General features: G+C 42.7%; 4 protein-coding genes across 4 annotated transcripts; 1 reads left to right on the top strand and 3 right to left on the bottom strand.

Annotated features, from left to right (window-relative positions):
• Positions 1 to 10,980: 10,980 nt before the first annotated feature.
• LOC133750005 (putative adhesion G protein-coupled receptor E4P) lies at positions 10,981 to 42,798 on the top strand (the record flags this gene model as incomplete). The annotated part of the gene is made up of 16 exons (XM_062179380.1): positions 10,981 to 10,987; positions 12,654 to 12,704; positions 15,180 to 15,299; positions 15,883 to 16,038; positions 18,695 to 18,735; positions 19,192 to 19,327; positions 22,319 to 22,423; positions 25,964 to 26,148; positions 27,920 to 28,087; positions 30,663 to 30,857; positions 36,466 to 36,701; positions 39,006 to 39,072; positions 39,586 to 39,677; positions 40,788 to 40,968; positions 42,272 to 42,364; positions 42,772 to 42,798. Coding segments are annotated over exons 1-16 (1,860 nt in total), but the record flags the coding sequence as incomplete, so codon positions are not given.
• A 19,543-nt stretch (positions 42,799 to 62,341) lies between these two features.
• Positions 62,342 to 74,018, bottom strand: LOC133750003 (vomeronasal type-2 receptor 116-like). Its single transcript, XM_062179379.1, has 6 exons — positions 73,819 to 74,018; positions 70,496 to 70,781; positions 69,335 to 70,141; positions 68,064 to 68,291; positions 67,581 to 67,704; positions 62,342 to 63,276 (listed from the first exon to the last, which is right to left on the bottom strand). Exons 1-6 carry the CDS (start codon positions 74,016 to 74,018, stop codon positions 62,342 to 62,344), a joined length of 2,580 nt encoding a protein of 859 aa, XP_062035363.1.
• Positions 74,019 to 74,183: 165 nt separating this feature from the next.
• On the bottom strand, positions 74,184 to 100,839 carry LOC133750002 (vomeronasal type-2 receptor 116-like). Its single transcript, XM_062179378.1, has 8 exons — positions 100,558 to 100,839; positions 99,384 to 100,190; positions 98,114 to 98,341; positions 97,631 to 97,754; positions 90,917 to 91,805; positions 89,293 to 89,339; positions 74,904 to 75,048; positions 74,184 to 74,286 (listed from the first exon to the last, which is right to left on the bottom strand). The coding sequence occupies exons 1-8, from the start codon at positions 100,756 to 100,758 to the stop codon at positions 74,184 to 74,186; spliced, it is 2,544 nt and encodes an 847-aa protein (XP_062035362.1). The 5' UTR covers positions 100,759 to 100,839.
• A 21,730-nt stretch (positions 100,840 to 122,569) lies between these two features.
• On the bottom strand, positions 122,570 to 131,626 carry LOC133750001 (vomeronasal type-2 receptor 116-like). Its single transcript, XM_062179377.1, has 9 exons — positions 131,348 to 131,626; positions 130,175 to 130,981; positions 129,262 to 129,489; positions 128,794 to 128,917; positions 125,797 to 126,688; positions 124,634 to 124,676; positions 123,100 to 123,287; positions 122,760 to 122,835; positions 122,570 to 122,644 (listed from the first exon to the last, which is right to left on the bottom strand). Exons 1-9 carry the CDS (start codon positions 131,546 to 131,548, stop codon positions 122,570 to 122,572), a joined length of 2,634 nt encoding a protein of 877 aa, XP_062035361.1. The 5' UTR covers positions 131,549 to 131,626.
• Positions 131,627 to 137,055: the final 5,429 nt, after the last annotated feature.

Raw genomic sequence — 137,055 nt, 5'->3', positions numbered from 1 at the left:
CTGGGGCTCTCCCGTGGGTGGCGGAGGGAAGGAGAGAGAGAGAGAGAGAGAGAGAGAGAGAGAGAGAGAGAGAGAGAGAGAGGTCTTCCATCTGCTGGTTCGCCCTCCCAATGGCCACAACAGCTGTGACTGGGCCAAGCTGAAGCCAGGAGCCTGGAACTCTGCCTGGGGCTCCCCGGTGGGTGAAGGAGGGAAGGAGGGAGGGAGGGAAGGAGGGAGAGAGAGAGAGAGAAAAAGAGAGAGAGAGAGAGAGAGGTCTTCCATCCGCTGGTTCACTCTCCCAGTGGCCACAACAGCTGTGACTGGGCCAAGCTGAAGCCAGGAGCCTGGAACTCTGCCCGAGGCTCTCCTGTGGGTGGCGGAGGGAAGGAGGGAGGGAGAGAGAGAGAGAGAGAGAGAGAGAGAGAGAGAGAGAGGGAGAGAGAGAGGGAGATCTTCCATCCGCTGGTTCACTCTCCCAGTGGCTACAACAGCTGTGACCGGGCCAAGCTGAAGCCAGGAGCCTGGAACTCTGCCTGGGGCTCCCCGGTGGGTGAAGGAGGGAAGGAGGGAGGGAGGGAAGGAAGGGGAAAGAGAGAGAGAGAGAGAGAGAGAGAGAGGTCTTCCATCCGCTGGTTCACTCTCCCAGTGGCCACAACAGCTGTGACTGGGCCAAGCTGAAGCCAGGAGCCTGGAACTCTGCCCGAGGCTCTCCTGTGGGTGACGGAGGGAAGGAGGGAAAGAGAGAGAGAGAGAGAGAGAGAGAGAGAGAGAGAGAGAGAGAGAGAGGTCTTCCATCCGCTGGTTCACTCTCCCAGTGGCCACAACAGCTGTGACTGGGCCAAGCTGAAGCCAGGAGCCTGGAACTCTGCCCGAGGCTCTCCCGTGGGTGGCGGAGGGAAGGAGGGAAAGAAAGAGAGAGAGAGAGAGAGAGAGAGAGAGAGAGAGAGAGAGAGAGAGAGGTCTTCCATCTGCTGGTTCGCCCTCCCAATGGCCACAACAGCTGTGACTGGGCCAAGCTGAAGCCAGGAGCCTGGAACTCTGCCTGGGGCTCCCCGGTGGGTGAGCACTTTCACAGGCGTGTTAGCAGGGAGCTGCTGTGAACATGGAGAAGGGGGAGGGTTCGCTTGTCTTGCTCCAGGGCTGAGAGAGAAAGCTTTCACATTTACCCACTCAGTGTGAAATTACCTGTTGGCTGGTTCTGTATGACTTTACTATGCTAAGGTATCTTCTTTCTAGAACTAATTTGTTGAGTTTTTTTTTTGTCATGAAAGAATGTTGAATTTTATTGAATACCTTTTCTGAATTTTTGAGTTGATCATGTGATTTTGTATTTTTACAAATATTTATTTTCTTGAAGGGCAGAGTTAGAGATACAGAGGTCTTCCATCCACAGTTCACTCCCTAAATGGCCCAGCTGGAAGGAGGGAGGGAGGGAGGGAGGGAGGAAGGGGGAGGTCTTCCATCTGCTGGTTCACTCCCCCAGATGGCTGCAACAGCCAGAGCTGTGTCTATCAGGAGCCAGGAGCTTCTTCCAGGTCTTCCCACATGGGTGCAGGGGCCCAAGGACCTGGGCCATCTTCTACTGCTTTCCCAGGCCATAGCAGAGAGCTGGATCGGAAGTGCAGCAGCTGGGATGAACTGGCGTCCATATGGGATGCTGGCACTGCAGGCAGTGGCTTTATCTGCTCTGCCACAGCACTGGCCCCCAGAGAAGCAATCTTTCAATGCGGTGTCTTGCAAAGGAGGAAGCGGTGGTTATGTTTTGTGTTTTTGCTTTGCTTGTAGGTAAAGGGTTGATGCTTTTCTTCCTTTCTTGAACTGTGGTTTCCTCTTGTGTGATGGTTGGTAAAAAAGGGTCTGGCTTCTGGGTGGAGTGAGTAGGGTCTATTTAGTGCCGGGGAGTGGGAAGTTGGTGACTTGGTGAGAAGAAGACGAGCATTTTGTGAAGGGACGATTTATTCAGGTGTGGGTAGGGTTAAGGTTAAGGTTAAGACCCTGGGGTCAGCAAGGTTGGGGGAGTTCTCTCCTTGGGGAGTTCTCTCGATGGGGTAAGGGGGAGGAAGTCACGGTGACATGGAAAGGACTCCTAGTCCAGAACGGAACACAACCACTGCCAGGATGTGCAGGCTCAGCAGGAGAGGTGGTGCTGGGGAGCTAAGTCCCCCATCTCTCACCCCTCCAGCCATCTTCTCTCCTACTAGAGCTCCCCTTTCCCAACCCAGAGGCAGACAGAACACACGAGGGCTCCACACACAGTTCCTGAAAGACGGCGTCTCCGTGCTTGGAGTAGGGCACAGGAGGGTGGAGGGAGGGCAGATTTTCCCACAGTTGCCTGGAGTGAATTGTTAAATGTGTGTTCAGGTTAGAGAAGGGGGCCTGGCATTGTGACACAGCTGGTTTAGCCACAGGCAGCAATGCTGGCATGCCAAGTCCTGGCTGATCTGCTCCCAACTCAGCTCCCTCCTAATGTACCTGAAGGCAGCAGATGATGGCTAAAGTAGTTGGGCCCGTACCACTGACCTGGGAATCCCAGATGGAAGTCCAGGCTCCTGGCGTTGGCTTGGCCCAGCCCTGGGTGTTGTGGCCATTTAGGGAGTGAACCAACAGATCTCTGACTCTACATTTCCATCTCTGCCTTTGAAATGAATCTTAAGTTTGAGAAGTGACCACACCCAATTTTGTTTCTCAAATGGGCACTTGTTCCCTCGTGTTCTGCGAGGGTAACAGGTAGGATATCCTCCTGCTGTTCTACCCTATGGAGAGACTGCAGGGAAATTTCAAACCAAGCATCCTCATGGCTTAGCTCAACCAAGCATCCTCATGGCTTCTGCTTCTGTTATTTCTTCCTCTGTTCATTGGCTGAGAGGCTACTCTATGGTGTGTCTGTGCCCCCCTCTGGGTATTTGCACTCCCACAGTCCAAGAGAGACACAAACTGGATGAACAGGTGCGCCAATGTCCAATAGAGAGAAGCATTCCAAGGGAGGCATCTCTGCTTGGCTCCCGTTGATTGCTGTGTGGACCAAGCCATGGTCCAGTCGGCTGGGACTGGAAGGGGAAGTCAGATTGTTCCAGGCCTGACTGCTTGTGTGCAAAGAACTTTGGCTGTGGAACAAGTCACACCTATGATTTACCTTTTTTTTTTTGCCTAAAATAACAATACTTCATTTAGTGCATGGTTTTGTGGGTGGGCTAGACATTGTCTTCTGAGTGTGGGCTGGCTTGGCTGGTCTCTAATGGGCTCTCTTTTTTTTAAAGATTTATTTATTTTATTTGAAAGGCAGAGTTACAGAGAGGGAGAGAGAGAGAGAGAGAGAGAGGAAGGGAGGGAGAGAGGAAGGGAGGGAGGGGTGGATGGAGGGAAGGAGAGATATCTTCATCTACTGGCTCACTCCCCAAATACCTGTGACAGCCAGGGCTGGGAGATACAAGAGTCATGAGCTTGGAATGCAGTCCAGGTGTCCCAGGTATCCCAGGTAGGTGGCAGGGACCCAACTCTTGAGCCATCACCTGATGCTTCCATGGAGCTGGTGTCAAGAGCAGAGTGGAGACTTACACCAGGAATTCTGATGTGGGTGTCCCCAAGCGGCATTTTACCTGCTGTGCCGAACAGCCACTCTTTAGGTATTTGAAGCTTTGAAATTACTTATTTTCTATTTTTATTTGAAGGAGAGAGAGGAAGGGAGATGGAGAAAAGACAGAGAGGGCTCTTCCATCTGCTGGCTCACTCCCCAAATGTCTGCTGTAACCAGGGCTGGGCCAGGCAGAGGCTGTGAGCCTGGAACTGCATCTGGGTCTCCCACGTGGGCAGCAGAGGTCCACGTACTTGAGCCACTGCTGCTGCCTCTGGGGTGTGCATTGGCAGGAAGCTGGATTGGAAGTGGAGTAGCTGGGGCTCAAACTACGCCCTCCAATATGGGACGTAGGTGTCCCCAGGGGTAACTTAGCCGCTGTACCACACGACTGCCCCAGGTCACTAAGTTTGAAGTTCAGATAGTTTCCACTTCACTGGAGCTGATGATGAGGGACTTGAACCCTGGATATTTGCAGCTGGACAAGTGATGCAGCCCAGTTTTTGAGATCACACCATGGGCTTGTTTCTAGCAGCTTGTTTGAAGACTGTATTGCACAGCTCTAATCTATAAAAAAGTCGGTATGAAGAAAAAACGGTGTTAACACTAGGAATAACTGGGCCAGGTTTCAGAAATGGGGTGCACTCAGGGCCGGTGCTGTGGTGCAGTGGGTTAAGCCACCGCCTGCTATGCTTGCGTCCGTTATGGGCACTGGTTCGAGTCCCGGCTGCTCTACTTCCAATCCAGCTCCCTGCTAACATACCTGAGAAAGCAGTGGAGAATGGCCCAAGTTCTTGGGCCCCTGCACCCACGTGGAAGACCTGGGTTTATTTCTAGGCTCCTGGCTGCTGCCTGGCCCAGCCCTAGCCACTGTAATCATTTGGAGAGTGAACCAGTGGATGAGATTCTCTCTCTCTCATCTCTCTCTCATCTCCTCCCTCTCTCTCATCTTCTCTCTGTCTCTCATCTCCTCTCTGTCTCTAAATTTCTCTATAACTCTTTTTTCAAAAATATATGTCTTTTTAAAAGAGATTTATTTATTTATTTGAGAAGTAGAGTTACAGAGCAGAGAGAGAGAGGTCCTCCATTTGCTAGTTCACTCCCCAAATGGCTTCAACAGCTGGAGCACAGCCAATCTGAAGCCAGGAGCTTTTTCTGGGTCTCCCATGTGGGTGCAGGGGCCCAAGCACTTGGGCCATCTTCTACTGCTTTCCCAAGCCATAGCTGGATGGGAAGTGAAACAGCTGGGACTTGAACCGGGTGCCCATATGGGATGCTGGCACTGCAGGCGAAGGCTTAGCCTACTACACAACAGCTCCAGCCTCCAAGAATACATCAATCTTTAAAAGAAACATGCTGCAGGGATGCTTAGGAGTGAACCACATGTTGTGTATTCGGAGTGGCTGACCTTAGGGGTGTCTGCTGTATTTGGGCTGAGTCTTACTGGGAGGTCTCTAATACAGACGAGACAAACGTCAGATAAGAATCTCGCCAGCCGTGGGGACTGGTGTAATTCTGTTGGGTAGTCATCCCTCAAGACCAGGAATATGTGTAAGTGTTTGCATGTTTTTTCCAAAGGGGCAAATTAAGAAGTAATTTCATCATGGGAAGTTGGGTAATACAGAGATGAGCTGATCCCCCTACTCTTGGCCTTTGATGCTTATGGTGAGCGTTTTCCCAGTCAGGTCCATTTCCTGAGACGGTTATTGGTGTCGCATTCTGTTGCCTGGTTTTTCTGCCTGACACCATCACTATTTCCAAGTCCATCTTCTGGGGGCACCTTCTTTATAAACTTTTACTGAAGTGTAAAATCTCATGCATTTGCTATATACAGAGTCGGGGACATGGTGTTACTTTCCCCCACCCTCCTTCCTTCTCCTAGTCCCACTCTTATCATTTACAAAGATCTATTTTCCGTTAACTTTATACTCACAATATTAGCTCTACCCTAAGTAAAGAGTTCAACAAATTGTATGAAGAAAAAAACCTCACTGTTCCCCAACAGTTGAGACAAGGGCTGTTAAAATACTGCGTCACAGAGTATCAATTTTCACTGCTCTATCACTTACCCCAGATCAGGGGGGACACATGGTATCTGTTTTTTTGGGACTGGCTCATTACATTAAGTATGATGGTTTCCGGTTGCTTCCGTTTTGTTGCAAACGACAGGATTTTGTTTTTTACCACTGTGTAGTATTCTGTCGTGCACGTATAGCTGTGGTTTCTTTATCCAGTCTTTGGTTGGAGGTGTCTTTAACACGGCTCCCCCAGTCCTGGCTGTCTTCGCTGTTCTCATGAAAAGAGAATGACTGGACTCCATGTTAGGCAAACTCACAAACAACCCAGCCTCCCCACCCACAAGGCTCCTTGAGAAACCCAGCCTGCAGATAAGTAGTGGTCTACTTCCTCTTGGGTGAGCGGCCAGAAGCGGGGACTCGACCTCCTCTGGGTAAGTAGACACCGGTCCGGTGACTTCTCACAGGGTGATTTTGGGTCTAGAAAAATCCTTTGGTTCTGGAAATGCTTTAGGGGCACCTCGTTACATTGCTGATTTCTGACAAGCTGTGTGGGAACCTCCGGCTCATGTTTCTCCGCTTCTGCTTGGGCAAGGAATGAGCATGCAACCGACTGGCTGGCACCATTGGAGACACCTTGGCACGCTCACAGCAGGTGGTGGGGTTTTCATTAAGAGGCTTACTGTGCCCTGGAACAACAGTGTTTCAAGAAGAAATGAGCGATTTTTATTTTTCAATCTTTGTATCTGTTTGTTTGAAAGGTGGAGAGGGAGAAGGAGTGAGAGCGAGCTAGTATCTGGTGGTTCACTCCTCAAGTGAACAGAGTTGGACCAGGCTGAAGTCAGGAGCCTGGAACTCCCCCAGGGTCTCCCGCATGGGTGGCAGGGACCCAAGGACTTGCGCCGTCACCCACTGCCTCTCAGGGTGGGCATTGGCAGGAAGCCAGATCGGAAGCTTGGAGCAGGCTCCCCAGCGGTGGCTTAACCTGCTGTGCTGGGCCACATGCCTCTCAGCTGTTTGTCTTAGAGGCAACTGATGGTGTGGGATTCTTAAGTGCCCTCCAGGATTGCTTCAAGCAGATATAAAACCATGATACACACATGTATGCACTTAGTGCAGTTATGTGTCTGTCCACACATGTATGACTTTGTGCCTGGATGTACATATACATATAAACATGTGTATAATTATATGAAAGAATTCCAAAAAGCTCATGGATAATTGAATTAAAAGGTGTTTATTTTGGTACATTTTTTGACTACTTCTTTTTTTCCTAAAAATACGTAGTACCTTATCATCTCTGAAATCATCCTACTCTGCAACACATCAGAACTCAGGCCTGTGTAACTAGAACTCAATACTCATAAAATAACATTAAAATTAAGAAAAAAACTAGAAGAAAGAATTTTGAATGTTTTTTAGCATAAATATTTGAGGGTACAGATATGTTTATCTGTATTGGACATTATACAATTCTGTGTGTGTGTATCTCATCTCATAAGGTACCTGATAAATATGTACAATTTTTGTATGTTAAAAATTAAATTTTTATACAAATTGAGATCTATGCATAGCTTTTTTATAAAACAGTATTTCCATGAACTTTTTGGAGACTGATGGAATGTTTTTAACTTAGAGGAGGTAACTTCCCTGTTACATCAATGTTTTATCAATATATGTGTGCCTATATCAAACTGTACAATATGCAAGCAATTTCTTATCTTTCCTACTTTGCACAAGTGGTAGCATATGTACTTCTGCTTCTTGGTATCATTTACCATTGTATATGTTGTAGATAACCTTTTTTCCCTGTTTAAAAAATTTGAGAGACAGAAGGTAGGGGGAGAGAGCGAGAGAGAGCGAGAGCAAGAGCAAGAGCGAGAGAGAGTGAGAGAGCATGACATACTCTATTTGCTAGTTCACTCCTCAAATGCATGTGAGGGCCAGGGCTGGAGCTGGAAACTGAGAATTCCGCCCAGGTCTCCCATGTGGGTGGCAGGGACCCAACTACTTGAGCCATGGAGGCTGCTTCCCAGTATCTGTGTTAGCACGAGACAGGAGTCAGAAACTGGAGCCAGGTACTGAACCCAGGCACTCTGATGTGGGGCACAGGTGTCGTAACTGTTGGCTAGACATCCGTCCCAGAGTTCTTAAACATAACCACTATTTGATACCCGTGGCTTCCTGTGGGGCAGTGACCTGAATGGACGAGTAAATCAAGAGTGAATTACAGTATCTATGAAAATTAGACAATCAACCCCATGAAATATTCAACCTTATAATCTTTTACAAATTATTTGGTTTGGTCTGTTTCAGAGGCCCTTTGAACTTAGGTTCCTCCTCTTTTGCCCTTTGAATTCTTTTGGATAAAGAAAAAAGTTGAACTCACAGAAATAGGAGTAGGTTTTGGAAATCTGTTGATCAAAGGGTCAAAGTTTAGAAGTTTCAGTTGGACAGGAGGAGTGTTAGAGGTTGTTGTATAGCAGGGTGACTCTGTTAATATATTGTGCATTTCAAAATTGCTGAAAGAGTAGATAGCCTCCCCCCTCTTCCCCTTCCTTCCTTATTTGAAAGGCAGACTGACAGAGAGGAAGAGATTATATATATATATATATATATATATATATATATATATATATATGGTGTATATATATACAGTATATATCTTTTATATATAAATTATAAATATACTGTATATATATATATATATATATACTGTATATATCTTCTATATATATAAAGAGATCTTGTATGTTCGATTCACTCCCCAAATGCCCTAACAGCCAGGACTGGGCCAGCCTGAAGGCAGGAGCCCAGAACTCAATCAAGCTTCTCCACATTGGTGTCAGGAACCCAAGTACTTGAGCCATCACCTCCCAGGGTGCTCATTAGCAGGGGTGGGACTTGATCCCAGCATTTGCTGATGGGATGTGGGCATCCCAAGCAGTGGCTTAACCTACTGCACAACGATGACTGTCCCATGAAAGAACAGATTTTAAATGTCCTTATCACCAAGAAAACAAGAGTTGTAACATAATGAATATTCTGTTTTTTTTTTATTTTTTATTTTTGACAGGCGGAGTGGACAGTGAGAGAGAGACAGAGAGAAAGGTCTTCCTTTTGCCGTTGGTTCACCCTCCAATGGCCGCCGCGGTAGGCGCGCTGCGGCCGGCGCACCACGCTGATCCGATGGCAGGAGCCAGGTGCTTCTCCTGGTCTCCCATGGGGTGCAGGGCTCAAGGACTTGGGCCATCCTCCACTGCACTCCCTGGCCACAGCAGAGAGCTGGCCTGGAAGAGGAGCAACCGGGACAGGATCGGTGCCCCGACCGGGACTAGAACCCGGTGTGCCGGCGCCGCAAGGCGGAGGATTAGCCTAGTGAGCCGCGGCGTTTTCTCATTTCACAATGTAAAAATCAAAACATCACATTGTACTCCATAAAGAGTAACATTGTCATTAAAAATTAAAAAGAAATAGTAGCATAATGTGGGTACTGTATCCAGTGAGTTTTCTACATAATGAATCTTGCTGGTTGTAACAGAATAGGATTTTACATTTCAGCAGAAGTTGCCATCAGATACATATATTGCTGTCCATTTGATGGGTGGTAAGCTTGTTTATTTTAAAATTTATATTTATGGGAGAGTGGGAGGGAAGGGGGAGAGAGGGAGGGAGGGAGGGAGGGAGAGAGAGAGAAGGAGAATGAATCCCTTCTAGTGGTTCACTCTCCAAATGCCCCAGAGATTGGAACATCTCCCTTGTGAGGAGGGGCAGGGACCCAAGTACTTGAACCATCACTGCTGCCTCCCAGGGTGTGCACTGCAGAAAGCTGGGTTCAAAGTGGCAATGGAACTCTGACCCAGGCACTCTGATACAGGATGTGGGATCCCAGCCTGTGTCCCAACCACAGGTCGTTGTGCACAAGCTTGTTTCTAACACCCAACTCCTCCACGACCTTCCCTGCAGGATCATTCAGAAGATGAGCAGACATGGAAAGGTTTTGAAATGCATCAGTCACCTGGCTTCTAAACTCTGAGACCCTCTGGGGTTGGTTCTTACAAGACTTACTCATTCCAGGAACGTTTGTCACGATCTGCTGGAGATTCTCTGACCACTGTTCCTGGTATCTCAATGCTATGGGAAGCAAGTGGCTGTCCCTGCTCTTGGGTGAGTGCACCAGAGAATCCCCGTCTTTTCTCCCCATGCCCCTGGTATGCTAGCGTTCTGACCTGTGGCACATTCTCTAGCAGTAACTGTGTCCCTGTCCTGTATGAGACCCTCTTGCCGGTCCTTTTGGGCTTCCCTAAAGTAGAAGGGAGACACGTAGCTTCTGTGGGAGGGCACCCCAGGCAACACAAGGGAGGGAGTAGGGGTGTCACACGAGAGAGCTGATGAATGGTGTTGGGGAGGGGTAATGAGAACTCAGGGCTCCTGGAGGATCTCCCTGATGTTTCCGATGTGTCCCCCATGGGTACAGAAAAGTGTCCTCTTGCAGAGGGATGTAGTACAGGCATGGGCATGCAGCGACCAAGAGTGTACTTCCCCGTCTGCTCTACTGATTGGTCACCCCAGGACCCGCACTTGCTATAGTGTAGCTCTGGATGCTAGTAACCTATGTCCACTTTGGCTCTGAGCTTTAGGGTCTTTGAGATGAAAAAAAAAAATATCCGTGGGAGGCGTCAGATACAATTTAAGGATGGAAGGTTTGTTAGGAGATCTTGTTGCCCAGCAGTGTTCAATGGTCTCTATTGTGTGAGCAAACATTTTCCCTAAAGGATGAGCTAATGAATATATTAAGCCTTAGTGGCCACATGGTCTCTTCCTTTCTCTATGCAAACCTGCATTTTGCACCGCCAAAGCATGTGTGGAGCTCATGCAATTACATGGATGTAGCTATGCATCAATAAAACTTATAGACATGGAAATGTATTCATTTGGCTTCCATGTGCCATGATCACTCTTTGTTTATTAAACCTTTTGAAGTATGTAAAGCTGTTTTTGATCCAGACCCAAAGAATCATTAGTATTTATATTTGTGAAAAACAAGGCATTCACAGGAAAATTGCTGGTGCTTGAATGCTTTTGACATACATGGAAATGGTCATCTCACGTGACTCAGTCTATACTGCGGACCCGTAAATTTAATGTTTTCATTTGCATCCATGGCAGTGAGCATAGGAAACACAATGGAAGAGGCAGGAGGAGAGGAGGTAACTATTCTGTCCGGTGGCCTTGTCTTGTTCTCTTGTTCTTTTTTTTGAGTCTTATTTTTGCGAGAGGGCGGGAATGAGGGGGAAAGAGAGAGAGAGAGGGAGGGAGATCACAACCTTTGGTTCAACCTTCAAATGCCAACAACATGCAGGGCTGGGTCAGGAACTCGGGACTCGGTGAAGCTCAATCAAGATCTCCCACATGGATGGTAGGGTCCCAACTCCTTGAGCCATCATCAGCTGCCTCCCAGAGTGTGCATTAGCGGGAAGCTGGGACCAGAGTCCAGATGAAACCATGGGCATGCTAAAATCCAAATTACCTGGATCTTGTTTGCCACTGGGGGACTGACATTCGCAGAGATTCCTCCCTAGTTTAGTAAGGATTTCATCTTGCAATGAAGGGAATAAGAGAAAAATCCCTTTGTCAAGCAGCTGATCACTCTTAGCCTATCTGTCTTGGGGGGAATGATATTAGACTACCTGGGAAGAAATCGGTGGGACTGTGTTCTGCATTTCTGAATGTACCCCCAAGTTTAATACAAGGACCATTCTCCTCTCCCAGCTTTGCTACCATCCTTGGGCTCCCATGCATCTCATGGAGTGTATTGTTCAGATAGCCTCCGACCTCAGATAAATCCCCAGTTGCTAAGGGCTAAACCTTTACTATCCAGTTCCATAGCCACCAGCCACAGGTGACCTGCATTGCATTGTGGGAATATCTGGGTTCCACTACAGCTCCTTGTTAATGCAGATCCCGGGAGGCAGCAGGTGATGGCTAAAGTAGTTGGGCCCTGATACCCATGTGGGAGACCTGGATTGAGTTCCAAGCCCCTGGCTTTAGCCTGGCCAAGCTCGAGGATAATATGGCCAATATGAATGGACATGTGCTGTGTGTGCAGAAATACATTCTGGATTTCAAAGATCTAACACACACACACGAGAGAGAGAGAGAGAGAGAGAGAGAGAGAGAGAGAGAGAAAAGAAATCATGTATTAGTAATCTGTTCCATATTGGTTAGGTATTATAATGACATCTTTGTCATACTGGGTTACATAAAACATATTCTTGAAATAAATTTTACTCATTTCTTTTTGCTTTTTAACATATGATTTATTTGAGAGGCAGAGAGACAGAGGGAGTACACAGAGAGAGAGAGAGAGAGAGAGAGAGAGAGAGAGGGAGAGAGGGGGAGAGAGAGAGAGAGAGAGAGAGAGAGAGAGAGAGAGAGAGAGGTCTTCTAACAACTGGTTCACTTTCCAAGTGGCCACAATGGCTGGAGCTGGGCCAATCTGAAGCCAGGAGCGTCTTCTGGGTCTCCCACATGGATGCAGGAGCCCAAGCACTTGGACTATCACTGCTCTCCCAGACCATCAGCAGGGAGCTGGATCAGAAGTGGAGCAGCCAGGACTCGAACTGGTGCCCATATTGGATGCTGGCACTGTTGGCGGAGGCTTAATTTAGTATGCCACAGTCTCGGCCTCTCTCTTTGCTTTTTAAAAATATGGCTGCTTGAAAAGTTAAAAGGATCTATGTGGTTCAGATTATATTTCTATTGCACAATGCAGGGTTTGAGGTCTGAACTCATAGAGACTATTGAATGCAGACAGGAGATGCAACATGTGATTCCAGTGCTGGACTTGTAGAAAATGCTGCCTTAGCAGCTGGGTTTTCAGAAGTTGGGACATACAGCTGCAATCAACTGCACCTCACATGCTCTAGTAGTGCATGCTGCTCCCCGTGACCTCCTGGATACAGCTACCCAGGAGAAGACACAGAAGCTAACACAGATGACTGGGCAATGGGAGACCAAGGACATAACTTGCCTAGAGCCTCTGAGGACCCACCTGACCCACCCCCCTCATCTTTCTGTTCCAGCTCTCAGTGTCTTGCTGGCTCTGTCAATATCAGAGGCGAAGAACTCTGGAGGTGAGTCTACTCATTGCCAAAGCCAAGGGAAAGAAAATTAAGATCTGGAATCTTCTTTTAGGGAGGGGAAGGATCGCTTTTCACACAAAAGAGCACTGATTCCTGGAACTTTGTCTCTCCTCCTTGGAAATCGCAAGAGCTAATGCCCCTTCTCCATCACCACCACCGTTGTCTCTGTCTACTTAGTGGAGCTAATTACATAGGATATCTCATTCAACACCCATGACATTTCTCAAGGTTCTAACACGATCCCCACTTGACTATGGTCCTCTGGAGAAGTAGCTAGCTCAAGGTTACACAGTTTCTGCTGAACCCTGATGATCCAGCCCCCCGCCCCTACCAAATACAGTGTTCTAGGTCATTCTGGGAAATACTTTGTCTTGGGCCCATGACTTGGGTTCCCTAAGAAGCAGGCTGTGAGATAAGGGCTTGAGAGCAAGTCATTTATCCGGGAGGTGGGAATGGGAAATGACATAGGAGTGGAGGAGATAGCGTAGGACCCATTATCAAGCAGGTCATATGTGGGCACCTGGAGTTTGATCCTCTGCGGGGAACTACTGGACGTGGTACAGAGTATGTACCTCAGAGTTAGCTCCCCAAACAGGTAAGGAAGTTGTTTTATTATTATTGCTGCTACTTGCTTCTTCTTCTTCTTCTTCTTCTTCTTCTTCTTCTTCTTCTTCTTCTTCTTCTTTTTGACAGGCAGAGTTAGTGAGAGAGAGAGAGAGAGACACAGAGAGAGAGACAGAGAGAAACGTCTTCCTTCCATTGGTTCACCCCCCAAATGGCGCTACGGTTGGTGCGCTGTGGCCGGTGTGCCACGCTGATCTGAAGCCAGGAGCTAGGTGCTTTCTCCTGGTCTACCATGTGGGTGCAGGGCCCAAGCACTTGGGCCATCCCCCACTGCTTTCCTGGGCCACATCAGAGAGCTGGACTGGAAAGAGGAGCAACCAGGACAGAATCTGGTGCCCCAACCAGGACTAGAACCCAGGGTGCTGGCGCCGCAGGCAGAGGATTAACTTAGTGAGCCATGGCGCTGGCCAACTTGCTGCTTCTTAAGCCATTGGAAAATATACATAACACAAAATCTGCTTTTGAACCACCATCAAACATACAGTTTAATGGCATCAAATGCACTCATGTGGTTGTGTAGTCACCACCACTTCCACTTTCCAGAACCTTCTCATCTCTAAATACAGAAACTTTAACCTACTCAATACCAGCTCTCAATTCCTTGCTCCCAGCCTCTGCGAGGCTTTGTTCTACTTTCTATGAATCTGCCTGCTTGAGATGCCTCCTACACGTGGAACCATACAGTCATTTTCCTTTTGTGATTTGCATATTTCATTTAGCATAATATCCCTGCTGTAGCATGTGTTAGAATCTCCCTCCCTTTCAAAGCTAAATTGTATCGCGTTGTGTAGATAAACCACATTTGTTTATCCATACCTCTATGGATTGGGTTGTTTCTACTTGATGGGTGTACAGATATCTGGTTGAGATCCTACTTTGAATTCTTTGGGGACAAATACCCAGAAGTGGAATTTCTGGATCATATAATTCTTATTTTTAATTTTGTTAAAAGAACTACTAAATAAATAAATAAATAAATATTTAAAAAAATAGAACAACGCTGGCTGGCGCCGTGGCTTAACAGGCTAGTCCTCCACCTTGCAGCGCCAGCACACCGGGTTCTAGTCCCGGTTGGGGCGCCGGATTCTATCCCGGTTGCCCCTCTTCCAGGCCAGCTCTCTGCTATGGCCTGGGAAGGCAGTGGAGGATGGCCCAAGTTCCTGGGCTCTGCACCTGCATGGGAGACCGGGGGAAGCACCTGGCTCCTGGCTTCGGATCAGCAAGATGTGCTGGCCGCAGTGGCCATTGGAGGGTGAACCAACAGCAAAAAGGAAGACCTTTCTCTCTGTCTCTCTCTCACTATCCACTCTGCCTGTCAAAAAAAAAAATAAAAAAAAAATAAAAAAAATAGAACAACGCTACTGTTTTCCACATAGGCTGCCCCATTTAATATTCTGGCCAGCAGTGTCCAAGTGCACCAATTCCTCCAATCCTCATTGTCGCTTGTCATTTATTGCTTTTAAAAACAATACTAAGCTGGGAAGTCGTCAGTCACTGATTGACCGGGGAGGGGCTGTTCTTGGGATAGAGTGCATTGGCAACCTGCCGTGTGGTGAGCAGAGGACTTTGATGGCCAGAGAAGGCCCTGAGGTGAAGAAGTACAGGTTCTGGCATTTGAAAGTTTAACTATCAGGCAAAATGTGTGTTGCTGGCAGAAGTGGGATGTGGTAAGGTGTTGTGAGCACCCGTATGCTGTGCAGTGGGAGGGTGCAAAAGAGATGCCAACAGAACCATCCCCAAGAGGATATCTGACCATGGCATCTGGTGCATTGTGGGTGTTCAGTAAGCATTTCGTGAATAAGCAGATGAGTCAATGAATGGCTGGCTTCTGTGTTCCTGCAGCTAACTGTCCTCCGTGTCATGAAAATGCCAAGTGCTACAACAGTACCCACTGTGTTTGTAAAGATGGGTTCCAGCCCAAGAGTGCGAGATCCGTCTTTTCATCCTATGAGAAATGTGAAGGTAAAGACATTTATGGGGTTTTAGTTCAATCTCTCTTTAGTGATAACTATTCTGGTCTGTGTCTCCTCAACCACAGGTTTTAAATTGATGCAACAAACGGTGAGACTCAGCCTGAAAAAAAAAAAAAAAACCCAAACACCTCTTCCAAAATCCAGTGATTTCATATACAACCTTTACTGTATTTTCAAGTTCCATGTGGATTAGGGTCTATTTCTGGAATGGTAGTCAATCCCAATAGTCTCCTGTCATGGATTCATGCATCCATGCCTCATCATCTTGTTGATGATTGAGAGTACATTTTAATGTCTGGTAGGGCTGGTCCCCACCTTGTGATTTTTATTCTTTCAGTATAGTATCAACCCTTTCTACTCCATAAAATACTTGTTGACTTTTTCTTTACTGGGATTGCTTTTAACTTAAAAATTAAGGAGAACTGTCATCTTGATAGTGTTTGTTCATCCTATCCAACAATAGGAGATACTTGGGTGCGTTTATGGACTGTGTTTGGCAATAGTGATTCCAAGGGTAAGGAGATATGGTATAGTTCTAAGACAATGAGAAAGCAATTTGCTCTTGATTACAGATATTGATGAATGTCAGACAAGTATGGCACAGTGCAAGGAGAGAGCATACTGTAGGAATAAAATTGGAAGCTACATCTGCAGCTGTGTGGCAAAGTATCTTCGAGTCTTAAGTTGGATGGCTGGTTTATTTGACATTGATCGACCAGAATGCTACAGTAAGAACCTTCAAATATTCTTTCCCCATGGAAAAGGGAAGGGTAGGGGGAGGGCCTCTGAGAATTCCACCAATTTCAGGGTGAGACCAGAGCTCTGCCTCAACACTTGTTCTTCAGCCTTGTGTTGCCCCTGGTGATGCTTTCTAAGAAGATGTCACCAAAACACATGGCATCAATGGCCATTGTTACATAGATGCCTTACAGATGTATGTCTCCAGTATCTGGTCTCTTACTTGGGTTTCCAAAAGAACATCTCTAATTTTCTTCTGAAGTTCTCCATTTACTTATCTTTCATTCACCTTGAATTTGATTTCTTGAGTCCTGTGTCTGTCCGCTCATCCATCCATCCATCCATATCTATCTGTTTGTCCACATACTAGATTCCATGAGCTCATACTGATGACTGGTTCTAGTCCAACACCAAGGCCTGTTCTGCCTTCCTGTTTTCTTTGTTTGCAACTCCTTTCTCCAACAATGAGAAACCTGGCTGTCATTACCCACAACATATTACTTATCTGTTTAATCTCAGCATGGTTACATGTTTCGAGTTAAGCATATTTAATGTAAGTGCTGGCTCTTCCAACTGCTAACTCACGTCTGGTTACTGACTTAACTACAGTGTGCCTTAACTACAGAGAGGAATAATAGTAGTATCTGTGACAGTAGTTGTACAGTGCTATGCAACAAGCAACTCCAACATGTAGTGGCTTAAGACAACACGAATTGATTGTCTCATATCTTTTGTGGGTCAAGAATCTAGGCACGGCTTCATGGGGTGTTCTGCTTGTGGGTCTCATGGCTGCGGTCAAGACCTAGGCTACGGTTTCATACGAAGACTCAACTGAGGCAGGATCTCCTTCCAAGCTCACTCTCTTGGTCACTGATAGGACTCAGATCCTTGAGAGCTCTTGGATTGAAGTTCTCAGTTCCTTTCTGGTGGCTGGGGGGAGGAAGTTCTCAGTTCCCAGACACATAGGTGTTCCTAGTTTGCTTTATTGTATCAACTACCTGAGAATAGCTAGAGAGAGTGAATGAGTCCGAAGTCATACTCATTTTATCATCTAATATGAGAAGTGGCATTCTGTCACTTTCACTCTATTCTTTTTTAAAAATATTTATTTATTTATTTGAAAATTAGAGTTACACAGAGAGAAGGAGAGGCAGAGAGAGAGAGAGAGAGAGAGAGAGGTCTTCCATCTGATGGTTCACTCCCCAATTGGCCACAATGGCCGGAGCTGTGCTGAACCGAAGCCAGGAGCTTCTTCTGGGTCTCCCACAAGGGTGTGGGGGTCCAAGGACTTGGGCCATCTTCTATTGCTTTCCCAGGCCATAGCAGAGAGCTGGATTAGAAGTGGAGTGGCCAGGACTCAAATTGGCGCCCGTATGGGATGCCGGCACTGTAGGTGGTGGCTTTACCTGCTACGCCACTGTGTTGGCCCCTTTCACTCTATTCTGTCCATTAGAATTGAGTCACTGGGCTTGGGAAACAGTTGAGGGACAGGACATACACAAAAGTGTGGATACCAAGGGGCAGAGATCTTTGGCAGAAATTTCAGAAACCTACTTATCTGGTTGAATACTGTTCCTCTAAATTTCATTTGCATCTGGAACAGGTGAATGTGACCCTTTTTGGAAACAGAATCCTTATAGATGTAATCATGTTAAATGAGCCCGTATCAGATCAGGGTGGGCTTTAAGCCCAATAGTACTGGTGTCATTACAAGAGAGAGAAATTTGGGCACAGAGGGCGACACATACACACAGGGGCCAAGAGACCATGTGGAGATGGAGGCAGAGACTAGAGTTAAAGTGCCACAAGTCAAGGGAAGTCAAAGATTAGGGGCAACCGCCAGGAGCTCAATTAGGCAAGAGTGAATCTTCTCTGGAGTTTTCAGAGCAGGCATGGCCTTGTTCACACCTGGATTTTGGACTTTTAGCATCAAGAACTGAGACAATACATTTCTGTTGCTTTAAGTCACCAACTTGGTGGTACCATGGTATGGTAGCCTTAGAAAACTCACACACGTCACCTTCCCTTTATGGTTAGTAATGCATGTAAAGTACTCACAGCACTTTGCAGGGTGCAACTCAGAAGCTGTTAGATATTATGCTATGTAAGTCTATTGCAGAAGCTGCTATGTTCCCTTACATGATGTAACAGATATGAAGGCCACATGTTTACTGTGATGAGTGGACAATTGCTTCTGTGTTAACTCAACTAACACTCATTTCTTCTGCAATCTGTCCCTGCAGCCCCAATGTGTTAAAGCCCTATGAGGTGTGTTCCTATGTCATCTCATCTTATTAAGAGGAGCACTTTCAATTTCTTAACAATTCATTTATAGTTATCTATCTGCTTAATTGGTTTTCTGCAAGACTGCCAACTCCCCAAGAGTTGAACTCTTCTATTAACCTATATATCCATATGGTTTAGCATCATGCCTGGTGCTTGATAGATATTGTTGGCTGAATTCTTGAGCTGGAAGCCTCATACTAATTTCTGTATAAAATCTATTGTAGATTTGGGTCCTTTGGGTCATCCTTGAGAGGAATTCAAATGAACTACAGAGTGTCAGGGAAAGGACCCACTTGTGGGGACTGGGAGAAGTGGTTTTTCTCCCATACCTCATGTAATAGATATTTTTTTCTTTCCTAGAGAACAAGAATAAGGTGACACAGTCATCAGGGGACATTTGGGTGAGTAGGGTGAAGCCTGGGTTTGGTAAATAGCTGGCTGATCTGGCCATGCCATTCTCTTGCTGAAACACTACTGTGGCCACCAACTGATTCTTTTGAATGGAATAATCCTCATTTGGTCTTCTGTTTCAGGGGATCTCTGGCAATATCTGGGGATACTTTGCATTGTCATGATTTTTTGGTGTCATCCAGTGGATGCAGACCAGGGATACTGCTCAACATTCTAGAATGAACAAGAATTATCCAGTCACAGATGTCAGTAGGAATTAAGACTCCAATAAGGGAATCTAATTCCTCATTCAGTATTGAGCACCTAGAACAACATTCCCACCCCCACCGGCAGCACCGTAATAAACATTATTGCTTTCTTGGGCTCCCTCAAGCACACATAGGCATTTTCCTACTTTGTTGAGTTTCAGTGAGAGAGGACCTAATGACTTTTTTTTCATTTGAAAGGAAAACCTGAGGAAAAATATGAGCAAAAAAGACTTTTCAAGGAATGCTACACAAATCCTTCAGCAAATTGAAGTGGACATATGGACCACAAGTCTTGCTTCTCCAGGAAAGGGTGAAGATTCTCATTTTGGAATAGGTAAGTGATGCCAATGGACCACTATTAAGGGATTTGAGTTCTGAAGTAGTCATGGAGCTAGGAATCATGACTTCTGTGGTGGTGGCAATAGCTCCCAGGATGATGGGTTTTCCACACTAGCGTTCTTCATGAGCAATACGAGATTTCAACCTGCAAATCCAAGGGACAAGGGGATGAAGCAGATCTCTGTCCATTTCCAATGTCCTTTGGTGTGCTGATGTGTGCAGCTATATCTGTAAGATCTTGTGGCCCCAGGAACACATGTATTAGAACAATCTAGACCTGCTACAGTTATTTGGTTCTTCAATCAGGCCCTCTGTTCCTCAGGGAAAGTTCTACATTCAGGCTTCTCGTGCTTTTTCATTCCAGTAAACCTTAGCGAGGGTCATCTCCATCTACTGCCAACAATTTTAAACCTCAAAAGGGAAGAGGAGGAGAAATTCAGTCCCTTCTCTGCTTTGAGACTGTCCTTAGACTCAAAATGCCAACTTTTGGCTTTGTTGATTCTTTCTGTCATTATCCTGTTTCCCTTCTCATGAATTTTTGCTCTTCATTATTGCTTTCCTTCTGCTTTATATTTCACTTGTTATTCATTTTCTATCTACTTAATTTGGCAGCTTAGATAATGGATTTTGAACCATTCTCTTTTTCTAGTATGTGCACTTAGAGGTACAAATTAGCCTTAATTTAGAGCTATGTATTTCCCTCTAAGCACTACATTAGCTGCATCTTGTGAATTTTCATATTTTGGTCTTTCATTATCATTCAGTTCAAAAATATTTTTAAAAAGATTTATTTATTGTGGCCAGCACTGTGTTGTAGCAGGTAAAGCCACTACCTGCCACGCTGGCATACAGTATGGGTACCGGTTCAAGTCTCAGCTCTCCTCTTCCAATCCAGCTCTTTGCTATGGCCTGGGAAAGTAGTAGAAGATGGCCCAAGTTCTTGGGCCACTGTACCCATGTGGGAGACCTGGAAGAAGCTCTTGGCTTCAGACTGGCCCAGCTCCAGCCATTGTGGCCATTTGGGGAGTGAACCAGTGGGTGGAAGTCCTTTCTCTCCATCTCTCACTCTGTCTGTAACTCTACCTCTCAAATAAATAAATAAATAAATAAATATTTTAAAAAGGATCTACTTATTTATTTGAAAGGCACAGTTATACACACACAGACCCTACACCCCCCCAAGAGGAGGAGACAGAGAGAGCGAGCGAGCAGTCTTCCATCTGCTGGTTCATTCCCCAAATGGCTACATGTGTTGGGGATGGGCCATCTGAAGCCAGGACCCTAGAACTGCATCTTAGTCTCTCATGTGGGTGGCAGGGGTCCAAGCACTTGATCCAGCTTCTGTTGCTTTCCTAGGTGCATTATCAGGGAGCTGTACCAGGAGTAGAACAGCCAGAACAGAACCTGACATCCAAATAGGATTCCAGCATTGTGGTTTCACCTACTGTGCAACAATGCCGGCTCTAGTTCAATATATTTTTAAAAATTAGTGTGATTTGTCAAATGACCCACGGGTTATTTAGAAGTATGTTGCTTAATGACCAGTTATTAAGGACTTTTCTAGTTACCTTTTTGTTAATGATTTCTTATTTAATTTCATTTTTGCCAGAAGCTCACTGTGTAAGTTTTCAGTGAGGGGTGGGGGTGGAATCTTCTATCTGTTGGTTCACTCCCTAAATGGCTGAATGGCCAGGGCTGGGCCAGGATGAAACCAGGCACTTCATCCAGATTTCCTATGTGGGTGCAGGGGCCCATGGACTTGGGCCATTTTCCACTGTTTTCCCAGGTGCATTAGTGTGGAGCAGCCAAGACTTGAATGGGCACACATGTGGGATGTGGGCACTGCAGGCAGTGGCTTAACCTGCTACACCACAGTGCCAGCCCCTCGGATTCCATCTTGTGTTCAGAGATAGCTGCTCTGCCTGCACACCTCCTCTCTAGCCAGCGGGAAGGGGGAAGGAGGAGGAGTGCAAACATACCCGTTCTCTTTAGTGCACCTGCTGTGGACTTCTGGCCACTGCCTGGAAATAGTTGTGTGGCTGCTACCTACCGCATGAGAAGCTAGCAGACGACTTGTGTTCAGGCTGAAGGAGGGAGTTCTAGGCACAAAGGAAAAAGAGATGACTGATTACCAGGGGCAGTGAGCAGTGTGCTGTAGCCCCCAGGACGAATTTCTCACCTGTTTATAGACTCTGTGTGCCAAAACATTGTTATGAGGGTGATCTTTCATGAGCCCTTGTGTATATATGTTATTTAATCTGGAGTGTTCACTCGAAGAATTATTCCTGAAGGCAAACTTTTGCCCCAAGTGATGGTTTCCTTGGAAAAAACTCTGAAATGCTTAGCTCCTCTTGCGTAGAATGATTAAATTCTCTCCCTCATCACACATTTTTTAAAAAAAAATTATTTTGCCCTTTAAGTATCCTGTGATAAGACTTAGCCACTCTAGTTCCAGCTCTGGAAGAATGGCCATCTCCTTCTTCTGTTCTTGGGGTTGGTGTGTGTTGCGTAGACCATTTCTGCCCACTTCATTCTTACTATCTAGATATATGCAGAGTAATGTCATCAGTTCTCCCTGGCCTCGGGGAGATGGGATCACCATTTGGGAGACAGAATTAAACAAGGGAGTTCTTCAACAAGTTTCTTAAGCATGAGAAGAGAGTACAGTGGGACTTACTTATTTACTGAATAATTTGAAAGGGGAAGGGAATGAGAGAGATCAACCTCCCATCCGCTGTTCACTCCTCAGATGCCTGCAATGGCCAGGACTGGGACAGGAGCCAAGAACTCCATCTCGGTCTCGCACATGGGTGTCAGGGACCCAAGTATTTGAGCTGTCACCTGCTGCCTCCCAGGGTGCACATTAGGAAAACAGGATTTGGGAGAAGAGCTGGGGCTTGAACCAAAGCACTTCTACCCAGAACACAGGCATCCTAAGTGGTGTCTTGACCGTGAGCCCCAGGACTCAGTTCCTTCATGTTTCCAGTCTATGACTCCAAGAGGTGCCACCAGGCAAACGAGAAGACTTTCCTGGAAGCCGGAAACAACACCATGGATATTGACTGCACTGATGCCTTCAGAACCACGAGAGGTATTGTGTCTATGAGGGATTCTCTTGCCTCAAATGCTACCACCCAACTGTCCCCTTTCCAGGTGACTAAACAAAGGGGTTTGGGAGTCACTCAGAATTTTTTTATTTTATTTTATTTATTTTATTTTATTTTATTTTTTGACAGGCAGAGTGGACAGTGACAGAGAGAGACAGACAGAAAGGTCTTCCTTTTTGCCATTGGTTCACCCTCCAATGGCCGCCACGGCTGGCGCACTGCGGCTGGTGCACCGTGCTGATCCAAAGCCAGGAGCCAGGTGCTTCTCCTGGTCTCCCATGTGGGTGCAGGGCCCAAGGACTTGGGCCATCCTCCTCTGCACTCCCGGGCCATAGCAGAGAGTTGGCCTTGAAGAGGGGCAACCGGGACAGAATCCGGCGCCCCGACCGGGACTAGAACCTGGTGTGCTGGCGCCACAAGGTGGAGGATTAGCCTATTGAGCTGTGGCGTTGGCATCACTCAGAATTTTAAGGTAGGGAGACTTGAAGTGGTGGCATGAAAAATTCCGCCCTTGATGTGGGCTATGATTGTATTAATTTTTAATCCAGGTTCTTGTCTCCTGCAGAGATAAAAATACCGCGTGGAGACTGGTATTGTCTGCAAATAGGAACAGTGTTTATTTGGCAGTGGGGGAATAAACATATATTCATGTGCAAGTGTGGGTCGCCCCACACAGAGAAATACATGACATAATAGGACACATAATAGGAGAAAAGAAAAACTGAAAATCGCACCTGTCATTGGGAAGGTCCATCTGAGAACATGAGGGCAGGAGAATGGAAAAGCTTCGTACGAGTGCAGAAGACAGAAGTACCCAAGCGAGGTCCAAGGCGAAAAGAGCACTTTCTGCCCCACCTCCCACCTCGTTTTATCTTAGTATGCACCCTGGCCCTGGATGTAACAGGGAAAAGGGGTGGTTATTTTAAAAGATTTATTTATGAGCCGGCGCCGCGGCTCACTAGGCTAATCCTCCGCCTTGCGGCACTGGCACACCGGGTTCTAGTCCCGGTCGGGGCACCGGTCCTGTCCCAGATGCCCCTCTTCCAGGCCAGCTCTCTGCTGTGGCCAGGGAGTGCAGTGGAGGATGGCCCAAGTGCTTGGGCCCTGCACCCCATGGGAGACCAGGAGAAGCACCTGGCTTCTGCCATCGGATCAGTGCGGTGCGCCGGCCGCAGCGCGCCAACTGCGGCGGCCATTGGAGAGTGAACCAACAGCAAAGGAAGACATTTCTCTCTGCCTCTCTCTCTTTCACTGTCCACTCTGCCTGTCAAAAAAAAAAAGATTTATTTATGTATGTATTTGAGAGGTAAAGTTAGAGAGAGAGAGAGGTCTTCCATCCACTAGTTCACTCTCCAAATGGCCACAACAGCCAGAGCTGGGCTGATTTGAAGCCAGGAATTTCTTCTGGGTCTCCCACGTGGGTGCTGGGGCCCAAGCCTTGGGCCATCTTTACTGCTTTCCCAGGCCATAAGCAGAGAGCTGAATTGGAAGAGGAGCAGCCGGGACATGGACCAGTGCTCATATGGGATGCTGGTGCCACAGGTGTAGGCTTAGCCTGCTGTGCCACAGCGCTGGCCCTGACAGTGGGTATTTTGATTGACAAATAGGAGAGTGTATGGGGGTGGGGGTGGCAGCTTGTGACTCCCAGCTCTGCAGACCCAACTCACCGCCTGCCTATCCCGTGTCACTTTGACTACCAACCAGGCAATTTGGGAGATGAACTTGGGAGTGTGAACTTTGTGACACATGCTGAGGTTAGAACAGGGGTCGCTGGACTTTGATTCCTTAAAAGTGACAGGCTGAAGCCTCCTCTGTTCCAACTGATGATATGAAAAAGTAGCAATCGGTGATAGACGATTATTGCCTTGAACACTCCCTCAGGACCGCCCTATTTGACACAGTCTCGCAGGCCTCCTCCTGCCTACAAGGCTGGCAAACTTGTTCTGGAAGGAGACTGCAGAGTAAGCATCTTAGGCTTTTAGGGTCGGATGATATTGGTTGAATCTACTCTGTCACGGTAGTGTGAAAGGTGTGCATGTGAAATTCCCGTGAAGGAGTCTATGCACCCATGAAAGTTACCTTTTTTTTTTTGACAGGTAGAGTGGATAGTGAGAGAGAGAGAGAGAGACAGAGAGAAAGGTCTTCCTTTTTGCCGTTGGTTCACCCTCCAGTGGCCGCCGCGGCCGGTGCATCTCGCTGATCCTAAGCCAGGAGCCAGGTGCCTCTCCTGGTCTCCCACGTGGGTGCAGGGCCCAAGGACTTGGGCCATCCTCCACTGCCTTCCCAGGCATTAGCAGAGAGCTTGCCTGGAAGAGGGGCAACCGGGATAGAATCCGGCGCCCCAACCGGGACTAGAACCTGGTGTGCTGGCGCTGCAAGGCGGAGGATTAGCCTGTAAAGCCACGGCGCCGGCCGAAAGTTACCTTACCAAAACAAATTTGACCCTCATACCATAGATTGTCACCCTTGCCTTATCCCATCACCTTAAGACTTTGCAAAGCACTGACACTATATACTGTTTTATCTAATGTAACTATTGGTTTATAGCCCACCTCTCTCACTACCATGCCAGCTGTCTGATGGGGGTTGTTTTTGCCCACTGTTATGTCCTTATGCTGAGAACCTCTGGTGCACAGCAAAATATGGTGAATGAATAAGTGAGTGAATGAATGGCCACCACACATTTTGGATAGAAAGATCCAGTTATACCGAGAGGATGAAAGGTTTGCTGCATTTCTTCTGGAAGTTTCTCATTATTCTTTACTGGGAGCTGCAGAGTGGGGGAACAGAGGGAAGATATAAAATACAAGTTGATTTGGCTGGCGCCATGGCTCACTAGGCTAATCCTCCACCTGCGGCGCTGGCACACCAGGTTCTAGTCCCGGTCGGGGTGCTGGATTCTGTCCCAGTTGCTCCTCTTCCAGTCCAGCTCTCTGCTGTGACCCGGGAGTGCAGTGGAGGATGGCTCAGGTCCTTGGGCCCTGCACCCGCATGGGAGACCAGGTGAAGGCGCCTGGCTCCTGGCTTCGGATCCGCACGGTGCGCCGGCTGCAGCGGCCACTGGGGGGTGAACCAACGGAAAAGAAGACCTTTCTCTCTGTCTCTCTCTCTTTCACTGTCCACTCTGCCTGTCAAAAAAAAAAATAAAAAAAACCAAGTTGATTTAAAACATTTTATTTATTTTACTGGAAATGGAGAGAGCCAATGATCAAGATCCCATCTATTGGTTCACTCCCCCAAATGCCCACAGCACCAAAGCTGGGAGCCAGGAACCCAATGATTTGAGCCATTTCTACTGCCTCCCAGTGTATTGGCAGGGAGCTGGAGTCAGGGGCCAGGCATGGAGCCCAGTCCAGGCCCTCTGTTTGGGGACACAGGTGATTAACTGCTAGGCTAAGCACCTACCCATCCACCCAAGGCAGCTTCCCCCATGCATTATATTTGTCCCATGATCGTCACCTAAGACATGAACGTACCAATCCCCCCAAGTATGGAATCCTCTCACATCATTTCTGTTTTCTCAGATACGAATGGGGTTGCTCTTATCACTTACCAATCTCTCGGGGATGTTCTGGACGGATCCTTTTTTAACAACAGAAGAGGACTACAAGGAGTGCAGCTGAGCTCCCGTGTTGTGAGCGGCACCATTGGTTTGAATCAGATGGTTCATCTGTCTAAACCTGTGCTTCTGACGTTTCAACATACTCAGGTGAGCAGAGCCCAGGGCTACCTCCCCTTGCGATGTAAAGCTTCCAGATGGGGAACGAATCCAACTGGGATGACTGAGAGGTAAGAGCACAGGGAAGAGATGTCACCTCACATCTGTCAGGTTGGCTATAATCAAAATGTCGAATGGTAAGTATTGGCGAGGATTTGGAGCAAAGGGAATTCTTTTACCCCTGCCGGTAGGAATGTAAATTGATTATGGACAAAAACGTGTCCAAAAAATTAAAGGTGGAATTACCACATGATCCTGAAATCTCACTTCTGGAAACATACACAAATTGAAATTGAAGTAATGATCTCAAAAACAGAACTCCACCTCCATGTTCATTGCAGGAAAATTCAAAGTACCCAAGATACAGAAGTGTCTGACAACAGATGGGTGGGTAAAGACCACATTGCACATATGTAATGGAATAAGAAACATGACATATGAAAATATTATCTATATGAGTATTATTTGGCCTTAAAACACACAACCATGTCACTTAGGACAACGTAGGTGAACCTGGAGAGATCCTGCTAAGTGAAATAAGCCAGAAAAAGGAAAAAAGAAATACCACATGACCTTATTTTTAATTGGTAACTAAAAAATAAATTAAACTCACAGTAACAGAAAACAGAATGACGTTTTCCAGGGGTAGGGAGCCGAGAATGGAGAGGTGGTGGTAAGTGGACACGTTCTGGAGTTGTGTTGCACTGTAGGGCGACTATAGTTAATCACGGCCCATGGTATACTTGACATTTTCTGAGACAGCAGGTCTTAAGTGTCCTCGCCACAAAAAAAAAAAAAAGGTCATTGTGTGAGGTGACGGATGTGGAAATCAGACTGATTGTTGGGATCACTTCGTAGTATATGATGGACGGGTACTCCAAAAGTTTTTGGAAAATGGAATTTAAAGATTATGTTGGTGCAAAAAATTTTGAAATTCATGCACAATTTTCATTAACATTTCAATGATCTTTTAGAATGTTCACTTATTTTCATCTAATTGAAAGGGAGAGAGAGAGAGAGAGAGAGAGAGAGAGATCTCTTACATCTGTTGGTTCACTCCTCAAATTATTGCACCAGCTAGGACTAAGCTGGGAGCCCAGAACTCCATCCGGGTCTCCCACACTGGTGGCAGGGGCGTGAGTACTTGAGCCATCACTTGTTGCCTCCCAGGGCATTCACAGCCTGGAAGCTGGATAGGAAATCTAGGAGTGGAAATTCAAACCTTTTTGAAGACCCCTAATATACATGAATTTCAAAATGTTTTGCGCCAAAAATACACTTTTAGCTCCATTTCCCACAAACTTTGGGGAGCACTTTGTATATGAAAAACAGCGAATCGTACACTTGGAATACATAAAGGGAAGAGGACGAGTGAGCTCAGAGGGAGTGGTGTTATGGAGGAGGGATCATTACTCTACTGGATATGGGGTGAGCCCCGGGCAGAAGCTTACTGGGAGGACATACGTGTCTTCTATTTTCTCTCATCCAGTGATTTCTCACCAGTGCTTTCCACCGGTTCTGTCAGCATCAAGGAACTTGTGGATTAGATTATAAAGGGTCCATTCCCCAGTGTCCTGAGATGTTCAGAGACAGGCGAAGTCAATGTAGAATACCACCCCCTCCCCCGCAAGCAGATGTTGTGATGTGAAACACTTCCTATAGGTGTTTCCTTGAGCAGGTTTCCAACTCAGTGCTGTGTGATTAATCTATAAAGTTGAAATAACAAATTCCAGAAGAGACTCTCATGCCATTCTCTTTCCAGACTGGTGGTGCGGGAATGAAGTATTTCTGTGTATACTGGGAAGGATCGGAAGAGGGGGGTAGCTGGTCGATGGAGGGCTGCTCTCATGTATACAGCAACGAATCCTGCACCATATGCAAGTGCTTCCACCTGTCCAGTTTTGCCGTCCTCATGGCTCTAACACCAAAGGTATCGAGATTCAAGGTCCAGGGATGGGCATCTGGTCTAGTGGTTAAGACCTCCACATCCCACAGTGGAGTGCCTGGGCTCTGCTCCTGATACCACCTAATGCAGACCCTGGGAGGCCACAGCAATGGCTATTGGTTGGGTTCCAGCCACGCATGTGGGGACCTCAGATTGAGTTTCTGGCTCCCAGCTCCTGGTTCCAGCCTTTGTAGCTATAACAGGCATTTGGGGAGTGAACCAGTGGGTGGGATCTCTCTCTCATAAAGAAATAATAAATATATTCAAGGTCTTCTTTTACAAATATATAAGATATAAATATATAAGATATATAAATAATAAATATATTCAAAGAGAGAGAAAGGAGAGAGAGAAGGGGGAGGGGGGAGGGAGGGGAAGGAAGAGGGGGGAGAGAGAGAGAGAGAAGTCTTCCATCCACTGATTCACTCCCCAAATGGCCACAACAGCCAGACATGGGCTGATCTGAAGCCTAGGGCCTCTAATGGGTCTCCCATACGGGTGCAGGGGCCCAAAGACCTGGGCCATCTTTCACTGCTTTCCCAGGCCACAGCAGAGAGCTGGATCAGAAGTGGAGCAGCCGGGTCTCAAACTGGTGCCCCTGCGGGATGCCGGCACTGCAGGTGGCAGCCTTACCCACTATACCACAGCACCAGCCCCCACAGTATGACTCTTCAGACAGGGATTCAAGGGGATTGTACTGGATGCAGTGGGCTAAGCTGCTACTTGAGATGCCGGCATCCAGTATGAGTGCCAGCTGGAGTCCTGGATGCCCTGATTCCAGATCTAGCTCCCTGCTAATGCACCTGGGAAGGCAGCAGAAGATGGCCCAGGTACCTGGGCCCCTGTCATGCACATGGAGACCAGGATGGAGCTCCTGGCTTAGGCCTTGCTTAGCCTTGGCTGTTGTGGCCATTTGGAGAGTGATCCTGTGAATGGAGGGTCTCTCTCTCTCTCCATCTCTCCCTGATGTTCTGGTTTTCATGTGATTAAATATGTTTTTTAGATCTAAGACATCCAGTGGTACTAGCTCACTTGAGAGATGAATCCGGGAAACACCAGTAGGGGCCCAGGGGACGTTGAATTGGAAAGGCACAGAAGTCAACGTGGAGAGCATTATCAAGCGCGTTACCACTGTAGATAACTGGGTCCTGTTCTCTCTGGGAGTCACCGTGGGGCACACACGCTTCCCAGTTGTCCTGAGTGGCAGCAGAGCTGGGGTCTTCATACACCAATCATCTTCAGTTTTCTGTTGACCACTGTGTCCAGCAGATGTTAAATCTTGGACACGTCCATGGGCATGGGCAGAGTGAGCTCAAGCTAACAGCTGGCAGCCTCCACAGTGGTAACATCCAAGGAAATCTCAGTATCTATTATCAGAGTACCTATTACTCTGCAAGGCAGAGTTCTGACTCAACCTCCCGGGTCAGACCAGAAGGAAGGTAGCCAGCACCCACCACACAGGTCCCAACGAAGTCTAAGCGCGCTCAGGTTTAAAGACACTCGCTGAGCTCCCACTTGTGGATCTTTTTAGATCCCATTTATTGAACATTTCCTGTAAGACAACTACTGTGTGGCAGGCTTCACATGCATGACCTCATTCTATTTTTTTTAAAAAAAATATTTATTGAGTGCCCACTATATTCCAGGGACCTTGGGGATTCAACAGGGAGCAAGATAGATTGAAAACATCTGGCTTCATGAAGATTACCCTTGAGCACTGTGCTGTCATCTAGGATCAGTGTCACATGTGACTGCTGGAGAGAGAGAGAGGGAGAGAGAGAGAGAGAGAGAGAGAGAATGAATATGAATATGAATCTTCCATCTGCTGGTTCACACCACAAATGGCCACAATGGCTAGGGGCAGGCACACGTCAGCAATCTTGGGGGACTTGATCCAAATCTCCCACATGGGTGCAGGGCCCCCAGCACTTGGGCCCTCTTCTGCTGCGTTCCCAGGTGCATTGGCAGGGAACTGGATTGGAAGGTGAGCAGTCAGGACTTAACCCAGTGCCCAGATGGGAGGCCAACAACACAGGCAGGAGCTTAACCCACTGGGCCACGACACCTGCACCCTACATTCTTAATTTCATTTCACTTTGATTTATTTAAGTAAGAATACTTTTATGTTAACTGGAATGTTCTTTCATCTTCACCATTGAAAACAGGGCATATCCATAGGGGTGTGCTATTAAGTATAGAACATACACCAATTTCAAAGCCTTAATATGAAAACAAAGATTGTCAAATATCCCACTGATCTTGGCTTACATTTTTGCTGATTATACATAGAAGTGATAACATTTTGAACCTATCTGGTGAAATTAAATACACTAAATCAATTTCACCTGTTTGTTAGTAAAGCATTTAAGAAAACTTAAAATCATACGTGAAGTTCATGTGCCCAATGTGTACTGGACAGCAGTGGTCTGCTGGTTTCGGTTTTACATCAAGTCTCTGATGGAGACGCTTGTTCAGGAACTTAGCCAGGGGTCCTGCTGTTCATCAGGAGACAGCAGTAGCCTTGCAAGCGGTAACGGGTTCTTTCCTCGGTGGCTTGCAGGAGGATCCGGTGCTGACTCTGATCACCTACGTGGGGCTGAGCCTCTCTCTGCTGTGCCTCTTCCTGGCAGCCCTCACGTTCCTGCTGTGTCGGCCCATCCAGAACACCAGCACCTCCATCCACCTGCAGCTCTCGCTCTGCCTCTTCCTGGCCCATCTCCTCTTCCTCACGGGCATCAACAGAACTGAACCCAAGGTAGATGATTTAACCAAGCGGGCTCATGCTTGTGGTCAAATGTAGCCATCTTGTCCTGAGAAGATATGGAGAGAGAGAGAGAGAGGCATTCGTCAGCAGTGATGTTAACTAGGAAAGCCACAGTTCCCAGTTCAGCTCTCCTCCTCCTTTGTAAGTTTGGATGGGACCCATACTCTCCTCTCCTCTCCTCTCCTCTCCTCGCCTCGCCTCGCCTCGCCTCTCCTCTCCCCTCCCCTCCCCTCACCCCTCCCCTCTCCTCTCCTCTCCTCTCTTTTTTTGACAGGCAGAGTTAGACAGTGAGAGAGAGAGAGAGAGAGAGAGAGAGAGAGAGAGAGAGAGAGAGAGAAAGGTCTTCCTTCCGTTGGTTCATCCCCCAAATGGCCTCTACGGCCGGCACGCTGTGCCAATCCGAAGCCGAGAGCCAGGAGCCAGGTGCTTCCTCCTGGTCTCCCATGAGGGTGCAGGGCCCAAGCACTTGGGCCATCCTCCACTGCACTCCCTGGCCACAATAGAGAGATGGACTGGAAGAGGAGCAACTGAGACAGAACCTGGCACCCCAACCAGGACTAGAACCCAGGGTGCTGGCGCCGCAGGCGGAGGATTAGCCTAGTGAGATGCGGCTCTGGCCCCATACTTTCTATATTGTTGATATCTCTTTATTTGGAAAGTCAGAAAGAGAGACAGGGAAGGAGGGAAAGAAACATGAGAGAATCTTCCATCCACTGGTTCACTCTCCAGGAGCTCCAGCTAGGTCTCCCACATGGGTGGTAGGGGCCCAACTACTTGGGCTATCTTCTGCTGCTTTCCAAGTCCATTATCAGGGAGCTGGCTTGGAGCAGCAGTGGGGCCATATGGGATGCCCATAAGGGAAGCCAGCATTGCAGGTGGGAGCTTTGCAAGGTATGCCACAATGCCAGCCCCCACCCGAGACCCAGACTTTCTGAGCGGTCACTTATTAAAATGATTGAGATTGAAAGTGATGGTGTCGGAGCACGTGGGGGCACAGGGAGTAGAATCTGAACGATTTGAAGCATGAAACAGCGCAGCATTTTGGGACAGGGGCTTCCCTCGTGTGCTTGGTTTACCTCCGTTTACAGGACCATTCACAGTAATGCAGACATCACTAATCAACTGTTGCTCTTTCTTGCGACAGTCATCACTCACAATCGTTATCAACACACGGTTCTAGGAAGATGCTTCTAACATAGTCTGAATCGACTCTGAAATGAGACTGACCTCTGGAGATGAGGGAGCAGACGCAGATGGTGCTGGACCCAGCATAGGAAAGGATAAGGTTAGATCTTATCTGCTAGGTCCCGATGGGCTCTGCTGCAGTAGCATGGAACAGCTGATAGTGAATGATTGGGTATAGACTGTGTCAACAAAGCCTTGTTTTTACTGACAAGCGTTCTTACCCCTGTTGAGGCAACAGTGACCCAGGAAAGGACTTTAACCTGGGAATGACGAAAATACTTGCTCAGGACAACAAAAGTAGAGTGAAGGTGCATTGCAGTGAGATGAATCCGGCAGCAGACAGAACATGACTGAGGCTATGGAGAGTCTGAGAAAGAGTTAATGAAACCATGGCCCAGGCTGGAGGAGAGAGTCACATTTAAGGAATGTTTACAAAGCAGACTTGGGGCCCAGAGGAGGGATGGGGAAGTGGCGTGCAAGGCAGAAATAAGGATGTCTGTGTGGTTTCTGATTGCGGAAACTGGGTAGAATGATGGTGATGTCATTTGCCAAGCTAGAGGAAGAGTGACAGAGTTTGGGGGAGGCAAGATGACCAATTCAGGTTTAAGTCTTTCAGGGAGAGGTGCCGGTCACACACTGGAGTTGAGACAGTTGGCAGCAGGGACTGTGGGTTGAGGAGAGAGTGAGTGGCAGACGCTGGAACCTCCTAGATGAAGCAGGCTGTCCGAGCGTCAGAACACATGTGATACCAGGGCAGGGAGCAGTGAGGTGGGCTGAGGATGGGGTTCTGCAGAAGACCAACGTATAACAAGCTGAGGAAGAAAGGGTGGGCATTCTGTGTGGCAATTAAGGTGCCTCTTGGGACACCCCCATACATTATCAGGCTCCCTGGCTCAGTTTTTAAATGAGCTTCTTTGTTGACATGCACCTGGGAGGCCGCAGTGAGGGTTCTTGTGCTTGGTCCCTTGACCCCGATGTGGGAGACTCAGCTAGAATTCTTTTTTTAAATTTTTTATTTTTTTGACAGGCAGAGTGGACAGTGAGAGAGAGAGAGAGAGAGAGAGAGAGAGAGAGAGAGAGAAAGGTCTTCCTTTTGCCGTTGGTTCACCCTCCAATGGCTGCTGTGCTGCGGCCGGCGCACCGTGCTGATCCGAAGGCAGGAGCCAGGTGCTTATCCTGGTCTCCCATGGGGTGCAGGACCCAAGCACTTGGGCCATCCTCCACTGCACTCCCAGGCCACAGCAGAGAGCTGGCCTGGAAGAGGGGCAACCGGAACAGAATCTGGCGCCCCGACTGGGACTAGAACCCGGTGTGCCGGCGCTGCAAGGCGGAGGATTAGCCTATTGAGGCACAGTGCCGGCTAGAATTCTTAGCTCCTGGTTTAGGCCTGGCCTAACCCTATTGTAGGCATTTGGGGGATGAGCCAGTGAATGGAAGATGTCTCTCTCTTTCTCTTTGCCATCCAAACTAAAAAATGAAAATAAATAGGTTAGAAAATTTTAAATCTGAGAAAGATACACAAGATGCCTGAAGAGCACCTGTCTGATGGATTCACGCCTTCTCCTGATTGGATGCAGCTCCTGTGCATTATGTAGGCTGATTGGCTCTAATCAGAGTCCACCAGTTTAACTGTGAACCTCATCTAAAACACCCAAATAGAACCTGCTGTTGCAGGCATCTGAGGGGTGGCCCTCAATGTGGATGGGAGCTCTGCTTCCTGGCTCCCAATAAATAATAAACCATCATGCTGTGTACCTTAAATATATAAAATTTCTTATTTTTCAATGATATCTCAATTTTGATATATATTTTAAAGATTTTATTTATTTGAGAGGTAAAGTTAGAGAGAGAGGGACAGACAGAGAGGAAGGTCTTCCATCTGCTGGTTCACTCCCCAGATGGCCACAACAGCTAGAGCTGGGTCTATCCAAAACAAGGAGCTTCTTTGGGGTCTCCTGTGTGGATGCAGGGACCTAAGCACTTGGGCCATCTTCCACTGCCTTCCCAGGGCATTTGTGGAGAACTGGATTAGAAGAGGAACAGGTGGGACTCGAACTGGTGCCCATATGGGTTGCTGGTATCAAAAGTGGAGGCTTAGCCTACTAGGCTGTAGTGCTGGCCCCAATAATATCGCAATTTAAATGTACCATATGCATTAAATAAGATCTAAAGGCACTTGGGCCACTAAACTTTGAACATTCTGCTGTTAAAAAATACATCACAGGGTCCAACATTGTCTTAAGGCAGGTGAAGTTGCCACCTACAATGTTGGCATCCCATATGTGTGTGGTTCGAGTCCCACTGCTCTGCTTCCAATCCAGCTCTCTGCTAATGGCCTGGGAAAATAGCAGGAGAGGGCCTAAGTGTTGGGACCCTGAACCCACATGGGAAACCTGGAAGAAACTCCTGGTTTTGGACTGGCTCATCTCTGGAAGTTGCGGCCATTTCTGGAGTGAACCAGTGAATGGAAGCATGCGCTCTCTCTCCCCCCCCCCCGCCCAAAGTCTACCTTTCAAATCTTCAAAAAAATCCAATCCAGTGTAATGTACCATAGCAGCATTTCCTTTTCTGCTTCAATAATATGAGAATGTCAAAACAGTCGTGGAAAAGTTGAATTAAAAGATAAGTTTATTTTGGTGCAGATTTTCTTGAAATCCTTGGATTGCTTTTTCACAATATGTATTTCTATGATCTGTTTGAACTACAAATATGTGCCTTAACTTAGAAAAGTGTTTTCAGAATTGTGATAACTGAAATGTTTCCAGGTAAAGCAGATGCATTTGCATTTTGCAATTAACATTTTCTAAATGGTTTAAAAACGTATGCATTGGGGGCCAGCATTGTGGTATAGTAGGTGAGGCTGCTGGCTGTGATGCCGGCATCCCACATGGGCATTGGTTTGTGTCCCGGCTGCTCCATTTCCAATCCATCTCTCTGCTGATGGTCCGGGAAAAGCAGCAAAAGATGGCCTAAGTGTCTGGGCCCCTGAGACCCATGGGGAAACCGGGAAAAAGCACCTGGCTTTGGCTAGGCTCAGCCCTGGATGTTGTGGCCATCTGGGGAGGTGAACCAGCAGATGGAAGATTTGTGTCTCCCTCTCTGGAACCCTGACTTCAGGTAAATAAATAAATAAATAAATAAATAAATATATTTTGACAGGCAGAATGGATAGTGAGAGAGAGAGAGACAGAGAGAAAGGTCTTCCTTTTTGCCGTTGGTTCACCCTCCAATGGCCGCTGCGGCCGGCGCATCTCGCTGATCTGAAGTCAGGAGCCAGGTGCTTCTCCTGGTCTCCCATGCGGGTGCAGGGCCCAAGGACTTGGGCCATCCTCCACTGCCTTCCCAGGCCATAGTAGAGAGCTGGCCTGGAAGAGGGGCAACCGGGATAGAATCCGGTGCCCCAACCGGGACTAGAACCCGGTGTGCCGGCGCCACAAGGTGGAGGATTAGCCTGTTAAGCCACGGCACCGGCAATAAATATATATATTTTAAAAATATGTCTCTTTAGTTTCTTTAAAGTTTTTATTTTTATGTGAAAGTGAGAGACAGAGATCTTCCATCTGCTGGTTTACTTCCTAAGTGCCTCCAACAGCTAGGACAAAGCTAGGAACCTGGAATGCAATCAAGCTCTCCCTTGTGGGAACAGGGACCCAAGTACCTGAGCCATCACTACTGTTCCCAGGGTCTGCATTAGCAGGCAGCTGGATCCAGGAGTATAAATGGATAAGAGCACAGGGACTCCATTATGGGACGCTTTGCCAAACGCCCACCCCTAACATTTAATTTCTCAATAGGCACTTGTGTTACTATTCTATTTATGCCATGATATCCTGGCGATCTGATTTATGGAAAGCAATACCAGGTTTCCCTAAAAATCCATTCCTCTATACAGAGGCAGCAGCTCTGGTGAAGCACAGAGGTTGCAGTCCACGGGCTCATTACCGGTTTGTCCTAAGAACAGATCTGCAACAAGTTGTCTATTTGGGTCTGGTCCAGGCAACCCTGACATGCTGAGGGGGACATCAGGTAGAGATGGCAAGGCAGACCACAAAGGACATGTTTTCAATAAAGCCTCCACCACGGACAACTGGAGCTTGATCCCATGGAGGGGCAGCAGGGGGCAGTGTAGAGCACATGTCTTAGCCTGCTCCCACACCAAGGGCAAGGGCAATGGTGTGTTTTACCCACCAACTCTTGTCTGTGATGCCTCTGAGGGCTGCACCCATGGCTTTTCTTCCTTGGCATTTCTGGTTGGTTCCATGCATGGGGGAAGCAGACGTCCAGGAGAATGGAACAATGTTGCAGGCACTTGAATTCAAATTCCAGGCCTGCATGCAGGGAGTGGTGAGAGCTGAGTGTGAAACAGGTGCAGAACGCGACTGCCTATTGTACTGCTAATGCCTCTCTCCTGCAGGTGCTGTGCTCCGTCACGGCGGGGGCACTGCATTACTTCTACTTGGCCTCCTTCATCTGGATGCTCCTGGAAGGGCTGCACCTCCTCCTCACTGTCCGGAATCTCAAGGTGGCCAACTACACCAGCGCAAACAGATTCAAGAAGAGGTTCATGTACCCTGCAGGCTATGGAATCCCGGCTGTGATTGTCACTGTGTCTGCAATAGTTGGACACAAAAATTATGGAACGTACACTCAGTAAGTAAGATACGTATGTGTGTGTGTTTATGATGGAAACAGTATCCAGGTGTTGGTGTATGTGTGTATACAAATACACATATATAATTTGTAATCACTTAAAAAATTACTTGAAAGACCAAGAGAGCAAGGTCTCTCATCTATTGGTTCCTTCCTAAATGCCTGCAATAGCCAGCGATGGGCCAGGCTGAAGCCTGCAGCTGGGAATGCAATCCAGGAAGTTTCCCATGTGTGTGGCAGGGATCCAAGTACTTGAGTCACCACTGCTGCCTCTCGGCATCTACATGAGCCGGAAGCTGGAAGCAGGGGCAGAGCAGGGACTTAAACCCAAGCACCCTGATGCAGGAAGCAGGCATCCCAAGTGGAGTCTTAACAGCTGCACCAGACAAAAGGTCGCCTTCACCCATTTCTCGTCTTAAAAATATTTTTCATGTTCTACAAAGGTTTTCTTGCATTTAAAAATAGTTATTTATTTGAAAGTCTCAGAGAAGGACAGAGAAAGAGAAATCTTCCATCTACTATTCACTCCCCAAATGGTCACAACAGCTGCGGTGGGACCAGGCTGAAGCCAAGAGCTTCATCCAGGTCTCCCAAGTGGATGCAGGGGGGCTACACACTCGGGCCATCTTCTGCTGCTTTCCTAGATACAGCAGCAGGGAGTTGGATGGGAAGTGGAGCAGCCAAGTCTCTAGCCGGTGCCCATATGGGATGCTGGCTTTACCTGCTATGCCACAGCATTGGCTTCCTGGTTTTAAGCATTTTTAATGAACGTGTCGTCATTGGACATATTTCTGGGGTACAGTGTGCTTCGTCAAGACACTTATATAGCATGTGCTGATCAACTCATGGTAACTGACATTTCCATCTTTTGTTCATTTCTTCATGTTGGAGCCTTTGGGCTCTTCTCTTACAGGTTTTCATAAAATATATAAAAGCCAGGCACAGAAAGACAAATACCATAATGTTCTATGTATAAGCTTAAAAGTATTGATCTACATACAGAAGTAGGGTAAGGTGCAAGAGGGGCTAGGTGGTTGGATAATGGGTGGGAAAACATAGATAAGTAGTCAGGTAGATAGCACAGAACTTAAGCATGGAACCTTTGCACTCACTCAGTATCTGTGATTGGTTGTTACACTGATCAGATTCACACATCTAAGTCCCTTTTAGAATAAGTTATACCACCCATGACAGAATACAAAGTAGTGGACAACAGGACATTTTGTCATGTAATATGTTTAATTTCTGTTGGTTGTTTTATGGCTGTAGTGATCCATTTTACTCTTTCTCATTGTAGCAATCATTGCCAACACAATAGCCATATTTCTTGAGCCTTAACTCTTTTCCAGATATTATTTAATCTTCCTTTCAAGTTCTGTATGAAGAAATCTTCAAAACTACACTAAGATAAATCAAAAAGAAAGAGAGAGAGAGAGAAAGAGAGAGAGAGAGAATCAATAGAATCAATCCATATTCATGGATAGGAAGAGTCAATATAGTCAGGATGCTAGTTCTTCCCAAATTTATCTATACACTCGACACATTGCTAATCCAAACCACAGAAAATTAGTTTATGGATATTAAAATGGTTCTGAAGTTTATATGAAGGCAGCAAAAGGCCCAGCATAGCTAACGTAAGATTGAAAGGAAACACAAGTCAGAAGTCTGACATTACCTGACTTTGGGATTTAGAATATGGATGCAGTAATCATTTGGTCTTTGCAATACTTTGATTTTCCCCCTTTACTCTTGGGGAAACTTAAATTCTGAGCACACAGCTTGCGTCAGATGATGATTCCACCTGAAACCCAAGTTCTGAATGAAATGACTCTTGGCACTGTTCAGAATCTGTTCCAGGACCCTGCTATCAATCTCTCTGCATTCTTTTTTTTTAAACTTTTATTTATTTTTATTTTTATTTTTTGACAGGCAGAGTGGACAGTGAGAGAGAGACAGAGAGAAAGGTCTTCCTTTTGCCGTTGGTTCACCCTCCAATGGCCGCCGTGGTAGGCGTGCTGCGGCCGGCGCACCGTGCTGATCCGATGGCAGGAGCTAGGTGCTTATCCTGGTCTCCCATGGGGTGCAGGGCCCAAGGACTTGGGCCATCCTCCACTGCACTCCCTGGCCACAGCAGAGAGCTGGCCTGGAAGAGGGGCAACCGGGACAGGATCGGTGCCCTGACCGGGACTAGAACCCGGTGTGCCGGCGCCGCAAGGCAGAGGATTAGCCTAGTGAGCCGCGGCGCCGGCTAATCTCTCTGCATTCTAACAAGGAATATCTTTCTCTTTGTCTTTCTCCCAACAGCTGCTGGCTCAAGCCTGAAAAAGGATTCATTTGGAGCTTCATGGGGCCAGTAGCAGTCATTATCATGGTAGGTGATACTTAGTTGTGTGCTTGCCTTGGGTTGGCTAAGCAGAAAGAGTGTGTTTCTTATCTGTCCCAGCTGGACTATAACTAATGTGTCAGCACCTCTTCTTGAAAATACTGTCTCGTGTTTCCTTGACTCCCTCTTAAGCTCACTGGTTGCTTTGCTATAACATCTCCCTTTGTTGGTGATGCATTCATTCATCCAGTAAACAATTTAGCACCTACCCCCGATAGGGTGATATGTTTTTTTAGAACTTCCTGATGGCCTGGTGTAGATATTAACAGCATTCTTCTGTTTTCAGGGATCCTAAGTCAAACGGTAAGCTATAGCCACCCTAATTAGGCACCAAGTGCTACACCATATATATACTGTGTGCTCAGACAAGAGCATGTCCATACTGAGCTGTTGTAGCCTGTATCATTTGGAAAAATATTCCTACCTTCACCTCAAGTCATGTTGTTTGAGATGGATTCAAAAGAAAATTCCAAACCATTTTTTTTCATGCTGTTTCCACAGATAAACTTGGTTTTCTACTTCCAAGTTCTGTGGATTTTGAGAAGCAAACTTTCTTCCCTCAACAAAGAAGTTTCCACCATTCAGGACACCAGGTAAGAATGCCCCCAGCTCAGTGGTAACCACAGACTTGCCCTGCAGGATTGCTCTGCCTGGAAAAACAGAGTCTATGCACAGATGTGCTATAGATTCTCCTGATACCGGATAAAGACAATGTGAGGGACAATTTATAAAAGAAGAAAATTTATGATTTTCAGGCAACTTAGAAAGCAGCTCCATCCTTGGATAAGCATTCACTGAGTATCTCCTTGTTTAATGTGCTCATGTGAAATGCTGCCTAGACTATCAACAGTATCCTTTTTTAATCCCATGAGAGGGCACCTCTTGCTGGACTCCATTCTCCATGGTGCCAATCTAAACTATTAAAAGAAACAATAACAGCTAGTATTACTCGCGAATGTGACTGATGCTGGGAATTTACCGTTGAATGCTTGGAATTTCAATACGTGTGAGGACAAAACTATATTAATACTGTCATCCAACTAATTTTTCATTTTACCACGATAACTACGTGAGTCCCCTGAACACAATTTAAAGGAATATCTATCCAACCTCAGAGCCTGGCTCTGGTCTCATCTACTTACCAAACAAACGCCGTGTCTCTAGATCTTGAGCTCTTCAATCCTGGAAGGACAGACTGTCCGTGTTCTTGGTGTCCTCCAATAGCATGTGAGTGTGAGAGGAGGTTCATTCACTCACACACACACACAAACACACACAGAGCCTGTTGCCATCGGCACTCCTCCATTACACTAAACAATTTTCATTTGAAGAACTGCAACCCTATGAGGTGTTCTAAGTTTTCAGAAAGATATCCAGAAGGCATTTCCTACCCAAGTTCCCATAAAGTCAGGTAGAAGATTCTGCAGAGGAGTCAAACCATTCCCCCAGTAGGGGAGAGCATTATTCTCGGGGGTAGTGATTGATGATGGGGGTTCTGTCTCACTCTAAAGCGTTGTGGCTGCATAAAGACAATGTGAGGGACAATTTATAAAAGAAGAATTCTTTTATAAATTCACTTCACTGCAGTGGGGCTTAAATAAGGTCATGCATGCATTCAGCCAGCACCTGTGCCAACTACACACACGGTGGAAACCTGATCAACAGTTGTCAACATCATTCATTTCTTCTCCCCCGCCCTCCAGAGTCATGACATTTAAAGCCACTGCTCAGCTCTTTGTCTTGGGATGTTCTTGGGGCCTTGGTTATTTTATGGTTGAAGAAGTAGGGAACACGGTTGGATCGGTCATTGCCTACTCCTTCACCATCATCAATGTCCTGCAAGGGCTTTTGCTCTTTGTAGTCCACTGTCTCCTTAATCGGCAGGTAAGGTTCATTATGCAACCTCTCAGCATACTAGTTCCAAAGTATTTTTGTTTAAAATATAGTGAGTGAGTGAGCATGGTTCACCTGCTGGTTCACTCCTCAAATGCCTGGGGACTGGAGTCAGGAACTCAATCCAGGTCTTCCACATGGAATCCAATTACTCGAGCCGTCACCTGCTGGCCTCCCAGGCTTTGCATTAAAAGGAAACTGGAGTCAGGAGTTGGGGCTGGGAATCAAACCTCAGTACTCAGATGTGGAAAGCAGACATCTTAACTTGTGGGCTACATGCCTGCTCCCCCAAGGTTTTGCTGAATCATTGTTTGTATCTTCCCTTATATATTCTGGGGCTGTCTTCACTTGGGGAGGAGGGTTTGTGTGCTGCATGGGTATGTTACGTCCTCTGGGTTTCCTACATGCAATATCCCAACATCTTTCTTAAGAGCATGTATCAGTCAGGATACACAGGATCACAACCTGCCACTAACTCTAATCCCAGAGCTTTCTCTGATTCGGCTGATGTGTGACTGTGGGGAGGGAGCCTCTGTTTTCTCATCAGCAAAGGGGCAACGCCTACCTTATGGGGCTGAGAATTGAAATGAGGAGTGCAGTGCAAACCTAGCACCGTCCTTTGCACACAAGGAGTCTTCAGTGAAGGCTACCATCATAGCTTTACTCACCACAGAAGGCTGGAAATGGTTTTTCTGGCCTCTTCCTTTGCGATGGAATAGAACTACTGGCAGTTATGATGCTTCGTGGCAAAAAGGTCATCTGAGCACTTCATTAGTTTCTCTCCCATCTTTTAGTGCCCTCTTAATGCTTGGTACTCCTCACTCACTGAAGGTGTTAGATACAGTTAACTGTTGTGGTGCTGTAATGACAAGCATGAAAAGTTTAATGAATTTGAAATAAGAATGACCTTCAACTTCATCTGTAATTGGGCATAGAATAAACATTTCCTTCATTGTGTTTATGTAAAGAATAAAGGACACAGTTCATGTGAAGTGCCCTGAGCATAGCTAGTGTTCAAAAGTAGTGATCTTCACTATCACCATCACCACCCACATTGGCAATCCTGCCATCACCATCATCACCAAAAACTTGCACTGAGGCTTTTGCTAACATTTGGTAAGCACCTTTCCTACAACTAAGGAACTTAAAAACAAAATAAACCAACCTAGCGTGACCACGATTACACAGAAAACTCATGAACGAGGAGAGGGCGGTAGGACTTGGCGTCTTTAGGGTCCTTTCTTCTGAACAACGCCTGGAAGGACGTTGAGCTCTGTGCTCCTGCATCTTCCAGGTACGGATGGAATACAAGAAGTGGTTTAGTGGGATGCGGAAAGGAGTCGAAACTGAAAGCACTGAGATGTCTCATTCTACTACACACACTAAAGTGGTAAGACCAGCTCCCCTGAAAGCCTTATCTGAACCCACAAAACCCAGCATCCTGTGCTACCAGGAGCTTCCTGGCTCTCTTATCTGAAAAAAAGAGCAATGGCATGAAGTTCCTGCATGGTGCAGCTAACGTTTGTGGTTTTTGAGAGCAAACCTAGGGTTTTCTCTCCCCTTCTCTGTGTGACTATCTTCCTCTTTTTTCCACAAATATTCAAAGGATATTTAGCAAACATTTAAAACTCTATCTAACCCTCTTCACTTAACAGATATTTACTGTTGGGGCTGGCACTGTGGTGTAGCAGGTTAAGCCACTGGCTGCTCCACTTCCAATCCAGCTCTCTGCTATGGCCGAGGAATGCAGTGGAAGATGGCCCAAGTCTCTGGGACCCTGCACCCACCTGGGAGATTCAGAAGCTCCTGGCTTCAGAGCTGTGGCCAGCTGGGGAGTAACTCAGCCGATGGAAGACCTCGCCCCCTCTCTGTGTAACGCTGCCTCTCAAATGAATAAACGAATACTTTAAAAAGCCAGTACTTACTGTCTACTAAGTGCAGGGGAAACTGCGGCGGATACAGGGGCAGAAGTCCTCGCTCACCTAGAGCTGCCCTACTTGTGAGGGTGCTGCAGACAGTTGGCCATACCAAGTGGCACGTGGCATTAAAAAAGAGCAATCCAGAGTCAGCAGGAGTAAGGTGCCCACAATAAGGCTCAGTGAGAGTTGATACTAGGGCAAGACTTGAAGGCGCTGTATGACGTAAAAATGTGGAATTACCTGCACATGGATGACCACGAATGGGCTGTAGGCATGTTGGTGGGAAGCCCTGTGCTCCTGAGTGTTGCAACAAGTGGGCTTATGCCTTGCGTTGGCCTTGATGCTACGTGCATGCAGCAGTTACAAGAGAGAGGGATATGATTTGGGACGCAGAGCTTCTGAGTCAGAGCGGGGCACCTCATCCCCTCTGTGGTCCACCTCCCTCACACCTGAGGCACTGCCTTCTATTGAGCTCCTTAAAAGTGAAGGCTAGGGGTCGGCACTGTGGCGCAGCAGGTTAACACCCTGGCCTGAAGGGCCGGCATCCCATGTGGGTGCCAGTTCTAGTCCCGGCTGCTCCTCTTCTGATCAAGCTCTCTGCCATGGCCTGGGATAGCAGCAGAAGATGGCCCAAGTCCTTGGACCTCTGCACCCATGTGGGAGAGCTGGAAGAAGCTCCTGGCTCCTGGCTTTGGATCAGTGCAGCTCCGGCCACTACAGCCATTTGGGGAGTGAACCAGCGGATGGAAGACCTCTCTCTCTGTCTCTGCCTCTCTCTATAACTGTCTTTCAAATAAAATAAATCTTTTTTTTAAAAAAGCGAAGCCTAAGACTGAGATAAGAGCATTTTGTGATTTAGAGAGAGAGAGATGAAAAGGAGTGAGGAGGTAGGATGGGGGTGATGGGCAATGGTCACAGCTGGCATCTATCGCAGGGTACTCCGAGTGCCAGCTGTGCCATTGACTTGGAACCATCTAGAGACAGGTGGCTGGCTTTGTGTGCTGCTATGTCATCCAGCCATTGGTAATTGGCTGCCCCTTGGGGAGGAGTGGGGTTTAACCTCCATGGGCAGGCAGCTCCTCTAATTCAGGGTGGTTTTCTGTTATTAGCAACTAACACTCCCAGTGACTGGCTGTGGGTACTCTGGTCTAATAATGGGAACCTGGGTGGAACATCAGAGTTCCTGATAAGGGCCCCAAAGAACAGCTGCTGGTATGCTATGTAAAGACAGTTGTTCTGAGGAAATGCACACTTCCTAGAGTGTGCTGTGTTTCTTGTCCTGTATATTGCAAGGAAAACAAGTGTGCAAAGTAACTTTTAGACTTTCTTGAGTTGACTACCTATCAGAATCCTCTGTGGGAGCTAACAACAGTACAGGATCCCAAATGCATCTATCCCACTTGGGTGAGCCTGGCTCTCTCGTGTGATTGTTGAACACACCAAAGGTTGAGCGCTATGGCTGTGACTGAACTTAAACACAACTGAGAAGTGAATGTCCCATTCCCCACTCCCTCAAAGCTTTCTCCTTCCCCATTGTGGGAACAGATATCCCATCCCCTCAGCTCATCAAACCTGTAAGTCTACCTCTCTCTCAGCAAGTCTAATCAACTTGAGTTTCAAAACATTTATATTATGAATCTGTACACATTTACCATGACCATTGAAACCAAAGCTCCCTGGCACCCAGACGACTCTTCTTCCTGCTTCCTTTCTTATTCTACTATGATCTATTCTTCACAGGACAACAATAGTGGTGTTTAAGTGTGAAAATCAGATCATTTCACTCTAAATGAATTTCCAGCACATGTAGAATCAAACTGAACCTCTTGTTATCTAAGAGCTGGCCAGACACCTAGACTCAGCCATGTTGGCTCCCCTTTGGTTCTTGGACTCGTTCCTGCTTCAGGGCCTCTGAGCCAGCTGCTTCTTCCAGCCCTATTTTCTCAGCCTGCCATGGTTACCTCCCCATTTTCCTTCACCCTTTAGCCAGATGTTATGTCCTCAAACAGGACTTTTCTAGGCTACGTATTCAATATCAATTTTCACCCTCTTCTTGGTATGTCTTACCTTAGGACATCTTAGTCTGAAGAAAGTGAAGATGTTTGCTTTTCTTCAGTCTTCTTCCTCATGCAACATAAATTTCAGTCTTCACTATTGTTTCCTTTCTGTCTGCAACAGAGGCAGGTTAGTGGAAAATACTCAGTTAATTTGATGAGTGTCTAAATTCCATGATTATGGATTAGGACATGTAGGTTAGGGGGAGGGTTCAAGTGGTTTGCTCAAAACTACCAGCCAATCAGGAAAGAAATCAGAACTGAGGTCTTTTTTCTTTTGAAAGTTGCCAACTCATCAACCCTCAGTGAGCATCAGCTCAGCTAACCGACTCCTAGGATGTGACACATTCAGTTTCACAAGGTGGATGAAGCTATTTTGTGGCTACTGACCATATCCTAACCTCTCTTTGTTTTCATGGTATATGCCTTTCATCACCCTTGGCTGGAATCACCAATGGTCAAAGGCTTAATTGCTTCCAAATACCAGGTTACCAAAAACATGCTGCAGAGTGGAATCCACAGCATAGATTTCAGAGTACACTAGCTCTGAGTTCAAATCTTAACTCTGTCATATTCCAGCTGGCAGATGCCAGGGAAGTAGCTTAATCTCTCTGAAACTCTATTGACTCATGGAGAGAGAGACAGAAATGAAGATAAATAAAGGAGAGACAGAGAGAAAGATGAGCAAATAAGAGACAAGGAGAGAGAGAACTGGAGAGATGTAGAGACAGAGAAAAAGAGAGCAAGAAACCCAGAGAAACAGAGAGATGTACAGCGGGACAAAGAGACAAGAATGGAAAGGGAGAGAAAGAGAATGAGAGAAATGAAGAGAGAAAGAATGTCTCTTTCTTTCTCAATATCTCTCCTTCCCTGACTCTCTCTATATACACATAGAAAGAGAGAAACAGAGAAATAAATGAGTAAGACAGTGAGAAAGATGAGAGAATAAGAGATCTACTAAGATGGGAGAGTAGGGAGGGATCTTACTGCTCTTAAAAAAGATGAAGACAGAGAGTGGCAAGATGGCGGAATAGGAAGGGAGCACATTGATAGTTTGGGAAGACACAGTTTAATAAAAGTGGAGATACTGCAGAGTCAAGGAAGAGTAGGGGAAGAAACAGCAGAGGAAACTCTTCCGGAACTAGAGATTCACAGTGTACCTGCGTGGAGAGCGTGGGAGCCCAAGTTCGGGACACCAGCGGCAGACTCAACACACCAGCGCTGGAACTCAAGGTGAGCCGAACCTCCATAGCCCGAGACACCAGCGGGAAAGCAGAAAGAGGAGACTAGAGGGAATGAGGCTTGAAACTCCGTGGGGAAAAATTCACCAGGCTAACTAGAAGAGAGATAGGAAAAAAATAAAAAAAGTGACTGATACGGACACAAGTTTCTCTCTCTCCACTCACCCCTCAAAGGCGAGCAGGACAAAGAGCAGGCGCTATTTTGGACATATGTCATAAGCAGGGCGACCTCAGGTCTGCACCGGCCCTGAGCCTAGCAGAAAAACCTGACTCTGGGGGAAGGGGTGAAATAACAGGAGATTAGGATCTTAGGATCTAACTTGGCAACCCACTGGGAGACTGCAGGAGAATTGGAGCCCACACTGAGGGCAGCAGAGATTCCCTGTGTGGTCCTTGGGAAAGAGCTTCCAATCTCTGGCTCCTGTGGGTATATCATTCGCCTGATAACTACCTCCAATTCCGCTCAGCTGTGTGGAATTACTTCCCTTTTGAATCAAAAAAAAAAAAAAAAAAAAAGAAAGAAAGAGAGATTTACCACGCCTAACCTGGGAGTGTCATCTTTGACACACCCTCAACCCTGAGGAACCAAACACAGCTCTCAGGCCACACTCATCTCAAGCCTCTAAGGCTCCACTGAAAGCAGACAGTCCACTTAATATAGAGCCATAGTGTAACAAGAAAAAACACCACAGTGAAGAAACCAAATATCTCCAACATGCCAAACAACAAACGCAAAAACCAAGCTAACAAAAACAAGGAAGACACTATGACGCCCCCAAATGAAAAAGACACCCCAATTCAAGATTATGAAGATGATGAGATAGAAGAAATGCAAGAAGCAGATCTCAAAAAATTGATAAGAACATTAAGAAGTTCTCAAAAACAAATTCTTGAACTACAGAAATCCTTAATGGACAAGATAGAAAATCTCTCTTGTGAAAATGAAATATTAAGGAGGAATCAAAATGAAATGAAACAACTAGTAAAACAAGAAACTGTGATAGTGACAAGAAATCATAATGAAATGAAGAATTCAATAGATCAAATGACAAACACATTAGAGAGCCTTAAAAACAGAATGGGTGAAGCAGAAGAGAGAATATCAGACTTAGAAGACAGAGAACAGAAAAGGAAACAGGCAAACCAAAGAAAAGAAGAAGAAATTAGAAATCTAAAAAATATTGTCAGGAATCTACAGGATACTCTTTAAAAACCCAACATTCGTGTTCTAGGAGTTCCTGAAGGCATGGAGAGGGAGAAAGGATTAGAAGGCATTTTCAGTGAGATACTAGCAGAAAATTTCCCAGGTTTGGAGAAGGACAGAGGCATCTTAGCTCTCATTTGTGAATGATGGTGAAATTAAGACTTTTCATAGCAAACAGAAACTGAAAGAATTTGTTGCCATTCATCCTGCCCTGCAAAATATGCTTAAAGATGTGTTACACACAGAAACACAGAAACACGGTCATCAATATGAAAGAAGGTAAAGGAAGGAAACCTCACAGCAAAAGATCACAGGAAGCTCAATTTCTCTTTGGCATAGAATTAAACTCTGATGCTCTATTAAAGCAATGTGTTAAAGTAATCTATTATGTTCTCTTGATGTCTGTTACATTCTAATTGTTCAAAAACAGCTGAATTTTTATTAAGAGCTATGGGTTATTTAAATATGTGCTTATTTTCAAAGATTTGAATTATCACCTTGTAACAAATTTGGTCTATGTTATGTCATGATTTTAAGGAATCTTATTTGAACCAGATATTTTGGATTTTGAGTCTTCTTGGCATTCTTGACAGGCATTCAAAAAAATCAAAGTTTCAAACAATCTGGACTCTAACATTTCCAGTAAATCTTGGACTTTGGTTTTTCCAGTTTGGGCCCAACTGAAAAAATCGAAGGACCTATGTCTCTCATCTTATAGAGACACCAACTAATCAGGCTATTTGGATTATATTAGAAGTACTGTCAAGATGTGATGTGGTACCAAATTTTAAGTTTCTATAATGGAAAATGCTATTAATACAAATGTTTGAGAATTTAAAAGTCTAATGACCACACCCACCACATGCCTCTCTGTATTCACTGAAAGCTGACACTCCACTATCCACAGAAGCATAACACAAAGATAAAAGTGACCACAGTGAAAAAACAAAAAGAAACCAATGAGTATCTCCACAAATACTGAATAACAAACATCAATTCAAGAAACAAGAATAAGGAAAACATGACACCCCCAAAAGAACACAACACTTTAATACTAGATTGTGAAGATGCAGAGATTGAAGAAATGCCAGGAATGGAATTTAAAAAATTGATCATAGAAATAATCAGAAGCAAATGTATGAACTGGTGAAATCCATACATGACATGACAGAAAATTTCTCCCCCAAAACTGAGATCTTAAAGAAAAATAAAAATGAATGCTTTGAAATGTAGAATTCCATAGAATAAATAAAAATGCAGTGGAGAGCCTTAACAACAGAATCAGTGAGGCAGAAGAAAGAATATCTGACTTAGAAGACAAAGCACAAAGTACAGGGGTGGATTCCAAGATGGCGGAGTTGGGAGGGAGCTTATTGCTCTGGTCCAGGAGAAGATAGTTTAAAACAAGTGGAAAGAATGCTTTCTCAGGGAAGAGTTAGGGAGAAAATGGCAGAGGAAACTCTACCAAAATTATAGGGACACAGTGGACCTACATGAAGGGTATGGATACTCGCGGCTCAGGACTCCAACAATTGAGAGCCTAAGTACCACTGTTGGAAAGTGAGGTGTGATCAGACTGCAGCAGCTCAAGCCACTGGCGACAAAGTTACAGGAAGAGCCTAGAGGGAACCTAACTTGGAGCCCCATGAGGTAAGAGCGTACCTGCCAAACTAGACGAGAAAATAAAAAAAGGACAGGATGGACATGTTTCTCTCTTCCTGATCACTTTAAATGGCACCCTGTAACAAGGAGATAGAGTGGGTGCCATTTTGGACATATGTAACAGCTGCATCAGCTCTTGTCTGAACCCAGCAATCAGCTGAGTGGAGACTCCTGACTCAGATGGGGAGAACTAACAGGGGACTAGGAGCTTGTGACTGTGTGAGGCTTCTGTACTGGGGCTGTGAAAAATAACTGAGGCTGTGTGGGAGGACTCACGGTGTGGCTGGGACTTTGTGCAGTCACAGTGGGAGACTCCACATGCTCAGGGCTTCCTGGTTACCTGGTGAGAGACATTGCTGGAGAATCTGAGCTTACACAGAGGATTGCACTGATCATTTGTGTGGCCCTTGGGACAGAGCAGACAAGTGTTATACTCATGGCAGTTAGTACTCAGGCACTGGTCTCCTTGGAGGAGAGGTGATCAGCTGAGCAGAATAAATTTCCCTTCTGGTAAAATAAGATTTGCCATGCCAAACCTGCATGTGTCATCTTATGTATGCACTTAACCCTGGAGAATTGAACAGAGCCAACTGGCCACACCCACTATAAGTCTCTAGATATTCACTGAAAGCAGACACTCCACTTATCTACAGTCATAGTACAAAGATAATTGCAAAAAAAAGAAACCAACAACTATCTCCACAAATGCTGAATAACAAATGCATCAATTCAAGTAACAAGAATAAGGAAGACAACATGATGCCCCCAAAGAACATGACACTTCAATACTAGATTGTGGGGCTGGCATGGAGGTGCAGCAGGTTAAAGCCCTGGCCTGAAGCACCGGCATCCCATATGGGTGCCAGTTCTAGTCCTGGCTGCTCCACTTCCGATTCAGCTCTCTGCTATGGCCTGGGAAAGCAGTACAAGATGGCCCAAGTCCTTGGGCCCCTGTACCCACATGGGAGACCCAGGGGCAACTGGGATAGGATCGGTGCCCCGACCGGGACTAGAACCCGGTGTGCCAGCACTGCAAGGCAGAGGATTAGCCTACTGAGCCATGGCGCTGGCCCCAAAATCTTTTTATGAAGCCAGCATGTCTTATTTCCTAAACCTTAAGAAGATGCAACAGAGAAAAAAATGATAGACCAATTTCCCTGATGAACATAGATGAAAAAAAATCCTCAATAAAATTCTAGCCAATCAAATCCAACAACATATCAAATAGATCACTGACTCAGATGAAGTGGGATTTATCCCTAGTATTCAGGGATGATCCAACATTTGCAAATAAATCAATGTGAAACATCACATTAACAAACTGAAGTACAAAAACCATATGATTAGCTCAATAGATGCAGAGAAAGTATTTGATAAAATACAATACCCTTTCATGTTGAAAATTCTTAAGCAAATTGGGTAGAAAAGGGACATTTCTCAACATAATCAAGGTAATTTATGACAAACCCATGGCCAGCATCCTATTGAATGGGGAAAAGTTGGAAGCATTCCCAAAGATACAGAACCAGACAAGCATGACTACTCTCAACATTGCTATTCATTATAGTCCTGGAAGTGCTAGCCAGAGCCATTAGACAAGAAAAAGAAATCAAAGGGATACAAATTGGGAATGAAGAAATCAAATTATCCTTCTTTGCAGATGATATGGTTCTTTATTTAGCAGATCCAAAGAATGTCACTAAGAGACTATTGGCACTCACAGAAGAGTTTGGCAAAGTAGCAGGATATAAAATCAATGCACAATAGTCAACAGCCTTTGTATACTCAGGTAATGCCACAGCTGAGAAAGAACTATGATCAATCCCATTCACAATAGCTACAAAAACAATGAAATACCTTGGAACAAACTTAACCAAGGGTGTCAAAGATCTCTACGATAAGAATTATAAAATTTTAAAGAAAGAAATAGAAGAGGATAGCAAAAAATGGAGAAATCTTCCATGCTCATGGATTAGAAGATCAATATCATCAAAATGGTCATTCTCCCTAAAGCAATTTACAAATCCAATGCGATACCAATCAAAATACTAAAGACATTCTTCTCAGATCTATAAAAAATGATGCTGAAATTCATATGGAGACACAGGAGACCTCAAATAGCTAAAGCAATCTTGTACAACAAAAACAAAGCTGGAGGCATCACAATACCAGATTTCATTGCAAACTACAGGGCAGTTATAATCAAAACAGCATGGTCCTGGTACAGAAACAGATGGATAAACCAATGGAACAGAATAGAAACACCAGAAATCAATCCAAACATCTACAGCCAACTTATATTTGATCAAGGAGCTAAAACCAATTCCTGGAGCAAGGACAGTCTATTCAATAAATGGTGCTGGAAAAACTGGATTTCCTCATGCGGAAGCATGAAGGAAGATCCATACCTTACAAAAATCCACTCAACATGGAGTAAAGATCTAAATCTATGACCCAACACCATCAAATTATTAGAGAACATTGGAGAAACCCTGCCAGATATAGGCACAGGCAAAGATTTCTTGGAAAATACCCCAGAGGCAAAGGCAGTCAAAGCCAAAATTAATACTTGGGACTACATAAAATTGAGAAGTTTCTGTACTGCAAAAGAAATAGTCAGGAAAGTGAAGAGGAAACCAACAGAATGGGAAAATTTATTTGCAAACTATGCAATCAATAAAGGTTTAATAGTCAGAATCTACAAAGAGATCTAGAAACTTCACAACAATAAAACAAACAACCCACTTAAGAGATGGGCCAAGGCCCTCAATAGGCATTTTTCCAAAGAGGAAATCCAAATGGCCAACAGACACATGAAAAATTTTCAGGATCACTAGCAATCAGGAAAATGCAAATCAAAACCAAAACGAGGTTTCACCTCACCTAGGTGAGAATGCCTTGCATACAGAAAGGAACTAACAACAGAACTAACAACAGATGCCTGCGGAGATGTGGGAAAAAGGTACACTAATCTACTGTTGATGGGGATTCAAACTGTTAAAGCCACTATAGTTTGGAGATCACTCAGAAACCTGAATATAACCCTACCATACAACCCAGCCATCCCACTCCTTGGAATTTACCCAAGGGAAATTAAATTGGCAAACAAAAAAGCTGTCTGCACCTCAATGTTTATTGCAGCTCAATTCACAATAGCTAAGACATGGAATCAACATAAATGCCCATCAACAGAAGAATGGATAAAGAAATTATGGAATATGTACTCTATAGAATACTATACAGCAGTAAAAAAAATGAAATCTGATCATTTGCAACAAAATGGAGGGATCTGGAAAACATCATGCTGAGTGAAATAAGCCAGTCCCAAAGGACAAATATCATATGTTCTCCCTGATTGGTGACAACTAACCTAGCACCAAAAAGGAAACCTGTTGAAATGAAATAGACACTATGAGAAACAATGACTTGATCAGCTCTTGTCCTGAGTGTCGAGGAACAACTTATTCTTTTATTCCTTTTAGTATTTTTTGTTCTACTTAATACCATTGGTTGAACTCCTCAATTAACACACAATTATTTTTAGGTGTTTAAATTTAATGGAAGAATGATCCCTGTTAAATATAAGAGTGGGAATGAGACAGGGAGCAGATGTACAGTTCAGCACATGCTCACTCAGCCTTACCCTTAATGGTAGAGATGGAAACATACCATGGGATTCCAATTCAATCCCATCAAGGTGGCATGTACCAATCCCATCTCACTAGTCAAAGTGATCAGTTTCAGTTCATAATTTGTCATAAAGATAGGATTAAGTGTCAAAGGGATCACAGAAATAAGGCCACTGTCTCCTAATAATAACTGATATAATTAAAAAGGAGAGAATGATCCAACATGGGAAGCGGGATACACAGCAGACTCATAGAATGGCAGATGTCCTAAACAGTACTATGACCTCAGAATCAGCCCTTAAGGCATTCAGAATTGGCTAACAACCCCATGAGAGTTTCACAGGCATGAAAAGCCAAGACACTGTGCCAAAAAAAATGACCTAAATGAAAGATCTCTGTGAGATCCCAGCTTAAATAACAGGCCATCAAAGAAGGAGGTACCTTTCTCTGAAGGGAGGAGAGAACTTCCACTTTGACTATGGCCTTGTCTAAATAAGATCGAAGTTGGCGAACTCAAAAGGCTTCCATAGCCTTGGCAGTTCATGACAAGAGCCTCGGATGATTACTGACATCATAAATAAGAGAGTCAATTGTTAAATCAACAACAGGAGTCACTGTGCACTTACTCCCCATGTAGGATCTCTGTCCTTAATGTGTTGTACTATGTGAATTAATGGTAAGACTAGTTCTACTAGATTCATCATTTCATTTTGATTCTTCCTGAAGATTTCATTTTCACAAGAGAGATTTTCTGTCCTGTTCTGTATGGATTTCTGTAGTTCATGCATTTGTTTTTGAGAACTTCTAAATGTTCATAACATAAATTTTTTAAAATCCATATCTTGTATTTCTTCTATCTCATCATCTTCATAATCTTGCATTGGAGTGTCATGTTCATTTGGGAGCATCATGATGTCTCCCTTGTTCTTGTTTCCTTGGTTTCTGCATTTGTTGTTTTGCATTGTGGAGATATTCTTTGGTTTCTTCTTTTTTTCTCGCTGTGGTGACTTTTCTCATTATGCTATGACTCTAGATTAAGTGGACTGTCTGCTTTTGTTGAATCTCTAGAGGCAATGATGGGTGTGGCCAGAGAGCTCTGTTCAGTTCTTCAGGGTTAAGGGTGTGCCAAAGGTGACACACCCAGGTTTGATGTGGTAAATATTCTCTCCCTCTTTTTTTTTATTCAGAAGGGAAGTAATTCTGCTCAGCTGAGCTCTTCTCTTTGGTGATCAGTGCCTGAGCGCTAGCCTCAAGGGGTATAATATTCATCTGCTCTGACCCAAGGACCACACAAAGGATCTGTGCAGTCCTCAGTGTAAGCTTAGATTCCCCTGCAATGTCTCTCACTGGGTTGCCAAGGTTGCCGAGTTTGTGGCGTCTCACACTGAGACTACTCACATCTCAGCCACACCCTTACTTTTTTCTCCCACACACCCTTAATTTTTTCTCCCACACACCCTTGATTTTTTTAATCACAGACTTGGTTCATAAGCTCCACATATTCACTAGGTCTTAGTCTGCCATTTTTACTACCAACCAGAGTCAAGTTTTTCTGTTGGTTTTAGGGCAGGCACAGCCCTGAGCTGGCACAGCTGTTATGTATGTTCAAAATGGGGCCTGCTCTATTGTCTCGCACACCTTTGTAAGGTGTGTGGAGAGAGAGAATCATGTCTGTACCGTCCCTTTTGTTTTTTTCTCTCCTTTAGTTAGGCTGGTGTACTTTCCTGCATGGGGCTTCAAGCCTCGTTCCCTCTAGGCTCTTCCTGCCGCTTTTCCCTCAGTGTCTCGGGCTACTGCAGTTTCACCTCACCTCTGTTTCCAGCGCTGGTACATAGGATAAGATTCTCAGCAGGTGGGCTCCCGAGCTGTGGGCACCCATGTCCTCCACGTAGATCCACCATGTCCCTCTAATTCCAGAAGAGTTTCCTCTGCAGTTTTTTCGCTAACTCATTCCTGAGACTTCACTATCTCCACTTTTATTAAACTATCTTTTCCTGGATTATCAGTGAACTCCCTCCCTATTCCGCCATCTTGGAGCCACTCTGGGAATAATATTGTTTTAACTGGCTAGTATCCATCATTGTCTGGAGGCTTCTGTGGACATATGCCTAAAGTACTGTATCTCAAGAATTTTTGTTTGTGCTAATTTTATGGTCCATTATAATGGATCCTCTGAATCCATTGGCTTTAATCGTAATGCAAAGATTGATGCCCTAATATCTATCTTCCATCAAAGATCTGTGTACTGTCTTCCTACTAACTGGATTATTGAAGTAGAAGCCAGTTAGAAAGTCAAGAACCTTCAAAAATTGGTTTGAGAATAAAATTATGCTAGACCTAAATGTTATATTTAGGCCTGAATTAATCATAAAGATAGTTACATGGAAGAAAAAAATTATCATATTTTACATGGAAGGAAATCCCAAGATAGAAAGAGGCAGTATGACCCCACTTTTGAAATATCTTCATATTTAGGTGGTTTAACAAAAACGTTAATCTTATGGAGTGAAACATTTTCTTTCTTGGCCTATCTTTTATTTTCCATTCGGATTTTTCTTAAAATACATTTCTTATGTACCCCAAGTCAAGTGCATAGCAGAAAAATTGATCAGCACATGTAGAAGAGCTCAAGTAATCACAAGAACATTCATTTCATGGCATGGGTTGGGAGACACAGTTTTGGCAAAAACAATGGATTTCTGAGCTGATCAACCTGGAATATGGAAGACAGGAAGAAGAGCAAATACCCTCTCTTTTCTTCTATGAGGAGACTCAGTCGCTCACTCCACCATTCAGAGATAGGCCAAAAAGGAATGCCATCATGAGACCCCATGTTTATTATCAACAATTACTATGAGGGGCAAGGGATGGCCAGGGCAGGGACACAGACAGCATTTATCTAACCATTTGCAGAATCCTCAATAAGTAACTAACAGGACAACCAAGGGAAATACAAATGAAGCAAAGGCAAATTACCCATGACATATGAATAAGGGATTATTGATGCTTCTGTTAGTGATGTATTTATAAATGGGGGAAAAAGCAGCAACCACCATATCTTTTCCTTATGAAGGTTGTTTTGCATCTCAAGAATGCACAAAGTATCATCCAGCCAACACACAAGGATGGTAACCTGCAGTAGGGGAATGAGAAAAAGCAGAAAAAGAGAGGGAGGAGATGCACAATTTGGGACATGCACAATCAGTCTTGCCCCAAATGATGGAGTTAGAAATGTGCCAGGGGATTCCAATACAATCCCATCAAGGTGGCATGTACCAATGCCATCTCACTAGTCCAAGTGATCAATTTCAGTTCACATTCGATGGCCTGGATAGGTCTAAGAAACAAAGGGATCACACAAACAAGACAAGTGTCTGCTAATACTAACTGATAAAATCAAAAAGGGAGAGAAAGATCCAGCATGGGAAGTGGGATACACAGCAGACTCATAGAATGGCAGATGTCCTAAACAACACTCTGGCCTCAGAATCAGCCCTTAAGGCATTCAGACCTGGCTGAAGAGCCCATGAGAGTATTGTAGGCATGGAAAGCCAAGATACCATGGAAAAGAAAAAAAGAAGACCTAAATGAAAGATCTCTGTTAGTGAGATCCCAGTGGAAAGAACGGGGCCATCAAAGAAGGAGGTACCTTTCTCTGAAGGGAGGAGAGAACTTCCACTTTGACTGTGACACTATTGGAATAAGATCAAAGTCAGCGAACCCTAAAGGCTTCCATAGCCCTGGCAACTCATGACTAGAGCCTAGGGAGATTACTGACGCCATGAACAGGAGTGTCAAATTGTTAAGTCAGCAACAGGAATCACTGTGTACTTACATCCCATGTGGGATCTGTCCCTAATGTGTTGTCTAATGTGCAGTGATGCTATAACTAGTACTGAAACAGTATTTTTACACTTTGTGTTTCTGCGTGGGTACAAACTGATGAGTTCTTTACTAATTATATACTGAATCGATCTTCTGTATATAAAGATAATTGGAAATGAAAAAAAAAACCTGGTGTTAAATTGGAAATGGCATAGAAAATTAATTTTTAAAAAATATTATGTAGGATCTCTGCCTTTAATGTGCTGTACACTCTTATTTAATGCTATAACTAGTATTCCAACAGTATTTTTTTCACTTTGTGTTGCTATATGGGGGCAAACTGTTGAAATTGTTACCTAATATATACTAAACTGAAAAAAAAAGGAAATTGGTGCAAAACCCTAGAACTCAATTGTGGTGGAACCTTCAGTGTCAGGCAGGTACATATACACACTGTTTCTCTTCATGTGTGTATGCAAATCTGTGTGAGTTTCTGCTGGACTGGAGAGAATTTTCTACTGGTCTTCCTTCTGACTCCTTTCTGTCAAGCCCCCTCCCCTTCCCTGGAGTCTGGATGCCTTTCTTCCCTGGGGCTCTGCAGCTGAGGTCTTCTGTCCAGGTGAAAAATACAAGATGGAGAACACTTTTGGCCCATCCTTTCCATACCCAGGTGCCTTGATGTCATCAAAGTTTATGGGTAGCAAGATCCCAGAGAGGAACTGCTGTTAGATTTGATCCAAAACCTTTGCCATTTGGGATGATGCAATTGGATTGAATCACAGAGTGCAATGGGTGAGAACCTGGAAGGGCCAGTCTCAGTCAGGTGTAGCCAAGAGCATTCCAGCATCAGACTCCACAAAGGACAAAAGAGGAAGGGGTAGCCCACACACCCAGTATCCAGGGCAGACATAGGACTTTTCCTTGTTTTCCACATACATCTCATAGCAATCCTGCGCACACAGACACCCACAAATACACGTTCCCCAAGTACTGTGGAACCAGTAATCACTCTGAATTCAAAGATTCCTAATCGATACATGAACTTCAATGTATCTTGATGGCCATGTATCTATGGGACACCTTTCCCTAATGTTCTTTTTTTTTTTTTGGATAGGCAGAGTGGACAGTGAGAGAGAGAGACAGAGAGAAAGGTCTTCCTTTGCCGTTGGTTCACCCTCCAACGGCCGCCACGGCTGGTGCACCGCGCTGATCCAATGGCAGGAGCCAGGTGCTTATCCTGGTCTCCTGTGGGGTACAGGGCCCAAGTACTTGGGCCATCCTCCATCTACACTCCCTGGCCACAGCAGAGAGCCGGCCTGAAAGAGGGGCAACCGGGACAGAATCCGGCACCCCAACCGGGACTAGAACCTGGTGTGCTGGCGCCGCAAGTTGGAGGATTAGCTTATTGAACCGCAGCGCCGGCTCCCCAATGTTCTAATATCCACACTATTTGCATGAAGATTTACACCTACAACCATGGGTATTTCTCATTTATGCCCTTATGAAAACATGGAACTTAAGCGAGAAAGTCTCCATTTTCATCCTAAAGCAGAGAAATCAGCTGGAAATCATCTCTATTCTCACCACAATAACCACCAAGGGCAGGAGCACTCCCTACGGATATCTGTCTCTGGAGTGCAAGTGACTTTCAGGACTATTCTGTAGGGTACAGTCATGGAGAGTATGTATCATTACTTCACTGTCAAGCCATGTGGATTGTGCAACAAAAAGAGTAACCCCAAGATAAACTAGGAACTTTAGGCAAAGTGATGCATCCCCAGTGGCTCATCAATTCTTCATTGTATCCTACTATCCTACTATCATGCGATGTTATCAATGGAGGGTAGCTAAAGGAGTTGGAAACATATAAGACAGTTCTAGTATTCTGCTCAAATACTTTGTAAATTTCAACTGTTGTAAAACAGAAAGTCTAATAATTTTAAGATTTTTCATCCAGTCGCCACTGGTGCTTTGCCTTTATTAAGCATCTGAATTAAAACAGTTCAATTGTCTAAGTTCCTTCAATTTTTTATGAATGTACTCTGGACATATTGCATACATAGACTAAAATATCACAGTACTATTAAGTGTTAATCAAAGCTGTAAAATTATTTAAGAACCTGGAAACATGTGAATTGATTATCATCTACTGATATCATGGAGGAAATGATTATTCTGTATCTCCATAACATAATCAAAACAATAATATACATTTACACACACATACACATATGCACACAACTTTAAAATGCAAGCACTTTTAGATATCAACTGACTTGTAGATTAGAAGATGCACTTGCTAATGGCTACTCATACACAATTGAGTATGACTCAGGAAGTGTTCCTATGTTCTGACACAACCACATAAAGTTATGATATCTCCCACCCAAGTGCTTCTCAGGCTATAGGAGCTGAAGACACTGCTGGAGGCTTTGGGGAGAAAGAGTTAATTCTATTAGGAACTGTCTACTGTATTGGAGTCAATGGGGACTGGCAAGGCCAAGGCAACTTCAGCTGGCTGAGAAGGTCACAGCAGAAGGTCTGTCTCAGCAAGGCATGAGAACAACAGCTGTGGTCCTCTTGATGGTTTTAGGTTTGTTGGGAACTGCACTCTGCATAAGAAAGCTGGAGCTTCCTGGTGTTCCTGCTAATCACTACTGTATTCCTAATTTTAGGGAAGAATGCTTAGTCTCATAATCCCCAAAATGTCCTTTGCTTTGTAGAATTTTAATCAAGCAGAATGTTAGTGTAGGAGAAGGGGTTAATGCTTTATGCAAAGTCGGTGTGTTTGTGGAAAAGAATTAAAAGGCAATAGGCTCCCTGGTATATACAACCCACTAAATAAAGATAAATGTTATTAAAGCTTTAATTCAATATGTGCTACAAATACAACAGTGGTTAGGATGTCAAAACTGTGGAATAGGTCTAAGTGAACTTTTAGATAAGTACAGTAAATAAATTAAAGTGTTATAGAAAGAACTGCAATAGAGGGGATACATTTTAAAAAAGGGCCTGCTGTGAACACTGGGGCTTCTAGTAAATACGAGATTAGGAAGGTAAAACTCTAGTTTCTGTAGCTAATTTCTGCATAGCTAGAAGCACTCCAGGCCTTGGTTTGTGTGGGCAGCCCATTATCTCGCACCTGTTTGTGATTGTAACCCATGCTCTGAATATGCCCTTGAAAGTAAAAGAAATTGTAACTAAATGCAGACACAGAATATAGAGGCAACATAAGATACAAGGTCAATGGACAACAGACTTGTTATTGTAAGAAGAAAGAATCATTATATGACTTATGATATAAAAATGAAGTCTGGTGCTTGAGAGCCAGAGCCATGCCTTCAGCCTTGCTATGATGGTGTCTCTCATTTCTTCCTAGGCTGACACCTTCCACTCCTTCAGGAACACCTGGACCTGCTAGACCTAGACCCAGGCAGGGGACATTTGCAATTTAAGATGCCTCAATTGGGGAAATGGCTTTCAAAAGGTGATTGGAATTAGCCTGGTGCTTCTCCACTTATCTTTTAAGAATAATGGAAACTGGAGCTGTGTGGTGGAATGAGAAGGCCATGCCAATGTGGCTGCTGGCAAGTGAGTGTCAGTTACTCAGGAATGGCTTTGAAACCCACCTGCCAACAGAGCCTGCCTGGCAACAGGCTGTGATTGGATGGCTTTGGAAACTGCCTGGCAACAGGCTGTGATTGGTTGGGGCATAGACCGCCCCTTGACCGGATTGGATGGTCTTGGCTATATAAGATGTTGTACCAACTGAAATAAACGAGTCTGTGGGCTGCTCGCCTCAAGCCCGCTTTCACCTGACTCCCGGGGTCTGTGTGGTGACTCCACACCTCTTGCCCCCACCATGCTCCTCCTCTCAGAAACCAATCCATTGCAACATTGTTGAGAAATCAACTGCAACAGAGCTGGGCTGTGTTGTAGTATGTTAAGTTTCCACCTCGAGTGCTGGCATCCCATAAGTCAATGGTTCAAATCCTGGCTGCTCCACATCCAATCCAGTTCCCTATAAGAGTGAAAGGAACTCAACAACAAAAAACTAAACATCCACCCACACAGAAACACAAAGAGTAAAGTACTGTTTGAGTACTAGCTATAGCATTAATAACAACAAAATATAAGTAATTAATGAACAATGGGAATAGGATATGATGGACATTTCTACACAGGTAAATATATGACAAAGGATACTAATCAGCAATAAGTATGGACAAACCATTCCACACCAGAAGGAACCTCCACTTCACATCCACTCCATGGCTACAATAAATTTCAAAATTTTTCCAAGTGATGGAGAAGCCATAGGGAATTTGGAACCTTCAAACCATGATAGTGACAAAGTTACAACACATAATGTATGGAAGAGAGTTGTCACCTCCTTAACTGATTCAACATAAAATTAATTTATGACCAAAATATTCCACACCTAAGAGTACACTCAAAAACTAGAAAATATGCAAAAGTCTTGTACTTCAGTGTTTGTCTCCACACGGCCAAGGTTGGAAACAACACACAAGTCAGTCTATGGTTAACTGGAGACACAAAACTCAATGAATTACTACAAGGAATTATCAGTTTGTCATGAAAAATGTAGACACCTGCAATACTGTGGATGGCCCTTGAAAATGCCATGCAAAATGAAAGGTCACCTAAATCCACAGAGTCCAATATTAAACTTATACCAACACTCAGGACCGTTAAATCCATGGAAACAGAAACAGATTGGTGGTTGTGTGACTGGCAAGAGAAGGAACTGAGAGTGACCATTAATGGATAAGGAACTTGATTCGTGGTGATGAAAATATTTTAAAATATGACAGAGATAATGGTTGCACAGTAGAGTGAATGGGCCAAATGCCGTTACTTCACATTAAAATTGTTAATTTTGTTGAATTATTTTCTGCTCAGGATATAAAAATCACTTTCTTACGTCTGGTATTGGAAAAAGTAAATCTAAAGCAAAATTGATAATAAACAGAGAAGTACAGATGGAAAAGAAGTTTGCAGAATCACTTCTATGTATAATGAAAACTTGGCGTGTGATTATGACATCATTTGAAATCTATGTGAAATGATATATAATTTAGGAGTTTCTGGACAATGCATGATACATATTAAAATGATTTAACATGTCTAATGATTGCACTGAAAATATTCCAGGTATATTATAAAGCTGACTTCAACATAGACTCTAATAAATGAATAAAAACAGCAAAAAACTGTGTAACTAATTTTATTAAAATATGAATATTACAATGTTGAGCAGCTGACAAATAAAACACAGAGATGAAAAAATGTAAAGTTTCAAGGAAATGGGTTTGTGTTTGTGAGCATAAAAGCCAGGTGAATAAATTTGTATACAGTATTATTTTGAAGAAGCGAGGAGGACTGGGGCCAGCATGGGGGTACAGTGGAAACAACCACCACCTGTAACCCCAGCATCCCATATGGGTGCCAGGTCATGTCCTGGCTGCTTCACTTGCACCCAGCTCCCTGTTAATGATCTAGAAAAAGAAGTGGGAGATGGCCTAAGGCTTTCTGTCCCTGACACTCACACGGACACATGAATAAATCTCTTGCATTGGCATGAAAGAGCGCTGGGCCACTGCAGATATCTTCAGAGTCTATCACCACCTGGGAGGTTTCCCCCACTCTCCCTTTCTTGTATGTGAATTCGTCATTCAGAACAAAAACATTTTAAGAGAAGTCTAAATTGCTCATAATGAGGTTATATTCTGCAAGCTACTTTATAACATCAGAATGCAAAATCGGTTTTACAAATCTTAGTTTCTCTCCATTGAAAACTGAGAGAGCCTTAAGAGCTACTCTTCAGAACATCTGATTCCTTGGGAACTATTCTATCCCTTAATCCTTTCAAAGCATTCTTCTCAGGTCTTAGGAGAATAATGTAGCACTTGGGGGCAAAAATGCAGCCCAGGAGCCCTGCACTGGAGGCCAAGATGGAGAAGACCTCCACAGCCACCATGACCTTCCCCTTGGTGCTGTGGTAGACAGGCAGGAAGGTCACCCAGACACTGCAGAACACCAGCATGCTGAACGTCAGGAACTTGGCTTCATTGAATGTGTCAGGCAGATTCCTGGCTAGGAAAGCCACAGTGAAGCTCACCAGGGCCAAGGAGCCCAGGTAGCCCAGGACACAGTAGAAGGCAGTTACTGAGCCCTTGTTGCACAGCAGGATGATGTGGCCATGCTCAGAGTGTGCATCTGTGTCAATAAAGGGAGGAGAGGTCCCAAGCCAGAAGCCACAGAGAGCCAGTTGGATCAGGGAGCAGATGGGAATAATGGAGTTAGGTGCCCCTGATAGCAGCCACTGTCTCATCCTTCTCCCTGGGGCAGTGACCTTGAAGGCCAGAACCACAGTGATAGTTTTGGCCAGGACCGTGGAAACAGCCCCGGTGAACACCACTCCAAACGTGGTCTGCTGGAGGACACAGGTGGTTGTGTTGGGACGACCAATGAACAGTAAGGAGCAGAGGAAGCAGAAGATGAGGGCGATGAGCAGGATGTAGCTGAGACAACGATTGTTGGCCTTGACTATGGGAGTGTCTCGGTGCTTCACAAAGACCCCAAGAACAACAGCGGTGAGGACAGAGAAGCACAGAGCTGTGCAGACCAGGGTCTTCCCCAGGGGATCTTCAAAAGACAGAAAGGTCACTTTTTTGTGGAGGCACTGGTCTCGCTCTGTGTTGGCATACTGATGATCCAGACACTTCAGGCACTGGTCCATATCTAGTGAAAAACGTACAATAACATCATCAAGTTCAATTATTTTTGATTCAAAAAACACCTTCTAGAATATCCAACTGCAATAGTTTAGGCAAATAGTCCTTATTTGTAGTTGAAGACAGCATATAAAAGTGACATTTGAAAATTACCTCATTTCCCTAAGTATCTTATATACTGATGAGTACATTCTCATTTTTCCTAACAAAGCCCTGAGGGCTATCTCTGGGCCTATTCATGGTGCTTTAAAAACATATCTTAACCTGTGTCATTTTAACACCCCTAATTCATTATCCATGGTTTCTTCTCATTGGGAAGTGATGATCAAGATGCTAGAGGTTTCCATGTGTGGTGAGGGCTACTCTGCTTTTTATACATGCACATTTTTGCTGAATCCTTACTCTGTACAAGAGCAAGCAGCACCTTTTTTTGGTAAGTTTTTATTTAATGAATGTATTTTTTCAAACACTGAACCCCATATGCTGGGTTCCTTCCCCCATACCCACCTTCCAACCCCAACTCCCATCTCACCTCTCCCTCTTCCATCTGCTTGTTCATTATGCTTCATTGTTAGCTAGATTTTATAAAGTGGACCAACTCCTCTGTTATTGTCTATGTTAAGCAAAGACTTCAACACTTTGCACCCATGCACACACACAACATATAGAGTACAGTTTGGGAAAAAAATTGCAGTCAATTCTCATTGTAAAACTCAGTAGGGATGGAGGTCCTACATGGGGAGTAAGTGCATGGTGATTTCTGTTGTTCCTTTATCAATTAACACTCTTTTTATGACGTCAGTGATCACCCGAGGCTCTTGCCATGGGCTGTCAAGGTTATGGAAGCCTTTTGTGACCATAGACTCCACTGGTCTTTGGACACGGCCATAAGCACAGTGGATGTTCTCTCCTCCCTTCAGAGAAGAGTGTCTCCATCTTTGATGACCTTTCCTTTCCACTGAGGTCTCATAGGCTATTTTTTTTTTTGCCAGAGTTGTCTTTCCATGCCTGCAATGAGCCCTTGCTCTAATGGTGCTATTCACTCTGCACTCTCATGGCCTAATCAAACACCCAAGTGTCCCAGTCTTTGTTGTTAATAAATGTTTAATTTTTTCTTTACAATTTACTTGAAAGGCAGAGTTTCAGAAAGAAGAAGAGAAGTAGGAGGGAGGGAGAGGGGGAGAGAGGAGGAGAGGAGGAAAGAAGAGGGAGAAAGAGAGAGTGAGAAAGGGTGAGAGGGAAAAAGAGAAAGGGAAATCTTTCCAGGTGATTCACACCCCAAATGATGGTCACAGCTGTTACTGGTCCATGTTGAAGCCAGCAACTGGGAGCTTCTTCTGAGTCTCCCATGTGGGTGGGGGCTCAAAACCTTGGGCCGTCATCGGCTGCTTTCCCAAGCATCAGCAGAGAGCTGGATTGGAAGTGAAGCAGCTGGGACTGGAACTGGTGTCCAGTTGTGATGCTGGCATCCCAGCCAGAGGCTTAACCTACTATGTGACAGCACCGGCTGCAGGTTCCCACTCTTAGTATCATGGACTGGGAGACTTACTTTGTGAAATTTGGGTGCACAGAAAGCACACAATGATCTCACTAAAGCACATCTCTCTAAGGTGGGATCTGGATAGAATCATTCTAGGAGCAAGTGCTGATGAGAGACCACCACTAGAAGGCAGATGGTCAAGTTCTAGTGAAACACAGAAAAGCTGTACTTGATAGCAGCTGGATTCCTTGCCACCCTTGAGCAGGTTTCGATCAAGGATCACACTGAGATGCTGCCTGTAGTCAAAGTCAGTCTGTAGATGACCTTGAACCCTACTGGCATATTTCCACTTTCCTGTCTTTTATCTTTGAACATGAATTTTCTCTCCAGCTCTTTCAGTATCCTCTTCTTTTCTATATATTGCTCCATTGATGTCCAATGTCTCAATTTGCAGATGTCTTCCAACATTTAGTTATTGTTACCTTTGGCTATTTCATATTTTTGAAACATTACATGCCCTATCTTTCAAAGCTTCATTATCAGGGGCTGGCGTGGTGGCGCAGCAGGTTAATTCCCTGGCCTGAAGCGCTGGCATCTCACATAGGCACCAGTTTGAGCCCTGGGTGCTCCACTTCTGATCCAGCTGTCTGCTATGCCTGGGAAAGCAGTCAAAGATGGTCCCAGTACTTGGGCCCCTGCAACCACGTGGGAGACTGGCAAGAAGCTCCTGGCTCCTGGCTTCGGATCAGTGCAGATCCTGGCCATTGCAGCCAATTGGGGAGTGAACCATCGGATGAAAAACTCTTCCACTCTCTTTGCATCTCCACTCTATGTGCAACTCGGATTTCAAAGAAATAAATAAACTTTTTTTAAGAACCTTCATTATCCAGAATTTGTAAGCAAAAGAACTGTTTTGTGTGTTTAATCTTGTACTCCAGTGCTACTTAACTCAGTTACTGATTCGCTGATTTCATTACAACATCCAAATATCAGCTGAAAATGATGCCACTTGTATATCTTCCTTTTTAGTATGTTGCATGCCTTCGTTTTTGATAATGTGCATGGATCAGAGCCTCCTGGGTAATTTCCTGCAGAAGTTTCATTGTTTCTTCAATTTTGTATCCAGTCTTCAGCCATAACTTCCATGATTTTAGCATTCTGTAAATACTCTTTAGGATTAAAAAATGATCCTTCTTTTTGGTATCCTTGAGCTGTTTTGTTCTTTGTTTACAATTATTAGATCTCCTAGATTAAATTAAATGCTTTTCTGCAGGAATGCTAATTATTATTACTATTTTTTTTCAGGGACTATAAACTGAATTACATTCATGCAATGCTTTGGGCATGAAGGAACCCATTTAAAAAATACTGTTGGATTTATGTTGTTTAAGATTTCAAATGTGTGAATTTAATTCAACAGCAGTGTCTTACAATTTCAGTAATTGATCAATCAACTTAACATGTTCCTGTAGAAGACACAGAATTTTTCCGTTTTTCCTATTCTCCACAGGAGTTGAGAAAAGAGTTCCTTTCCTATGTGAAAATTTGGTAAACGTTATCTAAAAATTGTTTATCACAATAAAAATATTGGGAATTTTTTTTATAACCATGAGGATATTTGGATTTCTCAAATATGTCTCAATATGTTTAATAATATTTCCATGTGGAAATTTCTGAATTTTCTCTGTATTCTTCAATGTATCACCACTAAATGATTAACACGTTCTAATATTAGTATTTTTTATATCTGTGCAGAGACCTCTACAGCTCTCTTTGTGTAACACACACACCCACACACACACAGAGGCATTGTAATCTTGTTTTAGTACTGTTCCATCTTGCTGAAGTTCATAAATTTTGCTTGTTTTATGATAACCAAATTTAAGTTCTTCTGATTTTTATTTACTTCAATTTCCTTATAATGTCCACATGCTACCTTCAAGTGCTTGTGTTGAATATGCTGTCATTGACCTACCTTGCTATGCATACTTAGTACAGTGGATGTCAGCCTGTGTTATTGCAATATAAATTTTACACACATGTATACATGTTTAAGCATATGAATGCTTCTGAAGATTTATATGTTGAGCAGCCATGATTTTTCTCAAAGGCTAAGGTTAGCCCTGTTTATGATATCTGATGAGTTATCCTCAGGATGGTATCTTGTATGGTTTCCTATATAGTTTTTAATATAATGCAAAGTTTGTTTAGAATTGTGCTTTCTAACTCCAGCATGCTACACTTGAATTTGGTGAAAGTACTTTTATAATACATGCACAACAAACACAGACATGAATTTGCCTATACTCAGTTAGCACATACACCACCCTACTCCCACGGATTGTACCCTGATGCCAGAATCTATCACTATCACCAATAAGTTTCAAAAAAGTAGAAATATAGTAAATATATGGTACAAAGAACTACTCATACAACACAAGCAAAAATTGGAAAATCTTCACAAAATGTATGATGATAACCTATTACTGCTTCATGGAATAAATGTGAGACATCCCACATGTTTTAAGGGGTGAAAATTCTCCAATCTTGGTTTCTACCATTTACCATACATATCATCCTGAACTCCAACATAGTCAGCTTTCCGGAGACACTCAGTCTCTCATCTGCTTTTATAAATGCTACAATAAGTAGAGTGTAGTGTGGAAATTGTTATCATTTTGTGATTATTATTGACTGTAAGGATTAATTTCTACCTGAAGGTGAGAAGAATCCCCTCAGCAGTCATATTCCACATCTTTTTCTTTCCATTGAGAAGCTGAAAATTCTAAGAAACAGGTGTTAACTTCTCCGTGAGGCTGGCACTGACTTACCTGTCTGATTGGAAATCTCGTTCTCAGGACAAGGCATACAATCAAAACAACAGGTAGGCTTCCCCTCCAGAGGGGTTTTCCTGAATCCAGGGCTGCAACTCACACTGCATACCGAGCGTGGAGTCTGAGAAAAACCAGATGAGCGTTGGTAACAGTTGGGACTATTACTTAAGTGCCAAGTAGAAGGTTTGGTTTTCAAGTGCTGCAAAACCTGTTCACTTAAACTGGAAACCACCATTTCTGACACAATGATGGCATGCAATTTGCTTTTCTAAAATAGATCCAAAACATGTGGAGGAACAAGTGTGTGTACTGTCCATCCTCAGACACTAGAAGTAGAAGAAAGTATTTAGATCAGAAGGGGAGTGGTTTCATGTCTCTAATGTCTTTTGAATAATCCATGTTGCACAAACCCCCATACCCCAATCCACAGTTGGGGGGTAACAATGTGCAGTGTGAACCTTATGATCAGACACAACTTACCTCTGTAATTCCTGTGGCCCACTCTATCAAATTCTCAGAGAGAGACAACTGTTGGCTCTGTGGAACATATGGGGAAAACCGTCCTACTTTAACCTTACGTCCAACACCATATGGAAAATTCCAAAAGTTGAGAATGTCGTATTCAGCTTCCAAATTCCTCTTGTGATTCAGATTCACTAGGTCACCCGCAGGATTGGTAAACTGGAGGTTCTTCAGAAACAGGTGCAACTGAAAAAATGCATCATATTCACATGAAGACTGCCCAAGTGAGAACACACCAAACCCAGGTTAGAGAAAGCCTCTCTTTGTCTGTAATCACAAACAAAAAAGAGAACCTTTTAGAGCCACCCAACGAAGTAAAACAAAATAAAACCTGATGAGAACTACATCAGAGCAAATTTGATAACTCATTTTTATCCAAAAACAAGGGCAACCAAAACTATGCAGCTGTGAGGGGCCCACACTGTGGCGCAGTGGGTTAAAGCCCTGGCCTGGGGTGCTGACATCCCATGTATGTGCCCATGTTTGTCCCAGCCGAAAGTCTTCCAATCAAGGTCTCTGTTGTGGCCTGGGATGACAGTGGAGGATGGCCCAAGTCCTTGGGACCCTGAACCATCATGGAGGACCAGGAGGGACATCCTGGCTCCTGACTTTGGATCTTCACAGCTCCAGCCATTGTGGCCATCTGGGGAGCGAACCAATGGTGGAAGACCTCTCTCTCTGTCTTTACTTCACTCTGTAGCTCTAGCTTTCAAATAAATAAAAATAAGTCTTTAAAAAAATATCTAGCTGTGAAATGCCGACCATTTCCAACTGTGGAGTCCAAGCTACCAAAACTCACTGATTTCTTCAGTGTACCTAGAACAACCAACTCTAATATATTTACCAGAATAAAATAATGTGCAAATTATATAAGATCCCTAATGCATGTTGGGGATAAACATCCCCAGCAAATTTCACCCTAAAAAGTACTAAAAAGTAATTATTGTATTGCTGAGATGGAAAATGGGATGGCACAATGTAAGTTTTTTACAAGCCAAAATTAAATTGACAGGATGGGAGAATCCATTTTAAGACACGGCATTGATGCTTATCCAAGAGACCTGCCCACTTGTCAATGGAACCATGTTTCTATTGACAAATTACAGGCAGAGGATCATTTATAGCTTGTGTTTTGGAGAAAGGATTCCAAGCTACTTCATGTGAACACCTGCAGAAGCTCTTAAGGGGATCATTCAGGAGTACATGTCATGCAATGGAAACCAAGTTACCTGCCAGGGAGAAAATGCCACCTTTGCCCCCTTGTTCCCTGGCTGCATTTCTAACAATTGTAGAAGCATCTCATGTATGCTGTGGGCCACAGCATACACAGCATTGTATATGTTGTAACTCCCATCACTCATGGCCATATCAAAACGATGTGGAGGCAACGATTCCAAGGAGGCATTCAGGGAACAGTTCTGCAAGGTTTTGCAGGACGCCCCAGTAATTGAGCAACCAAAAGCCAATGACCAGAATCTAGAGAGGTAAATGTCTTCTGGGTACTTGGAAGGGTTAGCTGTCCGAAGAAAGTTTCTGAAGCCAGAGATCTCACTACGGTGGTGTGAAAAAATCAGAGTCCCATGGAATGAGTGGAGCAGGATATGTTCCTCACGGCTGGCAAAATCCCATTGTGAGGTGGTGACCCAGACTTTCCATGTCATTAAACGTTCCCATGTTGGGAAGCTGTCACCTATGAGTGACTCAGTGTCACAGAAAAGAATCACCACATTTGCGGATGATTTTAGGATCTGGATATGATACGGCCTGCTGAATGAATTATATGACTCCTCAGTGGCTGGGATCAGTTCCACAAAGTCCACACAGATGCCATTCTTCTGCATCTCAACTTTCAAATCAGACATAAACTGAATACCTTTTGGGAGGTCTGAGATGGCCAAACCCACCCAGGTCCAGCTGAAATGAAGCATCAAGGAGACCATGCCAAGGGCCAGAGAAGTGTCTTTGGGCGCCATCTGATAGAGGGAAGGAAACTGACCACTGTCACTCAGAAGCGGTTCAAAAGACCCAAGAGTCAGCTAAGGGAAAATGCAAGAAATCTGTGTAAGGTTATTGCCATAGTGTGCAATCTTATTCCTGAAATATTAAGCAAAAAATTTAAGTGTCAGAAGATTTTAGAATATTTCCTTTTTCTCATCTCGCACTTCATGAAAACTTCCTAGTTCCTCTGTCGTTAGACTCACAGGTTGAGGAAAACATTTCTCATTTTCACTCACCCACAACTCTGCTTTAGAACAAATATGGCTAATTCCCCAAATCTCTGCAGTTCTTCTCTTTAGATCACACAGTGCATCAAATGTCACTTAAACATTTGGTTCTAAGTAAGGCATCTAAGGTGATGTGCTTTTCCTTCTTTTTCACTACACACTCACCTGTGGAATTTTGTAGAGTTCCAGCAGTGTCCCCATTTGGACAGCAATGCTTGTTCCTGATATTACGGCTACAGACTTGCTCTGTTTCCTACATGTGTAATTAGGAACATCCTTTTCCAGTCCCGCAAGCCAGAGGAAGGTGTTCTCCATCACTGTCTCTTCACTGTGCATGACATTATAGAGATCAAATCCCAAGGTCATGTTGGGTAAAAGATGAGGGTTCTTGTTGATCTCCTCAATAGCAAAAACCAAGGCCAGAACGTACTGGTAGTTTTTGGACTGAAACCTGCATGAAAGGCACAAGGATCTTTAAGGGAAAAGCCTCCAATCCTGATTATCTTCATTTTGCCATAATTACTGTGACAGATGGATTGGTCATGGCCAAAAATCCGTATGTTCTAATCCTTATCTGTACATTTGCTGTGCACTAAGTGTAAGGTTGTCGTATTTGCAGGACGTATGTCCTCACAGGGACCAATACTGCTGCAGCCTTTATCCCAGTCTCCCTGACTAAATGATTCTGGAAAATAAGATCTGCGTTTACACCATAATGTCGTGGGCATATTATCACATGCAGCCAGAAAACATGATCTTGTTTTGGATACACACCTCATCAATTTAAATCATCTCTGGCAGCAGCTACTTCTTCTATATTTTATATATGATATCTATAGTAAATACTATAATGGGCTCTGGAATGATCTCTCTCGATTCATTCATACCTAGGAAGAACATTCAAGTTGTCAAAGAAAGCATGACAAGGAAAGGCACACCATCTTTAGCACTGCCTCTATAAATGTTTCCTACATTCACAAACTACAATGACTCTTCATCTTATCACATCATTAAATGCTTCTTGAAATAGCAGTCATAGATCATAAGGCTGCAGTTTGCAATGGGAAAAGGGAGTAACTCAACTGAAGACTATGTGATCAGAAAGAGGAAGAATGTCAGAGTACTGAGAATGGTAGATGGAAGTCTGGATTTTATCCTGAAAAATCTCTTCCCCATCAAACTCACCGATCAACCACCATCAGAAGCCAGGAAAATGAAATCAGATTCAGAGCTTGGAAGAAGGAAAACAGTAAAAAGGGAGGAGCACTTTAGTGAACCCTGAAACACTCCCTGGGTGGACTTGAAACACTGGGCTGTGAGACACATGATGCATTACAGTTAAGACAATCATGCATTTAGTTAAAACTCTAGGTATATGTAAAGAGAAATCATTATCAGTGGTATCAGTATTTGCTCCAAACAGGCTTCTTCACTCAGTTTTCCCTACAGAGCCAACCATAAATAGCCTTTCATGCAAAGCACACGATGCATTTCTGCTTTCTGGGATCTGACATTTCACCAAGAATGGAAATGAGGAGCCCCTTGTTTACTTTCAGATGTCCTGTGTGTTGCGTCTCGATGAATAGACTGGGTCATGAACCCTGCATGTAAAGGGTCATGTGTGCTTCAGAGGAAGTGAGAGTTTTTCAGTTCTTGGTTCATGTTGCAACATGATATGTATGCGTGTATGTATCTTATATACATATTCTCTCTCTCTATTTATATATACATGTTCCATAACCATGTATACAGTTGCTCTCTCTCTATTGCTTTATAAATACACATATAGAGAGTCTCTATAAATATTTGTTATCCAAATATGTCATTCATACTTTGCATGTAGAATGAGGAAATTTGAAAATCCTTGCTAAACGAATCAAAGAATCTTCAGTTTTGTATTTCTTATTTTTCTTTCCTCTCCTCATTTTTCTACAATTCTGTCAATTCCTCATCCTCTCATTTCTTTCTCCAGCTCCTGCCTGGTACCAAAAGATCTAGAAGGCTCTTTAACACACTGGGCATTTGTGAGAGTGACGTGTTCGATCTGTTTTATGCTGTGTTCCTTAACTCTAAAAAGAGTTTATCAGGAATTATTGTGTATTCTTAAGATGGTGAATCTAATACTGGATGCTATACTGTCTAAATCTACTGATAGTTCAATATTGCTTGTTTTTCCAAGTATTATCAACACGGATATTTTCTCCTGGGTTGGCTAATATTTGATTATAATCTCTGGTTTGCATGGCATACATCTTGGGAAACCTGGGCTCTATTCATAGAATCTATTCCTGATGCTGGAAATTTACTATCTCCTGGACTCCATCATTTAGAGTACACGTAAATGATCTGCTGCATGCATAACCATGGGGAACACTACTACTAATAAATAAATATTTCATAAGTGGGATGCCATGTGCACATATGAAATTGGGCAAATTTATAAAAATCAATGTGAAGCCAAAAATATCATTTGAACAAGCTAGTATCCATTAGATTTTTCTGGACAGAACTTTGGACAAATGCCTAAAATACTTGATCAGTTGCATCACCTTGGTTGCACCAACTAAAGTTCTCAATTCCATTGGCTTTAATGATACTACAATGATCTATGTCCCAATATCTACCTTCTATCAAAGATCTCTGCAGCATCAACCTACTTCCTGTAGCATTACAGTAGAAACCAATTAAAAATTCGCACCTTCAAAAACAGGTGTGAAGAAAACAATTTCGCTGTCCTACAAGATACTATATTCTGGAGGCATGACATTTTCATATATAAATAAATAAATAAATATATATATATGAAATATTTATATTTAGCTATAAAAATGTATCTTATAGGGGCCAGAAGCAGAATAATCCCCCTTCTGAAATATATTTTCATAGAAAAAGATTGAATGAGGGACACATCATGAATGCTGTAGATTCCAACCATTAAAGTTCTTATGGGTATATTCATCGTTAAAATATGTTTATTATTATACTTGTGCAAAAGTGTTGTCCTGAAATTACTTTTAACTAGTAACAAACATACTTTCTTGAATATCATTTCTGCTTTGTGATTGTTAGAAAAAATAAAGTGAGCTCATGGCCCCAAATCTAGTACGTAGCAGAAATGTTTGTGAGCGCATGTGGAAGAGCTCATGTAACTCAGGTTCATTCATTTCAGTGCATGGGTTCTGTAAGAATCTGCTACTGAGGCAGGCACAGTAGGCCCCTGAGCTGATGAACGCAGACAGGGAAGGACAGGAAGATCCCAACCAGACTCTCCTTCCTGCTATGATGAGATAACATTTCCTGAACCATTGACGGTGCCAGGCCAGAAGGAATGTCTTCCTCATGTCCCAGATTAATTATCGGCAGTTTTTAGGGGGACAGAGTATGGACAGGGCAGGGGCACAGAACGCATTTGTCTTCCTTCTGCAGACCCAATCACAAGTAGCTACTATGTAAATCAAGGGAAAATGATTATTGCCAAAAGAACTTACCTTTTGAACATAATAATTTTTTTGAACATATTCATGCCTCTGTGAATCATGTATATGTAAATAGGGAAAAAGGCAGCAATCTCAATATCTCCATCCTTGTAATAACTCCGTTCAATCTGGAAAAAGCAGTTCCGACCATCCTGACAAGTCACAAGGAGATACAGCTGCAGGAAGAGCAACAGAAAAATCAAAGGAAACATCTTCAACGTCTGTGAAAACCCTAGGTCATAACAGCAGTGGAACGTGCAGGTCATGCAGGTGCTTACATAGAGCATGCAGGTGCATACATATAGCATGCACATTTGTAGGTGTGTGGGCATGTGCGTGTGTGTGTGTGCATGTGTGATTGCTTGAATCAAGCCACTTTAATACTGCTCCATCGGACTTCTTTCCACCAGCTGTCCACCCATCCATGGGGGAATCTGAAACCCTTTCTGCCCGGAGGCTCTGAAGCTCAGGTCTTCTGTTCTGGTGAAAAACACAAGAAGGAAAACATGTTTGTGATTCATCCTCTTCACCCAAGGTGAAGAATTTCCTCCAAGTCCATGGATACATAGACTCAAGGGAGAAACTCCTATTAGTTACTTTTGGCCCATGGGCTTGTCAATAAACCTCTCCATGAACTTTTTGCAATTATGTACCTGGATTACATCAGAGGGCACAAAGGGGGGCATCAGGCGAGGTTCTCAGGTTTCAGACCAGAAAACTCCAGTGTCACACACTTCAAAGACCCAAAGAACAATAGGGCAGCCTCCCATGCCATTGTTCTGGGCAGCTGTACCTCACCTTGATGCCACACAGACCCCAAACCAATCCTGTTTACAGAGCTACTCACTAGGACATGTGGTTTTTAATCACTGTGGAACCAGTAATCACCCTGAATTCAGAAGTTCTCATTCAGGATGTCAACTCACTTCATTTTTAGTTATAAATCATGAAACCCTTCCACATTGCTGTTAACCACGGTAATCCCATGATGATGTTTTTGTAACTACAACCTTGGTTGATGCTTTCATGAGTACTAGGGACTATCTGAGTACTTTCTGCTTTTTATTCTTAAGCAGAAAATACCCGCCAGAAGTCACCTCTTTATTCCCACCACCACAAGCACCAAGGACAGGATGATGCCTGCAGACCCCCGTACTTCTTGAATGCAAGCAACTTTCAGGACGCTTATGTAGACACCATCAGGAGAGCTATGTACAATTAAACCTTTGCCAAATCCATAGACTGCACAATACACAATGGATAGCATGTCCTGTAGGCAATAATGATGATCAATGCTGACTAAGCATTTGTGCTTGCATACCAGTGTGATGTATTGCTAATTGAGTAAATCTAATAAGGATGGGACAAGAGGGCAATAAGAGAACTCTATTATTCCACTCAAAATTTGTCTAAACTGAAACATCTATCAATGAGATGCCTAATATTTCAAGCAAAACACATTTGCCATTGCCTGGCCACTGCTCTGATGCCATTAGTTAGATTTTGAATAGTGGCTCATGCAAATTGAGACATAGTACAGGCACAAAATACAGAGCAGAATTCAGTGACTTGCATAAAAATGAAAATATGCAGTCTTGATGAGTTAGATTTATTACCTGTACAATGATGAAACTTGTTGTCTATTCAGTAAATCTAAATCAGAGAGCGATTATCTCCTGTTCTCTGTAATGTGTAGAAACTAAAAGTAGAGTCACTCTGAATGTACACGATTCACTGAACAAAGGTTGGGAATGGAGAGAATGAACTCCATGCAATGAGGAGGCTTCAGAAAATCATAGAAAATGTGTGTTATGAAATAATTATGCATTAATTTAAAAAAATTTAGCACCCAGATATATTCATCACTTTTTTTTTCTTTAGTGTTTCTCTCATATTTATCACTTTTTATCTTCTACATTCTTCATGCTGAATTTGATGTTTTTTATAGCTAGGAATGAATGCCTCAAATGTAGAACTTCAGTCTTATTGTAGGGAAATATATATTCTAATTGCATAAAAGTATAAAAATCTGAGATCATACATTTCTGTCTAAATTGAATTTTAGCAACACTGCCTTAAAAGTTGATATATTTTTCTATTTCTATTGAAGTCCAATAACATCTAGGTTACTGTAAAGCAGTTTCCAAAAATAAAAACATGTGGACATTTGAATTGGTAGGTACAGAATTCTCTGTGTGTACAGGGAACACACACAAGAACTTAACACTCAGTCTGCATTGAGAACAGTGTCTCCAATGGACTCTATCCTGGACTATCTTCTCAGGCTCAACACACTTCAAATCAAAAGTAGAAATCACTATAAGCACGTTGTAAGATTAATGTCCTGGCGAGCAGAAAAACAAACTAAGAAAATCCACAAGGCAGAGGTGATCTAGCATGTCAGCACTCGCTGTATCAATGCTCAGGAGCTCAAAATTAGCTATGCCGGTATGTGAAGTCTACAACAGTGCATTTTTGTTATCCTTTCTGTATTCTGTCCCACCCAAGAAGCCACACATCATCCATCTTCCAGCCATACTGAATCTTATGGAGCTCCTCTGAATGTAACAGAACTTGATACTTTGCTAGTTTTGCCACATATTGTAATCTACCAAGAATCTTTTTCTACTGTTATCCATCTAACCTAGGACTAATACTGCTGATTACTGGGGAGAGTCCAAGATGGCTGACTAGGGAAGGGCTTACTGTCTTAGGCTAGGTGTAGACAGTAAAAGCAAAAGTGGAGGAAATAAGTTCTCAGGGGAGAGTTAGAGAGAAAACCGCAGTGGAAACTCTGGAAGGAAGAAGAATGCCGTGGATCAGTGTGGAAGGTGCAGACATGCAGTATGATCAAGGACACAACACACAATCCCAGCACCCAAAAGCTGGAGAAAGCAACAGCTTAGAGAGGGAGGGAAGATCAGACTACAGTGCCTGGGCCACTGTTTACATAACTGGAGGGAGAGTTTCAAGTCAAACATCTGATAGAAAATGGGAGAATATGGCTACACATCCTTCCAGATACACGTTTACAACTTACATTTTTTAAAAGCTTTTATTTAATGAATATAAATTTCCAAAGTACAGCTTATGGATTACAATGACTTCCCTCCCCAGAACTTCCCTCCCACGCACAACCCTCCCCTTTCCCGCTCTCTCTCCCCTTCCATTCACATCAAGATTCATTTTTCAATTCTCTTTATATACAGTAGATGAGTTTAGTACATATAAAGTAAAGATTTCAACAGTTTGCCCTCACATAGCAACACAAAGTGAAAAATACTGTTGGAGTACTAGTTATAGCCTTAAATCACAGTGTACAGCACATTAATGACAGGAATCCTACATGATATTTTTTTAAAATTAATTTTCTATGTAATTTCCAATTTAACACCAATTTTTTTTCATTTTCAATTATTATATATAGGAGATCAATTCAGTATATACTAAGTAAAGATCTCATCAGTTTGCACCCACACAGAAACACAAAGTGTAAAAATACTGTTTTAGTACTAGTTATAGCATCGCTTCACACTGGACAACCCATTAAGGACAGATCCCACATGAGACGTAAGTACACAGTGACTCTTGATGTTGATGTAACAATTTAACACTCTTGTTTATGGCGTCAGTAATCTCCCTAAGCTCTAGTCATGAGTTGCCTAGGCTATGGAAGCCTTTAGGGTTCGTCGACTTCGATCTTATTCCGACAGGGTCATAAACCACTTACGTTTTTAAAAGCAGAAGGAACAGTAAAAACATCATCAACGATGGGTACAGAAATTGAACAGACATTCCTGCACAAATAGATGAGCAAAAGTCTTCACCGAGGGTGTTAATCATCAGTAAACTTGGAATACCATTCTTTTTAAAATTGTTTTATTATTATTTTTTTTAACAGGCAGAGTGGACAGTGAGTGAGAGAGACAGAGAGAAAGGTCTTCCTTTTTTCATTGGTTCACCCCCCAATGGCCACTACGGCCAGCGTGCTGTGGCCAGCGCACTGTGCTGATCCGAAGCCAGGAGCCAGGTGCTTCTCCTGGTCTCCCATGCGGGTGCAGGGCCCAAGCATCTGGGCCATCCTCCACTGCCTTCCCAGGCCACAGCAGAGAGCTGGACTGGAAGAGGAGCAACCAGGACAGAATGCGGTGCCCCGGCCAGTGTGCCGGCACCACAGGTGGAGGATTAGCCTAGTTAGCTGTGGCGCCAGCCAACTTGGAATACTATTCAAAGCCACACTGATATACCACCTCACATCTGCTCCATTGGCTACAATAGTTATTGTTTTTAAAGATTTCACTTGAAAGCAGAGTAAGAAAGTGAGAGAGTGAGAGAGAGAATGAGAAGTGATAGAATGAGAGAGTAAGTGAAAGTGTGTGTGTGTGTGTGTGTGTGAGAGAGAGAGAGAGAGAGAGAGAGAGAGAGAGAGAGTCTTCCATCCCATGTATAACTCTCTAAATGGCCACAATGGGGCAGAGCTGAGCAGATCTAAGTGGGAGCCAGGAGCTTCTTCTGGATCTCTCAAGCAGGCACAGGGGACCAAGCTCTTGGGCCGTCTTCTACTTCTCTCCAAGACCAAAATGATTGAAAATGGAGCAGCCAGGACTGGAATCAATGCCCATATGGGATGCTGGCACTAGAGGCAGAGGCTTTACCTGTTATACCACCACACCAACCCCGATAATAGTTTTTACATGAAGTTTGTATACCTTAAACAAATAAGTAATAGAAAAAAGAAAAATATATAAAAGTAAAAGTTTTTAAACTTCAAAGGTACATGGCATGTAATGGAAAGGGTTACCTCCCAGGGAGAAAACGCGACCTTTGCTCCATTGCTCATGGCTGCATTTCTGCCTCTTGTGGAAGCATCTCATGTATGCTATGGGCCAGATCATACACAGCATTGTCTATCCTGTAACCCCCATCACTCATGGTCATGTCAAAATCATGCCAAAGCTTTCATTCCAAGGAGGCATTCAGTGGACAGTATTGCAAGGTGTTGTAGGATGCTTTCAGAAACTGAGCAATGAAAAACCTCAACCAGAATCTGGTGATGTAAACATCATCTGGATATTTGGAAGGGCTAGCTGGCTATAAATTTTCAGAACCAGCAAATGAGTGGAGAAATATATGTAGTGGAATTAGCAGGAAATTGAATGAGTGGAACAGGAAATGTGTCTCACTGTTGTCAAAATCCCACTGGGAGATGGGGACCCAGATTTTCCATGCCATTAAATGTTCTCCTGTTTGAAGGCTCACAACTATAAGACATTTGCTGTCTAAGCAAAGAATAACCACGTTTGATGAAGATGTCCTGATCAGTATATGACATGGCCAGGCTGTTGCATAACGTGTTTTCTTGGTCACTGGGTCAATCCCACCAAGGCTACACATATGCTATTCTTGTCCATCTCTAACTTTCAAATCTGTCATGAATTGAATACTTTTCAAGTGAACAGAGATGGCCAGTCCCACACAGGCTGGGCTGAAATGAAGCATCTAAGAGACCATGCATGGGTCAGAGGTGTGTTCTTCAATATCATCTGAAAGAGAGAATGAAAAATGAACGGCCACAGAGGACAGGCTCAAAATGTCCAAAGGTCAGCTACAAGGGGAGAAAAAAGCATGCAACATAAAATGACAGCCATAATGTACAATCTCAACACCAAAAGGTGTTAATCATGCTTTGAAGTGGTGGAAGACTAGAATATTCCATTTTCCTAATAATCTCCCTTGTTGTGCTAGTCACCTAGAGTTCCCATGTAACAAAATACCATGACTTCTTTACTTAACAACAGGAGTTTATTTTTTGAATTGCTGAGGCTGGGAAAACGAGGATCAAGTTATATGGGTTTGGCCTCTGTCAAAGACACGTTTCCTGCCTCAAGAAGAGACATTTTTCCTTTCCTCTTCTCACTATCTTCACCAGTTAGAGATGTAACAATCTCTCTGCATATTCTCATATTGAACACATCCAAGAAAGTGGGTAGGTAAGTCATAAAAAATTGTATTATCCCCCTCAAGGACCTCCTCAAATATGATCATGCTACAGAGAAATATTTCAAGTTCTGCATATTTCATAAAACATCCATTCTATAGGACTGGAGTTGATAATAATCATGGTTGGAATCTTTTCCCTAAGGGTCCCTTTGTCCTTCGTGCAGGTTTCCATCCAAGAACTACCAGGAAGTTCTGGCTCTGGTATTTACCATTGAGGAGATCACCTGTGAGATCTCTACTGCAGCAGTACTCTCAGGGACAAGAATTTCTGCTCAGATTAGGACACTCCTGGAACTCTACAATTCCCACAGATGAGATTAGTTAAGAAGGGGAGAAGGAGGGGCCGGCACTGTGGCTCACTTGGTTAATCCTCCACCTGCTGCGCTGGCATCCCATATGGGTGCTGGTTCTAGTCCGGATTGCTCCTCTTCCAGTCCAGCTCTCTGCTTTGCCCTGGAGGGCAATGGAGGATAGCCCAAGCACTTGGGCTCCTGCACCCACATTGGAGACCAGGAGGAAGCACCTGGCTCCTGGTTTCGGATTGGCATAGCTTCGGCCACAGTGGCCATTTGGGGGTAAACCAATGGAAGAAAGACCTTTCTCTCTGTCTCTCTCTCACTGTCTAACTCTATCTGTCAAATAAAAAAATTTAAAAAGAGGGAGAGAGAAAACCCATATTCATTTGGGTACCTTCTCAGGTGCACAAAGAGGTGAAAAATGGAGATTTTCTTTGTCTAAAGGTATAATCTAAAGAGGAAGTACTCAGAGATTGGAGTAGCCATATTTTTGACGTTCTAAGTAGATAGGAGGAAATGGAAAAGGAGAAAGGGGAGTTTCCTGAAGGTCTGTGTTAGAAGAGTTGTGATCTACAAAGCTCTCAAACCATGGGAGATTATTAGGATGAACACCAGTTAATTTCATTTTTTTTTGGCTTCCCCCCTCCCATAACTTCCCTCCCACCCGCAACCCTCCCCTTTCTTGCTCCCTTACCCCTTCCATTCACATAAAGATTCATTTTCAATTCTCTTTATATACAGAAGATCAGTTTAGTACATATTAGGTAAGGATTTCAACAGTTTGCCCATATAGCAACATAAAGTGAAAAAACTACCATTGGAGTACTAATTATAGCATTAAATAACAATGTACAGCACATTAAAGACAGAGATCGTACATAATAGTTTTTTAAAAAAATTAATTAATTTTCTATGCCATTTCCAATTTAACACCAAGTTGTTTTTTTCATTTCCAATTCTCTTTATATACAGAAGATCAATTCAGTATATAATTAGTGAAGACCTCATCAGTTTGTACCCTCACAGAAACACAAAGTGTAAAAATACTGTTTCAGTACTAGTTATAGCATCACTTCACATTAGACAACACATTAAGGACAGATCCCACATGGGGTGTAAGTACACAGTGACTCCTGTTGCTGACTTAACAATTTGACACTCCTGTTCATGGCGTCAGTAATCTCCCTAGGCTCTAGTCATGAGTTGCCATGGCTATGGAAGCCTTTAGAGTTCGCTGACTTTGATCTTATTCCGATAGGGTCATAGTCAAAGTGGAAGTTCTCTCCTCCCTTCTGAGAAAGGTACCTCCTTCTTTGATGGCCCCGTTCTTTCCACTGGGATCTCACTCACAGAGATCATTCCTTTAGGTCTTTTTTTTTTCGATGATATCTTGGCTTTCCATGCCTACTATACTCTCATGGGCTCTTCAGCCAGATCCGAATGCCTTGAGGGCTGATTCTGAGGCCAGAGTGTTGTTTAGGGCATCTGCCATTCTATGAGTCTTTGGCAAATGACAGGGCAAATTTACTCCTTCTCAATAGTCACATTGAATGTTAATGGCCTGAACTGTCCAGTTAAAAGACACCGATTGGCTGACTGGGTTAAGGAACAAAACCCATCTTTTTGCTGCTTACAAGAAACTCATCTTTCCAACAATGATGCATACAGACTGAAAGTGAAAGGTTGGAAAAAGATATACCATGCCAACAGAAATGAAAAAAGAGCGGGTGTGTAGCCATCTTAATATCGGACAACATAAACTTTACCACAAAAACTGTTAGGAGAGACAAAGAGGGGCACTATTTAATGATTAAGGGATCCATTCAACAGGAAGATATAACGATTATCAATGTATATACACCTAACTACAGGCACCACTTTATTTAAAAGACTTGCTAAGGGAATTAAAGGGAGGCTTAGACCCCAATACAATAGTACTGGGGGACTTCAATACTCCACTCTCAGAGATAGATCATCAGGACAGAAGATCAACAAGAAGACAGTAGATTTAAATGACACTGTAGCCCAAATGGAGCTAACAGATATCTACAGAACTATTCATCCTACACATAAAGAATTTACATTCTTCTCAGCAGTACATGGAACCTTCTCTAGGATTGACCACATACTAGGCCATAAAGCAAGTCTCAGCAAATTCAAAAGAATTAGAATCATACCATGCAGCTTCTCAGACCACAAAGGAATGAAATTGGAAATTAGCAACTCAGGAATCCCTAGAGCATATGCAAACACATGGAGATTGAACAACATGCTCCTGAATGAACAATGGGTCATAGAAGAAATTAAAAGAGAAATCAAAAATTTTCTGGAAGTAAATGAGGATAACAGCACAACATACCAAAACCTCTGGGATACAACAAAAGCAGTGTTAAGAGGAAAGTTTATATCAATAGGTGCCTACATCAAGAAATTGGAAAGGCACCAAATAGATGAGCTTTCAAGTCATCTCAAGGATCTAGAAAATCTGCAGCAAGCCAAACCCAAACCCAGTAGGAGAAGAGAAATAATTAAAATCAGAGAAGAAATCAACAGGATTGAATCCAAAAAAACATTACAAAAAATCAGCCAAATGAGGAGGTGGTTTTTTGAAAAAATGAACAAAATTGACACCCCATTGGCCCAACTAACTAAAAAAAAGAAGAGAAAAGACCCAAATCAATAGGATCAGAGATGAAAAAGGAAACGTAACAACAGAAACCACAGAAATAAAAAGAACCATCAGAAATTACTACAAGGACTTGTATGCCAGCAAACAGGGAAATCTATCAGAAATGGACAGATTCTTGGACACATACAACCTCCCTAAATTGAGCCAGGAAGACATAGAAAACCTAAACAGACCCATAACTGACACAGAAATTGAAACAGTAACAAAGGCCCTCCCAAGGAAGAAAAGCCCAGGACCAGATGGATTCACTGCTGAGTTCTACCAGACATTTAGAGAAGAACTAACTCCAATTCTTCTCAAACTATTCAAAACAATCGAAAAAGAGGGAATCCTCCCAAATTCTTTCTATGAAGCCAGCATCACCTTAATTCCTAAGCCAGAAAAAGATGCAGCATTGAAAGAGAATTACAGACCAATATCCCTGATGAACATAGATGCAAAAATACTCAATAACATTCTGGCCAATAGAATGCAACAACACATCAGAAAGATCATCCACCCAGACCAAGTGGGATTTATCCCTGGTATGCAGAGATGGTTCAACGTTCGCAAAACAATCAACGTGATACACTACATTAACAGACTGCAGAAGAAAAACCATATGATTCTCTCAATAGATGCAGAGAAAGCATTTGATAAAATACAACACCCTTTCATGATGAAAACTCTAAGCAAACTCGGTATGGAAGGAACATTCCTCAATACAATCAAAGCAATCTATGAAAAACCCACGGCCAACATCCTATTGAATGGGGAAAAGTTGGAAGCATTTCCGCTGAGATCTGGTACCAGACAGGGATGCGCACTCTCACCACTGCTATTCAATATAGTTCTGGAAGTTTTGGCCAGAGCTATTAGGCAAGAAGAATAAATTAAAGGGATACAAATTGTGAAGGAAGAACTCAAACTATCCCTCTTTGCAGATGATATGATTCTTTATTTAGGGGACCCAAAGAACTCTACTAAGAGACTACTGGAACTCATCGAAGAGTTTGGCAAAGTAGCAGGATATAAAATCAATGCACAAAAATCAACAGCCTTTGTATACACAGGCAATGCCACGGCTGAGGAAGAACTTCTAAGATCAATCCCGTTCACAATAGCTACAAAAACAATCAAATACCTTGGAATAAACTTAACCAAAGACGTTAAAGATCTCTACGATGAAAACTACAAAACCTTAAAGAAAGAAATAGAAGAGGATACCAAAAATTGAAGAAATCTTCCATGTTCATGGATTGGAAGAATCAACATCATCAAAATGTCTATTCTCCCAAAAGCAATTTATACATTCAATGCAATACCAATCAAGATACCAAAGACCTTCTTCTCAGATCTGGAAAAAATGATGCTGAAATTCATATGGGGACACAGAAGACCTAAAATAGCCAAAGCAATCCTGTACAACAAAAACAAAGCTGGAGGCATCACAATACCAGATTTCAGGACATACTACAGGGCAGTTGTTATCAAAACAGCATGGTACTGGTACAGAAACAGATGGATAGACCAATGGAACAGAATAAAAATACCAGAAATCAATCCAAACATCTACAGCCAACTTCTATTTGATCAAAGATCCAAATCTAATCCCTGGAATAAGGACAGCCTATTCAATAAATGGTGCTGGGAAAATTGGATTTCCACGTGCAGAAGCTTGAAGCAAGACCTATACCTTTCACCTTACACAAAAATCCACTCAACATGGATTAAAGACTTAAATCTATGACCCGAAACCATCAAATTATTAGAGAGCATTGGAGAAACCCTGCAAGATATAGGTACAGGCAAAGACTTCTTGGAAAAGTCCCCAGCAGCACAGGCAGTCAAAACCAAAATTAACATTTGGGATTGCATCAAATTCAGAAGTTTCTGTACTTCAAAAGAAACAGTCAGGAAAGTGAAGAGGCAACCGACAGAATGGGAAAAAATATTTGCAAGCTATGCTACAGATAAAGGGTTGATAACCAGAATCTACAAAGAAATCAAGAAACTCCACAACATCAAAACAAACAACCCACTTAAGAGATGGGCCAAGGACCTCATTAGACATTTTTCGAAAGAGGAAATCCAAATGGCCAACAGACACATGAACAAATGTTCAAGATCACTAGCCATCAGAGAAATGCAAATCAAAACCACAATGAGGTTTCACCTCACCCCGGTGAGAATGGCTCACATTCAGAAATCTACCAACAATAGATGCTGGAGAGGATGTGGGGAAAAAGGGACACTAAACCACTGTTGGTGGGAATGCAAACTGGTTAAGCCACTATGGAAGTCAGTCTGGAGATTCCTCAGAAACCTGAATATAACCCTACCATACAACCCAGCCATCCCACTCCTTGGAATTTACCCATAGGAAATTAATTTGGCAAACAAAAGAGCCATCTGCACATTAATGTTTATTGCAGCTCAATTCACAATAGCTAAGACCTGGAAGCAACCCAAATGCCCATCAACAGTAGACTGGATAAAGAAATTATGGGACATGTACTCCATAGAATATTATACAACAGCAAGAAACAATGAAACCCAGTCATTTGCAACAAGATGGAGGAATCTGGAAAACATCATGCTGAGTGAATTAAGCCAGTCCCAAAGAGACAAATATCATTTGTTTTCCCTGATGGGTGACAACTAACTGAGCACCAAAGGGGAAACCTGTTGAAGTGAAATGGACACTAGAAGAAACAATGACCTGATCAGCTCTTGTCCTGACTCTTGATGTACAATGTAATACTTTATCCTTTTTATTATTTGTTGTTGTTGTTGTTGTTGTTCTAGTACTAGTGGTTGAACTCTGTAATTAACACACATATATTCTTAGGTGTTTAAATTTTAACTGAAAAGTGATCCCTGTTAAATATAAGAGTGGGAAAAAGAGAGGGAGGAGATGTACAATTTGGGACATGCTCAGTTGGACTTGCCCCAAATGGTGGAGTTAGAAATGTGCCAGGGGATTCCAACACAATCCCATCAAGGTGGCATGTACCAATGTCATCTCACTAGTCCAAGTGATCAATTTCAGTTCACAATTGATGGCTGTGATAGGTCTAAGAGACAAAGGGATCACACAAACAAGACTAGTGTCTGCTAATACTAACTGATAGAATCAAAAAGGGAGAGAACGATCCAACATGGGAAGCAGGATACACAGCAGACTCATAGAATGGCAGATATCCTAAACAACACTCTGGCCTCAGAATCAGCCCTTAAGGCATTCGGATCTGACTGAAGAGACATCGGTCCTTCAATTTTTTCAGTTGGGCCCAAACTGGAAAAACCAAACTCCAAGATTTCCTGGAAATTTTAGAGTCCAGATTGTTTGAAACTTTGATTTTTTGAATGCCTGTCAAGAATGCCAAGAAGGCTCAAAATCCAAAATATCTGGTTGAAATAAGATTCCTTAAAATCATGACATAACATAGACCAAATTTGATCATTGTTACAGGTGATTATTCAAATCTTTGAAAATAAGCACATATTTAAATAACCCATAGCTCTTAATAAGAATTCAGCTGTTTTTTGAACAATTAGAATTTAACAGACATCAAGAGAACATAATAGATTACTTTAACACATTGTTTTAACGGAGCATCAGAGTTTAATTCTATGTCATAGAGAAATTGAGCTTCCTGTGATCTTATGCTGTGAGGTTTCCTTCCTTTACCTTCTTTCATATTGATGACTGTGTTTCTGTGTTTCTGTGTGTAACACATCTTAAACATCTTTTGCGGGGCAGGACGCGTGGCAAGAAATTCTTTCAATTTCTGTTTGCTATGAAAAGTCTTAATTTCACCTTCATTCACAAATGAGAGCTTTGCAGGATATAGTATTCTGGGCTGGCAGTTTTTGTCTCTTAGTACCTGGGCTATGTCTCGCCATTCCCTTCTGGCTTGTAGGGTTTCTGATGAGAAGTCTGCTGTGAGTCTAATTGGAGATCCTCTAAGAGTAATCTGACGTTTCTCTCTTGCACGTTTTAGAATCTTTTCTTTGTGTTTCACTGTGGTGAGTTCGATTACAACATGTCGTGGTGAGGATCTCTTTTGGTCATGTTTACTAGGGGTTCTATAAGCTTTTTGTACTAAGATGTTCTGTGCTTCTCCAAACCTGGGAAATTTTCTGCTAGTATCTCACTGAAAATGCCTTCTAATCCAGACCTAAATGAAAGATCTCTGTGAGTGAGATCCCAGTGGAAAGAACGGGGCCATTAAAGAAGGAGGTACCTTTCTCTGAAGAAGGAGAGAACTTCCACTTTGACTATGACCCTATCGGAATAAGATCAAAGTCAGCGAACTCTAAAGGCTTCCATAGCCCTGGCAACTCATGACTAGAGCCTAGGGAGATTACTGACGCCATGAACAGGAGTGTCAAATTGTTAAGTCAGTAACAGGAGTCACTGTGTACTTACATCCCATGTGGGATCTGTCCTTAATGTGTTGTCTAATGTGCAGTGATGCTATAACTAGTACTGAAACAGTATTTTTACACTTTGTGTTTCTGTGTGGGTACAAACTGATGAGATCTTTACTAATTATATACTGAATCGATCTTCTGTATATAAAGATAATTGGAAATGAAAAAAAAAAAGCTGGTCTTAAGTTGGAAATGGCATAGAAAATTAATTAGTTTTTAAAGAAAATATTATGTAGGATCTCTGTCTTTAATGTGCTGTACACTGTTATTTAATGCTATAACTAGTACTCCAACAGTATTTTTTTCACTTTGTGTTGCTATATGGGGGCAAACTGTTGAAATCTTTACCTAATATGTACTAAACTGATCTTCTGTATATAAAGAGAATTGAAAATGAATGTTGATGTGAATGGAAGGGGAGAGGTAGCGGGAAAGGGGAGGGTTGCAGGTGGGAGGGAAGTTATGGGAGGGGGGAAGCCATTGTAACCCATAAGCTGTACTTTGGAAATTTATATTCATTAAATAAAAGTGTAATAAATAAAACAAAAAGAAAATGCCTTCTAATCCTTTCTCCCTCTCCATGCCTTCAGGAACTCCTATGACCCGAATGTTAGGTTTTTTAATAGTATCCTGTAGATTTCCGACAGTATTTTTTAGATTTCTAATTTCCTCTTCTTTTCTTTGGTTTGACTCTTTCCTTTCCTGTTCTCTTTCTTCTAAGTCTGATATTCTCTCTTCTGCTTTGCCCATTCTGTTTTTAAGGCTCTCTAATGTGTTTGTCATTTGATCTATTGAGTTCTTCATTTCATTGTGGTTTTTGGTCACTATCACAGTTTCATGTTCTACTAGTTGTTTCATTTCATTTTGATTCCTCCTTAATATTTCATTTTCACGAGAGAGATTTTCTATCTTGTCCATGAAGGATTTCTGTAGTTTAAGAATTTGTTTTTGAGAACTTCTTAATGTTCTTATCAATTTTTTGAGATCTGCTTCTTGCATTTCTTCTATCTCATCATCTTCATAATCTTGAATTGGGGTGTCTTTTTCATTTGGGGGCGTCATGGTGTCTTCCTTGTTCTTGTTACCTTGGTTTTTGCATTTGTTGTATGGCATGTTGGAGATATTTGGTTTCTTCACTGTGGTGTTTTTTCTTGTTACACTATGGCTCTATATTAAGTGGACTGTCTGCTTTCAGTGGAGCCTTAGAGGCTTGAGATGAGTGTGGCCTGAGAGCTCTGTTTGGTTCCACAGCGTTGAGGATGTGTCAAAAGTGACACTCCCAGGTTAGGCATGGTAAATCAATTCTTTCTTTCTTTCTTTCTTTCTTTCTTTCTTTCTTTCTTTCTTTCTTTCTTTCTTTCTTTCTTTCTTTCTTTTGATTCAAAAGGGAAGTAATTCCACACAGCTGAACATAATTGGAGGTAGTTAGCAGGCGAATGATATATCTATAGGAGCCAGAGATTGGAGGCTCTTTCTCAAGGACCACACAGGGAATCTGTGCTGCCCTCAGTGTGGGCTCCAATTCTCCTGCAGTCTCCCAGTGGGTTGCCAAGTTAGATGCTAATCTCCTGCTATTTCACCCCTCCCCCCAGAGTCAGGTTTTTCTGCTAGGCTCAGGGCCGGTGCAGACCTGAGGTCGCCCTGCTTATGATGTATGTCCAAAATGGCGCCTGCTCTTTGTCTTGCTAGCCTTTGAGGGGTGAGTGGAGAGAGAGAAACTCGTGTCCGGATCGGTCACTTTTTTTTCCCTCTCTCTCTTCTAGTTAGCCTGGTGAAGTTTTCCCCACGGAGTTTCAAGCCTCGTTCCCTCTAGTCTCCTCTTTCCACCTGCCCACTGGTGTCTCGGGCTATTGAGGTTCGGCTCACCTCGCGTTCCAGCACTGGTGTGTTGAGTCTGCTGCTGGTGTCCCGAACTTGGGCTCCCACGCTCTCCACACAGGTCCACTGTGAATCACTAGTTCCGGAAGAGTTTCCTCTGCTGTTTCTTCCCCTACTCTTCCTTGACCCTGCAGTATCTCCACTTTTATTAACCTGTGTCTTCCTGGACTATCAGTGTGCTCCCTTCCTATTCTGCCATCTTGCCCTGAGTGGATGGATCTCTGTCTTTAATGTGCTGTACACTGTTATTTAATGCTATAACTAGTATTCCAACAGTATTTTTTTCACTTTGTGTTGCTATGTGGGGGCAAACTTTTGAAATCTTTACTTAATATATACTAAACTGATCTTCTGTATATAAAGAGAATTGAAAATGAAAATTTAATGCTATAACTAGTATTCCAACAGTATTTTTTTCACTTTGTGTTGCTATGTGGGGGCAAACTTTTGAAATCTTTACTTAATATATACTAAACTGATCTTCTGTATATAAAGAGAATTGAAAATGAATGTTGATGTGAATGGAAGGGGAGAGGGAGTGGGAAAGGGGAAGGTTGCGGGTGGGAGGGAAGTTATGGGAGGGGGGAAGCCAATGTAATTCATAAGCTGTACTTTGGAAATTTATATTCATTAAATAAAAGTTGTTAATAAAAAAAACTTATACCATCACTCAGGACTGTTAAATCTATGGAAACAGAAACAGATTGGTGGTTGTGTGACTGGCAAGAGAAGGAAATGAGAGTGACCATTAATGGATAAGGAACTTGATTCGTAGTGATGAAAATATTTTAAAATATGACAGAGATAATGTTTTCACAATAAAGTGAATGGGCCAAATGCCATTACTTCACATTAAAATTGTTAATTTTGTTGAATTATTTTCTGCTCAGGATATAAAAATCACTTTCTTATGTCTGGTATTGGAAAAAGTAAATCTAAAGCCAAATTGATAATAAACAGAAAAGTACAGATGGAAAAAAAGTTTGCAGAATCACTTCTATGTATAATGAAAACTTGCTGTGTATTTATGACATCATTTCAAATCTATGTGAAATTCTATATAATTTAGGAGTTTCTGGACAATGCATGATACATATTAAAATGATTTAACATGTCTAATGATTGCACTGAAAATATTCCAGGTATATTATAAAGCTGACTTCAACATAGACTCTAATAAATGAATAAAAACAGCAAAAAACTGTGTAACTAATTTTATTAAAATATGAATATTACAATGTTGAGCAGCTGACAAATAAAACACAGAGATGAAAAAATGTAAAGTACTGTGTTTGTGAGCATAAAAGCCAGGTGAATAAATTTGTATACAGTATTATTTTGAAGAAGCGAGGAGGACTGGGGCCAGCATGGGGGTACAGTGGAAACAACCACCACCTGTAACCCCAGCATCCCATGTGGGTGCCAGTTCATGTCCTGGCTGCTTCACTTGCACCCAGCTCCCTGTTAATGATCTAGAAAAAGAAGTGGGAGATGGCCTAAGGCTTTCTGTCCCTGACACTCACACGGACACATGAATAAATCTCTTGCATTGGCATGAAACAGCGCTGGGCCACTGCAGGTATCTTCAGAGTCTATCACCACCTGGGAGGTTTCCCCCACTCTCCCTTTCTTGTATGTGAATTCGTCATTCAGAACAAAAACATTTAAGAGACGTCTAAATTGCTCATACTGACGTTATATTCTGCAAGCTACTTTATAACATCAGAATGCAAAATCGGTTTTGCAAATCTTAGTTTCTCTCCATTGAAAACTGAGAGAGCCTTAAGAGCTACTCTTCAGAACATCTGATTCCTTGGGAACTATTCTGTCCCTTAATCCTTTCAAAGCATTCTGCTCAGGTCTGCAGAGAATAACGTAGCACTTGGGGACAAAGATGCAGCCCAGGAGCCCTGCACTGGAGGCCAAGATGGAGAAGACCTCCACAGCCACCATGACCTTCCCCTTGGTGCTGTGGTAGACAGGCAGGAAGGTCACCCAGACACTGCAGAACACCAGCATGCTGAACGTCAGGAACTTGGCTTCATTGAAGGTGTCAGGCAGGTTCCTGGCTAGGAAAGCCACAGTGAAGCTGGCCAGGGCCAAGGAGCCCAGGTAGCCCAGGACACAGTAGAAGGCAGTGACTGAGCCCTTGTTGCACAGCAGGATGATGTGGCCATGCTCAGAGTGTGCATCTGTGTCAACAAAGGGAGGAGAGGTCCCAAGCCAGAAGCCACAGAGAGCCAGTTGGATCAGGGAGCAGATGGGAATAATGGAGTTAGGTGCCCCTGATAGCAGCCACTGTCTCATCCTTCTCCCTGGGGCAGTGACCTTGAAGGCTAGAACCACAGTGATAGTTTTGGCCAGGACCGTGGAAACAGCCACAGTGAACACCACTCCAAACGTGGTCTGCTGGAGGACACAGGTGGTTGTGTTGGGACGACCAATGAACAGTAAGGAGCAGAGGAAGCAGAAGATGAGGGTGATGAGCAGGATGTAGCTGAGACAGCGATTGTTGGCCTTGACTATGGGAGTGTCTCGGTGCTTCACAAAGACCCCAAGAACCATAGAGGTGAGGACAGAGAAGCACAGAGCTGTGCAGACCAGGGTCATCCCCAGGGGATCTTCAAAAGACAGAAAGGTCACATTTTTGTGGAAGCACTGGTCTCGCTCTGTGTTGGCATACTGAAGATCTGGACAGTTCACACATTGGTCCATATCTGGTGAGAAACGTACAATAACGTCATCAAGTTCAATTATTTTTGATTCAAAAAACACCTTCTAGAATATCCAACTGCACTAGTTTAGGCAAATAGTCCTTATTTGTAGTTGAAGACAGCATATAAATATGACATTTGAAAATTACTTCATTTCCCTAAGTACCTTATATACTGATGAGTACATTCTCATTTTTTCCTAACAAAGCCCTGAGGGCTATCTCTGAGCCTATTCATGGTGCTTTAAAAACATATCTTGGCCGGCGCCGCGGCTCACTAGGCTAATCCTCCGCCTTGCGGCGCCGGCACACCAGGTTCTAGTCCCAGTCGGGGCACCGATCCTGTCCCGGTTGCCCATCTTCCAGGCCAGCTCTCTGCTGTGGCCAGGGAGTGCAGTGGAGGATGGCCCAAGTGCTTGGGCCCTGCACCCCATGGGAGAGCCGGATAAGCACCTGGCTCCTGCCATCGGATCAGCGTGGTGCGCCGGATGCAGCGCGCTGTGGCAGTCATTGGAGGGTGAACCAACGGCAAAAAGGAAGACCTTTCTCTGTCTCTCTCTCACTGATTCCAACACAATCCCATCAAGGTGGCATGTACCAATGCCATCACACTAGTCCATGTGATCAATTTCAGCTCACAATTGATGGCTGTGATAGGTCTAAGAGACAAAGGGATCACACAAACAAGACTAGTGTCTGCTAATACTAACTGATAGAATCAAAAAAAGGGAGAGAAGGATCCAACATGGGAAGCGGGATACACAGCAGACTCATGGAATGGCAGATGTCCTAAACAACACTCTGGCCTCAGAATCAGCCCTTAAGGCATTCGGATCTGGCTGAAGAGCCCATGAGAGTATTGTAGGCATGGAAAGCCAAGATACCATGGAAAAAAAAGACCTAAATGAAAGATCTCTGTGAGTGAGATCCCAGTGGAAAGAACGGGGCCATCAAAGAAGGGAGGAGAGAACTTCCACTTTGACTATGACCCTGTTGGAATAAGATCAAAGTCAGCGAACTCTAAAGGCTTCCATAGCCCTGGCAACTCATGACTAGAGCCTAGGGAGATTACTGACGCCATGAACAGGAGTGTCAAATTGTTAAGTCAGCAACAGGAGTCACTGTGTACTTACACCCCATGTGGGATCTGTCCTTAATGTGTTGTCTAATGTGAAGTGATGCTACAACTAGTACTGAAACAGTATTTTTATACTTTGTGTTTCTGTGTGGGTACAAACTGATGAGATCTTTACTAATTATATACTGAATTGATCTTCTGTATATAAAGATAATTGGAAATGAAAAAAATAACATGGTGTTAAATTGGAAATGGCATAGAAAATTAATTAATTTTAAAAAATATTATATAGGATCTCTGTCTTGAATGTGCTGTACACTGTTATTTAATGCTATAACTAATACTCCAACAGTATTTTTTTCACTTTGTGTTGCTATATGGGGCAAACTGTTGAAATCTTCACCTAATATATACTAACCTGATGTTCTGTATATAAAGAGAACTGAAAATGAATCTTGATGTGAATGGAAGGGGAGAGGGAGCGGGAAAGGGTAGGTTGCGGGCGGGAGGGAAGCTATGGGGGGGGGAAGCCATTGTAACCCATAAGCTGTACTTTAGAATTTTATACTCATTAAATAAAAGTTTAAGAAAAATAAAGTAAAAAAAAATAAAAAAATAAAAAAGGGAAGAAAAAATTACAAAAAAAAGCGAGTCCCTTCCCTCCCCTCAGTCCCCCTCACTCTGTCCCCTTAAAAAAAACATATCTTAACCTGTGTCACTTTAACACCCCTAATTCATTATCCATGGTTTCTTCTCATTGGGAAGTGATGATCAAGGTGCTAGAGGTTTCCATGTGTGGTGAGGGCTACTCTGCTTTTTATACATGCACATTTTTGCTGAATCCTTACTCTGTACAAGAGCAAGCAGCAGCTTTTTTTGGTAAGTTTTTATTTAATGAATGTATTTTTTCAAACACAGAACCCCATATGGTGGGTTCCTTCCCCCATACCCAACCTCCAACCCCAACTCTCATCTCACCTCTCCCTGTTTCATCTGCTTGTTCATTATGCTTCATTGTTAGCTAGATTTTATACAGAGGACCAACTCTGTTATTGTCTATGTTAAGCAAAGACTTCAACACTTTGCATCCATGCACACACACAACATATAGAGTACAGTTTGGGAAAAAAACTGCAGTCAATTCTCATTGTAAAACTCAGTAGGGATGGAGGTCCTACAGGGGGAGTAAGTGCACGGTGATTTCTGTTGTTCCTTTATCAATTAACACTCTTTTTATGACGTCAGTGATCACCCGAGGCTCTTGCCATGGGCTGTCAAGGTTATGGAAGCCTTTTGTGACCATAGACGCCACTGGTCTTTGGACACGGCCATAAGCACAGTGGATGTTCTCTCCTCCCTTCAGAGAAGAGTGTCTCCATCTTTGATGACCTTTCCTTTCCACTGAGGTCACATAGGCTATTTTTTTTTGCCACAGCGTTGGCTTTCCATGGCTGCAATGAGCCCTTGCTCTAATGGTGCTATTCACTCTGCACTCTCATGGCCTAATCAAACACCCAAGTGTCCCAGTCTTTGTTGTTAATAAATGTTTAATTTTTTCTTTATAATTTACTTGAAAGGCAGAGTTTCAGAAAGAAGAAGAGAAGTAGGAGGGTGGGAGAGGGGGAGAGAGGAGGAGAGGAGGAAAGGAGAGGGAGAAAGAGAGCGTGAGAAAGGGTGAGAGGGAAAAAGAGAAAGGGAAATCTTTGCAGGTGATTCACACCCCAAATGATGGTCACAGCTATTACTGGTCCGTTTTGAAGCCAGTAACTGGGAGCTTCTTCTGAGTCTCCCATGTGGGTGGGGATCAAAACCCTGGGCCATCATTGGCTGCTTTCCCAAGCATCAGCAGAGAGCTGGATTGGAAGTGAAGCAGCTGGGACTGGAACTGGTGTCCAGTTGTGATGCTGGCATCCCAGCCAGAGGCTTAACCTACTATGTGACAGCACCGGCTGCAGGTTCCCACTCTTAGTATCATGGACTGGGAGATTTACTTTGTGAAATTTGGGTGCACAGAAAGCACACAATGATCTCAGTAAAGCACATCTCTCTAAGGTGGGATCTGGATAGAATCATTCTAGGAGCAAGTGCTGATGAGAGACCATCACTAGAAGGCAGATGGTCAAGTTCTAGTGAAACACAGAAAAGCTGTACTTGATAGCAGCTGGATTCCTTGCCACCCTTGAGCAGGTTTCGATCAAGGATCACACTGAGATGCTGCCTGTAGTCAAAGTCAGTCTGTAGATGACCTTGAACCCTACTGGCATATTTCCACTTTCCTGTCTTTTATCTTTGAACATGAATTTTCTCTCTAGCTCTTTCAGTATCCTCTTCTTTTCTATATATTGCTCCATTGATGTCCAATGTCTCAATTTGCAGATGTCTTCCAACATTTAGTTATTGTTACCTTTGGCTATTTCATATTTTTGAAACATTACATGCCCTATCTTTCAAAGCTTCATTATCAGGGGCTGGCGTGGTGGCGCAGCAGGTTAATTCCCTGGCCTGAAGCGCTGGCATCTCACATAGGCACCAGTTTGAGCCCTGGGTGCTCCACTTCTGATCCAGCTGTCTGCTTGCCTGGGAAAGCAGTCAAAGATGGTCCCAGTACTTGGGCCCCTGCAACCACGTGGGAGACTGGCAAGACGCTCCTGGCTCCTGGCTTCAGATCAGTGCAGATCCTGGCCATTGCGGCCAATTGGGGAGTGAACCATCGGATGAAAGAACTCTTCCACTCTCTTTGCATCTCCACTCTATGTGCAACTCGGATTTCAAAGAAATAAATAAACCTTTTTTAAGAACCTTCATTATCCAGAATTTGTAAGCCAAACAACTGTTTTGTGTGTTTAATCTTGTACTCCAGTGCTACTTAACTCAGTTACTGATTCGCTGATTTCATTACAACATCCAAATATCAGCTGAAAATGATGCCACTTGTATATCTTCCTTTTTAGTATGTTGCATGCCTTCGTTTTTGATAATGTGCATGGATCAGAGCCTCCTGGGTAATTTCCTGCAGAAGTTTCATTGTTTCTTCAATTTTGTATCCAGTCTTCAGCCGTAACTTCCCTGATTTTAGCATTCTGTAAATACTCTTTAGGATTACAAAATGATCCTTCTTTTTGGTATCTTTGAGCTGTTTTGTTCTTTGTTTACAATTATTAGATCTCCTAGATTAAATTAAATGCTTTTCTGCAGGAATGCTAATTATTATTACTATTTTTTCAGGGACTATAAACTGAATTACATTCATGCAATGCTTTGGGCATGAAGGAACCCATTTAAAAAATACTGTTGGATTTATGTTGTTTGAGATTTCAAATGTGTGAATTTAATTCAACAGCAGTGTCTTACAATTTCAGTAATTGATCAATCAACTTAACATGTTCCTGTAGAAGACACAGAATTTTTCCATTTTTCCTATTCTCCACAGGAGTTGAGAAAAGAGTTCCTTTCCTATGTGAAAATTTGGTAAACATTATCTAAAAATTGTTTATCACAATAAAAATATTGGGAATTATTTTTATAACCATGAGGATATTTGGATTTCTCAAATATGTCTCAATATGTTTAATAATATTTCCATGTGGATATTTCTGAATTTTTTCTGTATTCTTCAATGTATCACCACTAAATGATTAACACGTTCTAATATTAGTATTTTTTATATCTGTGCAGAGACCTCTACAGCTCTCTTTGTGTAACACACACACCCATACACACAGAGAGGCATTGTAATCTTGTTTTAGTACTGTTCCATCTTGCTGAAGTTCATAAATTTTGCTTGTTTTATGATAACCAAATTTAAGTTCTTCTGATTTTTATTTACTTCAATTTCCTTATAATGTCCACATGCTACCTTCAAGTGCTTGTGTTGAATATGCTGTCATTGACCTACCTTGCTATGCATACTTAGTACAGTGGATGTCAGCCTGTGTTATTGCAATATAAATTTTACACACATGTATACATGTTTAAGCATATGAATGCTTCTGAAGATTTATATGTTGAGCAGCCATGATTTTTCTCAAAGGCTAAGGTTAGCCCTGTTTATGATATCTGATGAGTTATCCTCAGGATGGTATCTTGTATGGTTTCCTATATAGTTTTTAATATAATGCAAAGTTTGTTTAGAATTGTGCTTTCTAACTCCAGCATGCTACACTTGAATTTGGTGAAAGTACTTTTATAATACATGCACAACAAACACAGACATGAATTTGCCTATACTCAGTTAGCACATACACCACCCTACTCCCACGGATTGTACCCTGATGCCAGAATCTATCACTATCACCAATAAGTTTCAAAAAAGTAGAAATATAGTAAATATATGGTACAAAGAACTACTCATACAACACAAGCAAAAATTGGAAAATCTTCACAAAATGTATGATGATAACCTATTACTGCTTCATGGAATAAATGTGAGACATCCCACATGTTTTAAGGGGTGAAAATTCTCCAATCTTGGTTTCTACCATTTACCATACATATCATCCTGAACTCCAACATAGTCAGCTTTCCGGAGACACTCAGTCTCTCATCTGCTTTTATAAATGCTACAATAAGTAGAGTGTAGTGTGGAAATTGTTATCATTTTGTGATTATTATTGACTGTAAGGATTAATTTCTACCTGAAGGTGAGAAGAATCCCCTCAGCAGTCATATTCCACATCTTTTTCTTTCCATTGAGAAGCTGAAAATTCTAAGAAACAGGTGTTAACTTCTCCGTGAGGCTGGCACTGACTTACCTGTCTGATTGGAAATCTCGTTCTCAGGACAAGGCATACAATCAAAACAACAGGTAGGCTTCCCCTCCAGAGGGGTTTTCCTGAATCCAGGGCTGCAACTCACACTGCATACCGAGCGTGGAGTCTGAGAAAAACCAGATGAGCGTTGGTAACAGTTGGGACTATTACTTAAGTGCCAAGTAGAAGGTTTGGTTTTCAAGTCCTGCAAAACCTGTTCACTTAAACTGGAAACCACCATTTCTGACACAATGATGGCATGCAATTTGATTTTCTAAAATAGATCCAAAACATGTGGAGGAACAAGTGTGTGTACTGTCCATCCTCAGACACTAGAAGTAGAAGAAAGTATTTAGATCAGAAGGGGAGTGGTTTAATGTCTCTAATGTCTTTTGAATAATCCATGTTGCACAAATCCCCATACCCCAAACCACAGTTGGGGGGTAACAATGTGCAGTGTGAACCTTATGCTCAGACACAACTTACCTCTGTAATTCCTGTGGCCCATTCTATCAAATTCTCAGAGAGAGACAACTGATGGCTCTGTGGAACATATGGGGAAAACTTTCCTACTGTAACCTTATGTCCAACACCATACGGAAAATTCCAAAAGCTGAGAATGTCGTATTCAGCTTCCAAATTTCTCTTGTGATTCAGATTCACTAGGTCACCCGCAGGATTGGTAAACTGGAGGTTCTTCAGAAACGGGTGCAACTGAAAAAATGCATCATATTCTCATGAAGACTGCCCAAGTGAGAACACACCAAACCCAGGTTAGAGAAAGCCTCTCTTTGTCTGTAATCACAAATAAAAAAGAGAACCTTAGAGCCACCCAACGAAGTAAAACAAAATAAAACCTGATGAGAACTACATCAGAGCAAATTTGATAACTCATTTTTATCCAAAAACAAGGGCAACCAAAACTATGCAGCTGTGAGGGGCCCACACTGTGGCGCAGTGGGTTAAAGCCCTGGCCTGGGGTGCTGACATCCCATGTATGTGCCCATGTTTGTCCCAGCCGAAAGTCTTCCAATCAAGGTCTCTGTTGTGGCCTGGGATGACAGTGGAGGATGGCCCAAGTCCTTGGGACCCTGAACCATCATGGAGGACCAGGAGGGACATCCTGGCTCCTGACTTTGGATCTTCACAGCTCCAGCCATTGTGGCCATCTGGGGAGCGAACCAATGGTGGAAGACCTCTCTCTCTGTCTTTACTTCACTCTGTAGCTCTAGCTTTCAAATAAATAAAAATAAGTCTTTAAAAAAAATATCTAGCTGTGAAATGCCGACCATTTCCAACTGTGGAGTCCAAGCTACCAAAACTCACTGATTTCTTCAGTGTACCTAGAACAACCAACTCTAATATATTTACCAGAATAAAATAATGTGCAAATTATATAAGATCCCTAATGCATGTTGGGGATAAACATCCCCAGCAAATTTCACCCTAAAAAGTACTAAAAAGTAATTATTGTATTGCTGAGATGGAAAATGGGATGGCACAATGTAAGTTTTTTACAAGCCAAAATTAAATTGACAGGATGGGAGAATCCATTTTAAGACACGGCATTGATGCTTATCCAAGAGACCTGCCCACTTGTCAATGGAACCATGTTTCTATTGACAAATTACAGGCAGAGGATCATTTATAGCTTGTGTTTTGGAGAAAGGATTCCAAGCTACTTCATGTGAACACCTGCAGAAGCTCTTAAGGGGATCATTCAGGAGTACATGTCATGCAATGGAAACCAAGTTACCTGCCAGGGAGAAAATGCCACCTTTGCCCCCTTGTTCCCTGGCTGCATTTCTAACTCTTGTAGAAGTATCTCATGTACACTGTGGGCCACAGCATACACAGCATTGTATATGTTGTAACTCCCATCACTCATGCTCATATCAAAATGATGCCAAGGCAACGATTCCAAGGAGGCATTCAGGGAACAGTTCTGCAAGGTTTTGCAGGACGCCCCAGTAATTGAGCAACCAAAAGCCAATGACCAGAATCTAGAGAGGTAAATGTCTTCTGGGTATTTGGAAGGGTTAGCTGTCCGAAGAAAGTTTCTGAAGCCAGAGATCTCACTACGGTGGTGTGAAAAAATCAGAGTTCCATGGAATGAGTGGAGCAGGAAATGTTCCTCACGGCTGGCAAAATCCCATTGTGAGGTGGTGACCCAGACTTTCCATGTCATTACACGTTCCCATGTTGGAAAGCTGTCACCTATGAGTGACTCAGTGTCACAGAAAAGAATCACCACATTTGCGGATGATTTTAGGATCTGGATATGATACGGCCAGCGGAATGAATTATATGACTCCTCAGTGGCTGGGATCAGTTCCACGAAGTCCACACAGATGCCATTCTTCTGCATCTCAACTTTCAAATCGGACATAAACTGAATACCTTTTGGGAGGTCTGAGATGGCCAAACCCACCCAGGTCCAGCTGAAATGAAGCATCAAGGAGACCATGCCAAGGGCCAGAGAAGTGTCTTTGGGCGCCATCTGATAGAGGGAAGGAAACTGACCACTGTCACTCAGAAGCGGTTCAAAAGACCCAAGAGTCAGCTAAGGGAAAATGCAAGAAATCTGTGTAAGGTTATTGCGATAGTGTGTAATCTTATTCCTGAAATATTAAGCAAAAAATTTAAGTGTCAGAAAATTTTAGAATATTACCTTTTTCTCATCTCCCACTTCATGAAAACTTCCTAGTTCCTCTGTTGTTAGACTCACAGGTTGAGGAAAACATTTCTCATTTTCACTCACCCACAACTCTGCTTTAGAACAAATATGGCTAATTCCCCAAATCTCTGCAGTCCTTCTCTTTAGATCACACAGTGCATCAAATGCATAAGGCCTCTGTCACTTAAACATTTGGGTCTAAGGAAGGCATCTAAGGTGATGTGCTTTTCCTTCTTTTTCACTACACACTCACCTGTGGAATTTTGTAGAGTTCCAGCAGTGTCCCCATTTGGACAGCAATGCTGGTTCCTGATATTACGGCTACAGACTTGCTCTGTTTCCTACATGTGTAATTAGGAACGTCCTTTTCCAGTCCCGCAAGCCAGAGGAAGGGATTCTCCATCACTGTCTCTTCACTGTGCATGAAATTATAGAGATCAAATCCCAAGGTCATGTTGGGTAAAAGATGGGGGTTCTTGTTGATCTCCTCAATGGCAAAAACCAAGGCCAGAACATACTGGTAGTTTTTGGACTGAAACCTGCATGAAAGGCACAAGGATCTTTAAGGGAAAAGCCTCCAATCCAGATTATCTTCATTTTACCATAATTACTGTGACCGATGGATTGGTCATGGCCAAAAATCCGTATGTTCTAATCCTTATCTGTACCTTTGCTGTGCACTAAGTGTGGAGGTTGTCGTGTTTGCAGGACATATGTCCTCACAGGGACCAATACTGCTGCAGCCTTTATCCCAGTCTCCCTGACTAAACGATTCTGGAAAATAAGATCTGCGTTTACACCATAATGTCTTGGGCATATTATCACATGCAGCCAAAAAACATGATCTTGTTTTGGATACACACCTCATCAATTTAAATCATCTCTGGCAGCAGCTACTTCTTCTATATTTTATATGTGATATCTATAGTAAATACTGTAATGGGCTCTGGAATGATCTCTCTCAATTCATTCATACCTAGGAAGAGCATTCAAGTTGTCAAAGAAAGCATGACAAGGAAAGGCACACCATCTTTAGCACTGCCTCTATAAATGTTTCCTACATTCACAAACTACAATGACTCTTCATCTTATCACATCATTAAATGCTTCTTGAAATAGCAGTCATAGATCATAAGGCTGCAGTTTGCAATGGGAAAAGGGAGTAACTCAACTGAAGGCTATGTGATCAGAAAGAGGAAGAATGTCAGAGTACTGAGAATGGTAGATGGAAGTCTGGATTTTATCCTGAAAAATCTCTTCCCCATCAAACTCACCGATCAACCACCATCAGAAGCCAGGAAAATGAAATCAGATTCAGAGCTTGGAAGAAGGAAAACAGTAAAAAGGGAGGAGCACTTTAGTGAACCCTGAAACACTCCCTGGGTGGACTGGAAACACTGGGCTGTGAGACACATGATGCATTACAGTTAAGACAATCATGCATTTAGTTAAAGTTCTAGGTATATGTTAAGAGAAATCATTATCAGTGGTATCAGTATTTGCTCCAAACAGGCTTCTTCACTCAGTTTTCCCTACAGAGCCAACCATAAATAGCCTTTCATGCAAAGCACACGATGCATTTCTGCTTTCTGGGATCTGACATTTCACCAAGAATGGAAATGAGGAGCCCCCTGTTTACTTTCAGATGTCCTGTTTGTTGCGTCTCGATGAATAGACTGGGTCATGAACCCTGCATGTAAAGGGTCATGTGTGCTTCAGAGGAAGTGAGAGTTTTTCAGTTCTTGGTTCATGTTGCAACATGATATGTATGCGTGTATGTATCTTATATACATATTCTCTCTCTCTATTTATATATACATGTTCCATAACCATGTATACAGTTGCTCTCTCTATATTGCTTTATAAATACACATATAGAGAGTCTCTATAAATATTTGTTATCCAAATATGTCATTCATACTTTGTATGTAGAATGAGGAAATTTGCAAATCCTTGCTAAACGAATCAAAGAATCTTCAGTTTTGTATTTCTTATTTTTCTTTCCTCTCCTCATTTTTCTACAATTCTGTCAATTCCTCATCCTCTCATTTCTTTCTCCAGCTCCTGCCTGGTACCAAAAGATCTAGAAGGCTCTTTAACACATTGGGCATTTGTGAGAGTGACGTGTTCGATCTGTTTTATGCTGTGTTCCTTAACTCTAAAAAGAGTTTATCAGGAATTATTGTGTATTCTTAAGATGGTGAATCTAATACTGGATGCTATACTGTCTAAATCTACTGATAGTTCAATATTGCTTGTTTTTCCAAGTATTATCAACACGGATATTTTCTCCTGGGTTGGCTAATATTTGATTATAATCTCTGGTTTGCATGGCATACATCTTGGGAAACCTGGGCTCTATTCATAGAATCTATTCCTGATGCTGGAAATTTACTATCTCCTGGACTCCATCATTTAGAGTACACGTAAATGATCTGCTGCATGCATAACCATGGGGAACACTACTACTAATAAATAAATATTTCATAAGTGGGATGCCACGTGCACATATGAAATTGGGCAAATTTATAAAAATCAATGTGAAGCAAAAAATATCATTTGAACAAGCTAGTATCCATTAGATTTTTCTGGACAGAACTTTGGACAAATGCCTAAAATACTTTTTTTTTTTTTTTTTTTTAATTAAACTTTTATTTAATGAATATAAATTTCCAAAGTATAGCTTGTGGGTTACAATGGCTTCCCCCCTCCCATAACCTCCCTCCCGCCCGCAACCCTCCCCCCTCCCGCTCCCTTTCCCCCTCCATTCGTGTAAAGATTCATTTTCAATTCTTTTTGTATACAGAAGATCAGTTTAGTATATATTAGGTAAAGATTTCAACATTTTGCCCATATAGCAACATCAAGTGAAAAAACTACCATTGGATTACTAATTATAGCATAAAATAGCAATGTACAACACATTAAAGACAGAGATCCTACATAATTTTTTTTCAAAATAATTAATTTTCTATGCCTTTTCCATTTTAACACCAGGTTGTTTTTTTTTTTTTTTCATTTCCAATTCTCTTTATATACAGAAGATCACTTCAGTATATAATTAGCAAAGACCTCATCAGTCTGCGCCCACACAGAAATGCAAAGTATAAAAATACTGCTTCAGTACCAGTCGTAGCATCACTTGGCTTTAGACGACACATTGGGGACAGATCCCGCATGGGGTGTAAGTACACAGTGACTCCTGTTGCTGACTTAACAATTTGACACTCCTGTTCATGGCGTCAGTAATCTCCCTGGGCTCTAGTCATGAGTTGCAAGGGCTATGGAAGCCTTTAGGGTTCGCTGACTTTGATCTTATTCCGATAGGGTCATAGTCAAAGTGGATGTTCTCTCCTCCCTTCGGAGAAGGGTACCTCCTTCTTTGATGGCCCCGTTCTTTCCACTGGGATCTCACTCACAGAGATCATTCACTTAGGCCTTTTTTTTTTTTTCCCATGGTATCTTGGCTTTCCATGCCTGCTATACTCTCATGGGCTCTTCAGCCAGATCTGAATGCCTTGAGGGCTGATTCTGAGGCCGGAGTGTTGTTTAGGACATCTGCCATCCTATGAGTCTGCTGTGTTTCCCACTTCCCATGTTGGATCTTTCTCTCCCTTTTTGATTCTATCAGTATTAGCAGATACTTATCTTGTTTGTGTGATCTCTTTGACTCTTAGACCTATCAGAGCTATCAATTGTGAGCTGAAATTGATCACTTGGACTAGTGCGATGGCATTGGTACATGCCATCTTGATGGAATTGTGTTGGAATCCCCTGCACATTTCTAACTCCCCCATTTGCAGCCAGTCCGATTGAGCATGTTCCTAATTGTTTACCTCCTCCCTCTCTTTTTCCACTCTTAGATTTAACAGGGATCACTTTTCAGTTAAAATTTAAACACCTGAGAATAATTGTGTGTTAATTACTGAGTTCAACCAATAGTACTAGAACAACAACAACAACAACGAATACTAAAAAGGATAGAGTATTACATTGTACATCTAAAGTCAGGACAGGAGCTGATCAGTTCATTGTTGCTTATAGTGTCCATTTCACTTAACAGGTTTTCTCTTTGGCGCTCAGTTGTCCCCGATCAGGGAAAACAAATGAAATTTGTCTCTTTGGGACTGGCTTAATTCACTCAGCATGATGTTTTCCAGATTGCTCCATCTTGTTGCAAATGACTGGGTTTCGTTGTTTCTTACTGCTGTATAGTATTCTATGGAGTACATGTCCCATAATTTCTTTATCCAGTCTACTGTTGATGGGCATTTGGGTTGATTCCAGGTCTTAGCTATTGTGAATTGAGCTGCAATAAACATTAATGTGCAGATGGCTTTTTTATTTGCCGAATTAAATTCCTTTGGGTAAATTCCAAGGAGTGGGATGGCTGGGTTGTATGGTAGGGTTATATTCAGGTTTCTGAGGAATCTCCAGACAGACTTCCATAGTGGCTTAACCAGTTTGCATTCCCACCAACAGTGGGTTAGTGTCCCTTTTTCCCCACATCCTCTCCAGCATCTGTTGTTGGTAGATTTCTGAATGTGAGCTATTCTCACCGGGGTGAGATGGAACCTCATTGTGGTTTTGATTTGCATTTCTCTGATTGCTAGTGATCTTGAACATTTTTTCATGTGTCTGTTGGCCATTTGGATTTCCTCTTTCGAAAAATGTCTATTGAGGTCCTTGGCCCATCTCTTAAGTGGGTTGTTTGTTTTGTTGTTGTGGTTTTTCTTGATTTCTTTGTAGATTCTGGTTATCAATCCTTTATCTGTAGTATAATTTGCGAATATTTTTTCCCATTCTGTTGGTTGCCTCTTCACTTTCCTGACTGTTTCTTTCGAGGTACAGAAGCTTCTCAATTTGATGCAATCCCAAATGTTAATTTTGGTTTTGACTGCCTGTGCTTTTGGAGTATTTTCCAGGAAGTCTTTGCCTGTGCCTATGTCTTGCAGGGTTTGTCCAATGCTCTCTAATAATTTGATGGTTTCGGGTCGTAGATTTAAGTCTTTAATCCATGTTGAGTGAATTTTTGTGTAAGGTGATAGGTATGGGTCTTGCTTCAAGCTTCTGCACGTGGAAATCCAATTTTCCCAGCACCATTTATTGAATAGACTGTCCTTATTCCAGGGATTAGATTTGGATCTTTGGTCAAATATAAGTTGGCTGTAGATGTTTGGATTTATTTCTGGTGTTTCTATTCTGTTCCATTGGTCTATCCATCTGTTTCTGTACCAGTACCATGCTGTTTTGATAACAACTGCCCTGTAGTATGTCCTAAAATCAGGTATTGTGATGCCTCCGGCTTTGTTTTTGTTGTACAGGATTGCTTTGGCTATTCGAGGTCTTCTGTGTCTCCATATGAATTTCAGCATCATTTTTTCTAGATCTGTGAAGAAGGTCTTCGGGATCTTGATGGGTATTGCATTGAATGTATAGATTGCTTTTGGGAGGATAGACATTTTGATGATGTTGATTCTTCCAATCCATGAGCATGGAAGATTTCTCCATTTTTTGGTATCCTCTTCTATTTCTTTCTGTAAGGTTTTGTAGTTTTCATTGTAGAGATCTTTAACGTCTTTGGTTAAGTTTATTCCAAGGTATTTGATTGTTTTTGTAGCTATTGTGAATGGGATTGATTTTAGAAGTTCTTCCTCAGCCGTGGCATTGCCTGTGTATACAAAGGCTGTTGATTTTTGTGCATTGATTTTATATCCTGCTACTTTGCCAAACTCTTCGATGAGTTCCAGCAGTCTCTTAGTAGAGTTCTTTGGGTCCCCTAAATAAAGAATCATATCATCTGCAAAGAGGGATAGTTTGAGTTCGTCCTTCCCGATTTGTATCCCTTTAATTTCTTTTTCTTGCCTAATAGCTCTGGCCAAAACTTCCAGAACTATATTGAATAGCAGTGGTGAGAGAGGGCATCCCTGTCTGGTACCAGATTTCAGTGGAAATGCTTCCAACCTTTCCCCATTCAATAGGATGTTGGCCGTGGGTTTTTCATATATTGCTTTGATTGTATTAAGGAATGTTCCTTCCATACCCAGTTTGCTTAGAGTTTTCATCATGAAAGGGTGTTGTATTTTATCAAATGCTTTCTCTGCGTCTATTGAGAGAATCATATGGTTTTTCTTCTGCAGTCTGTTAATGTAGTGTATTACGTTGATTGTTTTGCGAATGTTGAACCATCCCTGCATACCGGGGATGAATCCCACTTGGTCTGGGTGGATGATCTTTCTGATGTGTTGTTGCATTCTATTGGCCAGAATTTTATTGAGAATTTTTGCATCTATGTTCATCAGGGATATTGGTCTGTAATTCTCTTTCAGTGTTGCGTCTCTTTCTGGCTTAGGAATTAAGGTGATGGTGGCTTCATAGAAGGAATTTGGGAGGATTCCCTCTTTTTCGATTGCTCTGAATAGTTTGAGAAGAATTGGAGTTAGTTCTTCTCTAAATGTCTGGTAGAACTCAGCAGTGAATCCATCTGGCCCTGGGCTTTTCTTTGTTGGGAGGGCCTTTATTACTGTTTCAATTTCTGTGTCAGTTATTGGTCTGTTTAGGTTTTCTATGTCTTCCTGGCTCAATTTAGGGAGGTTGTATGTGTCCAAGAATCTGTCCATTTCTGATAGATTTTCTTGTTTGCTGGCATACAAGTCCTTGTAGTAATTTCTGATGATTCTTTTTATTTCTGTGGCGTCTGTTGTTACGTTTCCCATTTCATCTCTGATCCTATTGATTTGGGTCTTTTCTCTTCTTTTTTTAGTTAGTTGGGCCAATGGGGTGTCAATTTTGTTTATTTTTTCAAAAAACCAGCTCCTCGTTTGGCTGATTTTTTGTAATGTTTTTTTGGATTCAATCTTGTTGATTTCTTCTCGGATTTTAATTATTTCTCTTCTCCTACTGGGTTTGGGTTTGGTTTGCTGCAGATTTTCTAGATCTTTGAGGTGACTTGAAAGCTCATCTATTTGGTGCCTTTCCAATTTCTTGATGTAGGCACCTATTGATATAAACTTTCCTCTTAACACTGCTTTTGTTGTATCCCATAGGTTTTGGTATGTTGTGCTGTTATCCTCATTTACTTCCAGAAAATTTTTGATTTCTCTTTTAATTTCTTCTATGACCCATTGTTCATTCAGGAGCATGTTGTTCAATCTCCAAGTGTTTGCACGTGCTCTAGGGATTCCTGAGTTGCCAATTTCCAATTTCATTCCTTTGTGGTCTGAGAAGCTGCATGGTATGATTCTAATTCTTTTGAATTTGCTGAGACTTGCTTTATGGCCTAGTATGTGGTCAATCCTAGAGAGGGTTCCATGTACTGCTGAGAAGAATGTAAAGTCCTTAGATGTAGGATGAAATGTTCTGTAGATGTCTGTTAGATCCATTTGGGCTATAGTGTCATTTAAATCTACTGTCTCCTTGTTGATCTTCTGTCCTGTTGATCTGTCTATCTCTGAGAGTGGAGTATTGAAGTCCCCCAGTACTATTGTATTAGGGTCTAAGTCTCCCTTTAAGTCCCTTAACAAGTCTTTTAAATAGGCTGGTGCCCTGTAATTAGGTGCATATACGTTGATAATCGTTATATCTTCCTGTTGAATGGATCCCTTAATCATTATATAGTGCCCCTCTTTGTCTCTCCTAACAGTTTTTGTGGTAAAGTTTATGTTGTCCGATATTAAGATGGCTACGCCCGCTCTCTTTTCATTTCTGTTGGCGTGGTATATCTTTTTCCAGCCTTTCACTCTCAGCTTGTATGGATCATTGTTGGATAGATGGGTTTCTTGTAAGCAGCAAAAGGATGGGTTTTGGTCCTTAACCCAATCGGCCAATCGGTGTCTTTTAACTGGACAGTTCAAGCCATTAACATTCAATGTGACTATTGAGAAGGAGTAACTTTGCCCTGCCATTTGCCAAAGATATTTTCTAATATCTGGTTTGAGCTTCTTGTGATCTTTTGCTCTGAGGTTTCCTTCCTTTACCTTCTTTCATATTGGTGACCGTGTTTCTGTGTTTCTGTATGTAACACATCTTTAAGCATCTTTTGCAGGGCTGGACGAGTGGCGACAAATTCTTTCAATTTCTGTTTGCTGTGAAAGGTCTTAATTTCACCTTCATTCACAAATGAGAGCTTTGCAGGATATAATATTCTGGGCTGGCAGTTTTTCTCTCTTAGTACCTGGGCTATATCTCGCCATTCTCTCCTGGCTTGTAGGGTTTCTGATGAGAAATCAGCTGTAAGTCTAATTGGAGATCCTCTGAGAGTAATCTGGCGTTTCTCTCTTGCACATTTTAGGATCTTTTCTTTGTGTTTCACTGTGGTGAGTTTGATTACGACGTGTCTTGGTGAGGATCTCTTTTGATCATGTTTATTAGGGGTTCTCTGAGCTTCCTGTACTAGGATGTCTCTGTCCTTCTCCAAACCTGGGAAATTTTCTGCTAGTATCTCACTAAAAAGGCCTTCTAATCCTTTCTCTCTTTCCATGCCTTCAGGAACTCCTAGAACCCGAATGTTGGGTTTTTTAATAGTATCCTGTAGATTCCTAACAGTATTTTTTAGATTACTGATTTCTTCTTCTTTTTTTTGATTTGACTGTTTCCTTTCCTGTTCTCTGTCTTCTAATTCCGATATTCTCTCTTCTGCTTCATCCATTCTGTTTTTAAGGCTCTCTAATGTGTTTGCCATTTGATCTATTGAGTTCTTCATTTCATTGAGATTTTTTGCCAGTACTGCAGTTTCCTGTTCCACTAATTTTTTCATTTCATTTTGATTCCTCCTTAATATTTCATTTTCACGGGAGAGATTTTCTATCTTGTCCATTAAGGATTTCTGTAGTTCAAGAATTTGTTTTTGAGAACTTCTTAATGTTCTTATGAAATTTTTGCCATCTGCTTCGTGCATTTGCTCTAACTGTTCCTCTTCATAATCTTGCATTGGCGTGTCTTGTTCACTTGGGGGCGTCATAGTGCTATCCTTATCTTTGGTACCTCCGCTTCTATGTTTCTTGCTTGGCATGTTAGAGATAATTTGTGGTGTTTTTGTTTTTGTTTTTGTTTTTGTTTTTGTTTTTTTCTCTCGTTATACTGTGCCTCTGAGTGAGCTGTCTGTTTTGTTGGAGCCTTAGGGGCTGTGATGGGTGTGGCTAGAGAGCTATGCTTGTTTCTTGAGGTTTAAGGCTGTGTAAAGAGCGACTCTCCCGGATTACTTGCTCCTTGCTGGGACGCTCTCTCTCTCTCTCTCTCTCTCTCTCTCTCTCTCTCTTTTTTTTTTTTTCTTTTGACTCAGTTGGGAGTGGAGTTGAGGGTAGTTGAAATCTAGCCTCTGTGGGTATTCGTTTGATTTATGCCGACCTCCGTTCCCGCGCTGGCGAGATTCTGTGGCTCTGGCTCCTCTCCCGCTCGACTCGTCTCGGTTGGTTTTCCACGCGGTGGGTTCCCTGTAAGTCCTCCGTGTCTCATCCACAAGATCCGGAAGCGTCTCCTCTGCAGTTTTTTTTTTTTTTTGAGTCTTTTCCTGAGGCTACAGTAATTCCACTTTTATGAGAGTTTATTTTCCCAAACTAAGGCACACGTCCTCACTATCCGCCCTAAAATACTTGATCAGTTGCATCACCTTGGTTGCACCAACTAAAGTTCTCAATTCCATTGGCTTTAATGATACTACAATGATCTATGTCCCAATATCTACCTTCTATCAAAGATCTCTGCAGCATCAACCTACTTCCTGTAGCATTACAGTAGAAACCAATTAAAAATTCGCACCTTCAAAAACAGGTGTGAAGAAAACAATTTCGCTGTCCTACAAGATACTATATTCTGGAGGCATGACATTTTCATATATAAATAAATAAATAAATAAATATATATATATGAAATATTTATATTTAGCTATAAAAATGTATCTTATAGGGGCCAGAAGCAGAATAATCCCCCTTCTGAAATATATTTTCATAGAAAAAGATTGAATGAGGGACACATCATGAATGCTGTAGATTCCAACCATTAAAGTTCTTATGGGTATATTCATCGTTAAAATATGTTTATTATTATACTTGTGTAAAAGTGTTGTCCTGAAATTACTTTTAACTAGTAACAAACATACTTTCTTGAATATCATTTCTGCTTTGTGATTGTTAGAAAAAATAAAGTGAGCTCATGGCCCCAAATCTAGTACGTAGCAGAAATGTTTGTGAGCGCATGTGGAAGAGCTCATGTAACTCAGGTTCATTCATTTCAGTGCATGGGTTCTGTAAGAATCTGCTACTGAGGCAGGCACAGTAGGCCCCTGAGCTGATGAACGCAGACAGGGAAGGACAGGAAGATCCCAACCAGACTCTCCTTCCTGCTATGATGAGATAACATTTCCTGAACCATTGACGGTGCCAGGCCAGAAGGAATGTCTTCCTCATGTCCCAGATTAATTATCGGCAGTTTTTAGGGGGACAGAGTATGGACAGGGCAGGGGCACAGAACGCATTTGTCTATCCTTCTGCAGACCCAATCACAAGTAGCTACTATGTAAATCAAGGGAAAATGATTATTGCCAAAAGAACTTACCCTTTGAATATAATATCTTTTTTGAAAATATTCATGCCTCTGTGAATCATGTATATGTAAATGGGGAAAAAGGCAGCGATCTCAATATCTCCATCCTTGTAATAACTCCGTTCAATCTGGAAAAAGCAGTTCCGACCATCCTGACAAGTCACAAGGAGATACAGCTGCAGGAAGAGCAACAGAGAAATCAAAGGAAACATCTTCAACGTCTGTGAAAACCCTAGGTCATAACAGCAGTGGAACGTGCAGGTCATGCAGGTGCTTACATAGAGCATGCAGGTGCATACATATAGCATGCACATTTGTAGGTGTGTGGGCATGTGTTTGTGTGTGTGCGTGTGTGTGTGCATGTGTGATTGCTTGAATCAAGCCACTTTAATACTGCTCCATCGGACTTCTTTCCACCAGCTGTCCACCCATCCATGGGGGAATCTGAAACCCTTTCTGCCCCGAGGCTCTGAAGCTCAGGTCTTCTGTCCTGGTGAAAAACACAAGAAGGAAAACATGTTTGTGATTCATCCTCTTCACCCAAGGTGAAGAATTTCCTCCAAGTCCATGGATACAAAGACTCAAGGGAGAAACTCCTATTAGTTACTTTTGGCCCATGGGCTTGTCAATAAACCTCTCCATGAACTTTTTGCAATTATGTACCTGGATTACATCAGAGGGCACAAAGGGGGGCATCAGGCGAGGTTCTCAGGTTTCAGACCAGAAAACTCCAGTGTCACACACTTCAAAGACCCAAAGAACAATAGGGCAGCCTCCCATGCCATTGTTCTGGGCAGCTGTACCTCACCTTGATGCCACACAGACCCCAAACCAATCCTGTTTACAGAGCTACTCACTAGGACATGTGGTTTTTAATCACTGTGGAACCAGTAATCACCCTGAATTCAGAAGTTCTCATTCAGGATGTCAACTCACTTCATTTTTAGTTATAAATCATGAAAGCCTTCCACATTGCTGTTAACCACGGTAATCCCATGATGATGTTTTTGTAACTACAACCTTGGTTGATGCTTTCATGAGTACTAGGGACTATCTGAGTACTTTCTGCTTTTTATTCTAAAGCAGAAAATACCCGCCAGAAGTCACCTCTTTATTCCCACCACCACAAGCACCAAGGACAGGATGATGCCTGCAGACCCCCGTACTTCTTGAATGCAAGCAACTTTCAGGACACTTATGTAGGACACCATCAGGAGAGCTATGTACAATTAAACCTTTGCCAAATCCATAGACTGCACAATACACAATGGATAGCATGTCCTGTAGGCAATAATGATGATCAATGCTGACTAATCATTTGTGCTTCCTTACCAGTATGATGTATTGCTAATTGAGTAAATCTAGTAAGGATGGGGCAAGAGAGCATATAAAAGAACTCTATTATTCCACTCAAAATTTTTCTAAACTGAAACTCCTATCAATGAGATGCCTAATATTTCAAGCAAAACACATTTTCCATTGCCTGGCCACTGCTCTGATGCCATTAGTTAGATTTTGAATAGTGGCTCATGCAAATTGAGACATAGTACAGGCACAAAATACAGAGCAGAATTCAGTGACTTGCATAAAAATGAAAATATGCAGTCTTGATGAGTTAGATTTATTACCTGTACAATGATGAAACTTGTTGTCTATTCAGTAAATCTAAATCAGAGAGCGATTATCTCCTGTTCTCTGTAATGTGTAGAAACTAAAAGTAGAGTCACTCTGAATGTACACGATTCACTGAACAAAGGTTGGGAATGGAGAGAATGAACTCCATGCAATGAGGAGGCTTCAGAAAATCATAGAAAATGTGTGTTATGAAATAATTATGCATTAATTTAAAAAAATTTAGCACCCAGATATATTCATCACTTTTTTTTTCTTTAGTGTTTCTCTCATATTTATCACTTTTTATCTTCTACATTCTTCATGCTGAATTTGATGTTTTTTATAGCTAGGAATGAATGCCTCAAATGTAGAACTTCAGTCTTATTGTAGGGAAATATATATTCTAATTGCATAAAAGTATAAAAATCTGAGATCATACATTTCTGTCTAAATTGAATTTTAGCAACACTGCCTTAAAAGTTGATATATTTTTCTATTTCTATTGAAGTCCAATAACATCTAGGTTACTGTAAAGCAGTTTCCAAAAATAAAAACATGTGGACATTTGAATTGGTAGGTACAGAATTCTCTGTGTGTACAGGGAACACACACAAGAACTTAACACTCAGTCTGCATTGAGAACACTGTCTCCAATGGACTCTATCCTGGACTATCTTCTCAGGCTCAACACACTTCAAATCAAAAGTAGAAATCACTATAAGCACGTTGTAAGATTAATGTCCTGGCAAGCAGAAAAACAAACTAAGAAAATCCACAAGGCAGAGGTGATCTAGCATGTCAGCACTCGCTGTATCAATGCTCAGGAGCTCAAAATTAGCTATGCCGGTATGTGAAGTCTACAACAGTGCATTTCTGTTATCCTTTCTGTATTCTGTCCCACCCAAGAAGCCACACATCATCCATCTTCCAGCCATACTGAATCTTATGGAGCTCCTCTGAATGTAACAGAACTTGATACTTTGCTAGTTTTGCCACATATTGTAATCTACCAAGAATCTTTTTCTACTGTTATCCATCTAACCTAGGACTAATACTGCTGATTACTGGGGAGAGTCCAAGATGGCTGACTAGGGAAGGGCTTACTGTCTTAGGCTCGGTGTAGACAGTAAAAGTAAAAGTGGAGGAAATAAGTTCTCAGGGGAGAGTTAGAGAGAAAACCGCAGTGGAAACTCTGGGAAGCAAGAAGTATGCCGTGGATCAGTGTGGAAGGTGCAGACATGCAGTATGATCAAGGATACAACACACAATCCCAGCACCCAAAAGCTGGAGAAAGCAACAGCTTAGAGAGGGAGGGAAGATCAGACTACAGTGCCTGGGCCACTGTTTACATAACTGGAGGGAGAGTTTCAAGTCAAACGTCTGATAGAAAATGGGAGAATATGGCTACACGTCCTTCCAGATACACGTTTACAACTTACATTTTTTAAAAAGCTTTTATTTAATGAATATAAATTTCCAAAGTACAGCTTATGGATTACAATGACTTCCCTCCCCATAACTTCCCTCCCACCCGCTACCCTCCCCTTTCCTGCTCTCTCTCCCCTTCCATTCACATCAAGATTCATTTTCAATTCTCTTTGGAAATGAAAAAACAACCTGGTGTTAAATTGGAAATGGCATAGAAAATTAATTAATTTTTTTAAAAAAAACTATTATGTAGTATCTCTGTCTTTAATGTGCTGTACATTGTTATTTAATGCTATAACTAGTACTCCAATGGTAGTTTTTTCACTTTGTGTTGCTATATGGGCAAACTGTTGAAATCTTTACCTAATATGTGCTAAACTGATCTTCTGTATATAAAGAGAATTGAAAATGAATCTTTATGTGAATGGAAGGGGAAAGGGAGCGGGAGGGGGGAGGGTTGCAGGTAGGAGGGAAGTTATGGGAGGGGGGAAGCCATTGTAACCCATTTTCAATTCTCTTTATATACAGTAGATCAGTTGAGTACATATAAAATAAAGATTTCAACAGTTTGCCCTCAAATAGAAACACAAAGTGAAAAATACTGTTAGAGTACTAGTTATAGCCTTAAATTACAGTGTACAGCACATTAATGACAGAGATCCTACATGATTTTTTTCTTTATTATTATTATTATTATTATTATTTTTGGACAGGCAGAGTGGACAGTGAGAGAGAGATAGAGTAAGGTCTTCCTTTTTGCCATTGGTTCACCCTCCAATGGCCGCCGTGGTAGACGCGCTGCGGCCGGTGCACCACGCTGATCCGATGGCAGGAGCCAGGTGCTTCTCCTGGTCTCCCATGGGGTGCAGGGCCCAAGCACTTGGGCCATCCTCCACTGCACTCCCTGGCCACAGCAGAGAGCTGGCCAGGAAGAGGGGCAACCGGGACAGGATCGGTGCCCCGACCGGGACTGGAACCCGGTGTGCCGGCGCCGCAAGATGGAGGATTAGCCTAGTGAGCCGCGGCGCCGGCCTATTATTATTTTTTTTATTAAACTTTTATTTAATGAATAGAAGTTTCCAAAGTACAGCTTATGGGTTACAATGGCTTCCCCCCTCCCATAACTTCCCTCCCACCCACAACCCTCCCCTTTCCCGCTCCCTCGCCCCTTCCAATCACATCATGATTCATTTTCAATTCTCTTTATATACAGAAGATCGGTTTAGTATATATTAGGTAAAGATTTCAACAGTTTGCCCCATATAGCAACACAAAGTGAAAAAACTACCGTTGGAGTACTAGTTATAGCATTAAATAACAGTGTACAGCACATTAAAGACAGAAATCCCACATAACATTTTTTTTAAATTAATTAATTTTCTATGCAATTTCCATTTTAACACCAGGTTGTTTTTTTCATTTCCAATTATCTTTATATACAAGATCAATTCAGTATATAATTAGTAAAGACCTCATCAGTTTGTACCCACGCAGAAACACAAAGTGTAAAAATACTGTTTCAGTACTAGTTATAGCATCACTTCGCTTTAGACGACACATTAGGGACAGATCCCACATGGGATGTAAGTACACAGTGACTCCTGTTGCTGATTTAACAATTTGACACTCCTGTTCATGACGTCAGTAATCTCCCTAGGCTCTAGTCATGAGTTGCCAGGGCTATGGAAGCCTTTAGAGTTCGCTGACTTTGATCTTATTCCGATAGGGTCATAGTCAAAGTGGAAGTTCTCTCCTCCCTTCAGAGAAAGGTACCTCCTTCTTTGATGGCCCCGTTCTTTCCACTGGGATCTCACTCACAGAGATCTTTCATTTAGGTCTTCTTTTTTTTTTCCCATGGTATCTTGGCTTTCCATGCCTACAATATTCTCAAATTAATTAATTTTCCATGTAATTTCCAATTTAACACCAAGTTTTTTTTTCATTTTCAATTATTATATACAGGAGATTGATTCAGTATATACTAAGTAAGTAATCTCCCTAGGCCCTAGTCATGGGTTGCCGAGGCTATGGAAGCCTTTAGGGTTCGCCGACTTCGATCTTATTCCGACAGGGTCATAAACCACTTAGATTTTTAAAAGCAGAAGGAACAATAAAAACATCATCAACGATGGGTACAGAAATTGAACAGACATTCCTGCACAAATAGATGAGCAAAAGGCTTCACTGAGGGTGTTAATCTTCAGTAAATTGGAATACTATTCTTTTTAAATTGTTTTATTATTATTTTTTTAACAGGCAGAGTGGACAGTGAGTGAGAGAGACAGAGAGAAAGGTCTTCCTTTTTTCATTGGTTCACCCCCCAATGGCCACTACGGCCAGCGTGCTGTGGCCAGCGCACCACGCCAATCCGAAGCCAAGAGCCGGGTGCTTTTCCTGGTCTCCCATGCGGGTTCAGGGCCCAAGCCCCTGGGCCATCCTCCACTGCCTTCCCAGGCCACAGCAGAGAGCTGGACTGGAAGAGGAGCAACCAGGACAGAATCTGGTGCCCCGGTCGGTGTGCCGACACCACAGGTGGAGGATTAGCCTAGTTAGCTGTGGCGCCAGCCAACTTGGAATACTATTCAAAGCCACACTGATATACCACCTCACATCTGCTCCATTGGCTACAATAGTTATTGTTTTTAAAGATTTCACTTGAAAAGCAGAGTAAGAAAGTGAGAGTGAGAGAGAGAATGAGAAGTGATAGAATGAGAGAGTAAGTGAAAGAGTGTGTGTGTGTGTGTGAGAGAGAGAGAGCGAGAGAGAGAGAGAGAGAGAGAAAAAGAGCGAGAGAGCGAGAGAGCGAGAGAGTGTCTTCCATCCCATGTATCACTCTCTAAATGGCCACAATGGGGCAGAGCTGAGCAGATCTAAGTGGGAGCCAGGAGCTTCTTCTGGATCTCTCAAGCAGGCACAGGGGACCAAGCTCTTGGGCCGTCTTCTACTTCTCTCCAAGACCAAAATGATTGAAAATGGAGCAGCCAGGACTGGAATCAATGCCCATATGGGATGCTGGCACTAGAGGCAGAGGCTTTACCTGTTATACCACCACACCAGCCCCAATAATAATAGTTTTTACATGAAGTTTGTATACCTTAATCAAATAAGTAGTAGAAAAAATATATAAAAGTAAAAGTATTTAAACTTCAAAGGTACATGGCATGTAATGGAAAGGGTTACCTGCCAGGGAGAAAATGCGACCTTTGCCCCATTGCTCATGGCTGCATTTCTGCCTCTTGTGGAAGCATCTCATGTATGCTATGGGCCACAGCATACACAGCATTGTCTACCCTGTAACCCCCATCACTCATGGTCATGTCAAATCCATGCCAAAGCATTCATTCCCAGGAGGCATTCAGTGGACAGTATTGCAAGGTGTTGCAGGATGTGCCCAGAAACTGAGCAATGAAAAACCTCAACCAGAATCTAATGATGTAAACATCATCTGGATATTTGGAAGGGCTAGCTGGCTATAAATTTTCAGAACCAGCAAATGAGTGGAGAAATATATGTAATGGAATTAGCAGGAAATGGAATGAGTGGAACAGGAAATGTGTCTCACTGTTGTCAAAATCCCACTGGGCTCTTCAGCTAGATCCGAATGCCTTAAGGGCTGATTCTGAGGCCAGAGTGTTGTTTAGGACATCTGCCATTCTATGAGAGTATTGTAGGCATGGAAAGCCAAGATACCATGGAAAAGAAAAAAAGAAGAAGAAGACCTAAATGAAAGATCTCTGTGAGTGAGATCCCAGTGGAAAGAACGGGGCCATCAAAGAAGGAGGTAGCTTTCTCTGAAGGGAGGAGAGAACTTCCACTTTGACTATGACCCTATCAGAATAAGATCAAAGTCAGCAAACTCTAAAGGCTTCCATAGCCCTGACAACTCATGAATAGAGCCTAGGGAGATTACTGACGCCATGAACAGGAGTGTCAAATTGTTAAGTCAGCAACAGGAGTCACTGTGTACTTACATCCCATGTGGGATCTGTCCTTAATGTGTTGTCTAATGTGTAGTGATGCTATAACTAGTACTGAAACAGTATTTTTACACTTTGTGTTTCTGCGTGGGTACAAACTGATGAGATCTTTACTAATTATATACTGAATCGATCTTCTGTATATAAAGAGAATTGGAAATGAAAAAAAAAACCTGGTGTTAAATTCGAAACGGCATAGAAAACTAAATAATCAAAAAAAATTATGTAGGATCTCTGTCTTTAATGGGCTGTACACAGTTATTTAATGCTATAGCTAGTACTCCAACAGTATTTTTTTTCGCTTTGTGTTGCTATATGGGGGCAAACTGATGAAATCTTTACCTAATATATACTAAACTGATCTTCTGTATATAAAGAGAATTGAAAGTGAATCATGATGTGATTGGAAGGGGAGAGGGAGCGGGAAAGGGGAGGGTTGCGGGTGGGAGGGAAGTTATGGGAGGGGGGAAGCCATTGTAACCCATAAGCTGTACTTTGGAAATTTATATTCATTAAATAAAAGTTTAATAAATGAAAAAAAATCCCACTGGGAGATGGGGACCCAGATTTTCCATGCCATTAAATGTTCTCATGGTGAAAGCTCACAACTATCAGACATTTGCTGTCTAAGCAAAGAATAACCACGTTTGATGAAGATGTCCTGATCAGCATATGACATGGCCTTGCTGTTGCATAACGTGTCTTCTTGGTCACTGGGATCAATCCCACCAAGGCTACATATATGTTATTCTTGTTCTTCTCTAACTTTCAAATCTGTCATGAATTGAATACTTTTCAAGTGAACAGAGATGGCCAGTCCCACACAGGCTGGGCTGAAATGAAGCATCTAAGAGACCATGCATGGGTCAGAGGTGTGTTCTTCAATATCATCTGAAAGAGAGAATGAAAAGTGAATGGCCACAGAGGACAGGCTCAAAATGTCCAGAGGTCAGCTACAAGGGGAGAAAAAAGCATGCAACATAAAATGACAGCCATAATGTACAATCTCAACACCAAAAGGTGTTAATCATGCTTTGAAGTGGTGGAAGACTAGAATATTCCATTTTCCTAATAATCTCCCTTGTTGTGCTAGTCACCTGGAGTTCCCATGTAACAAAATACCATGACTTCTTTACTTAACAACAGGAGTTTATTTATTGAATTGCTGAGGCTGGGAAGATCGGGATCAAGTTACATGAGTTTGGCCTCTGTCAAAGACACGTTTCCTGCCTCAAGAAGAGACATTTTTCCTTTCCTTTTCTCACTGTCTTCACCAGTTAGAGAAATGTAACCAGCACTCTGCATATTCTCATATTGAACACATCCAAGAAAGTGGGTAGGTAAGTCATAAAAAATTGTATTATCCCCCTCAAGGACCTCCTCAAATATGATCATGCTACAGAGAAATATTTCAACCTCTGCATACTTCATAAAACATTCATTCTATAGGACTGGAGTTGATAATGATCATGGTTGGAATCTTTTCCCTAAGGGTCCCTTTGTCCTTTGTGCAGGTTTCCATCCAAGAACTACCAGGAAGTTCTGGCTCTGATAGTTACCATTGAGGACATCAGCTGGAACCCCTCTCTTTTGTCCAACATGACTCTTGGATTTGACCTCTATCACGTTGTGCACAGTGAGGTAAGGACAGGGAGAGTCCCCTCATCTGGCTTTCAGGGCTGGACAAGGACATCCCACATTATAGCTGAAGGAGAGTGAGACCTCTACTGCAGCAGTACTCTCAGGGAGAAGAATTTCTGCTCAGATTAGGACACTCCTGGAACTCTACAATTCCCACAGATGAGATTAGGTAAGAAGGGGAGAAGGCTCACTGTGGCTCACTTGGTTAATCCTCAACCTGTGTTGCTGGCATCCCATATGGGCACTGGGTTCTAGTGCAGATTGCTCCTCTTCCAGTCCAGCTCTCTGCTTTGCCCTGCAGGGCAATGGAGGATGGCCCAAGCGCTTGGGCTCCTGCACCCACTTGGGAGACCAGGAGGAAGCACCTGGCTCCTGGCTTCGGATTGGCATAGCTTCGGCCACAGTGGCCTTTTGGGGGTGAGCCAATGGAAGAAAGACCTTTCTCTCTGTCTCTGTCTCTCTGTCTAACTCTATCTGTCAAATAAAAAAAATTAAAAAAAGGGGAGAGAGAAAACCCATACTTATTTGGGTACCTTCTCAGGTGCACAAAGAGGTGAAAAATGGAGATTTTCTTTGTCCAAAGGTATAATCCAAAGAGGAAGTACTCAGAGATTGGAGTAGCCATATTTTTGATGTTCTAAGTAGATAGGAGGAAATGGAAAAGGAGAAAGGGGAGTTTCCTGAAGGTCTGTGTTAGAAGAGTTGTGATCTACAAAGCTCTCGAACCATGGGAGATTATTAGGATGAACACCAGTTAATTTCATTTGTGTCAACAGCTGGCTCTCCCAAGTCCTTGGATTTTGTATTTGTAGCAAATGGCAGAACAGGCTCTGGAATGTTCTAAATTGCATGTGCCATGAGGAAAAGAAACTGATTTTCAAAGGAAACTATTATGAATTAAATACAAATCACTCTTGGTGAGTTTTTGCATATATTCCATTTTAGGGCCAAAATGGTTATTTAAATTAGCACATCGTTATATGATTCCCTGAGCAATGTCAACATGAACATGACTTTGCACAAAGTCATGGGATTGAAAATAACTCAGCTGAAGGCTATGTGGCAAGCAGAGGCAGGATATCTACGTGTGGACAATGGTGGTGCACAGCTTGGCATTTATAACTGTTAATTCTCTCCCTAGTCAAACCTGGGCATCAGCTCCCATCCCAATTCAGGACACTAACTCCAATTAGAGCCTGAAAAAAGGAGAATCATGAAAATGCAGAACATTTAGAAGACATCAGAATCACTTACTGGGGGGACGGGGGGACTCCAAGTACTGTAGATCAAAAGGCACTGCACATAGTGAAGCTTAATGCTTGCCATCTAGTTTTCTATGGAAATCTGAAAAGTATGTTCATATAAATAATTACTATTGGTAGCAGTTTTAAAACAAAATAGGTCTTCTTTAATTTTTTTTTATTTGAGAGATAGAGTTAGAAAGGGAGAGAGAGAGAGAGACAAGGAGAAAGGTCTTCCTTCCGTTGGTTCACTCCCCAAATGGCTGCTACAGTTGGGGCCGTGCAGATCCAAAGCCACGATCCAGGTGCTTCTTCCTGGTCTCCCATGCGGGTACAGGGGCCTAAGTACTTGGGCCATCCTCCACTGCCCTTCCAGGCTACAGCAGAGAGCTGGACTGGAAGAGGAGCAAGCAGGACTAGAACCATCACCCACATGGAATGCCGGCGCTGCAGGCGGAGGATTAACCAAGTGAGCCAAGGTGCCAGCTCCCAAATAGGTCTTATTTTCTGAATCTTTCCTCCAGATCTGCATGAAGATAGACTTGCAGAAAAAAAACATCATGCATTTCTATATGCACAGACACAAAACTTCTTCAAGGAGAGAACACAGGTGCCCCTTGTATTTCAAGTGTTCTGCGTGTTGTGATGAACAGTCTATTTCAAGTTGATGGCTAGTTCATAATCACTGTGTTTCTAAAAGGAAGAAGCATCTTTGAATTGTTGAGCACAATTTTTTACGTGTTTCCACAAATCACATTATAAACTTGACTTTTCAAGTACCTTTTTTTGAAGATTTATTTTATTAATTTGAAATACAGATTTACACAGAGAGGTAGAGACAGAGAGAGTGGTCTTCCATCCACTGGTTCACTCTCCAGGTGGCCACAATGGCCCAAGTTGCACTGATCTGAAACCAGGAGCCAGGAATTTCTTTCAGGTCTCCCACATGGGTGCAGGAGCCTAAGGACTTGGGCCATCTTCTACTGCTTTCCCAGGCCATAGCAAAGAGCGGAATTGGAAGAGGAGCTGCCCAGACTTGAACAAGTGACCATATGGGATGCTGGCACTTCAGGCCAGGGCTTTAACCCACTGCTCCACAGCACTGACCCTCAAGTATCTTTTTATTATCTATGTTACCTTATAGTGAGGTACGTTGAAAATTCTCCTTCTAAGCAAAAATGTATTTTCTGATCTGTATTCTTCCTCTTCTCTTCTTTGTCATTCTTCCATTTTCCTCTAATTCCTCTGTCCTCTTCATCTCCTCCTCTTCCTCTGCTCTATAAAGCTGTATATGATCTCTGCCAAACAGGCTTCTGCTGGCAGTTTGGAAGTGGATATGATGTATAATTCCATCCTTTAGATCTTCGAACAGGGAGTCAGTAATAAGATATATTGACACTGGGAAATGTAACAGGTGGGGGTTTAATGTCTAACGCAGTTATTTTAAATTTATTGTTGTTTTATTCTGCTGTCATCAACAATGGTCTATTTGTCTTTCACGTGTCTAATGAGGCTGATTTATAAGGTCTTTCTTGCATGATTTTTCACCTGTGAAGTACGTGTACACGTATCAGTATCTTTTCCTGCACAAAAGAACCGTGACGATTTCTCCTGGTCATGGGATGATCCCATGTTGAGTGATGTCACGTTTTTCTCCATACTCAGACTTTATCTGCGGTTCTCCCATTAATTTGCTCCAGTTTGATGGAGAGCTCCACACAAATCTTTTCCTACTATGATGGCTCTTGGCCTTTGACTATTGTTGGTTCATGCAAAAATGCTCAAATGTTTGCAATCCACTTCCTTTCTTTGTAGGGTTTTCTTCTCAAGCAAATTCAGCAAAGTAATCCAAATCATACTGTTTGAAAGAACCTGATGTTTCATGGTAGATACTCTCATTCTTTGAGAAGAAAGAGAAGGGAATTTCAAATCAGGGAATTTGCATTTGTTTTAAAAGAGGAAAAAGGGAAAAACAAAAACACAAGGAAGCAGAACTGGGCAGAGGCTCCACTCACCACATGTGAATCTAAAAGCCATGGCCACCCCAGGTCTGCAATGTAAGACATCACAGAGTGCATCCCAGCAGTTTTCCTGTTTCAGAAAATTCTCAAGGTGATTCTGAGGGTTGAAGAAACAAGGAAACAAATTAACTTCCTCTTTAAACGTTAGAGTCTCCGTGATGGAAGACTTCCTATTCCAGAGTAAATGAATTCCACAATATCCTGCGCAATTTAAGATGTAAACTTCCAGCCCAAGGGAGACAAGGTGCATTACATTTATTTTACATTACAGGATTACTAGGTTTCACCAAAACGGTGGGGAAGAAGCTTGAAGGATTCTCCCTACTCATGGTACCTCAGGACAACCCCCACAAGCATCCATCCTGCTCCTCCCCAGGTCTCACAACTTGGGACACAGCCTGGTAGGGCCTGTTGGCTGCAGAGCAGTGAGGAGCCGACAGGGGGCAGTGGCACGAACACAGTTTGCTCCTCTACAGCTTGGCCCTCGGGGGCAGCACACATAAAGCCCCATAGCCTCATATTCTGCACCAAAGAAGCAAGGCAGGTTGGGGCCTCTTCTCATTCCCTATGCCATGTGGCCCACATTCCTGTACAGGACATTTTTCCTGCTTCTGTCCTCTCATGAGAAACCTGTGCTCACAGTGCTGATGCTCCTGACTTTGGCTGCAGATCAGTGTGGAGGCATTTGTTATGGCTGAGGTGTGGATCTCTGTGAGCTTCAGATGTCACTCCTGAGGAGCTGACCTGAGAGGTTCCACACTAAGGAGCCTTTGGAACCACACCCAACCACCCCTCCCCCATGTGCATTCACTTCATACCCTTTGTAGAACATGTTACATACGGTAGGGTTAATCTCATGAGTATAAAGTAAACTAGAAAATAGTTCTTTGCAAAAATTAAGAGTGGGAATAGGAGAGGGAGGAGGAAGAAGCGAGAGACTGTGGACATGAGGGAGGGTTAGGTGGGAGGCATCGCTATGATCCTACATCTGTATATATGTAATTCATGAGACTTGTACACCTTAACAAAAATTTGAAATATAAACACATTGAGTAACATAAAACAATAAAATATATTTTAAAATTCAGATGTACCAACAAAATATAAGTAATTCATGAACAATGGGGATAGGATATGAGGGACATTTTTGCACAGATAAACATATGACCAGAGGGCATTACTAAGGATGAAAATCAGCATTAAGTATGGATAAACCATTCCACATCAGAAGGAGCCATCACCTCACATCCATCCCATGGCTAAAATAAATTTCAAAATTTTTCAAGTGATGGAGAGGCCATAGGGAATTTGGAACCTTCAAACCATGATAGTGAGAAAGTTATAACACATATGGTATGGAAGACAGTTGTCACCACCTTAGAAAACTCAACATAAACTTCATTTATGACCTAAACATTTCACACCTAATAGTACATTCAAAAATTATAAAATATATAAGTATTTCTTGTACATCAGTGTTTGTCTCCACACAGTCAAGGTTGGAAACAACACACAAGTATGTGTATGGTTAACTGGAAACAAAAATTCAGTGAATTACTATAAGGAATTATCAATTTGTCATGAAAAATGTAGATATCTGCAATAATGTGGATGCCTCTTGAAAACACCACGCAGAATGAAAGGTCACCTAAATCCACAGAGTCTAATATTTAATTTATAACAACCCTCAGGACCGTTAAATCCATGGAAACAGAAACAGATTGGTGGTTGTATGACTGGCAAGAGAAGGAACTGAGAGTAACTATAAAAGGATAAGGAATTTGATTTGTAGTGATTATAATATTTTAACATATGAAATAGATGCTAGTCACACAACAGAGTGAAATGTCTAGATGACATTAGTTCACTTTAAAACTGTTGCTTTGTTGAATTATTTTCTGCTCAAGATTAAAAATCGTTTTCTTATGTTTGGTATTGGCAAAAGTAAACCTAAAGCCAAAATCAAGAATAAACAGAAATGAACAGGTGGAAAAAAAGTTTGCAGAATCCTTCTGCCTACATATAATGAAAACTTGGTGTATGATTATCACATCATTTCAAAACTATGTGAAATGATATATAATTAAGGAATTTCTGGACAATGCATTATACACATTAAAATGATTTAACATGTCTAATGGTTGCACTGAAAATATTCCAACTCTATTATAAAGCCCACATGAATATAGACTCTAGTGAATGAAAACAGTAAACAAACTTATAATTCATTTTATTAAAATATGAATATTACAGTGTTGACTAGCTGACAATGCAAATAAAGAAATACAATTTTCAAGTAGAGCCTTTATCTGAGCTGTGCTGTGTTTGTGAACATAAACCCAGGCTAAGAAATTTGTACACAGTATTATTTTGAAGAAGAAAGGAGGAATGGGGACAGCATGGGTGTGTAGTGGATATAACCATCACCTGTAACCCCGACATCCCATGTGGGTGCCAGTTCATATCCTGGCAGCTCCACTTGCAATCCAGCTCCCTGTTGATGATCAAGAGAAAGCAGTGGAAGATGGCCTACACCTTTCCATCCCTGACACTCACAGGGACACCTGAATTGATCTACGTGCTTTGGCATGAACCATCACTAGGCCACTGTAGATATCTTCAGAGTCTATCACCACATGGAAGGTTTCTCCCACTCTCCCTTTCTTGTCTGTGAATCGGTCCTTCAGAACAAAAATATTTTAAGAAAAGTATAAATTGTTCACAAGGAGATTACATTCTGCAAGTTATTTTTAACAAAAGAATGCAAAATTGATTTTATAAATCTTAGTTTCTCTCCATTGAAAACTGAGAGAGCCTTAAGAGCTACTCTTCAGAATTGAAAATGAATCATGATGTGATTGGAAGGGGAGAGGGAGCAGGAAAGGGGAGGGTTGTGGGTGGGAGGGAAGTTTTGGGAGGGGGAAGCCATTGTAACCCATAAGCTGTATTTTGGAAATTTATATTCATTAAATAAAAGTTTAATTAAAAAAAAGAGCTACTCTTCAGAACATCTGATGCCTTGGCAACTATTCTATCCCTTAATCCTTTCAAAGCATTCTTCTCAGGTCTGAAGAGAATAATGTAGCACTTGGGAACAAAGATGCAGCCCAGGAGCCCTGCACTGGAGGCCAAGATGGAGAAGACCTCCACAGCCACCATGACCTTCCCCTTGGTGCTGTGGTAGACAGGCAGGAAGGTCACCCAGACACTGCAGAACACCAGCATGCTGAACGTCAGGAACTTGGCTTCATTGAACGTGTCAGGCAGATTCCTGGCTAGGAAAGCCACAGTGAAGCTGGCCAGGGCCAAGGAGCCCAGGTAGCCCAGCACACAGTAGAAGGCAGTGACTGAGCCCTTGTTGCACACCAGGATGATGTGGCCATGCTCAGAGTGTGCATCTGTGTCAACAAAGGGAGGAGAAGTCCCAAGCCAGAAGCCACAGAGAGCCAGTTGGATCAGGGAGCAGATGGGAATAATGGAGTTAGGTGCCCCTGATAGCAGCCACTGTCTCATCCTTCTCCCTGGGGCAGTGACCTTGAAGGCCAGAACCACAGTGATAGTTTTGGCCAGGACCGTGGAAACAGCCACGGTGAACACCACTCCAAATGTGGTCTGCTGGAGGACACAGGTGGTTGTGTTGGGACGACCAATGAACAGTAAGGAGCAGAGGAAACAGAAGATGAGGGCGATGAGCAGGATGTAGCTGAGACAACGATTGTTGGCCTTGACTATGGGAGTGTCTCGGTGCTTCACAAAGACCCCAAGAACAACAGCGGTGAGGACAGAGAAGCACAGAGCTGTGCAGACCAGGGTCATCCCCAGGGGATCTTCAAAAGACAGAAAGGTCACATTTTTGTGGAAGCACTGGTCTCGCTCTGTGTTGGCATACTGAAGATCTGGACAGTTCACACATTGGTCCATATCTGGTGAGAAACGTAATTAACATCATCCAAAGTTCAGTTATTCCTGATTCACAAGTACCTTCTAGAATACCCAACATAGCTAGTTTAGGCAAATAGTCCTTATTTGATGTGAAAGATGGCATATAAAAATGACATATAAAATTATTGGCAATTTTTTATGTCCATCTTCCTCACGTTAGCCAGAGTTAATACTTCATCTTCCTAAGTACCTTACATAATGATGAGTACATTCTCTTTTTCTCCTAACAAAGCCCTAAGACCTACTCTCTGAACCTATTCATGGTGCTTTAAAAACATACCTTAGCCTGTGTTATTTTAACACCACAAATTCATTCTTCATTGTTTCTTTGGATTGGGAACTGATGATCAAGATGCCAGAGGATTCCATGTGTGGTGAGGGCTACTCTGCCCTTATACAGGGCACATTCTGCTGCATGCTCACTTTGAACAAGAGCAAGCAGCAGCCTTTGATTTTTAAGTTTTTATTTAATGATTGCATTTGTCATACATTCACCTTTAGGAATATAGGGCTTCTTTTCCGTATACCCACCCTCCCACTCCCACTCCCATCATACCTCCTTCTCCCTCTTCCTCTACCATCTCCTTCTTCATTATGGTTCATTTTTAGTTTGATTTTAAATGCAGAGGACCAACTCCATGTTAAGCATAGATTTCAATAGTTTGTATCCACACACACAGACCACATATAGAGCACAGTTTAGGAACAAAATTTGCAGTCAATCCTCATAGCACAACTCATTAGGAATAGAGGTCCTACATGGGGACTAAGTACACAGTGACCTCTGTTGTGACTTTAACAATTAACACATTTATGTATGTATGATGGCAGTGATCACCCGAGGCTCTTGCCATGGTCTCCAAGGCTATGGAAGCCTTTTGTGACCAGAGACTCCATCGGTATTTGGACAGGGCCATACGCAAAGTGGTTGCTCTCTCCTCTATTCAGAGAAGAGTGGATCCTTTTTTGATGACCTCTTCTTTCAACAGAGGTTTCACAGAGATCCTCCATGTATTCTATTTTTTGCTGCAGAGTCGTGGCTTTCCATGCCTGAAATGAGCCCTTCTTTTAATGGTGCTATTCCCTCTGTACTCTCATGGCCTATTCAACCACCCAGTGGTTGCAGTCTTTGTTTTGAAGAGTATTCATTTATTTATAATTTACATGAAAGTCAGAGTTTCAGAAGGAGGAGGAGAAGCAGAATGGAGAGAGAGAGAGAAATAAGGATAGGAGGAAAGGGAGAAAGAGACAGGGAGAAAGGGAAAGAGGGAAAAAGAGAAGGGGAGAGATCTTCCACCCAGTGATTCACACCCCAAAAGACATTAATAGCTGGACCTCATCTGTTTTGAAGCCAGTAACTGGGAGATTCTTCTGGGCTTCCTGTATTGGTGTGAGCTCTGAAACTTGGGCCATCTTCTGCTGCTTTCCCAAGCATCAGCAGAGAGCTGCATTGGAAGTGAAGCAGCTGGGACTGAAACTGCTGACCAACTGGGATGTTAGCATCCCAGCCAGAGGCTTAACCAAGCACAAGGAACACAGACATGAGTTTTCCTATACTGAATTAGCACATACACCATACTACTCCCATGGACTGTACTCTGGTGCCAGAACCTTTCGTTATCAACAATCAGTTTCAAAAAATTAGAATGATACAAAATATATGGTACAAATAACTACTCATACCACACAAGCAAAAACTGGAAAATCTTTATGATACATGTGATAGCATAGTTCTGCTTCATGGAATAAATCTTAGAAATCCCACACTGTTTTATGGGGTGAATATTCTCCTATCTTGGTTTCTATTCATTTTTTGCCATATATATATATATATCAGACTGAACTCCAACATGGTCAGCATTCCTGAGACATTCAGCCTTTTATATGCTTTCATAAGTAATACCGAGAGTGTATTGTGGAGAGTTTTATCCTTTTGTGGATTATTACTGATTATAAGGATTAATTTCTACCTGAAGGGGGCAAGAATTTTCTCAGCAGTCATATTCCACAGCTTATTCTTTCCATGGATCAGTTGACAATTTAAGAAACAGGTGATAACTTCTCCATGAGGCAGGGACTGACTTACCTGTCTGATTGGAAATCTCATTCTCAGGACAAGGTGTGCACTCAAAACAACAGGTAGGCTTTCCCTCCAGAGGGGTTTTCCTGAATCCAGGGCTGCAACTCACACTGCATACTGAGCGTGGAGTCTGAGAAAAATCAGATGAGGGTTGGTCATAGTTCAGACTATTACTTAAGTTCCAAGTAGAGGGTTTTCAAGTCCTGCAAACCTATTCACTTAAACTAGAAACACCTGTTTCTGACACAATGGCAACATTCACTTTGATTTTCTTAAATAGATTCAAAAGACGTGGAGGAAATGTGTGTGTACTGTCCATCCTCAGACACTAAAAACATAAGAAAGTATTTGGATTGGAAGGGGTGTAGTTTAATGAATCTAAGTGTCTTTTTAATAAGCCATGTTGCACATACTGCCTTAGCAGTTGGGGGGTAACAATGTGTCGTGTGAACCTTATAATCAGGTCCAACTTACCTCTGTAATTCCTGTGGCCCACTCTATCAAATTCTCAGAGAGAGACAACTGTTGGCTCTGTGGAACATATGGGGAAAACCGTCCTACTTTAACCTTACGTCCAACACCATATGGAAAATTCCAAAAGTTGAGAATGTCATATTCAGCTTCCAAATTTCTCTTTTGATTCAGATTCACTAGGTCACCAGCTGTATTGGTAAATTGGAGGTTCTTCAGAAATGGGTGCAACTGAAAAAATGCATCATATTCTCATGAAGACTGCCCAAGCGATAACACATGAAACCCAGGTTAGAGAAAGCCTTATTTTCTGTAATCACAAATAAACAATAGAACCTGTTTTAGGACCACCCAATGAATTGAAGTGAAAAAAAAACCTGATGAGAACTACATCAAGGTAAGTATGATTTCACTCATTTTCCTACAAAATCAAGGGGAGTAAAAAATATCTAGCTGTGAGATTCAGACCATTTCCAACAGTGCAGTCCAAGCTACCAACACTCATTTTCTCAGTGTACCTAGGACAACTATCTGTAATAAAGTTACTAGGATAAAGAACTGTGCAAATTATATTAGATCCCTCATGTTAATTGTAGATGAACATCCTCAGTAACATTTGAACCTGAAAATAATTACTGAACTGCTGAAGTTGAAAATGGAACAACACAGTCTAGGTATTTCACATGTCAAAATTTGAGAGAATTGGAGAATATTTTTAAGTCACAGCATTGATGCTTATCCAAATTACCTTCCCACCTTTCACTGGAGCCCTTTTGCTAATGACAAATTACAGGCAGAGGCTCATTTTTACCTTGTGTTTTGGAGAAAGGTTCCCAAGCTACTTGGATTGAACACCTGCAGAAACTCTTACGGGGATCATTTAAGGAGTACATGTCAACAATGGAAACCAAGTTACCTGCCAGGGAGAAAATGCCACCTTTGCCCCATTGTTCCCTGGCTGCATTTCTACCTCTTGTAGAAGCATCTCATGTACGCTGTGGGCCACAGCATACACGGCATTGTATATGTTGTAACTCCCATCACTCATGGCCATATCAAAATGATGAAGAGGCAACGATTCCAAGGAGGCATTCAGTGGACAGTTCTGCAAAGTTTTGCAGGATGGCCCAGTAACTGAGCAATTAAAGGCCAGCGACCAGAATTTGGAGAGGTAAGAGTCTTCTGGGTATTTGGAAGGGTTAGCTGTCCGAAGAAAGTTTTTGAAACCAGAGATCTCACTACGGTGGTGTGAAAAAATGAGAGTCCCATGGAATGAGTGGAGCAGGAAATGTTCCTCAGAACTGGCAAAATCCCATTGTGAGGTGGTGACCCAGACTTTCCATGTCATTAAATGTTGCCATGATTGAAAGCTGGCGCCTATGAGTGACTCAGTGACACAGAAAAGAATCACCACATTTGCTGATGATTTTAGGATCTGGATATGAAACCTATCCTGGAATGAAGTTAGTGTCTCTAAAGTGGCTGGGATCAATTCCACAAAGTCTACACAGATGCTGTTCTTCTGCATCTCGACTTTCAAATCAGACATAAACTGAATACCTTTTGGGAGGTCTGAGATGGCCAAACCTACCCAGGTCCACCCAAAATGGAGCATCAGTGAGACCATGCCAAGGGCCAGAGAAGTGTCTTTGGGTGCCATCTGATAGAGGGAAGGAAACTGACCACTGTCACTCAGAAGAGGTTCCAATGGCCCAAGAGTAAGCTGAGGGAAAAGGCAAGAAATCTGCATAAGGATATTGTCATAGTGTAAAATATTATTCCTGAAAAAATTAAGCAGATAATGGAAGTATCAGATTTTAGAATATTTCATTTTTCTTATCTCCTACTACATATGAACTTCCTAGCTCATGAATCATTAGACTCACAGGTTGAGAAAAACATTTCTCCTTTTCACTCACCCACACCTCTGCTTCAGAACAAATGTGGTTAATCCACAAAATATCTGCACGCATTCTCTTTAGATCACATACTGTCTCAAATGTAGAAGTTCTCTGTCACTTAAATTTTTGGTTCTAAGTAAGGCACCTAAGGTGATGTACTTTATCCCACTGTTGCACTACACACTCACCTGTGGAATTTTGTAGAGTTCCAGCAGTGTCCCCATTTGGACAGCAATGCTTGTTCCTGATATTACGGCTACAGACTTGCTCTGTTTCCTACACGTGTAATTAGGAACGTGCTTTTCCAGTCCTGCAAGCCAGATGAAGGGGTTCTCCATCACAGTCATATGACTGTACATGGCATTGTAGAGACCAAATCCCAAGGTCATGTTGGGTAAAAGATGGGGGTTTTTGTTGATCTCCTCAATAGCAAAAACCAAGGCCAGAGCATACTGGTAGTTTTTGGACTGAAACCTGCATGAAGGGCACAAGGATCTTTAAGGGAAAAGCCTCCAATCCAGATTATCATAAATTCTGTGACAGATGGATTGGTCATGGCCAAAAATTCATATGTTCTACTCCGTATGTGTAGATTTGCTGAGTACAGAGTGTGAACTGTTGTATTTGCAGGACACATGTCCTCACCAGAACCAAAGCGGCTACCAACTTTTACTGGTTTCTAAGCCTAAATGATTCTGAAAAATAAGATCTGCTTTTACATCTTAATGTCTTGGGTATGTTATCACATGGTTGTCCATGCAGCCAAAGAACATGATCTGATTTTTGGATGCATACCTTGTCAATTTAAATCATCTCTGGCAACAGCTACCTCTTCTAGGTCTTTGTATTTGATATCTAATGTAAATACTACAACAGGCTCTGGCATGTCCTCTCTAAAGTTCATGCACACCTAGGAGTACACTCCAGTTGTCAAAGAAAGCATGACAAGGAAAGTCACATCATCTTTAGCACTGCCTCTAAATGTTTCCTACATTCACAAACTACAATGATTCTTCATCTTACCACATCATTAAGTGCTTCTTGAAATAGCAGTCATACGATCATAAGGCTGCATGTTGTAATGAGAAGAGAGAGTAACTCAATTGAAGGCTATGTGATCAAAAAAGAGGGATGATGTCAGAGCACTGAAAATGGTAGATGGGAGTCTGTAATTGATCCTGAAAAATCTCTTCCCCATCAAACTTACCCATCAACCACCATCACAAGTCATGAAAATAAAATTGGATTCAGAGCTTGAAAGAAGGGAAATAGTGAAAAGGGAGGAGCACTTTGGAGAAACCAGAAACACTCCCTGGGTGAACATGAACCACTGGGCTATGAGGCACCTGATGCTTTTCAATTAAGCCAGTCATGCATTTAGAACACTAAACATATGTAAAGTAAATCATTATGAGTGGTATCAGTATTTACTCCAAACAGGCCTTCTTCACTCAAGGTTTCTTTCCTACAATATTGAATATAGATAGCCTTCCATGCAAAGAAAATTTTGCATTTCTACTTTCTGGGATCTGACATTTCACAAAGAATATAAATGAGGAGCCCCTTGAATTTATTTCTGATGTCCTGTGTGTTGATTCCTCATGAATAGACCAGGTCATGTACACTGCTTGTTAAGGGTCACTGTGTGCTCCAGAGGAAGTGACAGTTTTTCAGTTCTTGGTTCTTGCTGCAACTTAACATGGATATATCTATGCATATTACATACATATTCTCTCTCTATATTTATGTATTGGTATACTATAACCATGTATACAGTTGCTATATACATAGTGTTTTATGTATATATAGTTTCCATACATATTTGTTATCCAAATATGTCATTCATACTTTGTAGAATGAGGAAATTTGAAAATCATTGCTATGAATCAAATAAAATTCAGTTTTGTATTTCATATATCTGTTTCTCTCCTCATTACTATGACATTTCCATTATTCCACATCCTCTCATTTCTTTCTCCAGCTGCTGCCTTGTACCAAAATGTCTAGACAGGTCTTTGACACACTGGAATTTGTAAGAGTTTATCTCTTTTATGCTGTGTTCTTTATCTCTAAAAACAGTTTATCAGTAACTATTGTATATTCTAAAGTTGGTAAATCTAACATTGGAGGGTATAGCGCCTAAATCTATTGACAGTTCAGTATTTCTTGTTTTTCCAAGTATCATCAACACAGATATTTTCCCTGGGTTTATTAAGATTTTATTATGATCTCCAGTTTGCATGGCATACATCTTGGAGGAACTAGGGCTCTATTCATAGAATCTTTTCCTACTACTGGAAATTCACTATCTCCTGGTCTCCATCATTAAGGGCACACTTAAATGCTGTGCTGCATGCATAACCATGGGGAATACTACTACTAGTAATAGATAAATATTTCATAAGTGGGAAGCCATGTGCACATATCAAAGAATGTAAATTTATAAAAATCAATGTGAAGTGAATAATATTGTTCTCCCAAGCTAGTATCCATTAGATTTTTTTCTGCAGAGATCTTTGGGCAAATGACTAAAATACTTCATCAGTTGCATCACCTTGGTGGCACCAACTATACTTCTTCAAATCCATTGGTTTTAATGATACTGAAATGATCTATGTCCTAATACCTACCTTCTATCAAAGTTCTATGCAGCTGCAACCTACTTCCTGTAGCCTTACAATAGAAACCAATTAGAAAATTGGCACCTTCATAAACAGGTTTGAAGAAAACAATTCTGCTGTCCTACAAGATACTATATTCTGTAGGCATGAAATTCATATATGCTATGTATGTATATGAAACATTTATATTTAGCTACAAATAAAGTATCTTCAAGAGAGGCAGAAACAGAATAATCCCCCTTAAGAAATCTATTTTGCTCAGAAAAGGCAGAATCAGGGAAACACTGTAAATGTAGTAGATTACAACCATTGAAATTCTTATGGGTGTATTCATCATTAAAATATAACTATTATATTTCTGCAAAGGTGTTGTCCTGAGATTACTTTTACATATAAAAAAACTTTTTGAATCTTTTCTCTTTTATAACTGTAGGAGAAATGAAATGTTCTCATGGCCCCAAATCCTGTACGTAGCAGAAAATAGTGTGAGCACATGTGGAAGAGCTCATGTAACTCAGGTTTGTTCATTACAGTGCATGGGTTCTGTAAGAATCTGCTACTGAGGCACAACAGGGCCCTGAGCTGGTGAACGTGGACAGGGAAGGACAGGAGGATACCGACCAGACTCTGGTTCCTCCTATGATGAGACAACATTTCCCTGAACCATCCACAGTGCTAGGCAGAAAGAAATGTCTTCCTCATGTCCCAAATCAATTACCAGCAGTTTTTAGGAGGGACAGAAGATGGACAGGGCAGGGATACAGAACATATTTGCCTATCCATTTGCAGACCCAATAACAAGTAGCTAATATGTAAATAAATGGAAAATGATTATGGCAAGGAGAACTTACCATCTGAATCTGCGATATTTGCTGAAACTCCTCACAATTATGGGAACCTCATATGTGTAAATGTGCAAAAAAGCAGCAATCTCAATATCTCCATCCTTGTAATAACTCCGTTCCATCTGGGAATAGCAGTCGGGACCATCCTGACAAGTCACAAGGAGATACAGCTGCAGAAAGAGCAACAGAAAAACCAAAGGAGACATCTTCAAAGTCTGTGAAAAACCCTAGGACACAACAGCAGTGAAACATGCAGGGTCATGCAGGCGCATACATAGAGCGTGTGTGTGTGTGTGTGTGTGTGTGAGATTGCTTGAAACAAGCCACTTTAATACTGCTCCACCTGACTTCTTTCCACCAGCTGTCCACTCGTCCATGGGGGAATCTGATACTTTCCTGCCCTGAGGCTCTGCAGTTCAGGTCTTCTGTCCTGGTGAAAAACACAAGAAGAAAAACATGTTTGTGAATTGTCCTCCTTGCCCCAGGTGCCAGGATTGCCTCCAAGTCCATGGAGACAAAGAGTCAAGGAAGAAACTCCTGTTAGTTACATTTGTTGCAAGGGCTTTGTCAATAAACCTCTCCATGAACTTTTCCAATTATGGACTGGGAGTACATCAGAGGGCATGAAGGGAGACATCAGTCAAGGCTTTCAGAAACGATTCAGACCAGAAAACTGCAGAATCACACACTACAATGACCCAAAGTGCAACAGGGCAGCCTCCCTCAGCCAGTGTTCTGTGCAGCCACACATCACTTTGATAGCACATGAACCCCAAACCAATCCTGTTTACAGAGATTGAAAACCACAAGCACATGTGGTTTTCAGTCAGTGTGGAACCAGTAATCACCCTGAATTCAAATATTTTCATTCTGCATGTCTAATCACTTCATCTTTAGTGGTAAAACATAAAAACCTCCGGCACCATGGCTCAACAGGCTACTCTTCCGCCTAGTGGTGCCGGCACATCGGGTTCTAGTCCCGGTCTGGGTGCCGGATTCTGTCCCCGTTGCCCCTCTTCCAGGCCTGTGGGGAACCATAGGCTGGCCGCTCGTGACAACCATTCCCTGCGGCTGGAGGTCACGTAGCCTGGCTCACTTAAACTGAAACAACGGACTGAAGTACATCCTGTTTTTCATGCCCATTTTTAGTAATCGGGCTGTGGACTATATAAGAGGGACGCCTGGGGAGAACGAGAGGAAGGAGGGAGAGGAGAAAGGAGAGAAGCAATAAAGAAAAGCTGAAAAGTGCATGAAACGTGGTGGATTCTGCTTACTATACGGATCTCGGTCTTGTCAGGAACCCATAGATTTCCGAAATCTGGTGCTGTGACTCGGATGCGAATCACCGACGGGAAAAGGTAAGAAAATTCAAATTTGAATTGTTTATAGACGGGAGTCTAGGGGTAAACCTAGGAGATATCCACGGAAACTCAAAATGGGAAACGCACCATCGGTGGTAAAAATGAGGGTGCTAATGAACCGCCTGCTGAAATCCACGTGGATGCCCGTGAAAGCGGCTGCGATCTGCGCATTTACGAGATCTGTGGCAGAAGTTTCGCCTTGGTGTCTAGAGAATGGCGACCTAGAAGAAAGCCAGTGGCGAAGGGTAGGCAGACAGTTAAGAGCTGCAGGGAAACCACAGGAGATTCTCAGATTGTGGCAAGTCATTGATCAGGCCTTACGGGATGATTCAGAGCCAACAACGCGCCTACTCGATGAAGGGGCGGGAATATTAGAAGAGGTCCAGCGAGCCTCACAAGCAGGAAGTCAGCATGAGGATGAGAGGGCCTCAGAGAATGGAGATGAAAGGGTGTCCGAGGATGGAGACGAGGAGAGACCCCCACCCACGGCTCCTCCGGTTCCTTCCTTATGTCCGGAGATCCCGCCTGACCCAGGAGTCTCTGCCTGTTCCTGTAAGTTTGCCAATTTAAGCATGCAGGAGACTTGTGAATGCCATTCTGGGAGGGGGAGATTTCCTCCTCTGGTCAGCAGCTTACAGGGAACTGGCCAGACATCAGGCTGCAGTAAAGTAAAGGAGTTCCCCCGTGTTGCTGCAAACTGGCCACTCTCATTCTCTGCTGCTTTGTTTCAGATGTGTTTCCCTGTCCTAAGCAATGGGCTCCTATGCTGATGACCAGCTCTTTTCTGTGCTGCTGTAGTTAACTTATCTGAGAGTTTGCACGTGTCTTGAAGGTTTAGTGTTTTATTGAATTTGTCTGTCTTTAATGTTTGAGTGACTACCTAACTCTAATCAGATCTAGCCCACAGCCTTGGTTACTAGTTTTTGGCTGAGCGGTTTGACTCTCTAACAGTTTAAATTCTCAAGTGGAGTCTAACAACTTTGGGACTTCCAGTAGGATCCCTGGAACTCTTAAAGAATGAGACTCTAAATTTGTTAAAGTAACAACTGTTTGAGTCAATTCAAATTAT

Source organism: Lepus europaeus, chromosome 20 (genome assembly GCF_033115175.1).
Source record: "Lepus europaeus isolate LE1 chromosome 20, mLepTim1.pri, whole genome shotgun sequence".
In the NCBI taxonomy this organism is placed as follows: domain Eukaryota; kingdom Metazoa; phylum Chordata; class Mammalia; order Lagomorpha; family Leporidae; genus Lepus; species Lepus europaeus.
The sequence above is the reverse complement of the archived record's forward strand: the minus strand, read 5'-3'. Positions and strand labels throughout refer to the sequence as shown.

Excerpts from the sequence above, each read along its gene's own strand:
- LOC133750002 (XM_062179378.1), bottom strand. The coding sequence starts at position 100,758 with ATGACCTTGGGATTTGATCTCTATAATTTCATGCACAGTGAAGAGACA. Across the intron at positions 97,755-98,113 it reads GGGCCACAGGAATTACAGAG|ACTCCACGCTCGGTATGCAG; the intron begins GTAAGTTGTGTC and ends GGTTTTTCTCAG. Across the intron at positions 89,340-90,916 it reads GCTTTGAAAGGATTAAGGGA|AAATAACAGTGTACAGCACA; the intron begins CAGAATAGTTCC and ends AGTTATAGCATT.
- LOC133750003 (XM_062179379.1), bottom strand. The coding sequence starts at position 74,018 with ATGTTTCCTTTGATTTTTCTGTTGCTCTTCCTGCAGCTGTATCTCCTT. Across the intron at positions 68,292-69,334 it reads TGGCATTTTCTCCCTGGCAG|TTGCACCTGTTTCTGAAGAA; the intron begins GTAACTTGGTTT and ends GCATTTTTTCAG. Across the intron at positions 67,705-68,063 it reads GGGCCACAGGAATTACAGAG|ACTCCACGCTCGGTATGCAG; the intron begins GTAAGTTGTGTC and ends GGTTTTTCTCAG.
- LOC133750001 (XM_062179377.1), bottom strand. The coding sequence starts at position 131,548 with ATGACCTTGGGATTTGGTCTCTACAATGCCATGTACAGTCATATGACT. Across the intron at positions 130,982-131,347 it reads AACTCTACAAAATTCCACAG|CTTACTCTTGGGCCATTGGA; the intron begins GTGAGTGTGTAG and ends CTTTTCCCTCAG. Across the intron at positions 122,645-122,759 it reads GGCTTTTAGATTCACATGTG|AATGAGAGTATCTACCATGA; the intron begins GTGAGTGGAGCC and ends TTCTTCTCAAAG.